This window comes from Salvelinus sp. IW2-2015, linkage group LG16, assembly GCF_002910315.2.
Source record: "Salvelinus sp. IW2-2015 linkage group LG16, ASM291031v2, whole genome shotgun sequence".
Classification (NCBI taxonomy): domain Eukaryota; kingdom Metazoa; phylum Chordata; class Actinopteri; order Salmoniformes; family Salmonidae; genus Salvelinus; species Salvelinus sp. IW2-2015.
In genome coordinates, this window is record NC_036856.1 from 31,280,109 (window position 1) to 31,421,424 (window position 141,316).

Below are 141,316 nucleotides of genomic sequence, written 5' to 3' on the forward strand. Positions count from 1 at the left end.
AAAATGGCTACCCAGACTATTTGCATTGCCCCCACGCTGCTGCTACTCTCTGTTATTATCTATGCATAGCCACTTTAATAACTCTACCTACATGTACATAATTACCTCAATTACCTCGACACCGGTGACCCCGCACATTGACACATTGACTCTGTACTGGTACCCCCTGTATATAGCCCTGCCAATTTTATTTACTGCTTCTCTTCAATTATTTGTTATTCTCTTACTTTTTGGGGGATATTTTCTTAAAACTGAATTGTTGGATAAGGGCGTGTAAGTAAGCATTTCACTGTAAGGTCTACACCTGTTGTATTCGGGCGCATGTGACAAATAAAATTTGATTTGATTTGTTATCTCACATCTGAAGGTTGGGTGGCATTTAGGACATACTGCGGATTGCGAGTTATCAATATGGCCCTATCACCTGGACATGTTGAAATACTCTATCTTCATGCCTAGAATAAAAACCTCCAGGCTTCCGTCATAACTGTTCATTTCTTTCTTTTTTACGTTAATTTTTTTTTGAAAGTTTGAAAAAAAGGTATCCCATCAGAATTACAGACTAATAGAGTAATAATTACATAACCAACATTCTCCAACATTCTTTAGTCTTTGGTTACGTGCATGCAATGGTCACGTGTATGCAATGCATACATGTGTCACATAAAGAGAGCAAGGGTTCTGGGAATAGGGAATGTTTTTCCTAAACAAATTAGGGATTTTGGTAACAGAACTTTTCAGTCAGAAAAATGGCTGTTATTATGTTTTAGCTTCAGAGCGATAAACACTGATGTTCTGTGGTGGTCGCTACAGCAGGGAGGAGAGAGAGACGACGGGTGCTAGTCACACAGTCACTTGCTGTATTATTATTTTTTTTAACAGCGCATCAAGTCTCAGCCCGGCCCTGCACAAACAATCAAATCAATTGCTGGTCYGACTCCCTCTAGTCATTTGTGTGTCTTAATTATTTAATCAAACAGTGTGATTAAAGCATCAGACAAGCTCAATGAATATAGTTGATTTGATTAAAACACATAAGATGTGTCAATATATGGTAAAATACACGTTTAAAAAATTCGGCCAGGATTCTCCTACCCAGTCTAACTGTGCCTAGGGGCCCCTGACAGCCTGCCTGCCTGAGTTGCCTCCTCTCACATCATCACCTAGCAGTGCACTCTAGACCTAAGCACCTTATGAAGTCACTGTGTGATTTACAGTAGACTATACAGTATACTACCTTGCCATGTTCGTTTACCTTACATTACATTACATTACCCAACTTTACCCAACCTTACCAGAATGTGTGACTTCAACAGGTAATCTTTTGTCAATAGGCTTACCACATGACAGTTTACATCGCATACAGTCTTTATCCAAAAGACATCCATCAAGATCCTTGATGGACTGGCATTACAGTATGTTAATGTTTCTTTTATGACATATCGTTTTCATGGTAGGCTACATTATGTGGAAATTTAGGCTGGATAAAATATTTTTTCATACAATACAACGAGATATGAGAGATAGCAAGAGAGGCAGAAAACATACAAATTCATCTGATATGGACAGTGCATCAAGAAATAGTAGCCTGGACAAAACAATAGCTTGGCATTAGAAGGTGAGTTATTTACATAGCCTTGTTCTGTTCAATGTTATCTACCTATATAACACTCTAAATGCCCCATGTCATGTTGTTAAGTTCAAAAGAATACAATATCAATATTGCGAAACACCATTCAAACCAATGAGGTATCGGCACTTTAAAACCAATTATCTGATAATCATATTTTTTTCAGATAGAACCTTATAGTCCCAAGCTCTTGAAAAGCAAAATAAATAAGCATTTCAGGTGTCTTATCTCACTCGCTCTCTCTCTCTCTCTTTCAATTCAATGTAAGGGCTATATTGGCATGGGAAACACATGTTAACAATGCCAAAGCAAGTGAAGTAGATAATAAACAAAAGTGAAATAAAAAATACAAATTAACAATAAACATTACACTCACAAAAGTTCCAAAAGAATAAAGACCATTATTTCACATACAGAGAGAGAGGAAGAGAGAGAGAGAGAGAGAGAGAGAGAGAGAGAGAGAAGAGAGAGAGAGAGAGGAGAGAGAGAGAGAGAGAGAGAGAGAGAGAGAGAGAGAGAGAGAGAGAGAGAGAGAGAGAGATCTTACCCCAGGTGAGGGTGTGGATATGGTGTCACCAGCCAACCAAAGAAGAGAGAGGAGGCACCGCCTCAATTTACAGTACATCAACAGTGCACTGAAAGAAGTCTCTCACCCACGTCCACTATTATAACGTCGAGGACTCGCTTGTGGATATAGCTCGGATTCTAGCTCAGGTGTTTGGATTTTGGGACATTCTTCCGGTCATGAATCGGGTTTCTTTGCCCGCCGCTGCTCTTTTGCTATTTACATTCACGGTGAGTTATCTTATTTGACGTTGCCGGCGTTGTTTTTGGATTATACATTTTTCTGTGTTGGTGAAGCTAAATTACTTGGAAAATATGGTTTACCCGCTACCAATTACGTCACAATGGAAGAAGTTTAAGCTAAACTAAAGCTACCCTTAAGAAAAATAGTCTAACGTTACTTTGAAAAAGTAGCCTAGTTCACGAGATTCACGATGTGAAAAATTATCATATCTAAATTTGAAATGTCATATAATACAAATTGCATGAACAGATCCCTATTTAGATGTTAACATAATCTGCAATTTATCATATTAAACACAAAAACGATGTTTCAAGTGAGAATTAGGCTACAGGCAGGTCTGATGGCGAAAAATAAATTCACCGATATGTTATTTTATTCTTTGCAAAACAAATAGTGTGTAACGTTAGTTAGTTTCAGTAGTTAGCTAAATTACACGGTACATGCCAAAAAGTAATTAACTAGACCTACTGAAAACACTACCAATATTTGAATTTAGTTAATCTAACACTAATACTGCAAAATGTAATTTAATTACTAGCCAACATTGTCAATTTTACACTTTTCTTGTTGGTATTCGTTTTTTGGTCGTTCAGATATGGGCGTTCTGACACTCAAAACTGTACGGAAATGTTTGACTGTAGTAGGCTACTGGTAGCCTAGCTAGTTGTTAAATACATTTATATTCCTTGCATTTTCAGTTTATAAGTCATAAAGTCTCATCTCGCTCCCAGAGTGGGCCGTTATTAAAAATACAAAAAGGAGTTGTGTAATAAACACTTTTATAAATTTTATAAAGGTGACTGCCTACTGGTCAAATATGCGCGAGACAAGTGCGCACAACTCATTGGCTATCAAAGGGATTATGACGGTCCACAAGCGCACCTATTCTTTCTGTAGGTCTATACAATTATTATTTTACTGAGGTTACAAAATAAATATGTGTCACTTTTCTAACGAATATTGACAGTAGGCTTATAATCTTTAGGCCACACATTTCAGGTGGTTAGGCATATAACCCAGTCAATCAAGAGCCCATAACCTCACGTAGGACTGACATGCTACTCAGTTATAACCCTCTGGTCGAGCCAGAACCACCATAAAAAGGAGAAAATGTCCGAAGTTTAGTGTTTTGTTATTTGCATATATACAGGTGTCATGGTAACATTGCTCTCACTCATGACAGTGAGAAAGAATCCCTTTCATTTTGAGAGCACTGCTTGAAAGAGGTTTTGAAATATGAATAAGGCCTCCTACAATACATTTTGAAAATGGCATCCACAGAACGGTTTCCACCAAAATTGGCTATGGGCCTATCATAAGAATAACTGAAAACAAATAAATGCTTTTTGGTCTGAATTTAAGGTTATGGTTTGGCATAAGGTTAGCAGTGTGGTTAAGGTTAGGGTTAAGGTTAGGTTTAAAATAAAATTTTAAGAAATAAATTGTAGAAATAAGTAGGGGTTTATGACTTTGTGGCTGTGGTAACTAGTTGCAACCTTGCAGAACCATTACTTAATATATATATATATATCATTCTCAAAAGATCCTCTCCACCCATGTTTCCATGCAAACCACATCCCCCAACCCAAGAACTTGTGACAGATCAAACGTCAATTAAACYTCTTTTCCACTATGGTTCAACGTAATTTCATTGAAATGACGTGGAAACGATGTTGATTCAACCAGTGTGTGCCCAGTGGGTCATGGCTGCGGATCACAGCTGAGAGATATAGCGGAACTAGCCTAACCTTGTAGATTAATAGAAAATAGTATTTCTACAGCATTCACTCAACTGTTCTTTAAAAGGCATGAATTTGACGTCATGTGGTTGTTACTAATTACCACAAGCACAAAGTCAAAATGTGCTAGGCCTGCCTATATTGTAAAAATTCATGAAAACAACCATTTATTCTGTGGTTAATATTAGGGTTATGGTTAAGTTTTAAATCAGATTTTAAGAAGATCAATTGTAGAAATACGCAGGGTTTAGCCATAATTATGACTTTATGGCTGTGGTAACTAGTGACAACAGTTTCATGTTGACGATGACCTGGCTGTCAAAGCTTGCTGGTCATTCCATCCACAGGGCTATTTGTCAAACATGTTTATGCATCCCAAATCGCACCCTATTCCCTATTTAGTGCACTACTTTTGGCCAGGACCTATAGAACTCACGTAGGGCTCTGGTCAAAAGTAGTGCACTATATAGGGAATAGGATGCCATTTGGCATGTGTTTTTTGCCAGTCCTGATTCATCTTTTGTTCTCACGTGCCCACCCACTATTACATACAGGTTCATACTCCTCCTTGCGAGCTATAATAACTATTCTTTACTTAGGAGTGGTTGTCTGGGTGGGTCTGCAGTAGGCTTGGCACGGTCTCACTGCTTTCACAGTTATGCCTCAGTACTTGTTGGTTTAGGATGTACACTGTATCATAACAGGTTTAAGTTCTGGTTTAGGTTCATTACAAGTCACAGTAAACTCATGGAACCTGAGTGTTTGAATGACAGATCAAAGAGTAACTCACTACAGGAGAGGGACATACAACAATGGCTCTTCCTATACCAGGACCCCAAACTAAAATGGGAGATAAAATTGTTGACTGCCAGGTAAAAAAAAATATGCCAGGCACCTGTCCCAGTCCATGGACTGGAAATTGAGATACACTGATCTAGAGAAACATAATACAAGTAAAACTCTCTCTCTTTATCTTTTTTTCTCTCTCTCCACCTCTGAAAAACATGGGGTGAGCACAATCACTCACCATAAAGTATAATTCTGCCAGGTCTTTACCATTTGGAAGACCTGACTGAATTATGAGAACTTGAGAAGGAGGAGCAATCAGTTAATATGTTCCGGACACATTGATAGTGGATGGGGTGGGTGAGATGATTGGGGTTTCTGCTAATGCTATGTCACTGTTATCCATGAAAGTAACCATTGATGTATTTTGTTTTGTGAAAGCAGGTTTTAGTGTCTGTGACTGTGGTGGAGACACGTCATTCCACTGGGCTAAGGAGACACAGGAGGGAATGGATCATCCCTCCCCAGAAACTAGATGAAAATGTAGACTACACCAAGAAAGAGTTTATTGCCAAGGTAATGCCACATGGCGGAGGTGCAATTGGTCGCTAGCAGAGCCATATATTTAGAGAGTTAAGCCAACTTTTAGAATTTAGAATATTGTTCTATTCAGTTACATAGCATTGTTTAGATTTTCCTGACGTAATGTTAATGGCGGGCTAACATGGTATAGTACCAGTCAAAAGTTTGAACACACCTAGCAGCATAGCACCCTGCATACCACTGCTGGCTTGCTCCTGAAGATAAGCATGGTTGGTCCTAGTCAGTCCCTAGATGGGAGACCAGATGCTACTGGAAGTGGTGTTGGAAAAAAAAATGTCCCAATTCCCAGGGCAGTGATTGGGGACATTGCCCTGTGTAGGGATGCTGTCTTGCGGATGGGACGTTAAACGGGTGTCCTGACCTTCTGTGGTCACTAAAGATCCCATGGCACTTATCATAAGAGTAGGTGTGTTAACCCTGGTGTCTTGGCTAAATTCCCATTCTGGCCCATAATACCATCATGGCCACCTAATCATCCCCAGCTTACAATTGGCTCATTCATCCCCTCTCTCCTGTAACTATTCCCCTGGTCATTGCTGTAAATGAGAATGTGTTCTCAGTCAACTTACCTGGTTAAATAAAAAAACGACTTATTCAAGGAATTTTCTACATTGTAGAATAATAGTGAAGACATCAACACTATGAAATAACACATATGGAATCATGTAGTAACCAAAAAAGTGTTAAACAAATCTAAATGTATTTAATATTATAGATTCTTCAAAGTAGCCACCCTTTGCCTTGATGACAGCTTTGCACACTCTTGGCATTCTCTCAACCAGCTTCATGAGGTAGTCACCTGGAATGCATTTCAATTAACAGGTGTGCCTTGTTAAAAGTTAATTTGTGGAATTTCTTTCCTTCTTAATCGGTTTGAGCCAATCAGTTGTGTTGTCACAAGGTAGGGGTGGTATACAGAAGATAGCCCAACTTGGTAAAAGACCAAGTCCATATTATGGCAAGAACAGCTCAAATAAGCAAAGAGAAACAACAGTCCATCATTACTTTATGACATGAAGGTCAGTCATTCTGGAAAATGTCAAGAACTTTGAAAGTTTCTTTAAGTGCAGTCGGAAAAACCATCAAGCACTATGATGAAACTGGCTCTCATGAGGATCGCCACAGGAAAGAAAGGCACAGAGTAACCTCTGGAGAGGATAAGTTCATTAGAGTAACCAGACTCAGAAATTGGAAATTGCAGCCCAAATAAATGCTTCAAAGTTCAAGTAACAGACATATCGCAACATCAACTGTTCAGAGGAGACTGCGTGAATCAGGCCTTCATGGTCGAATTGCTGCTAAGAAACAACTACAAAACGGCACCAATAAGAAGAGACTTGCTTGGGCCGAGAAACACGAGCAATGGACATTAGACCGGTGGAAATCTGTCCTTTGGTCTGATGAGTCCAAATTTTAGATTTTTGGTTCCTACCACCGTGTCTTTGTGAGACGCAGAGTAGATGAACGGATGATCTCCGCATGTGTGGTTCCCACCATGAAGCATGGAGGAGGAGGTGTGCTGGTCCTCTGCTGGACAATGACCCAACACACCTCCAGGCTGTGTAAGGGATATTTGACCAAGAAGAAGAGTGATGGAATGCTGCAACAGAGGACCTTGCCTCCACAATCACCGGACTTCTACCCAACTGAGATGGTTTGGTATGAGTTGGACCGCAAAGTGATGGAAAAGCAAGAAGTGCTCAGCATATGTGGGAACTCCTTCAAGACAGTTGGAAAAGCATTCCAGGTGAAGCTGGTTGAGAAAATGCCAAGATTGTGCAAAGCTGTCATCAAGGCAAAGGGTGGCTACTTATATAAAATTTATTTTGATTTGTTTAACACTTTTTTGGTTACTACATGATTCCATATGTTATTTCATAGTTTTGATGTCTTCACTATTATTCTACAATGTAGAAAATAGTAAAAATAAAGAAAAACCCTTGAATGAGTAGGTGTGTCCAAACGTTTGACTGGTACTGTAAATGCACTATAATGCAGAAACCACATTGGTCCAACTCTCTAAATACGTGTCTCTCGTCTCTAGCAATGTTAATATTGCTGTCATGTTTGTTGTATTTTGTGTTTGTGTCGACTCACTCTCTGTCTATCTGTGTGTCTGTGTTTCAGATCCGGTCAGATTCAGACGATGGGACTGGTAATGTGCAGTACTCTCTAACTGGGGTGGGAGCTAATGCATACCCCTTCAACCTGTTCATAGTGAACCCTGACACCGGCTTTGTACGCATCACTGGTATCCTGGACCGGGAGACTATCGCCATGTACAATGTGAGTATCCCACCTACAGCAGAGCCAAATGACTGAAGATATAGCACAGGTGTATTAGTACTGTCGCAATGTATGATGTCCTTTGGTTTATTTATAGATAGATAGATAGATAGATAGATGATGATGGTTTTTTCTCTTCAGTTGTCAGGTACCGCTAAGTTCACTGATGGCAGTCAAGCAGAAAAGAACATTGATTTGAGGATCCAAGTTGTGGATCAAAATGATAACCCTCCTATTTTCGGTGACATTAACCCAGGAGAGGTGTACGAGCTCAGCTCAAAAGGCAAGTGTTTGGCAATAAATCAAGAACTTCCCCTAGAAAAGTGGGTTGCTCTGTTTAAGAGTGTCTGCTAAATGATTCAAATGTAAAATGTAAAATGTTTACAACTTCCCCTAGAAAATGGGAATGTGCCAATGCAATCCCAATGTGTTTTCCAGCTAATGACAGCATAATCTCTCATGGACAGACAACGTAACTAATAATCGAGTAGCTGGTGCAAGATTTTCATTCTGGGTTGCCAAGTTAATGATAGCATGACAACATCCCATGAATGTTTTTTAAATGTCCTGGGGCAATGTTATTTGATGAACATTAATAGAGATATTAGTGTTGATGACAGTTTTTTTCTGTTTCTGTAGACACGTCCATCATGCAGTTGGTTGCGACAGACGCTGACGAACCAGGGAATGAGAACTCTAAGATTGCCTACACCATAATTAAACAGGAGCCTCCAGGAGAGAGCATGTTCTACATCACCAATGAAGGAGAACTGAGAGTAAAACAGTCCACACTGAACAGAGAGGTACATACAGCATAGTCACCCATCTTTATTTATTTTTTCTTTCTATTTATTTTGTCTTTATTTTTACCCCTTTTTCGGGATATCCAATTGGTAGTTACAGTCTTGTCCCTTCACTGCAACTCCCGTACGGACTAGGGAGAGGCGAAGGTCGAGAGCCGTGCGTCCTCCAAAACATAACCACGCCAAGCCGCACTGCTTCTTGACACACTGCTCGCTTAACCCGGAAGCCAGCCGCACTAATGTGTCAGAGGAAACACCGCACCCTTGGCGACCGTGTCAGCATACATGCGCCCGGCCTGCCGCAGGAGTCGCTAGAGCGCGATGGGACAAGAACTTCCCGGCCGCATGCACACTGTTTTTAGTAGACAGATTGTTATTAGACACTCAGTTTTTATATATATATTTTAATCTCTTTTGTTTTCTAGGTGCAGGACTGGTACATGCTGACAGTGAAAGGTACAGATCTGAACGGTAGACCAGAGGGCAACACCGGCACCGGAACCTTTAGAGTCAACATCAAGGATGTGAACGACAACCCTCCCACTCTGGAGAAAGATGAGGTAATTAGTACATTACTCCATCAGCCTGATCCCAGATCTGTATGTGCTTTAGGAAACACTCCCAACAGCATACTCCAGCCTGATCCTAGATCTGTATAATATAATTGTTTCATTGTCTCACGTCAGATGATGACTCCATATCCACTGTTCATGGCAATGCATTGCTTTGGAATGGCGCCATCTGTCGGAAGACAATGTTAACTAGTTATGCTAGTCAGAGGTGTTGACTAGCACATACACAGATCTGGGACCAGGTTAATATTACTCCCCCTCTGTATAGTATTAGGACACTAGAGGCTGATGTAGTGTCTGATACTCTTTGTGTGGTTCTGCAGTATGAGGGCAGTATTGAGGAGAACACAGAGAACGTGGAGGTGATGAGGTTCAAAGCGGAGGACATGGACATGGAGAACACTCCTAACTGGGTGTCTCAGTTTGAAATCGTCAAGGGCAACGAGGCTGGCTACTTCAGTATTGAGACAGACCCCAAGACCAACGAGGGAGTTCTGATGCTCAAGAAGGTACGGCGTGAGTATCACACTGCACAGTCATACCTTCACAGATATACTGTATACACACACACACACACACACACACACACATACACGCAGATGCATTCACACACTTACACACATTTTCTCCTTTCTTTTTCTGCTGAAATGATCCATTTGTTTACATGTGCCTTTTTGTTTCTTCCATCCATTAGTCTGTAGACTATGAAGACGTCAAACACCTTGAGCTGGGAATAGCCGTAGCTAACCAGGCTCCACCCTATAATGGTGAAGGAGGAGGAGGAGGAGGAGGAGGAGGAAGTGGGACAGGAAGTGGGGCAGGAGGAGGTGGTAGTGGAGGAGGTGGTAGTGGAGGAGGAGGTAGTGGAGGAAGTAGTGGAGGGGGAGGCAGTGGAGGAGGAGGCAGTGGAGGAGGAGGAGGAGGAGGTGGAGGCTCGTGGTTTGGTGGTGGAGGTTCTACAGGGAAACCTATGAAGACCTACCCAGTAAAGATCGCCGTGAAGAACCAGCCAGAGGGGCCACGGTTTGACCCCAAGGTCAAGGCTATCCCCATCTCAGAGGGAGGAGACTTCAAGATCAACAAGGTGATCGGCTCCTACCATGCCATCGACGGAGACACACTAATGCCTGCACAGAATGTCAGGTCTGTAGTGGCTCACACACACACACACACACACACACACACACACACACACACACACACACACCTGTCTCTTATACACATCTAGATGTGTATAAGAGACAGCACACACACACACACACACACACACACACACACACACACACACACACTTACACAGCACACATTTGGCAATACCTTGTCTGATCTGTTGAGCTCAAATACACAACACCCATCCGATATGCATAAGTTCATATACCAAAACATTTTCCACTATCCCTGTTTTTCCTTATGTAGGTATGCTAAGGGCTCTGACCCAGACAACTGGCTGACCATTGATGAGTTAACTGGGGATATTAAACTCAATAAGATGCCTGACAGAGAGTCCAAGTTCCTGGTCAACGGGACATACTACGCCAAAGTTCTCTGCATGACCCAAGGTAAGCTAGTTCAGCATCTTGGTAGTTAGCTTCTTAGCCTTGACACACAACACTCTACAGTATATTGAATGTCAATGTGCCAAGGGAAGGATCTGAACCTGGGTCTCCCATGGGAGAAACCAAAATCTTAACAGTTAGCGCAATATGAAATTCCATCTTTGCCTGAGGGTGACACTGTTTTTGAAGCTGCACAGAGGGCTACCGCATCACATCTGCTACCTTTGTATTGGACATATGTTACATAACATGAATAACTCAAGTTGAACTAGTTAGTCTATAGCCTTCTGTAGCATTTATGAATGAAATGACATGATCTCTTATTACAATCTATTCTACACAGCACAAGATTATATAACATCAGTCTATATAACCCCTGAGCCTGAATCCTAACTTGTAACACTATCCATGTTATGTGGCTCTGCTAAGCACTGAGAAGAGAGAAGAGTACACTCCTGTCTCCTTATAGCCTTGTATTCTGCTCATACTCCGTAATCCATACATCAAGGCTGACCGGATGTAGCCTGTTCCTAGATCTGTTTGTGCTCTTGTAAACTCCATTGCTGTCCTTGCTGTCCATCTTACACCTATAACATCTTCCCTTTAATAAAATAGGACAGGAGCTGTCAATTCACTAACAAAACAAACCTAGTAATAATTTCCAACATGAACAATTTAGTTTTTTTTCAGGTATCAACTTCACACATGTTGATAGTCTCTTCACTTTTCCCATTTTTTTTTATATCTCTGTCTGTCAACAATCCCTAATGGGAAACCTACAGATGAAGTATTTTTGGTGGCTGGGACAGACGCCCGCAGCGTAAAAAGAAAGGGGGCGTCTACGAGGACTGCGTGTTCCCGCACAGGCGTGTCACCTGACTGTCTAAGGGGAGTATTGATGGGCGAGGGAGCGGCCAACCTGTGATCCCTTAGCTCTTCGCCCAGTGCCTCAGGCCCCATGTGACTTGACCTGTGATCACCTGGCTCTTCGCCCAGTGCCTCAGGCCCCATGTGACTTGCTGGGGTTCTGTCCTTTGTCATGCGACCCCTATGACCATCGGGGTTCTGAGTAGGTGCTGGCTTAGCAATCCGAAGGTCAACCCTGTTACGATGGTACAGTGATCCATTCACTTTGACCAAGTAGGAGCATGGTGCAACTTTCTGTACACAGGATTCGAGTCTCCAGAGGCCCGTCTGGTCCCCTGGTAGTGGCTTCATCCACACTCTTTCACCCACCCTGAGCTTAGGTAAGTCTTTTGCTGATTTGTCGTAGATGAACTTGGAGACCGGTCTTCCGTGACGTAGCTTCAGTGGCACGTCTGTCACCACACAGAGCTCCAGGAGAGTGTTGGCTACTGGCAGAGTTGCTTTTAAGCGCCGTGCCATGAGGCGCTGGGCCGGGCTGCTATCCATGCCTTCTGTTGGGGTATTGCGCCACTACAGGATTGCTTTCCAGGCATCCTTGCCATCTCGCAGAGCTTTTTTGCAGAGGTTATTTGCGATTTTGACCGCCGACTCCGCCTTCCCATTAGGTTTTGGGTGTCGTGGCGATGACGTGATGTGCTTGAATTCCCATTCTGCAGCAAATTTTCGGGAACTTAAACTTTCGGACCCTTGAATATTACTCCGTTTTGAACACTGAGCTCCTCTTTGACTGGCCAATATTCTCTGACGGCTAAAGCAGTTTCTTCCTTGTGGTCGGGCCAGCCCATCAGAATCACAGACCTCAATGCCTGGAGCTGCTTGTCACTGTCTGTGTGCTGTCTGATTTGTATAAGGCGCTGGTCCGTAACATTGAGGTAGTCAGCCTGGTTGATGTGTTCAACATCCACTTGCACTGTTTGTAAGCTGAACACTGCGTGTTGTTCATGCATGGAGCGTGTGTGTGTGTGTGTGTGCCTGATGCAGTAGCCCTGCCGAGCGTGTCACTCACATACATCTCAGGCCCTGGCTTATACACCACCTTGAGGTTATAGTTTTGTAGGGCCAGTAGCATGCTCTGCAGTTGTTTTGGGGCATTCAGGAGAGGCTTGCTGAATATAGCAATAAGGGGCTTGTGATCTGTCTCTGCGTTAATGTTGTCGTGCCCGTACAAGTAGTGGTGGAAGCGTTGGCATGCAAACACAATGGTGAGGCACTCCTTCTCTATCTGGGCATAGTTCTGCTCTCTTGGAGTGAGTGACCTAGAGGCGAATGCCACAGGCTGGCCCTCCTGCATGAGGGCCTCCATCCATACTGTCTCGAGTCACTCTGAATTGTGACAGGTTTTGACACATCGTAGTATCGCAGTACAGGTGTCTGGGTGACCAGTTGTTTTATTTCCCTCYCCGCTGTGTCGTGTTTTGGGAGCCAATGCCAGATGGTGTCCTTGTCCATGAGCCTCGTAAGTGGCTCACACACCTCAGAGAGCCGCGTTAGGAACTTGGCCAGGTAGGTCACGAATCCGACGAAGCGCAGCACTGCCTTCACGTCAGATGGAGCATTTCCAAGACAGCCTTCACTTTCTCAGGATCCGCCTTCAATCCGGTGGAGGACAAGATGTGCCCATGAAAGCGGACCTCTGGCACTTTAAACTYAAGCTTTTTTATGCTTAGCCTTAGCTTGACCTGTCTGCATCTGWCCATCAGGGCCAGCAGCTTGGRGTCATGGTCACYTTCTGCCTCCTCATCACTGTCCCCACAGCCCACTACGAGGATGTCATCTGCTATGGGTTCCACGCCACRGAGTCCCATCAACAGCTCGTGCTGTTTCCGCTGATACACCTCTGSWGCCACGGAGACKCCAAAKGGYAGSTTCAACCACCWCTTCCTGCCCCAGGGTGTCCAAAAGGTGGTCATGTAGCTGCTGGGCTCGTCGAGCTTGCACTGCAGGAAGGCATCTCTGGCATCCACGAGCGTGAAGACTCTGGCCTGCGGTAGCTTGTAAAGAGCATCCTCCAACGTGGGCATAATGTAATGTGAACGTCGCAGAGCCCGGTTGAGGTGTTTAGGATCATTGCATATCCGTAGCTTGTCTGGTTTCTTGATGATAACCATATTACTTATCCAGTCTTTAGGCTCAGTGACAGATGTGATGTGGCCATCTGCTTCGTATTTGTCAAGCTGAGCATTCGTAGCTGCTTTCATGGACACTGGTACACTGCCGGGTGCACACTGGACAGGCTGGATTACTGCGTCCAACTCAAAGTGGACTTCACCGGGAACTGACTCAACCAGTGAGTTGAAGACATCATGGTATTTGCTTAGGAGTGTCTCCAGGCCCAGCCTGGACTTTGTCTATAATGTTAAGATCAGCTGGGATGGTGAAGTTAATAAGCCCAAGGCGCTCGCATGTGGACCCTGACAGTAATGGCTGTTGACTAGCCTCAACTATTTCAAACTCAAGGGTGTGTTTCTGGCCACGTAAAACACACTACGTCACAAACAGGCCTAAAGAGTTCATGAACTGGCCTGAATACAGTTTCAGCTTGGTACTACTCTGTGTGAGTTTGTCTCTGGGCGCGAGCCTCCTTTTGTCTTTAAGGCTCATAACTTAACATGTGGCTCCCAAATCTAGCTGGCATTGCTGTGGTTTATTATTAAGTAGTAGAGTGACAAACCAATTTTTTCCTTTTGCCCTCACTGCCCCTATGCACTCGCTAGCATATACATCCTCTGTGCTGTTGTTCCCTTCATCTGTGTTTGTTTCAATGGAGTTCACTTTACCCTCCTTTCTGTTGCTTTTCATGCAGACCCCCTTGTGAAGTAATTAGCTGTACCACAGGATTTGCATATTTTCCCATAGGCTGGGCAGTGTTCTTTACCCCGTCCATGAGAAATGCCACAATATCTGCACGTTTTGGGGTTGTCTACTGCAGAGTTGGTTGTAGTATTAGCATTAGCTGTGGCAAAGGGGAATTTCTTTACTAGCTGCCTGAATGTAGCATTGACATTGTCCATATGTTGCCTTTCTAGCTCCATGGACCTTATCCGTATATCAGTAAGCTCTGCTGCACGGCATGTCTCCACTGCCAAGACCAGCGTCAGGTCACGTTCTCTCAGCAAATGTCTGCGCGTGCCCTCATAAGCTATACCAAGCACGATCTGATCTCTGATCAGTTCATCTCTTAAAGCACCATATTCACATGTAGCTGCCTTTTCCCTTAGGCTGGTGACAAAGCTGTCAATGGACTCCCCGTCCCCCTCTTTGCAACAACCGAAAACATAACGCTCGTAGATAACGTTCTTTGCTGGCTATAGCTGTTGCGTTACCTTGCTGAGCTGCTGTTAGGTTCAGGTTGTGTTTGTATACGTGTCGGCATTCAGTTCCTATTATAGTCCTCAAAGTGGCAGCCACTACATCATCGTCCTTTTCCAGAAGTCACGTGGCTAGTGCATATGTAACAGTATAACTTTAGTACGTCCCCTCGCCCCGACCTCGGGCGCGAACCAGGGACCCTCTGCACACATCAACAACAGTCACCCACGAAGCGTCGTTACCCATCGCTCCACAAAAGCCGCGGCCCTTGCAGAGCAAGGGGAAACCCTACTTCAAGTCTCAGAGCAAGTGATGTANCTGACACCCACGAAGCGTCGTTACCCATCGCTCCACAAAAGCCGCGGCCCTTGCAGAGCAAGGGGAAACCCTACTTCAAGTCTCAGAGCAAGTGACGTAAACGATTGAAACGCTATTAGCGCATACCCGCTAACTAGCTAGCCATTTCACATCCGTTACACATAGTCCTCCCATTCACCTCTAAACGTATCCCAGTTCGTGCTCCAATCTCCGCTGAGCTTCACAACAGCGGGAGGGGGAATATTCACTGCCATGTCTAACCGGTGCTACACAACTCTTAAGCTAACTGCTAACTAGCAAACTCACTCTAGCTAAGGTTAATTCCGGCAACATTTTACTCAAGGAAGCATTTTTTTGTAAACCAGAACAGTTCACTCTAATTTGCGGAGATCATGGTGTTATCCGACTCTCTGACGCCATGTTTGGATGTTAAATGACGAGACAGAGGCATTGATGCGAGTAACCAGTCTTGTTCAGTAGACTGTTCAGTACATGGCAATACATCCGGGTATCTCAAGCACACCGGTAAAAACACTGAAGTTGCAGTAATTAATATTTACCAACAGATGCCATCTTACACCCATAACATTAAATAGCTAGCGCTATCTTGTCAATTTACAAAGAAGAACTTGGCTAACGTTAACGTCGTTAGCTATGTTGGCTATAATGTCGTTACGCGTTAGCTAGCTAACGGAGCTACCTAACTTAACGGTCGCGCAGTCTACCACCGTCTCTCCTATCAAGGGACAGCGTCACTGTCCCTTGACATACCCCCGACGGTGGCGACAGACTCGGCCATTCTCACCCATCCTCTCTTTTTGGTCTCTGTATTGACCACGCAGTTATCAAGTCTCCCCAACAGCAACCCTTTCCTGGCTGCTATTTCCTCCACCATCACGTCAAGCTAAGTTTTTATTGCTCTTTCCTTGGTTATCCATTTTGGTTTTGATATAGCTAGGCTGATGGCTATAATGACCAATGTTTGAAAAACAACAAAATAACCAAATCATATCATCCCTGTCACATAGGCTTATTTATTGGTTTCAAGCACGTCACTAATGTCAAGGCCACATAAGATGATATTTACGTTCTTAGAAATGTAAGTTCCTAGAAAAGATATTTACGAAGTTCCTAAGAAAACTATGAATTCCTAAGAACATTTTGAGGAATTGCATTTACGAACTATCTTATGCACTAGTTATTTTTGCCTTAAGAAACTTCTTACGTTTTTTCGTAAGTAATGTTTTGTGAATCCGGCTCCTGTAGTCAAGGATTTGATTAATACATCTATATAATAGGTTTATCTTGTGGTATGTTTCGCACCATTCATAATTGTGGTATGTCTGGGCTGTGGAACAAACGGGAGCAGTACTGCTTTACATACACCAGCAGAGGGAGCAGACCAGCCTCACAAGCAGATGAACTGTAATACTCTGTTTCCACRAACAGGAGGTAGCACCCATGATTTATATACATCATGGGGTAGCACCAAAGATTTGTATAACGAAACCAAGATAGACCCCAGCCTGTCATTTCAAATGGGAACAAATGAATCACAGTGGGCAGAACAAGGAAGAAGGTGGGCAGAGTCAAGCACAAGCTAGCGAGACCCTATTTGCACGTTCTAGCATGTATTTCCATTAGGGAACACCTACTCTGAGAAGTGGGCTACTACCATATTTGGTAGTGAGTGGTAACGCCAATCGGATTCTTCACTTTACATCTGGTGAAATATCTGTCTCATTGTTCTATCTGTGGTAGCACCCTACAAGCAGGGTTGTTGTAGTACTCTTTAACCCAGCAGAGTGGGATAAAGCACCGTCACTTAACAGTACCCAGCTTTCACTCATAACAAATAACAATGTTTATGACAACTGTCAAAATCAGAAATGGGTTGCCTCCCCTAACAATCTTCTTCCCTATTCCTTTGTGACAACTACAGATGGTAAAAAGGGCTTTCTAAATCCAAAAACACTCCTTACCCCAGGACACTTAAACAGGTGACTATCCAGGGAAATAAAGAAAAAGGAGCCGTATGTTTATGCATAGATCTGATAGATTTATTAACGGGACAAACAAACAAACAGGCTGACGTTTCAGCGTAGTTCACCTTCATCAGAGCCTTGAGTAGAAAAAGGTGGAAGGCACCTATTTAACCTCACAGGGGAGTGTCACACTTGCCATGTTTTTCAAACATGTCATTTAGAGCTGTCAATAATATCAACTAGACATGGGCTATTTAACCAAGTATAATAAGCCTTCTAGATTCCTTCCTACATATACAGTGCATTCCACTTGAATAATAACAAAGGAAAGAGAAATAAACAAAAACAAAACATATTTACGAAAGAAGATAAAGAGCTGACCCTTTCGCTCGACTGCGTCTAAGCAGTCTGTCCGAAATGCCTCTATCGGTAGCAATTTCCTCACGATATTGCCTCTGGTGGAGAGAGAAACTTTCTCAATTCCCCAGAATTTCAAAGTGGAGGCTGAGCCATGGTTAGCACTCGCTTAGTGCCTGCCACCTTTTCCTACTCAAGGCTCTGATGAAGGCGAACTACGCCGAAACGTCAGCCTGTTTGATTGTTTCGTTAATAAATCCATCAGATCTATGCAGAAACAGAGTGCTCCTTTTTCTGTATTATCCCTGATAGTCACCTGTTCAAGTGTCCTGGGGTAAGGAATGTTTTGGGATTTACAAGTCGAGCACATGATTCCGTTTGTTCAAGCTGGGCTGAAGTGCTTATGGGTACACTTCCTTTCTATGTCTTTATAAATACATTTGGTTGATTGATTAACTGACTGACTGATTGATTGATTGTTGCACTCTTTTCCTGTTCAGACATGCCCTCTAAGACAGCCACGGGTATGGTAGCCATCCAGGTGGAGGACATGAACGACCACTGCCCCACGCTTACTAGTAACGTTCAGACCATGTGTATGACAGCCGATGCTATTACCGTGACTGCAGTGGACAAAGATGCGTTCCCCAACGGAGCCCCCTTCACCTTCACCATCATCCCAGAGGGAACAGAGGGAGTGTGGGTGGTCGAGCACCTAAACGGTGAGAGGCCTGGAGAATGGAGTTCCTACTGAGGGAATAAGATGAGGATAGCACACAATAAAACCATTAGGGTTATTTAGTCTAGTAACAAAGAAGAGCTACACTGAGTGGTAGCATAGCCAAGCATATCACATCACATATACTGTATTCTATACTATTCTACTGTATCTTAGTGACTTAATAACGTTTACATATCTTGCATTACTCATCTCATATGTTTTTACTGTATTCTATACTATTCTACGGTATCTAAATGACTTAATGTTTACATATTTGGCATTACGCATCTCATGTATATAATGTTTTCTATACTATTCTACTGTATCTTAGTCTGTTCCGCTCTGACATCGCTCTTCCATATGTATATAGTCTTAATTCATTCCTACTTAGATTTGTGTGTATTGGGTATATGTTGTGTAATTTGTTAGATATTACTTGTTAGATATTATTGGACTGTCGGAGCTAGAAGCACAAGCATTTCGCTACACCCGCAATAACATCTGCTAATCACGTGTATGTGACCAATGCAATTTGATTTGATTTGGCAGACATGCCTATTTCCTTAGTCATAGAGATGAGGAAGGAAAGTGATACTGTCCATGTTGTGGTCCCAATCCCCAGACAGATGTAGTATATCTATCTGACAACCTGTCTCATGTCTGACTGTGTTTGTGTCTAACCTCTGACCCTACAGACACCTCGACCATCCTGAGGTCCCAAAAGGATTTGTGGCCGGGCTCCTACGCAGTTGCCATGGAGATCCGCGACCAGCAGGGGCACGCGTGTCCTGACCTGCAGAAGCTAAAGGTAGATGTCTGCACGTGTGCGGACAAAGGGAAGGCGTGCGCGACACGAGGAGCTAAGGGCTCAACCGGGGCAGTGCTAGGGCCTGCAGCAATTGGACTGCTCTTCCTGGGTCTGCTGACGCTACTGCGTGAGTATGATGTCATCATCTAGAAGGAAAAAAGGCAGAATGCATTCAGGGATTTGCAGTGAAACAAGGGAAATGTATTCCATATTTTCAGGACAAATCTTTTGACCAACTGGGTTCATCAATGTCTGCAATAGTGAGAAAATCAAAGTCATCATTGTGACATGGTTAGAGCTAGAGTTAGTCATCGAGGGGATGGGGATTGCCTGAGCAAGGCGCAGATTCACTGATCTTGATCATATAATGAGAAGATATTTCTGATGCAAGGGAATTTGTATTGTAGATCAGTAATTCTGCTTAGAGCCCTGCTCAGTCAGGCCGATCCTCTTAAATATTCTGGTACCATAGAGATAGATGACTCATCTTTATATCTGTGCCATTATGGCGTCTGTGACAGCATGGGCAGCGCCATTGAAGCTACAGCCCATAGGAATCCCCACCCAGTTGACTACTTTAAAATAGCATGGTGGAAGCCCTCAATTGCAATGTCCATGCTAAAATGGGTCAGATCCATGATGAATCCTCTATCCATCTCTATGGCTGGTACACTAAACTCTTCCCATAGTCCCTCCTCTCTCACACAGCTCTGAACTGATCTGTCTTTAAACAATCCCAGCTTTAGTTGAGGAGACAAGAGAGCCATATCACTAAGTCATCTATTGCGCCATTTAAGACTGAATTTCCTACAGAATGCCTAATCAAACATCATTGCCTGAACTTGATTGATATTTATGTCAGAGCAAGTCTGAGTCGACACCTGAAATATACTGATCAAAAATATAAACGCAACATGTAAAGTGTTGGTCCCATGTTTCATGAGCTGAAATACAAGATCCCAGAAATGTTCCACATGCACAAAAAAACTATTTATCTCAAATTTTGTGCACAAATTCGTTTTCATCCCTGTTTGTGAGCATTTTTCCTTTGCCAAGATAATCCATCCACCTGACAGATGTGGCATATCAAGAAGCTGATTAAACAGCATGATCATTACACCTTGTGCTGGGGAAAATAAAAGGCCACTTAAAATGTGCAGTTTTGTCACACAACACAATGCCACAGGGGGGTTGCTGAGGAGTATTTATGTCTTTAATAAAGCCCTTTTGTGAGGAAAAACTCATTCTGATTGGCTGGGCCCTGGCTCCCGAATGGGTGGGCCTGGCTCCCAAGTGGGTAGGTCTATGCCCTCCCTGGCCCACCCATGGCTGTGCCCCTTTAACTAAATCATACGGTATAAACAAAAAAGTAGTTGGTCTCCTGCTACACTTGTAAATACATCAGTCTTGTACTGTGAGTGGATTTACGTTTACTATATTACATCTAGTCTATGAGACCAGGCTGTGATTACGGCTCAACTTGAATGAATCATGAATAATTATGAGTTAGAAAGTTATAGACTCACAAATATCATACCCCAAAGACATGCTAACTTCGCACCATTACAATTACAGGGGAGGTTAGCATTTTTGGGGGGTATGATATTTATGCCGCTGTGGCTTTCTCACTCATCATTATTCACAATTAATTCAGGATTATCTGTAATCATGGTAGCTTCCACATTAATAGAGAAGTGTTTAGAAACATATTCTAGTTTAATTTACTCRAAAATGACACGATACATTATTTACCATTAATTTCTATTGGGCACAAAATAATCTGAAACGCAACCAAAACAAACAGAAAATGCATCCAACAAGTGTAGAGTCACAAGCTTGTTGTAGTCATTGCGTGCTATGAATATGGGTCCACCAAATACATAACTTTTTACTACTTTAATACACATAAGTCAATTTGTCCCAATACTTTTGGTCCCCTAAAACGGGTGGGCTATGGTCAAAAAGTGCTATAATTTCTAAACGGTTCACCCGTCAAATCCATAGTGCTGGAGTAKAGAGCCAAAACAACAAAAAATGTATCACTGTCCCAATACTTTTGGAGCTCACTGTATAGTCAGCATCAGCCCTACTCTTGCTTTCTTGCTTATGCCGTGTAATGGCAGGTCATAGCTCTTGGTTTTTAATTGAAGCTGCTACTCTTATGTATTGTCTAACCCCCCTCTCATGGTCCTGTCTCCACAGTAATCCCTCTCCTGCTGTTGTTCTGTACGTGTGGGGGTGCCGGAGGTCTTCCTGGGGGCTTCACTGAGATGCCCTTTGACGCCAAGGCACAACTAATTTCCTACCACACTGAGGGACAGGGGGAGAACACGGTAAGAAGGGGAAAGAAGGGTGTGTGTGCGTGCGGGGTCACAGATAATCTTTTGTGTGAATGATTCCACTATGGTAGTATGTTTCTCATTGGGGTTAATGGTCCAAGATGTCACAGCAATATTTATTTAACCCTCTGACCCCTGACCTCTTACAGGAAGTACCTCTGCTGAATGCACCAGTTCAGGTCGACACAGGAAGGGTCAAAATGATCAACGCGGGAACCATTGCAGCAACGACCGGAGGGGCGGGGCTAATGATAGGTGGTGATCAGTTCCAGAACTCCTCCTCCACGATGGGCGGTGGATTCTACCAATCAGACGGCCTTATGGATATTGGATATAAGAATGGAGGAGAGATAATCGGACATGGGAATGGAGGAGGCTTTTATTCTGAGTATGAGAGCAGAGAGGGAGGAGGAGCCTATGAAGGCATCGCCCTGCCTGATCACTACCTGGAGGAGTACTACTCTCAGGTAAGGAGGCAGAAAATAGATCTACCCTCTGACTGTCAGGTCAGTAGATTGTGCATCAACATGGAGTAGAGAACACAAATAGAAATACAGTGTCCATATATGAAAGGTTGTGTGTATATTTAACTGGTAGAATAGACAGGTTGGTTGTTTAGCAACAAAACCGACATATGCGGAATTATGGGGCAAAACAGACGGGGTTGGCTTAGATTGTTGACAATATGGGTCTATATTTAATCTCCAAATGTTTATTGAAAACATAAATACATTTGCACAATGAGCACTTGATGTCTGTCCAATACATCATTGCCATTGTTGGTTAGCTTGCTAGCATATTTTTTGCCATATTAGCATTGACATGAAATCAGTCAAAACACCTCAAAACAAGACATTGTATCAGAAACTAGCTGAAACTAGTCACTTACGATTCCCCTCATGGCAGTTTCTTGTCATCGTTGGTAGCTATATGGCCATCCAGAATCACAACAACTCATGGACTTGTGCCCCATTGAAGCGGGCACAAAATTTCTGTGACCTTGTCAGCTAACCCATCTATATACACTGAATGTATGGTATAATGAATGGTGGCAGGCGGTGAAGTTAATTGATGTGTCTGTATTGACCCTGTGTGGGTCTGTGTTGTATTTTCAGAAAGCTCATTGTGCAGCTGAAAACCACATCCAGAAGGACAGTCAGTTGGTGTATGACTACGAGGGCCAGGGCTCTCCTGTGGGCTCGGTGGGATGCTGCAGCCTCCTGGAATCTGACAACGACCTCCAGTTCCTCAATGACCTGGGGCCAAAGTTCAAGACCCTGGCCGAGGTGTGCCGCGGAGAGAGGATCCAAACTGAAGTCTCTGCCCCTCTGCCACCCAGACCCATCATCTCCATGCCAACAGCAGCCAGCAGTGTGACGACCAATGTGGCGTCCAGAGTGGTTTCCGCCGCCCCGGTCCCAGCCCCAGCACCGCCCCCTGCCCCGGCCCAGGTGACACACGTCGAGAGGGCTGTGGTGAGGGAGTCAGATCGTTCAGATCGTTTGTCTACTCTGAGGCAGGACATGGTGGGAGGAAGCCAGGGCCAGACCTTCCTACTGCAGCAACAGCCTATGTACTACACCACCATGCAGCCTATGATGCAGCCCGTGGTGCAGCAGATGCACTATGTAGTGGAGCAACAGGTCCCCAACACACAGAGCATGATAATGGTCAACGGGCCTCCGTCAGGCTCGGCCCAGGGCCTGGTGCTGCAGGGGCAACGGGTGGTGACCGGTACCCAGGCTCAGGGCACCCTTGGCAGGGGAGAGGGAGGCCTGATCCATATGGGGAACATGTCTGGTTCTCAGGGTATGATGGTTGTGGATGGGCCGGTGATGCAGGGGGGGCAGATGCTCCAAGGGGGGCAAATGCTGCAGGGGGGGCAAGTTTTTCAGGGGGGGCAAGTTCTTCAGGGGGGGCAAGTTCTTCAGGGGGGGCAGTTGGTACAAGGGGGTCAGGTCCTTCAGGGGGGTCAGGCCTGGCTGCAGCAGTGTAGCTCCCTGCAGCGAGGGGGCTTATCAGGGTCACAGAGCATGCTGGTGATGGAGGGACAGGGGGGTAGCAGCGGAGGTAGTGGGGTGCAGAAAGGCCAGGGAGGGGTGTTAGGGTTCTCCCAGGGGTCCATGCAGAGGAACGGCCTCTCTGGCTCACACAGAGTCCTCTACACCACAGAGCAGAGCTCAGCCGCAGAGTCCAGCGCAGGCTCACAGAGCGGCATTGTAGGATTGAACGGGTCCTCCAGCAAGGTCAGCATAGGCCCCGCCTCCACCTCCCGCAAGGCGGTGATAGAGAAGAGAGTTGTGACCAACCAGAGCACCAGTAAATAAGGTCTCGACCAATAATATAATACTATAAACACTAGACACATTAAATGCCACTGAAGCTATTTATTGATGGAAATGTCACCACCTTGGAAGTTTTGATTTAAATTCAGTGCTCAAGATGGGGGGTATTTTTTGTCCCTGAAAAGCATATCACTCTTAGATGTATAGTGGGGTTTAGAATGAGAAAGTGTTAGATTGTTGTTTAAAAAATGTGGCAGTGGGCAAGTGTAAGTGTGCAGGTTCAGAATATTTTACAGATTGTGACCTTGTGTCTGCTTGCACAGCGAATTCTATTAGCCAGGCCTATAAAGCATCCCAACTTAGTTCTACCAGACAGTGTGTACATGTGTGTTTTCACGTGAGTGCGATTCAGCTTCCATCTGAAATAATGAACTGTTTGATTCCCTCTTGTGTGTACAAACACAATATGGTACCTTTATTTGACTTTCTAAACTTCTGGGGGGACAATGGTAATTCTTCTTTTTAGCTGTTAAGTAAATTATGTGTATTTCTGTCCCCTACTAAAAACAATCTTGGTCGACCGAAAGTTGTCTGTTCTTTTGACCAATCGATTGGTTAAAACGTGTATTTTTTCATGTATAGACACAACCTATGTGTTTTAATCAAATCAACTATATATGCATTGAGCTTGTCTGATGATCAAGAGGGAACCAGGGATAAAGATAACCAGAATTTTTTTATTATTATTTTTTTACCTGTCCCGACCGTCCTCCCGCTCCTACTGGCCTTCGCAGATTCTGACGTTACTGTCCTGAACTTGCTAGGAATAGGCTACACGAGGAGTCAGCAAACTTTTTCATGTGGAATGCAAATTTATCTTACCATTTCTACCGATCTGTGTGCCAGTTATGATTTTCATATGCACATTTTTGTTTAGCAGTTTTCATTTATAATAACATCTTTGTATCTCAAAATCATTGTCATGTGGTTAGTCAAAATTATATCTAAATGAAAATGATACGAACCTAAAAAGTTACTTCTATTGCCATTGCCAACTATGTAAAAAGAGCCTATAAAGCCAACAAATAAAAACATTGCAGCCTGCAGGTAGGAAATATCCTGATAAAAATAAATATCCCATAAATCACATTGGCTACACATGCCCAAACTGCAACGAACTTGAAACATTGTATCAACTATTAACTTGGGTCTGGCCTGAAGAACCTTGCCACATTATATAAAATATTCTGGGCCCTCAAGAGTTTTGCGAGCCAATGAGACACACCTGTAGGCTATTTGTGCAAGGGATAAGAAGTAATCAGGTAGGCCTATTTTATGACTTTTCCACTTGATCAGAGCATGACATTTTTCCCTTTCACACTGAGTGTTTATCGAAAGGTAGAGAGCTGGAAAGATTTTTCAAATACATTGATGAACTATTGTCATTCTCAATGGATGTAAAAACAGACTTTGTTTGCTTGCTGTTTGAGGGGAAGAAAAAATTACTTTGAGATGCTCCACAGTGGTGATGCATTAGGCCGAACAGAAATGCTATCAGATCCCCAAATGGGCACATTTATATGCCTACATGTGCCTGCAGGCCAGGTAGCCTATAGGCCTACTTCTATGGGTAATCAGGTGCGCGTCCTTACTCAACATTGACAGGAGCACTCCAAACAAAAGACAATGGCGAAATTGACAACTCGTAAATGGAATGAAATAAACCAAAACTTGTTTCTCACAAGTGTAGCCTAGGTTGTGAGCTCTGCAAACAACGTGTCCACTCCTACAATGACAACGGTAAAATACTGGAATTATATTATACTGAATGCATTAACACACATTACCGTAACCAAAAAAACATTGTAGATTAGAAATGATAGGAATTAACTGAATGTACTACTGGTGATATATGTAATGGGGAATTGAATCAGATGCCAACAATTCACACTATGAAGTTATGAAACAATGAATGTGCACAAATTGGCGGGAGAGACCGTGTTCTGGAGAGGGAAGTACATCGTGAAGCCACATGCCCCTTCTTGGACTGTGCCATCCCCGCGACCTCTGCAATGGATTAGTTCACTGAGATGGCCGCGAATAAGACAGGCATGTCCTGTGCCATAAAAATATATATATATTTGCTACTGCTCAACTAAAAAAAATCTTGGTCGACCAACAGCCTATCTACCAAACATTCGACCAGTCAAATAATAGGGGTCAACCCTAATTTCTGTTGATTAGCATCAAGGATCAACCTGATTTTGATTAGGGGCACTGTATTGAGTATTGAGCACTTCATTACAGGCGAAACAAATCTAAAGCTTTTTTGTTTTTCTATTGGCTGTTAGTGTGAGTTTGTCATCCACAGACGTGTGATTGCTGTTATTCTATGTGAACGGCTCCACCCACAGACACCTCCTCTTCAGTCCGTGGGACTTGTCCATGCACACCAAGAGCATGTTAGACTGTACATTTCCATACCAACCCTGACATCTTGTCCAGTCAGTTTGAGATTCTGCACCTTGTTGGCAACTTATACCTGGAACCTGCTAGTCCGGCTGAGCAGGGCTCTGAGCAAGCCTCACATAGGACAGAAGTGGATGAGCTATAGCCAATAGGCAAAGAGATACAACAGAATTGGCTGAGCTATAACCTATATATTCTACACCCATCTCTGGCATACACATCCATGTTTGTTATTTCAGTGATTAGACAGGTTTGTTTAGATATTATTTTTTTGTCTCTGCTGGCCTTGTATTGTAACTATTTGATGGTTTTGTTTGATCTGATTTTAACGTATACGTCATTAATTGGACTTTCTAAAAGCAGCAAGCATGTTCTCAAAGCTTGAAGCATGAAGAATGTGCTTCCATTTTTCAGTCTTAAGTTCTTAACATGAAGTCGGAGTTTGTCAACGTAATAATACTGAGATTGTCACACAGTTTTTCTCACTCAACTGTTGGGTGCTCATTCTGAAACAAAGTATAATAGCTATGCCCCAAAGATTTTAATTAAATCCAGGTTTGATTGAATCTATACTTGTAGTTGCATCAGTTATAGTACTTGAGGATGGGTCTTAGTATTTTTATGTTGGTTGTGTTTTTGTGTACAAATATTCTCATATTTTTATGTAACTTTTTTTATACCTTGTTGTGTTTGTGTATGCACTCAGACTGTTACCTAAACATGGATTCGTCCAATCAGGGTTTATTTTGTTTTTAACAAGAATGGGAAGAGGGGGAAATTATTACCACTTGTCTAAGACTATCTAATAATTCTCAAAGTACCAGGGGAACATTGTATAGTTTATTTTATGTTACTCTTCTATTAAATGCACTGGTATGTATTTTGTCAAACGCTGGGTATATCTGAAAACAGTTTTTCTTAGTCGTGTTTGTTCCAGAGAATGTTTGGCAAAAAGGAGACGACTGAGATAAAGAACTATTGCTGTATTGCACAAGAAGACACAAACTACTGACCTCCTGCACAGTCACTGTCTTTGTGGTCTGTCTGATCTCAGATTTCATCAACCAAATGTCATCGAGCCAATGTTTCATCTCAACTGTATTTAGAGATCAAAGTCCTTTTGATTATTTAGACTGAAGTTAGGAGTGTCCGATACATTAATTATATACAACACTTTTGAAGCAAGTCTATTATATGAATAACAATTATAGTACGCTATCCCTTAAAGTTTTGACATGAGTCATAGTCCAATCAGGCTTTTATCTACTGAAACGTCTCTGGAACACTCGCCCTTAAGTTTTGTTTCTATTTTGGTTTGTAAAAGAGACATTATTTTAAATGTTACAGCTTCAATAAAGCTCCTCTTTTATTATTCCTGATGCCGTCGACTAGCCTTTTTAACCAAAGTGAACTATGAACTCTCTCGTGACCTTTTTATAATTGCCGTTTCAATTTAACACTCAAGGCTCACCTCTGAGGAATGAGGTCTATCAGGACAGGGCATGCTCAGGCAGTATACTGCCACAAACACAAACCAAGTGTGAGTCTCTCCAAGTCTGCAGTCTAGAGAAACAGGTTGGGTTTCTTTGATCTCTGTTTGTCCCCATTTTCTCTGTGACATTTCTGTAGAAGTTCAAGTTACATAATTAATATGCTGTGGGTAGCTTCGCATCTATCAACAGTTTTCTTTGCACTTGTTCAACAATTATGGGTTCCATGTAACTTTCTTCTCTTATGCACTTTTTAATCTCGTCTTTTAATTCTACAGAACCCTCAGGTTTCTTTGATCTCTGTTTATCCAATTTTCTCTGTGGCATTTCTAGTGAAGTTCAAGTCAGATCATTAACATATTGTACACAAAAAACAGCCCTCTTCCAGCTCAGAAATGACTCAGACCCTCTCTCTAACCTCACTGCTGAAATTCTGTTTACGCACACCACATGGCTTTGTTTTATCACACCTGGACTACTGCAACGCCATTCTATACGGACTCCCTGTCAAAACACTGGACAGTGCTGTACAAAACTCAGCTGCACGAGTCCTCACACACACACCAGACCTTGGGACCACATCACCCCCACCTCACCACATCTCTGACCTTATCCTCCTGGCACCTTTTTATACTATTAACCCCTTTTTGAAATCCAAAACGAACGTGAAGGCAGCTTACACAGGGGCCTTCTTTATAAACACACAGACAGAGAAACGCACGCAACGGAGACATTGGAAAGGCATTCAAAGAGACTCCAGAAAGCGGACTTTAATCTTAAAAAGGATACAAAGAGGGTGGTACAACGAGAGGGAGAAAGAGAGACAGAGAGAGCGGGAGGGTGAGAGAAGAAAGGAAGAGAGAGAGAGGGAGGGGGTGAGGCAGCCATGTATAAGAAATAGAGAGAATACAAAGGGGAGGTGGGACAGAGGATTGAGTGAAAAGAAGATAGGACTGAGAGGGTGTTCTCAGTTGGGTTTTTACCTCAGTCTGTACAGATTGTATGCTGCTGGGGAGCTGTACTGCATTGGCTTCATACCTACCTGTAGGCACTGCTGCAACATCTCTGCCTCTGAACCCTACTCATCCAGAGCAGACACTCTTAACTATCGAACCACCAATACAAATTCCACACAAGGATAGACAGACAGACACACAGTGGCTGGGCTGCAGCAGGAGCAGTAGCAGAGCAGTAGAACAGAACACAGCCGTTAGCCGTTTGCTAGGTTTACAACCACCTGTGTTATCCTGTCCTTCAGGCAGTTGTCTTCTCTACCTGCCAGGTGTACCAGCGGCGGCCAGTGAAGGTGTGGATCTGGCAAACCTAAGATGGCTCCCCTACCAGCTATCACTCTGTTACTGAGTTCACAGAGAGTTGTGTGTGTGTGTGTTGCTACTTTCTACCTAAGGCTGCATCTCTATTTGTTTACTGTCAAAATAAAAAATAAAGAGGGTGTAAGGTCCAGTGTGTGCGTAAACAGATTAACATTCTATCATTATTTCAGAGTATGTTATAGTCGTTGGACTCAAATGCAAGAACAGACAGAGAGGAGCGACAATGCTTTATTAAGATCAGGGTCCCTGAATAAGTCACTTAAATTGAGTACTGATAACTTGAGCCAGTGTTGAAGCCAGTGTCAACTCAAACCGTTTAATTTGATTTAGGACAGAACCCAATGTGCTGCTTGTAAATGTGATTGTGTGTCATGACTAAGGCCCATATTGAGTCCATTTTATTTGACCTAATATTGCTGAGTTAGTTATCATACAGGATTTAATTCTAACATTTTCAGAGCAAAGTTGTCACTTTTGTCATACTTCTGTATTTTTCAGATGTCCTGTTGATGGCTTATTGAACAGAACACAACCCTTTGTTGTTTGTGTGTGGCTTAAATCAGCCTTCAAGACTAGTGTCTTCCCACCGGGCACAGACATCAGTTCAACGTCTAGTTTTGATTTACATTTGGTTGAGTTGTCAACTAACGTGAATTCAATGTAAAATCAACAAAACATTTCACCATGTTATTGGATTTAGCTTAAAAGTTGCGTGGGAAAAAAGACAAAATGCTCTTATGTTGATGACTTTTTGCAAATCCATTTAGTTTTCCACGTTGATTTTTGGGGTTGAAACGACATGGAAACAACGTCGATTCAACCAGTCTTTGCCCAGTGGGAGGTTATTTTGGAGTTGCTAGCATGTATCTTACGGTCAGTGACAGGGAAGGGGACAACTGCAATTCAACTGTTTGTCAGTAGCAGAACAAATTCAAGTAAGTTAAAGACTAGCTTGTTTTGACAGTATAGCCTAGCTAACTAGCTGATTCCTCTAGCCTACATTAGCAATGAACAGATGATACAGCCCATCCCAATTCTAGCAAAGATACTTAACTCCCTTTCATATTTGGTTGTAGCTTGATTTAGTGTAGCCTAGCCTACAATGTGTGATGTGTTTTTGCAGAAAATGAAGGCCTTTGTTCAAACAAATCATGGAGAAATTGGCTACAGGAGCAGTTGAAAATGATAAATGGAATTTTCACTTTGAGCACGTGCCCCACCCAAGGGCTGTGCATGGCCCTGCATCCATGGCATCTGTGTCTAGATAAAAGTGGGTATATTCAGTGACTAGCACATTCCCTTACATTCAGAAGGATAAGATTAGTGGCAAAATAGATAGTGTAAAAAAAAGAAAGAAAAAAAAGACAAAGAAATAATAAAAATAATTAGACAAAGAAGACAAATTATTTTCTTTTAAATAACATTTGGTTCTCTGCCCCTTTTCAGCAATGTTGGGACTGGTTGGTACAGTAAAGTAGAATTTCACTTTAAGGATGAATGTCAACGCACTCCTCCTACTTGCTATGTCACCCATATGTAAGGCGCTATATTTCATATAGAACACCTGCAGAGAGTCTTGAATTATGGGATCTCTATGGTGTCACCACTGTTCCATGCCTTCCTGGAGAGTTGTGGAGACAGATACTGTGTACCTACTGAAAAGGTGTAATGAATACTCATGGAGAAAGTGTAGATTGACGCGCAGAGCGCTGCAGGTGTTTATTTCACCTTCACAGAAGGCAGGAATCGTGGTCACAGGCAGGCAATGGTCATACAAACAGGTAGGCAAACAGGCAGGTAAATCAAAACTAGGACTTTAGGCTATAACTGGTTCTCACAAACAAGCTAGGAAAATGTTTAGTAGAGTCAAAATGAACAATACCTCACAAAGGCACAAACAGAATGAACTGAACTAAATAAGGAGCTGATGAGACCAGGTGAGTAACTAACACAGATGAAATCAATGAACAAAAATGAAAGACAGGGCTATGTTCAAGAACACAACAGAACACAAGGTTGACTAAGAAAATAAATACAGAACCTTACAAAAGGCTGATGTTTCAACAGAGTGAGCTGCTGTTTCTTTGGCAACCTCCATCCAATTGTATATACATGAAAGATGCTGCTCACATCTTAATCCCTTATATATTTTAGTATTTGAAAATCCAAAATGTAATATAATCTGGACCTTTTCACACATAAATGAAAAAGCATACAAACACGTATCTCAAAAACATTTAACAGAAATGCTGAAATAAAGTCTGAGCTAGACAGACGCATGTTTACAGTGAACTTAGGGTGAATCGTTATGGCTGAGGGAGTCTGAAAATATTGATGTAAATTACAGTGCCTTCAGAAAGTATTCAACCCCCTGACCTTCCCCACATTTTGTGGTGTTACAAAGTGGGATAAAAAAAATGTTGTAGTCATTTTTTTTGTCAACTGTCTACACAATACTTTGACTTTTTCTTTCGCTTTGACATTACAAACAATTTATTTAAATGAACGAAAAATAAAACACTAATATATCTTGTTTAGAGAAGTATTCAACCCCCTGAGTCAATACATCTTTGGCAGCGATTACAGCTGTGAGTCTTTTTTAAGAGCTTTGCACACCTGGTTTGTACAATATTTGCCCATTATTCTTTTTAAAACTCTTCAAGCGCTGTCAAGTTGGTTGTTGATCATTGCTAGACAGCCATTTCCAAGACTTGCCATAGAATTTGTCAAAACTGTCACTAGGCCACTCAGGAACATTCAATGTTGTCATGGTGAGCAACTCCAGTGTAAATTTAGCCTTGTGTTTTAGGTTATTGTCCTGCTGAAATGTGAATTAATCTCCCAGTGTCTGGTGGAAACCAAACTGAACCAAATTGTTATTTTAGGATTTTGCCTGTGCTTAGCTCTCTTCCATTTCTTTTTATCCTGAAAACTCCCCAGTCCTTATCGATGACAAGCATACCTATAACATGATGCAGCCACTACCATGCTTGAAAATATGCGGTACTCAGTAATGTGTGTCGGATTTGCCCCAAACATAATACTTTTTATTCAGGACAAAAAGTTTGTTTCTTTCCCACATGTTTTGCATTATTACTTTAGTGACTTGGAATATTTTTATTCTGTACAGGCTTCCTTCTTTTCAATCTGTCATTTAGGTTAGTATTGTGGAGTAACTACAATGTTGTTGATTCATCCTCAGTTTTCTCCTATCACAGACTTTAAACTCTGTAACTGTTTTAAAATCAAAATCTGCCTCATGGTGATATCCCTGAGCGGTGTCCTTCCTTTCCAGCAACTGAGTTAGGAAGGACACCTGTATTTTTGTAGTGACTGGGTGTATTGATACACCATCCAAAGCCTAATTAATAACTTCACCATGCTTAAAGGGATATTTTACTTTTATCCATCTACAATAGGAGCCCTTCTTTGCGAGGCATTGGAAAACCTCCCAGGTCTTTGTGGTTGAGTCTGTGTTCAAAAATGCACTTCGACTGTGAGCCATATGTTATTGTTAAATCACTATTACTGATGTGATGTCCACGTAAACATTGTCTATTTTTCTTCTGTAAATGAAAGTTCAACTTTGTCATCCTCTAACAACAGCATTAATCACCATTGAGACACCTGACCAGACAGGAAACATTCAGAGAGGGAGAGAGAGAGAACTAGAGAGGAAGAGAGACAGAATGAGAGAGATGCAGCTTGAGCCCCACCCTCTTCAACATACAATAACAGTCAAAAGTTTGGACAGCTACTCATTCCAGGGTTTTTCTTCATTTTTACAATTTTCTATATTGTAGAATAATAGTAGAGACATCAAAACTATGAAATAACACATATGGAATCATGTCGTAACCAAAAAACCTGTTAAACAAATCAAAATATATTTAATCTTTGATATTCTTTATAGTAGCCACCCTTTGCCTTGGTGACAGTGTTGCACACTCTTGGCATTCTCTCAACCAGCTTCCTGGAATACATTTCAATTAAAAGGTGTGCCTTGTTAAAAGTTAATTTGTGGAGTTTGTTTCCTTCTTAATGCGTTTGAGCCAATCAGTTGTGTTGTAGGGGTGGTATACAGAAGATAGCCCTATTTGGTAAAAGACCAAGTCCATATTATGGCAAGAACAGCTCAAATAAGCAAAGAGAAATGACAGTCCATCATTACTTTAAGACATGAAGGTCAGTCAATCCGGAAAATGTCAAGAACTTTGAAAGTTTCTTCAAGTGCAGTCGGAAAAACCATCAAGTGCTATGATGAAACTGTCTCTCATGAGGACCGCCACAGGAAAGGAGAGTTACCTCTGCTGCAGAGGATAAGTTCCTTAGAGTTACCAGCCTCAGAAATTGCAGCCCAAATAAATGCTTCACAGAGTTCAAGTGAGAGACACATCTCAACATCAACTGTTCAGAGGAGACTGCGTGAATCAGGCATTCATGGTTGAATTTCTGCAAAGAAAGAGTGAGAGAACGAGAAAGAGAGATTACGAGAGAAAATGAGAGCGAGAGAGACAAATTTGACCCCAATAACTACAGTGGGATATGCGTCAACAGCAACCTTGGGAAAATCTAATGCATTATCATTAACAGCAGACTCGTACATTTCCTCAGTGAAAACAATGTACTGAGCAAATGTCAAATTGGCTTTTTACCAAATTACCATACGGCAGACCACATATTCACCCTGCATACCCTAATTGACAAACAAACAAACCAAAACAGAGGCAAAGTCTTCTCATGCTTTGTTGATTTCAAAAAAGCTTTTGACTCAGTTTGGCATGAGGGCTTGCTATACAAAAAAAGTGAAACATRGCCTTTGTTCATATTTCAATGAAAGCTGTACACCACCAGGGTACAAAGATTGTCTGATATGGAATTTTATTATCAATGTTCATAAATTTCAATTACTCTAATCGGTCTGCAAACCAGATTTTGTAAAGTTCTGGTTTAAATGAAACAGACAGAATTCCCAGCTCACAATAGTCAAATCAATGTTTATTCACGAGAGCTCTCCAGTTAATATACAAAGACAATCCTTTTATACCATTCTTCTCACTTACGCACACACATGCACGCTAACATTAGGAGAGCTATCTTCTTCTACAGAATTCTCACCACAGTTTATCACTACCCAGCCGACAGTTCCATTCCCCCCAGATTAGGGAAACCTGGAGGGGTACTCCTTGTCCTATCGTAATTTCTCAGTGTTCCAGCCGGGTCGGTTCAAACACAGTTTAATTGTCGTCTGTGTTTTCTTTAGGCACACACACACACACATTCCTCTCTCTCCCCAGTCCAACCTAGTTGGACTTACTCCCTTATACTCCCTTATAGTTAATTTTCCGGGTTGAATTATTTAATCATTATCTTTCACGTTATAATTCTTTTATCATTGTCTTAGGGTCATTTTTCATTTACACACCACAAAAGCCACAAAGACACACACACGAGAAATTGAGATTATGTGTGCTACTGATTGAACTCAGCCAGCAGCTCCTGAAGAGGAAGATGGTTGGCGCAGTTAGAAAGAACAAGCCTGAGCTCCCCCCTGCACTCCTCGCAACAAGGGGGAGAGAGGCCTTCTCATCAAAGTTTGCCTTTACCCCATCACCACTCTAGTTTCTTACCTCCCAAAGAGGAACAAGAATGTCCTCCTGAGCATACTGCACAAAACAGCTGAGATCAGTGATCGTGAGGACAGGAAGCCAGCCATTATCCTGGACTACAATCACAACAAAGGAGGTGTGGACAACCTGGACAAGGTGATTGGAACTTACAGCTGCAGGAGGATGACTGCCCGCTGGCCCCTGGTCATCTTCCATAACATCATTGATGTGTCCTCATACAATGCCTTTGTGATATGGAACAAGATCAACCCTACCTGGATGGCTGATAAGTGGAACAAGAGGAGGGTGTTCCTGGAGCAGCTGGGAAAGGCACTTGTAACCCCACACACTCAAAGAAGGGAGCACCTCCCCCACACAGCAGCCTCTGCAGCACTTGTGAAAGCTGTTCAGGGGGCTGAATCTTGTCCTGATCCATATGAGGCTGCAGCTGGGGCAGGCAAGAGGAGGAGATGCCAATTCTGCCCCCCAAAGGACTGCAAAACAAATAATATGTGCTACACATGTGAGAAATACATCTGCAAAGTCAATGCACACACACTTGCATACTGTCCTACATGTGCTAATTAGAGTTGAAGGATTTATGTTCTTCACATTTTTGTTTTGTATCCATCTTATTTTATTCTTATGTATTGTTGCTGTTTATATACCTTGTGAGTGGGGGCAATGTGTCACGCCCTGACCTTAGAGATCCCTATTATTCTCTATGTTTGGTTAGGTCAGGGTGTGACTCGGGTGGGAAAGTCTATGTTTTCTATTTCTTTGTTTTGGCCGAGTGTGGTTCCCAATCAGAGGCAGCTGTCTATCGTTGTCCCTGATTGGGGATCATATATAAGTTGTCATTTTCCGTTTGGGTTTTGTGGGATCTTGTTTTCTGTTTCGTGTCTGTACCTGACAGAACTGTGCGCTTTCGTTTTCACTTTGGTTATTTTGTTTGAGTGTTTTTTGAAAATAAAAATCATGAACACTTTCCACGCTGCGCTTTGGTCCACTCCTTTCGATGAGAGCCGTAACACAATGGTTAAAAAAATTGGAGAAGACTAGTATTTTGTAGTTGAAATCCTCATTGTACAGTATATAAGAATATAACACTATGTTGCCAAAAAAGTTCAACACTGTTATTGTTTCCCTTCAATAAAATGCATTCAAAACTACTTTCTGCACATTTCTGCTACTTTCTTAGGCTATACAAGTGCTACCTCTTGCTAAAAGCAATAATAATAATAATAATAAACCTCTACTTTAGTAAAGAAAACAATGATGACAGGTGTGTTGTAATAAAAACGAGTGGTGTCCACTGATCAGTCTTTCTGCAATGTGAAGAGGAAAAACACAGATATTCACAAAGTTTGTGATGAATGACAGGTTGTTTCTTCATGAAAAATAGATTTGGGTTAAACAAGGGTTAAACAAATGTGGTTTCTACTGACAATTGAGATGTACAAACTATGGCATAACGTAACGTTGAGTGGATAAGAGGCATTCCGACATTAATGAGCGAGCTACAGTAAGATGGACGTAGTCAATATAACTATGTGTTCAGCACTTTTGAAATGTACAATGTACAAGACAGAATGCAGACCATTACATTTACATTTAAGTCATTTAGCAGACGCTCTTATCCAGAGCGACTTACAAATTGGTGCATTCACCTTATGATATCCAGTGGAACAACCACTTTACAATAGTGCATCTAACTCTTTTAAGGGGGGGGGGGTTAGAAGGATTACTTTATCCTATCCTAGGTATTCCTTAAAGAGGTGGGGTTTCAGGTTGTCTCCGGAAGGTGGTGATTGACTCCGCTGACCTGGCGTCGTGAGGGAGTTTGTTCCACCATTGGTGGTGCCAGAGCAGCGAACAGTTTTGACTGGGCTGAGCGGGAACTGTACTTCCTCAGTGGTAGGAGGCGAGCAGGCCGAGGTGGATGAACGCAGTGCCTTGCTTTTGGGTGTAGGGCTGATCAGAGCCTGAAGGTACGGAGGTGCCGTTCCCCTCACAGCTCCGTAGGCAAGCACCATGGTCTTGTAGCGGATGCGAGCTTCAACTGGAAGCCAGTGGAGAGAGCGGAGGAGTGGGGTGACGTGAGAGAACTTGGAAGGTTGAAACACCGACGGCTGCGGCGTTCTGGATGAGTGGTAGGGGTTTAATGCACAGGCAGGGAGCCCAGCCAACAGCGAGTTGCAGTAATCCAGACGGGAGATGACAAGTGCTGGATTAGGACCTGCGCGCTTCCTGTGTGAGCAGGGTCGTACTCTGCGAATGTTGTAGAGCATGACCTACAGGAACGGGTCACCGCTTGATGTTAGTTGAGAACACAGGGTGTTGTCCAGGATCACGCCAAGGTTCTTAGCACTCTGGAGGAGGACACAATGGAGTTGTCAACCGTGATGGCGAGATCATGGAACGGGCAGTCCTTCCCGGGAGGAAGAGCAGTCCGTCTTGCCGAGGTTCAGCTTGAGGTGGTGATCCGTCATCCACACTGATATGTCTGCACGACATGCAGAGATGCGATTCGCCACCTGGTTATCAGAAGGGGGAAAGGAGAAGATTAATTGTGTGTCGTCTGCATAGCATGAAGGAAGGACCATGTGAGGATATGACAGAGCCAAGTGACTTGGTGTATAGCGAGAATAGGAGAGGCTAGAACAGAGCCCTGGGGACACCAGTGGTGAGAGCACGTGGTGTGGAGACAGATTCTCGCCACGCCACCTGGTAGGAGCGACCTGTCAGGTAGGACGCAATCCAAGCGTGGGCCGCGCCGGAGATGCCAACTCGGAGAGGGTGGAGAGGAGGATCTGATGGTTCACAGTATCAAAGGCAGCCGATAGGTCTAGAAGGATGAGAGCAGAGGAGAGAGAGTTAGCTTTAGCAGTGCGGAGCGCCTCCGTGACACAAGAGAACGCGCAGTCTCAGTTGAATGACTAGTCTTGAAACCTGACTGATTTGGATCAAGAAGGTCATTCTGAGAGAGGTAGCAGGAGAGCTGGCCAAGGACGGCACGTTCAAGAGTTTTGGAGAGAAAGAAAAGGGATACTGGTCTGTAGTTGTTGACATCGGAGGGTCTGAGTGTAGGTTTTTTCAGAAGGGGTGCAACTCTCGCTCTCTTGAAGACGGAAGGGACGTAGCCAGCGGTCAAGGATGAGTTGATGAGCGGTGAGGTAAGGGAGAAGGTCTCCGGAAATGGTTGGAGAAGAGAGAGAGGGGATAGGGTCAAGCGGGGCAGGTTGTTGGGCGGGCCGGCCGTCACAAGACGCAGATTTCATCTGGAGAGAGAGGGGAGAAAGAGGTCAAAGCACAGGGTAGGGCAGTGTGAGCAGAACCAGCGGTGTCGTTTGACTTAGCAACGAGGATCGGATGTCGTCGACCTTCTTTCAAAATGGTTGACGAAGTCATCCGCAGAGAGGGAGGAGGGGGGAGGGGAGGAGGATTCAGGAGGGAGGAGAAGGTGGCAAAGAGCTTCCTAGGGTTAGAGGCAGATGCTTGGAATTTAGAGTGGTAGAAAGTGGCTTTAGCAGCAGAGACAGAAGAGGAGAATGTAGAGAGGAGGGAGTGAAAGATGCAGGTCCGCAGGGAGGCGAGTTTTCCTCCATTTCTGCTCAGCTGCCCGGAGCCCTGTTCTGTGAGCTCGCAATGAGTCGTCGAGCCATGGAGGGGAGGCGAGCCGGCCTGGAGGATAGGGACATAGAGAGTCAAAGGATGCAGAAAGGGAGGAGAGGAGGGTTGAGGAGGCAGAAATCAGGAGATAGGTTGGAGAAGGTTTGAGCAGAGGAGATGATAGGATGGAAGAGAGAGAGTACGGGGAGAGAGGAGCGAAGGTTGGACGGCGCGATACCATCCGAGTAGGGGCAGTGTGGAAGTGTTGGATGAGAGCGAGAGGAAAAGGATACAAGGTAGTGGTCGGAGACTTGAGAGGAGTTGCAATGAGATTAGTGGAAGACAGCATCTAGTAAGAGAGTCAAGCGCAATTGCCTGCCTTGGTGAGTAGGGGGGGAAGGTGAGAGGGTGAGGTCAAAAGAGGAGAGGAGTGTAAAGAGAGGAGCAGAGAGGAATGAGTCAAAGATGACGTGGGGAGGTTAAAGTCACCCAGAACTGTGAGAGGTGAGCCATCCTCAGGAAAGGAAACTTATCAGGGCGTCAAGCTCATTGATGAACTCTCATCAGGAACTGGAGGGCGATAAATGATAAGGATGTTAAGCTTGAAAGGGCTGGTAATGTACACAGGAATTTAAAAGGAGGCGATAGACAGATGGGTCAGGGGAGAAAGAGAGAATGTCCACTTGGGAGAATGAGGATCCAGTGCCACCACCCGCGACCAGAAGCTTCGGGTGTGCGAGAACACGTGGGCAGACGAGGAGAGAGCAGTAGGAGTAGCAGTGTTATCTGTGGTAATCCATGTTTCCGTCCAGTGCCAAGAATCGAGGGACTGGAGGGAAGACATAGGCTGAGATGACCTCTGCCTTGTTGGCCGCAGATCGGCAGTTCCAGAGGCTGCCGGAGACCTGGAACTCCACGTGGTCGTGCCGCGCTGGACCACCAGGTTAGAGTGCAGCGGCCACGCGGTGTGAAGCGTTTGTATGGTCTGTGCAGAGAGAGAGAAGAGGATAGACAGACACATAGTTGACAGGCTAACAGGAGAGGCACCGCTAATGCAAAGGATAATTGGAATGACAAGTGGACTACAGTCTCGAGAATGTCAAAGTTAGCTTACGTTGCAAAAAATCTTAATTGACTAAAATATACAGTACTGCTGGGCTGGGAGTAGGCTAGCTAGCAGTGGCATGCGTGTGATCTTGTTTGTAAAGTGGAGCTGCTAGAACCCTCGACTAATACAATGGGCTGAATCTACAGTAGCTTACATGGTAAAACTAATAACAGTCAGTGCTCTGGTATCTACTGGCCAGGGCACGGCAGGCCATGCACGCACTTATGCTACCGCCCTGCACAACTCATATATCAGGCTCCGGCTCCGTTGAGGTAATCAGTTGCTACAGCTGTGCCTATTCGGCTAGAGACGTCTGCTACGCTGGCTTTAGACTGAGCAGTGTTGACCTAGTAGGAGACCGGCGGGCGCGCGACGAATAATGAGCTGGCTAGCACTGAACTCCCGATAAGTATAACTACTGAAAACCTAACCACATCTGAGTCTTAGATTACCGAAACAGGCAAGCCAAGACAACATGTAGGAGCCTAACTACGATACACTAATGCAAAGGTTAGTTCCTCTTTCTAATGTACGATAGTTTCTACAGTGCTGCTATTCGGTAGGAGTTGGCTAGCTAGCAGTGTTGACTACGTTAGAAGGACGAAAATAGCTGGCTAGCTAACCTCGATAATTACTCTAAACTACACAATTAACTTTGATACAAAGACGGCTATGTAGCTAGCTAAGAAGAAATTGCTAAGATCAAACAAATCAAACCGTTGTACTGTAATGAAATGAAATGAAATGTAATACTACCTGTGGAGCGAAGCGGAGCGAAGCGAAATGCGACTACTCGCTCCAACCAGGAAGACCATGGGCTGCTCTTACAGTATTTTCCATTGTACACCAAGTCAGAACCATAGGATAATTAAAGGGGGCATATAAGCAGACAATGAAACCTCTTACAATATTAGATGATGACTTTTCTCAAAAACAGGTTATAGGCTACATGTGCAGCACCACCGAGTCAGAACAGTAACATGACGTGAAATTAAGAGGTGAAAATAGACCAAATTATTAGGGTGAGGCACATGGGCAGCTTACTACACAACATACGAAGTGTATTACTTTCTTAGCTACAGTATACATATCTCCCTTGCATACTACATAATTTATGCAGCAGCATACAAGACATTTTTGGACTCACCTTGGCTTGTGATGTGCTCACTTAAACATGGTCCTTTGTGGGCACATTTTGTCATAACATTTTGTCATCAAAGTCTCGCATTCTCTGGATTTATGGGGGGAACTCGGAAAAGAAAAACACAGCCACATTAATCTCCTTTTATGCACTCTGGACATGCATTGGTAGTACCCAACTCGCTAATGACAATCAGGTCATAATGGCCTGGTACTCAGGGCTCTATTGTTCCTCTAACCACTGACATCAATGCAAATGCGATAGAAAATCACATCAAACACTAATCCTCTAAACAGTATCGTGCTTTTAAACTCACCTCACTGTGATGAAGAAAGAAGTTCAACAACCGGTTGAAACTGAGTGGAAAACATGGTCATTGTGGATGTTGTTTCAAAGCCTAACACAACGAAAATGGACAGCGATTTCTAAGGTGATGATTAATTCAAAACAATCATACACATATTAGAGCTTATGCATAGGCCCATATATGTGCCCAAACTCGAATAAAAAAAATAAAAAAAGACTATTAAAATAATGATTGTGCCGCTATACAATACATAGCCTACCTCATACAACTGATTTAAGATGTCTTTGGTACATATTGGTCTAGCCTATACTCCATAATTAAACAAATTCTAGAAATCGCCTCTGAGTGTGGACTATTATTATGCATACTGGTGGACTGGTTACCTAATGCTACACTCCAATTGTTCTATCCATGAGTCTGGGAGAGAATATATAGGCCTAGGCAATGCTGTTTGTCAATTGATTGGCTTACAAAGTTAACATACAATTATAGTGAATTTGTATTTGATTTTGAATAGCCTAGTAATAAGGCATTTACGTGAAGGAGCCAATGATAGACCAGGAAGTATTTACATTTGGCCTCATTTCTATAGACCAGCGTTTCCCAAACACGGTCCTAGGGACCCAAAGGGGTGCACATTTTGGTTTTGTGTCAACTCATCATCAGCTGTGTAGTGCTAGAGCAAAAAACAAAAATGTGCACCCCTTGGCGTCCCCAGGACCGAATTGGGAAACGTTGCTATAGACCAGTGTGCCTTCTGTCACTGCATGTCTATATTGTGCACCTAACCCCTAACCTTAACTCTTAACCCTTAAAAACAGAATATTTTTCTAATCTGTCTACAGAGACAGAGTTCTTACATTCTGACTGTCCAAGGATCTGATATGGATGGGGCACCTGAAGGCAACACAGGGACAGCCATAGTGCACATCAACATACTGGACATCAATGACAATATCCCCACATTGGAGAAGAATGAGGTGAAAACTGCAGCTGTAGTATTTTAACATATTATTCAAATGCAGTACCTACAGTGGGGAGAACAAGTATTTGATACACTGCCGATTTTGCAAGTTTTCCTACTTACAAAGCATGTAGAGGTCTGTAGTTTTTATCATAGGTACACTTCAACTGTGAGAGACGGAATCTAAAACAAAAATCCAGAAAATCACATTGTATAATTTTTAAGTAATTAATTTGCATTTTATTGCATGACATAAGTATTTGATCACTTACCAACAGTAAGAATTCCGGCTCTCAACGACCTGTTAGTTTTTCTTTAAGAAGCCCTCCTGTTCTCCACTCATTACCTTGTATTAACTGCACTGTTTGAATCGTTACCTGTATAAAAGACACCTGTCCACACACTCAATCAAACAGACGCCAACCTCTCCACAATGGCCAAGACCAGAGAAGCTGTGTAAGGACATCAGGGATAAAATTGTAGACCTGCACAAGGCTGGGATGGGCTACAGGACAATAGGCAAGCAGCTTGGTGAGAAGGCAACAACTGTTGGGCGCAATTATTAGAAAATGGAAGAAGTTCAAGCTGACGGTCAATCACCCTCGGTCTGGTGGCCATGCAAGATCTCACCTCGTGGGGCATCAATGATCATGAGGAAGGTGAGGGATCAGCCAGAACTACATTGGCAGGACCTGCTCAATGACCTGGAAGAGAGCTGGGACCACAGTCTCAAGAAAACCATTATAGTAACACACTACGCCGTCATGGATTAAAATCCTGCAGTGCACGCAAGGACCCCCTGCTCAAGCAGCGCATGTCAGGCCCGTCTGAAGTTTCCAATGACCATCTGGATGATCCAGGGAGGAATGGAGAAGGTCATGTGGCTGATGAGACAAAAATAGAGCTTTTGGTCTAAACTCACTCGCGTTTTTGGAGGAAAGAAGAGGATGAGTAAACCCAAGAAACACCATACCAACCGTGAAGCATGGAGGTGGAAACATCATTCTTGTGGGATGCTTTTCTGCAAAGGGAAGGACGACTGCACCGTATTGAGGGGAGGATGGAATGCGGGCCATGTAATCGCGAGATCTTGGCCAACTACCCTCCTTCCTCAGTAAGAACATTGAAGATGGGTCGTGGCTGGTCTTCCAGCATGAACAACAACGAAACACACAGCCAGGGCAACTAAGGAGTGGCTCCGTAAGAAACATCTCAAGGTCCTGGAGTGGCCTAGCCATCTCCAGACCTGAACCCAATAGAAAATCTTTGGAGGGAGCTGAAAGTCCGTATTGCCCAGCGCCAGCACCGAAAACCTGAAGGATCTGGAGAAGGTCTGTATGGAGGAGGGGGCCAAAATCCCTACTGCAGGATGTTGCAAACCTGGTCAAGAACTACAGGAAACGTTTGATCTGTGTATTTGCAAACAGAGGTTTCTGTACCAAATATTAAGATCTGCTTTTCTGATGTATCAAATACTTATGTCATGCAATAAAATGCAAATTAATTACTTAAAAATTATACAATGTGATTTTCTGGATTTTTGTTTTAGATTCCGTCTCTCACAGTTGAAGTGTACCTATGATAAAAATTACAGACCTCTACATGCGTTGTAAGTAGGAAAACCTGCAAAATCGGCAGTGTATCAAATACTTGTTCWCCCCACTGTATATGCCACACAAAACCAAACAGAGAGTACTTGCAAAAGTATGAGTGGACAGGTTGGTTTATCTGCAAAGATGTGCATCACATCTTTATAACCATTACTGAGATCATCACACATAAAATGTGTGAGATTATTCTGAGATTTATGAAAATTATATTAATACTGTCCATCTGTCCTGTATGTGTAGTACTCTATCAGTTTAGTGAACACAGCCAACGTGGAGGTGGTAAGGATCTAGGCGTTAGATCCAGAACTGGAGAAGACATAACTGTCTGGCTATGTTTGCGATCGTCAAGGGCAACGAGGATAGCGTCTTCACCATTGAGACAGACCCCAAGACCAACGAGAGATTTCTGATGCTCCTTAAGGTAGGAGATGATTCTGTCAGTATAGTGACACACAGGTTAATGAAAACAGTGTCAATTATGCTTTTCATTCATTAAGAAGTATCTCTCTTTAAGCTATTGTAGGATAGTAAATACTGCCACCTACTGGAGAAATGGTAATGTCACAATACAGTTCATGTTAAATAACGGAAGTGAAGATGTGTGTTGTTATGGTCAGACTGGCTAGCTGTTATGGTCCGACTGGATCATTTAGCTATTTGATTTAGAATTTTAGGACCCCTTTAGGTATCCCAAAAATACACTTTAAAAGTATTTGGTAAAATATTGAATTTGGCCTTTAATACTATAGCCCATATAAAAGCCTCTGAATAACTCATTCATAAATGGCAAAAGACCGTAAAAAAAGAAATGGTTTTGAAGTGTCTGTCCTATATCTAGGAGATATAAGAAAGCTCAGGAAATATATATTTTTACACATATTTAACCCCATATTTTTGACCATTCGGACGCTACAGACATCTTTGCGAGAAGAACGATTTTCGGGATGTTTCCTAGTCTGACAACACCACTGTATCTCAGCCACCTTCCACCGCAGATGCGAAAGGTCGACATAGGTGGATGTGGTGGATTGATAGGGATTTTTGTATGGTGTTACTTAAATTGATGCACGGATGAGTCAATAGACTCTTAASGATTAATGTACAATAATGTCAGGCTTGTCATAACTAACCAGTCATCCATCACTCTCTCTTGCAGCCTGTTGACTTTGAGGAGAATCCTGACATCAAGCTGCAACTGGTGGTGTATAACAAAGCACCTGTAGTCGTGAGAGAGGGGGAGGGAGATGGGGACGGGATGGAGGTGGAGCAGGTGGTGGAAGAGGTGGAGTAGGAGGTAGAGGTGGTGGTGGAGATGATGCTGATCTTGACCTTGATCCTGTGGCTTGGGTAGGACCAAAGGCTGGGGCTGGTCCAAAGTATAAACCAAAACGAAGGCCAAAAGGTGGTAAAATTTACCCATTGAAGATTGCTGTAAAGAATATGCCAGAAGGGCCTGTCTTTATGCCCAAGGTGAAGGGAATACCTGTGTCAGAGAGCCCAGAGGACAGAAGCCCCTTATCAGATGTCATCGCTACATATCCTGCCTTCGACGGAGACACTTCAGAGCCTGCAGAAAAAGTCAGGTGAGGAGTTTACTCTAGACATTCCTCCAAATCAATTAAAAAAATGAATATGATAACAGCTCATACCACAATTACACCTCCAACACCTCCGAAGCATCTCCTATGCGGATATCGGCCAATGCTAGTTTAAAAAAAAACTATAGGCGATGTCAGCGCACCGCATAATAAAATATCCCCATCAAAATATGTCTGTTTAAGCTAGAGATATCTTTTGCATGGGGGCCGTCTCAATACACCACATCCACCGATGTCGGCCTTCCGCATCTGCGGTGGAAGGTGGCAGAGCTACATCGCTGTTTGTCAGACTAGGAGACATCCCGAAAATGGTTTTGGCTTATTACTAATATGGAAAGATGAGACTTTCGCGAACATGATGGTGTTCTCCATTTTTCTCTACAACAAGTGTCACTGTGTCTGAAGGTAACCCGGTACCGGGCCGAAAAATTTATGGAAGCGAATGGGGCAAACGTATACGGATAATTCCACGGGAAAAATATAATCTCTCTCAAATATAGGAAAAAAATATTTTTTATATTTTTTATATATATACCTACAGGGGTTCTAAAATTCAAAATAAAAATGGTCCTTGGTATGACCATTTTAAAACAATTCCATATGTTAGCTTAGTATAAACCTAGCCCCGGGCCCTTAGATCAAATAAAATAACATTTATTTATATAGCCCTTCTTACATCAGCTGATATCTCAAAGTGCTGTACAGAAACCCAGCCTAAAACCCTTAACAGCAAGCAATGCAGGTGTAGAAACACCTTACTATTAATGCTGGTTAATGCTCAATCTGATTGAACTCTAACCTAACCCTAAATAAACTCTTAGCCCAGCCCTGATTATTACAGTACATTGGGCTGATTGTCTGTTCCCATCCTTAGACATTCCCTCTAGGACTGCTACAGGGACCATCGCCCTGCAGGTGGGAGATGCTAATGATAACTACCCTGAGCTGACGAGCACACTAGAGTACCTGTGTACCGACGCTGAGATGGTCAACATCATCGCAGAGGACACAGATGATGATCTTAACGCAGCTCCCTATGAGTTCATGCTGGTGGAAGAGGAGACGCAGAGAGAGTGGAAGGTCGAGCCCATCAGTGGTATGACTATGAAGGCTTCTCTCTTCAGGTTTAGAGTGTGGGGGCCTACACTTTACCTGGAACTTTAAAGATGTACCTGAGACACAGAGGCAACTTGACATGACAATATCTATACAGGAGAGATTATATACATTAAAGTGAAATATTGCCCTAGTCACTCATATTTGCAAAGACTAGTTTGTGTGGAAAACGTTTTCAAATGTAGAGGCATATGGCCATTCATTTTTGAGTATTTATTGTTAGGTTCTAATTTTTCAGAGTAAATAACTCACAGACACTAGAGAAGCTTAACCACGTTTAAATCTTCCCAAAGGGTCGACACAGCTGTGTTCAGACAAAGACATGTTCCCATCATCACAAGTATATATACTACACTTTAGACACCCCTCCTTCTCTCCAATCCTTACATCTTATGGTCTGACCTGACCTCCTGACCTCAACCCCTCCTTCGCCTAATCCACAGATGTCCTCTCGTATCACCTATCGCACTCCCGTGACTCCCTCCCATCCACCCAGCACATTCCACAGCCACTGTCTTATTACAGAGAAACATTTACTTCTCACTCCTTTATATACTATGCGTCTGATCTATCATGTCTTTAATATCTCAATGTTCAAAGTCTACCCCGAATCCAACATTATATATATTACGTATCCCTTTCTTGACCTCTGACCTTTCAGACACCAGCGCCTCCCTCAGGACTCTGATACCCCTGTGGCCTGGCACATATGATCTCAAGCTCCAGATCCAGGACCAGCAGGGATTGGCCTGTCCTGAGCCCCTGCGCCTACACATAGAGGTGTCCACCTGCTCTGAGGGAGCTGCCTGCGGGCCGAGGGACAGCAGACTCTCACGGGAACGTCGACCACGGTTGGAATGCCCAGAATAGGCATAATCATCCTGGGATTCCCGGTGCTGCCATGTAAGTCTGGGTTCACGAACTCCAGGTCCACGCAATTCTTGAGTTGGATTATGGTTTATGGATCAGACCACAGTTCAAATACTATTTGAAATCTTTCAAATACTTTAGACTTTTGCTTTAGCCTGGCTGGAGTGCCAGATGAGTGGGGTTTGCACTTAGGCCAACTATTTTATTGGTCCCATTGCGCCAGAAAAGATCAATCAAGCCATCTAAAGTATTTGAAAGTATTTCAAATAGTATTCAAACCCAGGTCTGCTATGAGTTATGGAATATATATTATGGAGGTGAGGTGATAGAGGTTAACTCCTGTGTTTGTGTTTCCAGTTGTGGCGCTCTTGCTAATTTTGTGCATCTGTGGAGGTGTAGGAGGAACCTTCACTGACCTGCCCTTCAATACAAAAGAACACCTGATCTCCGACCACACAGAGGGACGGGGGGAGGACAGGGTAAATCAAACACACACCAGAAATCACAGATCTGATAGGACTGGATATGGGAAACCAATATGTTGGAAGCTATGTGGAGCTATTGCCTACCCAATTGTCTCAGATCTATGAAGGGGAGTGAAATATGACATAAAGGGGGGAACATCTTCCTGGAATGAAATGTAGTAAGAGCCAAGCAGAGGAAGGTTCAGCTAGGGATCTGGAAATTAAACTGTAGAAAGAACAGTGTCTAATGGATCAATGGTATTACCATTGCCCTCTTCCATAACAATGTTGTGTTACAACCTTATTCTAAAATGTATTAAATAGTTTTTTCCCTCATCAATCTACACACAATACCCCATAATGACAGTTCAAAAACTGAAATATCACATTTACATAAGTATTCAGACCCTTTACTCAGTACTTTGTTGAAGCACCTTTGGCAATGATTACAGCCTTGAGTCTTCTTGGGTACGATGCTACAAGCTTGGCACACCTGTATTTGGGGAGTTTCTTCCAGTCTTCTCTGCAGKTCCTCTCAAGCTCTGTCAAGTTGGATTGGGAGCGTCGCTGCACAGCTGTTTTCAGGTCTCTCCAGAGACGTTAGATCGTGTTCAAGTCTGAGCTCTGCCTGGGCCACTCAAGGACATTCAGAGATTTGTCGCAAAGCCACTCTTGGGTTGTCTTGGCTGTGTGATTAGGGTCTTTGTCCTGTTGGAAGGTGAACCTTCGCCCCATGCTGAGGTGCTGAGCGCTCTGAAGCCGGTTTTCATCAAGGATCTCTCTGTACTTTCCTCTGTTCATCTTTCTCTCGATCCTGACTAGTCTATCAGCCCTTGCCACTGAAAAATATTCCCACAGCGTAATACTGCCACCACGCTTCACCTTAGAGATGGTGCCAGGTTTCATACAGACTTGACGCTTGGCATTCAGGCCAAAGAGTTAAATCTTGGTTTCATCAGACCAGAGAATCTTGTTTCTCAAGGTCTGAGAGTCCTTTAGGTGCCTTTTGGCAAACTCCAAGCGGGCTGTCATGTGCCTTTTACTAAGGAGAGGCTTCTGTCTGGCCACTCTACCATAAAGACCTGATCGGTGGAATGCTGCAGAGATGGTTGTCCTTCTGGAAGGTTCTCCCATCTCCACAGAGGAATTCTGGAGCTCTGTCAGAGTGACCACCAGGTTCTTGGTCACCTCCCTGACCAAGGCCCTTTTCCCTCGATTGCTCAGTTTGGCTGGGCGGCCAGCTCTAGGTTTAGTTTTGGTGGTTCCAATCTCCTTCCATTTAAGAATGACGGAGGCCACTCTGTTCTTGGGGACCCTCAATGATGCAGTCATTTTTTGGTACCCTTCCCCAGATCTGTGCCTCGACACAATCCTGTCTCGGCACTCTACAGACAATTCCGTCGACCCCGTGGCTTGGTTTTTGCTCTGACATGCACTGTCAACTGTGGAACATTATATAGACAGGTGTGTGCCTTTCCAAATCATGTCCAATCAATAGAATTTACAACAGGTGGACTCCAATCAAGTTGTAGAAACATCTCATGGATGATCAATGGAAACCTGAGCTCAATTTGAAGTCTCATAGCAACAGGTCTGAATACTTATGTAAATAAGGTATTTCAGTTTACATTTTTTGTATACATTTGCAAACATTTCTAAAAACCTGTTTTCACTTTGTCATTATGGGATATTGTGTGTAGATTGATGAGGATTTTTTTAAATTAAATACATGTTTGAATATGGCTCTAACGTAACAAAATGTGGAAAAAGTCAAGAGCTCTGAATGCTTTCCAAATGCACTTTATGTCACGTCTTCTGGCTCAGCAGATTACAGACAAGTCAAGAGATCTTTGGTTGTGAATCACATTTTTCAGTATTGTATTTGCCTTTAATTTCTTCCAGAAAGCTCACTATGCAGCTGAGAACCACATCCAGAAGGACAGTATGTTGGTGTATGACTACAAGGGTCAGGGCTCTCCTGTGGGCTCAGTGCTGCAGCCTCCTGGAATCTGACAATGACCTCCAGTTCCTCAATGACCTGGGGCCAACGTTCAAGACCCTGGCAGAGATCTCTTCTCCCAAGCCCAAAGTGGATCCCATCATCGAGTAACCAGCATCACCACCACGTCCTAACATCAACATCAAAAGAGAGATCCCTGTCACCACTCGCAATGTCAACCTCGCACAATCACCTGTCAGTAATGTCAACATCAACCAATCATCTTCCAGCTCTGTCAACATCACCCAATCCACACTAACCAGACCTGTCTCTAATGTCAATCATTCTCCCCCTAATCAGACCGTCCTACTGCGGCAGCACCCTATGTACTACAACACCATGCAGCCTATGATGCAGCAGATGCACTATGTAGTGGAGCAACAGGTTCCCAACATACAGGGCATGATAATGGTCAACGGGACCCCTCGTGGTGGCATGCTCACGGGACACTCAGAGCACAACACACATGGGGTAGGACTACACAATGGGTTACACAATGGCACATTCACCTTCCCTCACACAACCTTGGGAAGAGGGGAAAGGATGGTCCATGTAGAGGAGAACCACGGTGGGGGGCAGAGACTGGTGACCAGCAGAGGAGGAACATGGTCCTCATGGGGGGGGTGGAGGTGGGGAACTAAGCCAACGGGTGCTGGTAGGGGGTGGAGCTGGGCTGAACCATTTCCATGTTTCCATTGGGGGACACTCTAAGGGCATCAGAAAATCATGCTGTCAAGTGAACAGGTGAAATGTGGACATGTGGGGTGTGAACAGGTGATGTCACAGCAGGTGAGGTTAGGGATGATGTCAGAGCAGGTGAGATCTGGAGTACACAGAGGTCTCGTGGAGGGAGAGGTTTGCGGTGGCCTTTTTATGGTGGCAAATCCAACAACTAAGTCCCATCTCTCTAAGTAGTCCAGTTTCTTTGGGTGCAGTAAGTATTGGTCCAACTCCTGCACAGAGGGGTAGCAGTACATGTGCGTTGAGGGTCAAGCAAGAGAAGCAGGCTAGGAAGTGTGACACTGGTGGAGAGACAGCTGATCGGTGAACAGATTGTTACCCAGGGACACAACAGTGCTAAATCCTTTCACATTGTTCTGTCTCAGCAATTTAGGAGACATTTAGGTCTGCGTCCCAAAAGGCACCCCATTAGCTATATAGTGCACAACTTTTGACCAGGACCCATACGGCACAGACAATAATACAACAAAAATAAACAATAGATATGAGTTTCAGCATACAGTACCGGTCAAAAGGTTGGACACACGTACACATTCAAGGGTTCTTTACTTTTACTATTTTCTACATTGCAAAATAGTGAGGACATCAAAACTAGGAAATAACATATGGAATCATGTAGTAACCAAAAAAATATATATATATTTGAGATTATTCAAAGCAGCCACCCTTTGCCTTGATGACGGCTTTACACACTCTTGGCATTCTCTCACCCAGCTTCGTAAGGTAGTTACCTGGAATGCATTTCAATTAACAGGTGTGCCTTGTTAAATTAATTTTTGGAATTTCTTTCCTTCTTAATCTATTTGAGCCAATCAGTTGTGTTATGACAAGGTAGGGGTGGTAAACAGAAGATAGCCCGACTTGGTAAAATACCAAGTCCATATTATTCAAGTGCAGTCGCAAAAACCATCAACCGCCCAGAGTTACCTCTGCTGCAGAGGATAGGTTCAGTAGAGTTACCAGCCTCAGGAATTGCAGCACAAATAAATGCTTCAAAGTTCAAGTAACAGACACATCTCAACATCAACTGTTCAGAAGATACTGCGTGAATTAGGCCTTCATGGTCGAGTTGCTACAAAGAAACCACTACAAAAGGACACCAATAAGAAGAATACACTTGCTTGGGCCAAGAAATACAAGCAATGGACATTAGACTGGTGGAAATCTGTCCTTTGGTCTGATGAGTCCAGATTTTAGGTTCCAACCGCAGTGTCTTTGTGACGCAAAGTAGGTGAACGGATGATCTCCGCATGTGTGGTTCCCACCGTGGAGGAGGTATGATGGTGCTTTGCTGGTGACACTGATTTATTTAGAATTCAAGGCACACTTAACCAGCATGGCTACCACTGCATTCTGCAGAGATACACCATCAAATCTGGTTTGCACTTAGTGGGACTATCATTTMTTTTTCAACAGGACAATGACCCAACACACCTCCAGGCTGTGCAAGGGCTATTTGACCAAGAAGAAGAGTGATGAAGTGCTGCATCAGATGACCTGACCTTCACAATCACCCGACCTCAACCCAATTGAGATGGTTTGGGATGAGTTGGACCACAGAGTAAAGGAAAAGCAGCCAACAAGTGCTCAGCATATTTGAGAACTCCTTTAATACTGTTGGAAAAGCATTTGTTGTAACGATGTGCGCTGAGAGTTGGGAAGCAAGTTCAGGGAGGGAGTTTTAATAAATAAACCCGACATAAAACAAAAATAACGAACAATGCACAGAGATGAAAATGAAACTATAACGCCTGGGGAAGGAACCAAAGGGAGTGACATGTATAGGGAAGGTAATCAGGGAAGTGATGGAGTCCAGGTGAGTCTGATGATGCGCAGGTGCACGTAACGATGGTGACAGGTGTGCGCCATAATGAGCAGCCTGGTGACCTAGAGGCCGGAGAGGGAGCACACGTGACAGTACCCCCTGCCCAACGAGCAAGCTCCAGGACACCGACCAAAATGACGATCCCAGGGATCAGGAGTAGACACCTCTGCAGAGGCGCGGGAAACCTGTCAATCCAGCTGAGACGCAGGAGCATGGCGACCTAGAGCGTCGGAGAGAGAGCATACTGTTGGGGGTTACTCTGGGGGTCAGGTGTGGGGCTACCCCATTGCCATGATTACTAATATATATATATATATATATGATAACCTTTGTATGCTTGCAACGCACGATGGAAAAGTACTGGGTAAATGGATATACTGCTTCAGTTCTCAGGCTGAGAATTGTCTGCACATGCTGATAGTCACACAGGCTCATGGCCGAGATAGTAAAGTGAGAAACCACAGTCTAGACATGTTTCTCATTTTAGATACTTTGTATCTAATCCAATGCAACAATGTTAAGGTATGATTGACGGTAGGTTGTCCACACCCACTAGTATAAGGAGCTTTGTCTCCTGTTTCACCCCACAGATCTTTACTATAGACTACTGAGTTATTCTGTATGTGAATCTCTGTCTGCAATTACATTTTATTACTAAACAGTTTTATACCAATGTTCCTGTGTCATCTATCTGGAAGACTGATGGTTAAAGGAAACTTACATCACCCAATGCAAAGGACCACCCAACAATACCTGACGGTACCCCCTCCCCGGCGTGGCCGGCTGGGACACGGGAACCTGACAGACCGGCTGAGGCAGGTGAGCCTGGCGATCCGGCTGAGTCACGAAAGCCTGACGAGCTGGTGGCCGCAGGGGAGCCTGGTGATCCGATGAAGGCATGAAAGCCTGACGAGCTGGCTGAAGCAGGGGAGCTGGCTGAGGCAGGGGAGCCTGGCGATCCGGCTGAGGCACGAAAGTCTGACGAGCCGGTGGACGCAGGAGAGCCTGGTGATCCGATGAAGGCATGAAAGCCTGACGAGCTGGCTGAAGCAGGGGAGCTGGCTGAGGCAGGGGAGCCTGGCAATCCGGCTGAGGCATGAGAGCCTGACAAGCCGGCGGAGGCAGGGGAGCCTGGCGATCTGGCTGAGGCATGAAAGCCTGTAGCTGCTCCCGGGCCCGACGTCATTCCAGCTGTGAAAAAAATTAAAACACTCCCTGATGCTTCCCTTAGATGAGGTGTTATTCTGTAACGATGTCCGCTGAGAAGCAAGTTTTAATAAATAAACCCAACACAAGAAATACGAACAACGCAGACAAGAAACAGAAACAATAACACCTGGGGAAGGAACCAAAGGGAGTGACATATATAGGGAAGATAATCAGGGAGGTGATGGAGTCCAGGTGAACCATTTCCATTCCGTGTCTGATGACACACAGGTGCGCGTAACGATGGTGACAGGTGTGCGCCATAATGAGCAGCCTGGTGACCTAGAGGCCAGAGAGGGAGCACACGTGACATTCGTCATGAAGCTGGTTGAGAGAATGCCAGTGTGCAAAGCTGTCATCAAGGCAAAGGGTGACTACTTTGAAGAATCTAAAATCAAAAATATATTTTGATTTGTTTAACACTTTTTCGGTTACTACATGATTCCATGTGTTATTTCATAGTTTTGATGTCTTCACTATTATTCTACAATGTAGAAAATAGTAAAAATAAAGAAAAACTCTTGAATGAGTAGGTGTCCAAACTTTTGACTGGTACTGTATTTTGCAGAAATGTGATTACACTATGTTTTCAGAATATTGATTTATTTTTATTTTTATCTATCTTAAGGGGCTTAGCTAACAGCCACTGATGGAGTTGACAGATACTCAAAACAGACATATTTTTGCCTCTAAAAATAAAAGTTAAATACAAACATTTGTAAAATATGGAAAATCATTCACTTGAACATCCCCAGTAAAAACATAACCATTCTATCAGATCTTCTAACACTCTGACGGAGTTGTCGTTAGACAAAAATATATAGGAGATTGTTTTACGAGTTGACAAAAAAATCATTTTTCTTTTTCATTTAAGTTGTATACACAGTAGCAATTTAGTTTTTCCTCAGTTGCTTTATGACTCTAAAAAACATATTTGAACCAAAATGAATACTCTATTTTAATCTATCAGGCAGATGGAGTTGACAGTTTATGGTTGTGACCACGGTGATTCCAATATTGTTTGTTTAAATCTATCAAAAGTAGAAAACATTCCAGACCATGAGTGGTCTTGTTGCACTACATGTAATGAGGACATGAATAATAGTCCTTATGGTATAGCTGACCCTGCTTATTCCTCATTCATTTAGCATTTTAGACACATTTCCAGACACATCTTTTAGGAATCAAGGTTTTGTGAAAAATATTATTTAAAGTCACAGAGTGCTATTGCAAGAAACTACATACGATACTTAATGGATAAACGCCGACGTTCTGCACGTTACCTTGGAAATAATGGATGACTCAGTGGGATGAGGCGAACCCAAGTCCCTTCGCGGAGTTCATTTATCCAAGGTAATGTACATTACTAAAGCACATCTACAGTATACCGGTAAAAATGACATGTTTTCAATAAATATGTTCAGTGAATTCATACTTTCTCATCTTTCCACTTTGTTCTATAGCCAGGGACGCGACCCAGTTGTTAATTATTTTTGTTCTTTATCTATAGACGTGACCCAGTCATTCGTTCTTTATGTTCCGTTGCCAGCATTATCCCTTGCTTGCTAGATAGCCAACCTCTGCAGCCTGAATAACAGCAAATTAGCTGCATTTTTGCGTTTGTTTAAGCATTTTTTTCTCACCGATGTACGCACAATACCACATAATCACAAAGTGAAAACCTATTGAAAATGAAATACAAAAATATCTAATTTACATAAGTATTCACACCCCTGAGTCAATACATGTTATAATTAACTTTGGCAGCGATTACATTTGTGAATCTTTCTGGGTAAGTCTCTAAGAGCTTTGCATACCTGGATTGTACAATATTTACACTTGAAAAAATTCTTCAAGCTCTATCAAGTTTGTTGTTGATTATTGTGAGACAGCCATTTTCAAGTCTTGCAATAGATTTGAAAGCCAATATAAGTTAAAACTGTAACTAGGCCACCCAGGAACATTCAATGTGGTCTTGGTAAGTCTGTTTTAGTTAATTGTCCTGCTGAAAGGTGAATTTGTCTCCCAGTGTCTGTTGGAAAGCAGACTTTTCTTTTCAGGTTTTGCTTGTGCTTAGCTCTATTCTGTTTATTTTTATTCCSCTAAATAAACTCCCTAGTCCTTGCCGATGACAAGCATATCCATAACATGATGCAGCCACCACCATGCTTGAAAATATGAAGAGTGGTACTCAGGGATGTGTTGTGTTGGATTTTCCCCAAACATAACCCTTTGTATTCAAGACATAAAGTTAATTTTTTTGCAACAATTTTTGCTGTTTTACTTTAGTGCCTTATTGCAAACAGGATGCATGTTTTGGAATATTTTAATTCCGTACAGGCTTCCATCTTTTCACTATGTCATTTAGGTTAGTATTGTGGAGTAACTCCAATGTTGTTGCTCCATCCTCAGTTTTCTCCTATCACAGCCATTAAACTCTGTAACTGTTTTAAAGTCACCATTGGCCTCATGGTGAAATCACTGAGCGGTTTCCTTCCTCTCCGGCAACTGAGTTAGGGAAGGACACCTGTGACTTTGTAGTGACTGGGTGTATTGATGATACACCATCCAAAGTGTAATTAATAACTTCACCATGCTCAAAGGGATATTCAATGTCTGTTTTTTATATATTTACCCATCTACTAATAGGTGCCCATCTTTGTGAGGTATTTGGAATCATCCCTGGTCTTTCTGGTTGAATCTTTGTTTGAAATGCACTGTTCAACTGCGGGACCTTACATATAAATGTATGTGTGAGGTACAGGGATGAGGTAGTCTTAAAAAAATTTATGTTGAACACACAGAGTGAGTCCATGCAACTTATTATGTGACTTGTTAAACAAAATAAAAACATTTCACAGGTATGGTCATTGTATTTCTACACCCATTTCAAAATATTTACCCCCAAAATAACTTTCCCTCTTAACATTATAAGCAGTCATACGTGCTTAGCAACCATACTTCCCCCAGTAATCAACTTTTTTTTCATATGGTACTAGGGTTTGAATAATTCCACACATGCTGCAAATAACGCTCTACTAATTCTCACTGGTTTTTACACAACAACCCCATCAGACTCAAGACAGGTATGTGTCCTAAATGGCAAACTATTCCCTATATAGTGTACTACTTTTTACCAGGGTCCATCAAAAGTAGAGCACTTTATAGGGAATAGGGTGCAATTTGGGACTGAGCCAAGCTGTAATTCAGAGCTGGCTTATCAGACAAGCTGACGTTGATGACTCTGTTTTCCTTTGTTGATGTTTTATCAACTGAGAGTGAGTCTGTGTCACAAAGTGCACCTTTCTTCCTATGTAGTGCACTACTTATGACCAGGGTCCATACGGCTCAGATCAAAAGTAATGCACTATATAGGGAATAAGGTGCCATTTGGGTCACAACCTAAGACAGGCAGAGCCAGTTTAACAATGTTACTGCGACTGCCCTGGCTGGAAGGTACTATAAAGTATACCAGCCTGCCAGCTCCCTGTGTCAGCACCACACAGGAACACACCTTTCAAAAATATTCACCCAGAGGAAGAGAGGGGGAGAAGGGGTAAGGGGAGTCAGCTTATAGAGAGAGGGAGGGAGAATGGAAGAGAGAAAAAAAAGAGTGTGAGGGGGAATATGGGAGGGTGTAGCAGAGAGGGGTGTGGTCGGGATGGGGGGAGGTGTGGTGGGGGGGTAATGGTTGTTGACATAGGACATGCTGTAGGTGTCCAGTGTCCCTGAGGAGAAAGTACGTAAGACACCTCCCTCCCCTCATATTTAACACCCCCCTCATGAATTCTCAAGCCTAAATTCTACATTCTGAGGGAGAGAGTAAGACTAAAGAGAGAGGGGGACTGTACTGTACATTAACTGTCTGTATGGTGCAGACTCTATAACACTGTCATGGCTAGGGCTAGGGTCAGGCATGCAGCAGTCTGCCTGCTGCTTCTGCTGATCGTGGCACTGGTGAGTACCCTTGGCGCTTTATTGAAATATTATCATTTATATTGAAATGTCAATATAAAATGTTGAAGGAGAGCCTGTTGTTGCAAGTAGATATTTTATGCTTCAGGTTAGGTCATTTGATTGCAATCTGCTATCTTGTATTAGTCTTAATTAGGCGTGTGCCTTATTAAATGTGCTTTATAAAAACACCTATTTGCTCTTGTGCCGCAAAGCTGGAAGCACATCTTTAAACACTGTTGATGCCTCTTTAGCAGGGTTCCCCAACCTGCGGCCCGTGGGTGGTTTTATTTGGCCCCCCCAATCTTAAAAAAAAATACAAAAATACTAAAGGAAACAATTTTTTTGTGACACAAAAGACTGAAAATATCACGGAAATCAGCTCCAAGTGATTTTAATTTAAGAAATCTGTTCCCAAGTATTCTCACACATAATAGAGAGACACGTGATTGTAAACAAATGTAAGCAAGGTTTGAAGTGATTATGTTTTAGTCAAACATTATATCTGTTTGGGCTTCTTGCGGTCAATTTGCAGTTTAGAAATAATGTATAATTATGTTCCGGCCCTCCCGACCATCCGCTCAGGAAGAAATTGTCCCGCGGCTGAATGTAGTTGATGATCCCTGCTCTATAGCTGTAAGAAATTAGTGTCAGAGAACATTCTCTTTTTCTAATTCCAAAGTTGCTTGTGCAATTATGTTGACAAACAAGTTATTGCAGAAGCCCATTCATTCCATGCAGACAAGCACAATGACCATCATTATGAGTGATTTATGCAGTGAAACAATATACTATGCATGATTCTTCAGTGTGGTTTCATTCTTCTAGTCAGTGCTGTGTGTTGTGAGTCATAAAGAGGCTAAGTGGTATTTTACTTTGGTCTTTGTTGCATCTTGGTCTTTATTATTGCCTTAACCCATTAACCATTGTAATCTTATAAGTGCTGTTTACACTGAGTGTACAAAACATTAGGAACACCTTCCTAATATTGAGCTTTGCCCTCAGAACAGCCTCAATTCGTCTGGGCATGGACTCTACAATGTTTCGAAAGCGTTCCACAGGGATGCTGGCCCATGTTGACTCCAATGCTTCCCACAATTGTGTGAAGTTGGCTGTATGTCCTTTGGGTGGTGGACCATTCTTGATACACACAGGAAACTGTTGAGGGATAAAAACCCAGAAGCGTTGCAGTTCTTGACACACTCAAGCCCTTCCATATCTCAATTGTCTCTAGGCTTAAACATCCTTCCTAAATTTGTCTCCTCCCCTTCATCTACACTGATTGAAGTGGATTTAACAGGTGACCTTGTCAGATAACCTGTTGTATAACAACATGGCCTGAGGGGTTCAGTGTATAGTCTGAGTACATAAAGTACAAGTAAGTGGATGGTAGTTGCAAAGAAACAGCAGCTCACTCTGTTGAAATATCAGCCTTTGCAGTAGGTACACAGTGTCTGTCTCCATAACACCCCGGGATGGTATGGAACCCATAACCCAGATCCCATAATTCAGGACTCTCTGCAGGTGTTCTATATGAAATATAGTGCATTTACATATGGCTGACATAGCCAGTGGGACATCAGTAAGGGATCATAGCTCTCATCTGGATTCACCTGGCCAGTCTATGCCATGGAAAGAGCAGGTGTTCCTAATGTTTTGTACACTCATTGTATACAGGTAAACGTGAAAAAAAAGCAAGAAAAGCCCCATGGGCACAATTAAAATCATAACTTGTTCCAGGTGCCTCTCAACCGACCTTAACCCATTCCAGGAACAGCACAATCCAAAACAGAGAGAGAGGGAGAAGCTGAAAAATGCAACCGCTCATTCACATACCTGTAAAGTACTTCCAACAGAGATACTTTTGTTTGACATGCAATGCAAATAATATAGGTCACTAAAAATCAACAGAACATACACTCACTTGTTGGGAAAGGGGATACCTAGTCAGTCGCACAACTGAATGCTTTCAAACAAAATGCGTCTTCCACATTTAACCCAACCCCTCTGAATCAGAGAGGTGCGGGGGGCCACCTTAATCAACACCATTGGCTCCTGGGGAGCAGTTGTTGAAGGTTAAATGCCTTGCTCAAGGGCAGAACTTTAGATTTTTCCAATTTACTGGGTCAGGGATTCAAACTAGCGTCCTTCAAGTTACTGGCCCAATACCGCCTCATTGCAATACCATGTACTGTTCATGTAGTCTCATGTGCCTCAGGTTGAAAACATACAGTATGATTGTCATTTGCTTTGTACAAAATAAAAATGTAAAGGCAGGAAAAGACAGATCTATTTCCCTCAAGCAATAAACCCCTGTGATCGACGCTCTAACTTTCTCCCCAGCTAACAGAGAGGTGTGGACGCTATAGGGGACAAAATGTTCCTCTCTAGAAAGGGAGACAGGCCACAATCCAGGACATGCATTATGTACATGTTCAAACACAGCATATAGGCTATAGAATACATACCATACACCAGGAATCATCAACTAGATTCAGCCGCTGGCAGATTTTTTTATTGAGCGGAAGGTCTGCAAATTGACTTAATTTCAAACCTTGCTTACATTTGTATACGATAACATATATCTCTCTATTATGCGTGGGAATACTTTGATACAGATTTCCAAAATACATTTWAAAAAATCTGGTGTTTTTACAGTCCAACATTAAAAATATTAAAACAATTTTCTAAGAAAACTTGGGGGGGTAAATAAAATCACCCAAGGGGCAATTTCAGCCCGCTTGCCGCCAGTTGAGGAACCCTGCCATACAATCAAAAGGGGACCTTTGCGCTCTCCCAGAAGCTTGGCTGGTGCGTAAAACTCACAAATTTAGACAAACAAAATGTCTAATCGGTCCACACTCAAAAAGATGTAACATAAAGCTTACTTAATATTTTTTTCACTACATCAGGGATAGCATACACAGATGTTTAGGCATTGCAGACTTTTCAGCGTGCAGGTACAAATCTTTTTAATTCAAAGCAGCATTTGTAGGGAACACAGGTCATCAACCGATGAGCAGCAGGTGCTTCTAATTGGGGTTGCCACTCATCTGACAATCAGGGATGTGGCTTCTCTGGTCTATCTATATACAAGGTTTTGTACCTACACACTGAAGAAGGCTGCAAAACTGAAATGTCGGTGTAAGTTACACTATCCCTGATGCAGTGAAAACTACATTTTAAAAGAAAGTAAGCTTTATGCAATATATGTTTGAGTGCAGACCTATCACATCTTTTGTATATGGTGTGATGGATGAGAGTATATCTTTATCTGATCAGACAGAAAACAGACGCAACCCGTCTGTAGCCATAGTCCGCCTTATTTCTGTGCCAACAGTCTCTCTCTCTCTCTCTCAATTTCCGTCTCGCTGTCTCTTTCTCGTGTTATCTTTCTCTCTCCCTCTCTCTCTCTCTCTCTCTCAAACCTCTCCCAGCTAGCAATGAGGAATTTGCTCAGAAGCAGCTCTCTTCCGGGGGGCCGGAACTGATTGAATTGGCCCGGAATCGGGTTTCGGACTAGGCACGAAATCAAAATGAATGACTGCCCAGAATCGGCCCAAGTACATCGGTCCGTTTCTGTCTACCGGAACTCAACCGACTTTGCCGGCATCTTACCAGAATCCCCCAGAAGGGCCCCGATGCAAATTTAAATTAATGATTACAAAATTACCCGATTTAGTCATTTTAAATATTACTATTATACATTTTATACATACAAATTATATCCATCCACAAAAAACATGGGACAAGGACATTCCGGCCGGCCAAACCCTCCCCTAAATCGGGCGACGCTGGGCCAATTGTGCGTTGCCTCATGGGTCTCCRGGTCACAGCCAGCACAGGTCTCGAACTAGCATCTGTAGTAGCGCAGTTTGCACTGCGATGCAGTGTCTTAGACCGCTGCGCCACTTGGGAGGCTCCAGCCACAAAGTTTTTAATGTCTATCAGTTGCCTTGCACAAAGTATCGAAATAATAAAATACTACTTAAAACAGGACTCTTAAAGAATTTAATTTAAATGTTAATTGTATTTTTTGATCACAGAAACAATGAGAAAATATGGAAAAATAAATAATGAAATGTTAATTATATAAAGCAGCGCAATTGCAATCTGTGCAATCATCTGCCAGAGAGTAGCCCCAATCGGCCCGAGCGACAAGTAATACATTTGGGCCAGATAACTCACACCGGAATCGGCCCGAGCTCAATCCCCAAATCCAAGCCATAAGTAATACTGCCGAAGACGGCCTAGACTCGGGCCACATGACAGCGGCCTAGACTGGGGCCACATGACGTTGGCAGAGTCTGACTCTCAGCTGAGTGCCCCAACTCTCAGCCGGAATTGGCCCAGATCCACTTTGCTAGCTGGGCTCTCTCTCTCACGTTCTCTTCGTCTTTTTCTCTCCCTCTCTCTCTCTATTTCCCCCCTCTCTTGTTCTCTCCCTCCCTCTTTATTACCATCTCTTTCTTGTTCTCTCTCTCTCCCCCTCTCTCTCTCGTTCTCACTCTCTCTCCATCTCTCTCTTTTGTTCTCTCTCCATCTCTCTTTTGTTCTCTCTCCCTCCCTCCCTCTCTCCCTACATATTTCCCTCTCTGTCGCCCTCTCGTTCTCCCTCCCTCCCTCCATATTTCCCTCTCTCTCTCTTTCTCTTTTTCTCTCCCTGGCTCTTGCTCTCTCTCTAAATGTTTCTTGTCTGGTTAGGCATCTCAATGATGATTGTCATTGTTAGAGGATGACAAAGTTGCACTTTCATTTTCAGAACAAAACATTCCAGATGTTTACGTGGACATCACATCAGTACTAATCATACAACAATAACATATGGCTCACTTGTTCGATTCTTTGGGATTCATAAAAAATCCTCACTATGCAGTGTTTGGTATTAAAGTGTAGGTGATAACCAATTGAGTTGAATGATTGTATGTTTAAGGAAGTACTTATTGACACCACACACTTTCCTGCGACTTAAATATCAGTGGAAACAGTACCGTAAAATAAAGTGTTATCAAAGGCTTAGTAAAACTGCCTGAGGAAGCCCTATAATCAAATGAAATCGACAAAGACAACAATGGACGAACATTTTCCTTGAAGAATGTTGTCGTCAAGATCATTCCTATGTTGCAGAGAAGTATGTTATGGTGCTCTATTTTCTATTCCTTGTGGGAAACTAGTCAGATAACCTGTTGTATAACAACATGGCCTGAGGGGTTCAGTGTATAGTCTGAGTACATAATGTACAAGTAAGTGGATGGTAGTTGCAAAGAAACAGCAGCTCACTCTGTTGAACAATTGGCCTTTGCAGTAGGTTTTTTATTTAATTTAACCTTTTTATTTTATTTAACCAGTGTCTGTCTCCATAACTCTCCAGTGGTGACACCATAGATATCCCATAATTCAGGACTCTCTGCAGGTGTTCTACAGTATATGAAATATAGCGCATTACATATGGGTGACATAGCCAGTAGGACATCAATAAGGGATCCTAGCTTTCTCCTGGTCAGTCTATATCAAAGAAAGAGCAGGTGTTCCTAATGTTTTGTACACTCAGTGTGGCATGATATTATGCACTATTCAGGGCAGGATGCCTTCATTGGAGTTCTTCTGCACTAAATTGTATAGGGTGTATGGTTGAAGTTCTAGTTTATAAGAAAACATAATTGCATAACAATTTGAAATTAGATGCTCTTTTGCACGTTGAGGACCACTGAAGTAAACACATAAAATTACATAATGTGAGGCTACACTATAAAAAAGCCTACTTAACCAATTTCTTAAATCAGCGAGTTGGGTGGACTTCGGAAGTACAAGAAATGTAGCTTTTTTGATCAAGCTTGTTGAGTAAACTTACAAATGTATGTTCTTCTGCTTTAGTTCCTGCACCTCCTATTCATGGGTGTAATAAATGATATTTTTGATTTATAACAATACACAGTTAAAACTTGTTATAACTACTTCTTTTATAAGCATGGTCTGTTGTTCAACACACCCCATTTCTAAAGCACAAAATTGCTGAGGCACGAACAGGATACCCAGTGTTATAAAAGAGCAATAAAACTAAACTGCCAGAATAGGGTAATTGCTCAACATTCCTCCAGGCAGGGAACCCCTGGCCCTAAGACAACAACTGCTGGTTACTGTCTCCTCTTATCTCATGACTGCAGAAACACACAAGAATGCCACTGCACGAACGCACACACATACACACGAACGCACACACATACACACTCACACCCCTCTGTCGGGGCTGGGTTCCAAGGACAAAGAACACTACTAAGAACCAATGGAACATTGATATCAGCCTGAAGGGGATCGCCCTCCACTCACAGCGACCAGTCAGGAGTACGAACTGCCAGAATCTACCTACGTCATTTAATGTATAAAATGTAAATGCACTCCATGTCTCGGGACTCCTGTCGGCTAGTTCCTTCTGAGCTAAATGAATGAGTCCGTGCACGCTTTGCTCAGATATCTTTACATTGAATAAACTGTCTTACTAAATAGCGATCCACCCTGTCCAGCGTCTTGACTTGGTCTCATTTCTCTAGTAACGAATCATCAACATGGGTTGCATGTTTAGTCACAATATTGTTTTGAACGTGCGTTTTGGACTGATGGCCGACTGAGCATTCTACTCAATGCATCGTCAATGAGCGCTGATAAAGATTTAATCAAAACTGCATTACTGTGGCTTGGAAATACAATGAGGCAACAAAAAAAAGGAGGCAAAAAATGTTGTTGTCACCTGAATGACTTTAGATGCAGTATAACGTTAGCTATCTAGCTAAAATTGAGGGGAGGCCACCAGATGTTTAGCTAGCTAGCATTAGCATTGCTAGCTATTTCTGACGAACTTTTCTGGCTAATAACATTGCCATCTGTCTAAAGTACATTTGACGACATGATAATGCTGGCAAAGTTGTTTCCTACTAAATATTTGACTACTTTAGCAACGTCAACGTATTTCCAGGCACTATAGTTTAATTTAGACTAAACAGTAGTTAGCCTCTGTCCAGAATGACTGGGTTTATCACCACTTTAGGGCACCACTATGGTGCCGCCGATAGAGAGCTTGAGAACGTTCATAACAATGGCATGATGTGACGGAGGTGCAACCTATGAATAGAGTATTAGCTCAAAATAACAGAGTTCCTGCACCTAAATATGCTACCCAAAATGAGTATCGGCACCTACTGTATTTCAGTCCAAGCCTAAACATGCATACACCATCATATGGAATTCATAGCAAGCAGTAGGGAGGGGGTGGGAAACGAAAGGGATATATACAGTATTGACCATTATAATAATACATTTTATTTGGCAGATGCCTTTCAGGACACTCAAGGACATCTTACATATAGTTTATGTACAGCACTAGATTTTATTTAATGTAAGCCTATGTAATGAATTTGAATTATGCTTGATTATTTACCGGGGGGGACTATAAAAAGAATATGTAAAAATAAAAAATAAAAATACAAGGAGATTATCACTTTCAAAATAATGGGCGCGTTCTGGCATGTGTCACTTCGCACTGATACCATGTGCAGTAAACAGTAGCTATCGCTGTGTAGACTAGGCTACACTGTGTAGGCTTCTCACCGTTAGCAAGCGAACTAAGACTCACTAGCCAACTTGGTTAGCAAAAAAACAAGTAAAATGGCCGAACAAAGCTCACTGTTCAATTTTTTCAAGAGATCGAGTATATAAGAGGGTGTTGGAGCATTTGCCAAGTTATTTGACATCAGTGATTTTGCCATGAAGGGCCTTCAGTCCCCCTTTATAGTGTAACGACCCTGGGTTTATAAGCGCGGAAATAGACTCTGCCGCACGAGCATGCTTTTGCGGCACAGTCGATAGCGCGCCGGACCTCGGGCTAGAAGGTCGAGTGTTCGAGACCTGCTCCCTGCTGTTTCATTACAATATCAATCACTGATTGCATTGATCTAATTGAGGGCCTTAAAGACAATGATCAGCACTACAATGGCGTTTTTATTCAACACTTTTAGAAATCATGAAACACGCTTCTCAACTTCTACTCGCACGATCTCCATCATTCAGCTGAGACATGACCATCAGTCCAGTGAAACAAAAAAACTAGTTATATTATTATGATTTATGCTCTGATGTGTCTCGCAATTAATAGGCTACAACAACCGACCTATTACCAGTGTTATCATATAGCCTAGCTTGAGACCTTTTGAAATATAAGGGACTCTACGTTATTTATAATAAGGGGGAGGCCTATATGGAGAATATCAGAACTCTTATTATATATGAAAATAGGCAAATGCATGAAACAATATTTATTTCCAGTCTATAATAGCCTATCATTTTGGGGAATTTAATTTAATTGGTTAATAGAACTTTGCCCTATGCTTCTCCGCCCATTCACTACAGTTCATTATTTGAACAACATAAAAAATGTTCTAAATATTGTAACTTTAACAGGATTCAAACCTCATACCCTGAATGTTCCATAGTTCCATACTTTACCTGCTAAGCTATCAGTCAGGTGAAACTACATCCTAGTCCTAACTACACAACCAAAAATATGTGAACACCTGCTGGTCGAACATCTCATTCCAAAATCATGGTCATTAACATGGAGTTGGTCCCCCCTTTGCTGCTATAACAGCCTCCAGTCTTCTGGGAAGGCTTTCCACTAGATGTTGGAACTTGCTTTCATTTAGCAACAAAAGCATTAGTTAGCTCGGGCACTGATGTTAGACGATTAGGCCTGGCTCATAGTCAGTGTTCCAATTAATCCTGAAGGTGTTTGAAGGGGTTGATGTCAGGGCTCTTTTCAGGCCAGTCAAGTTCTTCCATAGCGATGTCGACAAACCATTTCTGTATGGATCTCGCTTTCTGAATGGGGTCATTGTCATGCTGAAACAAACAGAAAAGGGCCTTCCCAAACATTTTACCACAAAGTTGGCAGCACGAATCATCTAGAATGTCATTGTATGCTGTAGCGTTAAGATTTCCCTTCACTGGAACTAAAGGGCCTAGTCCAAACCATGAAATACAGCCCAGACCATTATTCCTCCTCCACCAAGCTTTACTGTTGGCATTATGCATTGGGGCAGGTAGTGTTCTCCAGGCATCCGCAAAATCCAGATTTGTCCGCCGGACTGCCAGATGGTGAAGAGTGATTCATCACTCTAGAGAACATGTTTCCACTGCTCCAGAGACCAATGGCAGCAAACTTTACACCACTCCAGCCGATGCTTGGAATTGCACATGGTGATCTTAGGCTTGTGTGCAGCTGATTGGCCATGGAAACCAATTTCATGAAGCTCCTGACGAACAGTTATTGTGCTAACGTTGCATCCAGAGGTAGTTTGGAACTTGATAGTGAGTGTTGCAACCGAGAACAAAAAAAATGTTTTGCTCCTACACGTTTCTACTTCACAATAACAGCACTTACAGTTGACCGGGGCAGCTCTAGCAGGGCAGACATTTGACAAACTGACTTGTTGGAAAGGTAGCATCCTATGACGGTGCTACATTAAAAGTCACTGAGATATTTAGTAAGGCCATTCTACTGCCAATGTTTGTCTATGAAGATTGGATGGCAGTGTGCTCTATTTTATACACTTGTCAGCAACGAGTGTGGCTGAATAACCTTATCCACTAATTTGAAGGGGTGTCCACATAATTATGTATATAGTGTATTTGTAAGTACTGTGTCCAGTAGAGGTCGGTGTTTGAAAGCAGTTTGGAATTGATGAAAGCACCGGAACCACTGCGAAATCAGTGAGATCTCACATTTTGCAACACATGCCTCAGAACTCCGGTATCAAACATAACATCACTACCTGCAGGCTTAATGCAGCCTGTAAACAGACCACTGCGCAGGGTGTAAAACTAGGCCCTCAAAGAAAGGTCACATGATATATGTAATGTATTGTCATATAGAGTTTGATATTACACTGTGAAATACGCAAATAAGGTAGAATAAATTGTAAAGTTGACTTGTATGTTCACTCTATCTAAAATTCAAAAGTTGAGTGAACATACAATTAAACTTGAGAATATATGTTGGTTCAGCTATATAGTCCAAAATGTTCAGCAAACTCACAATTCTATTGCAGCTGGTTGCCTTACAATTGTATGTTGAATCAACTCTTCTTCTTTTTTATAGTGTACACAGACGTTAACTGGATAAGGTTACCTGTAACTCTGAATGTGCTCTTTTGATATTCCAGGTTATCAGTGCTGACGCAGAAGCAGAGATGCGAAGAAAGAATCTCAGGAGACAGAAGAGAGAATGGATCCTGCCTCCTGCCAAAATCTACGAGAATACCGACTACACACAAAGAGAGTACATTGCCAAGGTCTGCTAAACTAAGACACCAAGCAAAACCTGACTAATCATAATGACTACTGAAATAAGCTGAAATCCGCATAAAGTGAAACTGCGCCACTGTTCGCCCCAGCACATTTTTTTTTTTTTTAGCTGTACTTGATTGAGCTTGCCTGGCTGGCACAATGGAATCAATTTAATAGTCCCAAAAGTGCAAACTAACCCCACCCGTCTGGCACCCCAGGCAGGCTCATCATCACTATTTAAAACTCAGGTCTGTTCTGTGGATGGCATGAGAAACTAAACGCTTGGAGGAATGAAACCAGGATCAGGTTTCTAACACATGGTTGCCAGAATGGCATTGGTAGGCAAGGCTGATGAGCATAAGTCTTGGCATTGTGTTCACTTGGTTCATGTGAGAAAAGGAGGCAGAGATTCAGGTTACCAGCCTGTTTCATCTAGAGAGACATAGAAGTTGATTGTTGTGATGCTTATTTGGATGCAAATAAGCAGTTGGGCATAATCCTTAAATCGTGAGTCACTCCATCCTGGCAGAAGTGGTTTGAGTCCTATGTAATTTTAACCCATGATAAACAACTATACTGACAACATAGATACATATAATTTGATGAAATACATGTCATTAGAAATAATTAATTTAGGCATGTAACAAACATGTTTTTAAGACGTCAGGCCATAATAGAAACAGAACATCATTAATGTACATTTTTAAATGTATGGATCATTGAGGAACTCCACAAGTTATATTTAGGTATGATTATCCCTTTGTCTCTGTTTCCCTATGTTTGAATGTAATTTGTTTGTTCAGATCCGCTCTGATAAGGACAAAGAGGCGAAGGTGGAGTATTACCTGGCAGGGAAGGGGGCTGACAAACCCCCCTTTAACCTCTTTATTGTCAACCCCGAGAATGGCTTTGTACGCATCACTGGCATCCTGGACCGGGAGAAATGCCCCATGTACAACGTGAGTCTCCTTGACGTTATGAAGTTGTCATCTATAAGAATTAGATGACAGTTATGACTGCAGCTTATAAGGTGTTTGTTAATATGTAACTGAAACAATATAACCCATATATATATTTTGTATTTTTTTTTTCCCCTGTCCCAGTTGACTGGAGTGGCCAGGTACAGAAACGGGACCTTGGCGGAAGCAAATATTCCTCTGCAGATTCATGTCGTTGATCTGAACGATAACTCACCTTACTTTGAGCTGCACTCTGGGTCCATCGCAGAGTCCAGCAAAGCAGGTACATGACATTTTTTTAATTGTCACATACACCTGATAAGTGCAGTGAAATGTGTTGTTTTACAGGGTCAGCCATAGTAGTACAGGACCCCTGGAGAAGATTAGAGTTAAGTGCCTTGCTCAAGAGCACATTGACATTTTACACCTTGTCGGCTCGGGTATTTTAACCAGCAACCTTTCAGTTACTAGCCCAACACTCAAACTGCTAGACTACGTGCCGCCAAATGCCCTCATAAGACAGATACCCTCTTCTCATTGGTGCTGCACAATCAGATTGGACATCATCCGATGTACCACACACTGTTTAACAAATCCAGAAACACATAGAGGCTGCCTCTTGCCTTTGGAATAACATGTCTCACAATGTCCTCTCCCATTGCCCCCTGCCCTGTGAAACATCAGGCACAGAAATCATGCAGATCATTGGGAAAGATGACGATCAGGAGGGGAGCATCAACTCTAAGATCCATTACAAGATCCTCAGCCAGAAACCAGCAGGGTCCGGAGCCATGTTCACCATCGATGAGAATACAGGGAAACTCTTCGTCAAGGATGCCACACTGGACAGAGAGGTACACTTGATGAGGCCTTGACAGCCCTACAAACTGTCTGTATCAGTGGAGGCTGCTGAGGGGAGAACGGCTCATAATAATGGCCGGAACGGAGCAAATGGAATGGCATCTGGAAACCATGTGTTTGATGTATTTGATACCATTCCACTGATGACACTCCAGTCATTACCACGAGCTCGTTCTCCCTAATTAAGGTGCCATAAACCTCCTGTGGTCTGTATGGTATTTTCAGACTATTTGGTAGCCAGAAGAGTCAAGTGTATACCAGGCAAGCTCAATCAAAAGCAGCTAAAATACGAAGTGAACCAAGGTCTGATGTGAAATACCAGTATATAAAAGTCTCTTTGCTCTATCTTTTCTAGACTCACGATTCGTACACTATAATCGTCCAAGGGGCAGATATGGGCGGGGCAGCTGGAGGCAACACGGGAACAGGAACTGTGGAAATAAAGGTCCTGGACATCAATGACAACATCCCCACACTGGAGAAGGGGCAGGTAAAAGATACAGCCTAGGTTTCAACCTTTCCTGAGATTTTTTTACACGCTGTGTTTTCCATGCCAGTGGGTCACAATCTGGGAATGATATTAATGATGAATAATACATGTTTATAATACATTTTCTAATTTTACTGAGGTTATCCTTCAAATACATACAGTGCCTATAGAAAGTCGACACCCCCTTGAACTTCTAAAAATATTTTGTTGCGTTACAAAGTGGGATTCAAATTGATTTATTTGTATTTTTTTGTCAACAATCTACACAAAATACATGTCAATAGTGGAAGAAAATTAATGGAAAATAAAACTAATATATTTTGATTACCTAAGTATTCACCACAATGAGTCAATACATGATAGAAACACCATTGGCAGCGATTACAGCTTTGAGTGTTCTTGGGTAAGTCTTATAAGAGTGTTGCAACCTGTATTGTGCAATATGGTACATTTTCATGTCTTGCCATAGATTTTCAAGCAGATAAGTCAAAAATGTAACTTGGCCACTAAGGAACTTTCTGTCTTCTTGGTAAGCAATTCCCGTGTAGATTTGGCTAGGTTATTGTTCTGCTGAAAGGTGAATTCCTCTCCCAGTGTCTGGTGTAAAGCAGACTAAAGTAGGCTTTCCTCTAGGATTTTACCTGTGCTTAGCTCCATTCCATTTCATCCTGAAAAACTCTCCAGATGTCAAGCATACCCATACCATGATGCAGCCACCACCATGCTTGAAAATAAGGAGGCAGTTACTCAGTGATGTGTTGTGTTGGATTTGCATCAAACATAAGGCTTTGCATTTTTTTTTTTGTTGGTATTATTACTTTAGTGCCTTGTTGCACACAGATGCATGTTTTGGAATATTTGTATTTTGTATTCTTCTTTTCACTCTGTCATTTAGGTCATTATTGTGGTCACTACAATGTTGTTGATCCATCCATCAGTTTTCTCCCATCTCAGCCATTGAACTCTGTAGCTGTTTTAAAATCACCAATGGCCTGACATCCCTAAGCAGTTTCCTTCCTGTCTTGCAGCTCAGTTTAGAGGGATGACAGCATCTTTGATGTGTCTGGGTGGTTTAATAGATTATACACAGTATCATTATTAACTTGACCATGCTTAAACATATATTCAATGTCTGATTTGTTATTGTTACCCATCTATCAATCACTGCCCTTCTTTATGAGGCTTTCGGAAATCTCCCTGGTCTTCGTAGTTGAATCTGTGCTTGAAATTCAATACTTGACTGAGGGACCTTACAGATGTTGTATGTATGGGGGACAGAGGAAGGGGTAGTCATTCAAATATCATGTCAACTCCTATTATTTCACACAGAGTGAGTCCATGTAAGTTATGTGATTTGTTAAGCCAAATTTTTCAGTGGTGGAAAAAGTACCCAAATATCATACTTGAGTAAAAGTATAGATGCGTTACTAGAAAGTTACTCAAGTAAAAGTGAAAGTCAGCCAATAAAATACTACTTGAGTAAAAGTCTAAAAGTATTTGGTTTTAAATATACTTAAGTATCAAAAGTAAATGGAATTGCTAAAATGTACTTAAGGATCAAAAGTAAAAGTATAAATAATTTAAAATTCCTTATATTAACCAAAGCAGATGGCACCATTTTCTTGTTTTAAAAATTGACGGACAGCCAGGGGCACACTACAACACTCTGATATTATTTACAGACAGCCAGGGGCACACTCCAACACTCTGATATTATTTACAAAAGATGCATTTGTGTTTAGTGAGTCCACCTGCCCAGAGGCAGTAGGGATGACTAAGTGTTCTCTTGATAAGTGTGTGAATTTGACAATTTTCCTGTCCTGGTAAGCATTCAAAATGTAACGAGTACTCTGGGTTGTCAGGGAAAATGTATAAAGTACAATATTTTGTAAGTAAAAGTTGTAAAAAATATAAATAGTAAAGTAAAGTACAGATACCCCCAAAAAACGACTTAAGTAGTACTTTCAAGAATTTTTACTTAAGTACTTTACACCACTGCAAATTTTACTTCTGAACTAATTTAGGCTTGCCTAAACAAAGGGGGTGAATACTTATGCACAGACTATATTTTAGTTATTACATTTGTAAACATTTGTAGAATTTTATTTTCAGTTTGACATGAGTATTTTGTTTAGATCAATGACAAAAAATTACAATTAAATATATTTCAATCCCACTTTGTAACGCAACAAAATGTGAAAAAAGTTCAACGGGGTCTAGACTTTCTATAGAACTGTATCTGGCCGCCATTCAGCTAGCACAATCAGATGTCAAACTATAGCTTGTCATTTATATTTGTACTGTACCATTGTAACGTGGGGGATTAAACAATAAAGGGACCTCAGCCTGTTACCTATGGCAGAAACATACTGTATATTTGTTGAGACTGATCCCTGCCATTGTTCTGTCAGTATGCAGGGAAAGTTGACGAGAACATTGCTGATGTCATTGTGATGAGGATCAAAGCAGTGGACAGAGATCTAGAACACACAGATAACTGGCGGGCCGTCTTTCACATCGCCCAAGGCAACGAGGACGGACTCTTCTCCATCGAGACGGACCAAGACACCAACGAAGGCATTCTGAAGCTGATCAAGGTATGACTGGACTCTGAGACCTCACTCAATGTTGTTTGGACATTTTGAGCTTATGTTATCTGACTGTATTTTCACATATGGTTTGAGTTGTCAAACTCAGTTCTGTAGATGCCTATTGATGCAGTATGTCTAAGAGTTTACTCTATTTTTTCCTCATCTCAAACCCACAGGCAGTAGATTTCGAGGAAGTCCAGAAATTTGAACTTGGAATAGTCATTGAGAACGTAGCTCCTTTTGTTGTAGGGAATGCTGTAGCGATGGATGTGGATGTTTATGCTGGGGAGGGGGGAGGGCCGGGAGCTGGAACTGGAGCTGGAGCTGGGGCAGGGGCAGGGGCTGGAGTTGGTGTTAATGTAGGAGTGGATGTTGGGGGAGATGTGGGGGTGAATGCAGGGGTGGATGTGAATGTAGATGCTGGAGCTGGAGCTGGGCCCGGGGTAGGTATTGGGGCTGGGGTTAAACCAGGAGGAGTTGGGCCTGGGGTTAAGCCTGATCCCAATGGGAAGCCGAAACCAAAGCCAAAGCCTAAAGGGGGGAAGAACTACCCGATTTCGATTGCAGTTAACAACATGCCGGAAGGTCCAGCATTTAAGCCCAGCACCAAGCCTGTGACTGTCTCTGAGGATCCCAACAAAATGCCGAAGGATGGAGTGATCGCCTCGTACCCTGCTGTGGACGGAGATACAGGGGAGCCTGCTGAGGACGTCAGGTTAGTGGGCTGACCAAGGAAACGACCATAAACGGGTCAAATTATCATTCTGGTGATCAACAGTAATATAATAGCTAAGATGCCAAAAACATAAGAGGGTGAATCCTCACAAAAGTAAAACAAAAAAAGACCATGTTTTTGAGGATTTTCACTAAATGTAATCCATAGACGGGTCCTTTGTAGGAAAGATTGTTGACATATATTTGACATTTGCATCTTAAAGCATAACTGAGAAATAATTAATTTAAATATGACATTTCGGCCTTACCCAGGCCTCTTTGAGACTCCATGTTGTAGGTGTTACAAAGCTAAAGTTGGTGTAGTATTTTGATTTCAATTACATATTTCTTACATACATTTAAGAATATTGAAAATATAACATTTTGATTTGGCAAATGTTTCTATACATTGTTTAACATAATACTCTATGGCCATATCAAAGTTCCAGAGTGGGATCACTGTTAGTTTTAACGTTATGGCCCATTTTATACAGAGATATTGGAAAAGTAGGCATAGTTGGCAGTGTACCCAATCACATCCCCCCTTTTACTTGTATCATTGCATATCCTGCAAATAACTAGCAAAGGGCGACCATTTGTAACCCTTTTCACGTTCACTCTGTTAGAAATGCTTACAAATTGGGTCATAACACTAAAAATAGCAGAGATCCCACTTTGATATGCCTGTAGATTATATTATGTTCAACAATATATTGACACATTTGCAAAATCAATTTTTATATTTTCAATATTCATGTTAATATTTGTCAATATTCATAAATGTGTGTAGGAATTGTTTTTAAATGTGTATCTTTTTTAATTGAACCTTTATTTAACTAGGCAAGTCAGTTAAGAACAAATTCTTATTTACAATGACGGCCTACCAGGGAATAGTGGGTTAACTGCCTTGTTCAGGGGCACAACGACAGATTTTTACCTTGTCAGCTCGAGGATTTGATCCAGCAACCTTCCGGTTCGCTCTAACCACTAGGCTACCTGCCCAGCGGCCTTCGATCCAGCAACCTTCCGGTTCGCTCTAACCACTAGGCTACCTGCCCAGCGGCCTTCGATCCAGCAACCTTCCGGTTCGCTCTAACCACTAGGCTACCTGCCCAGCGGCCTTCGATCCAGCAACCTTCCGGTTCGCTCTAACCACTAGGCTACCTGCCCAGCGGCCTTCGATCCAGCAACCTTCCGGTTCTGCTAACACTAGGCTACGCTGCCAGCGGCCTTCGATCCAGCAACCTTCCGGTTCGCTCTAACCACTAGGCTACCTGCCCAGCGGCCTTCGATCCAGCAACCTTCCGGTTACTGGCCCAACGTTCTAAGCACTACAGGCTACCTGTAGTAGTAATTTGGAAATCAAATTACTACTACACAATTACAGAGCAAGCAGTAAAGTTTCATATGACACCAACTTTTGCTTTGTACAGTAACATGTACAGATTAAACATTAGTGTCTTTTTACAAATATTCCAACTTCAATTAATTATTTACACTTTAAGATACAAATGTCAAATATCTGTCTACAATCCTTTCTCCAAAGGACCGTTAGCCTACAATAATTTAGTGGTGAAAAGCCAAGATAATGGTATTTTCTGTTCTTGTTTCATGAGGAATCGAGTTATTGACATATTCAGACTCTTAATGCATCTGTAAGTTGTCTTCTTAAAATTAATCCATATTCCTTACTGCATTTTCCAGGTATGCCAAAGCCTATGACCCAGACAACTGGGTGACCATCGATGACAAGACAGCTGAGATAAGACTTATCAAGACGCCAGATCGAGAGTCTAAGTTCTTGGTGAATGGGACATACTTTGCCAAGATACTCGTCATTACCCAAGGTACTGTAAGATACTTTAGCGTCTAGCTAGGGCTTAATACAGAAATTGACTAAAATACTGACTATCATCTTCATTCTTCTTCATTAATATGAAAGTTAGCCTGTTAGAAATTAGCCTCAACAGTAACTGTCATAAATACTTCTCATAATTCAAAATTACCTTCTTGTGCMGTTGGCCCCGGGCCTTGCCACTGAGTTTCTAATCTAATACAGCTGGGTGTGTTGCTCAACTCTCATCTTCGCTTAACAAGTTCAATGTTTATGAGAGCGGGTGGAAATATTTGCCGGAGATAATTAATCTTGGAAAAAGCACAGCAGAGACAGGTCCTTTTAAACAGCTTAACTATTCAGGGTGTAGGCTCATTGCTCAACTAAGGGAATCAAATGTGATGACGATGGAGAGATGCCTGTCAAAAACAACAGCATGAAGCAACACGTCTATCCATCAGAACTGAAAACTAATCAGAGTTTATCCAGAAAATAAAAATGGATAGATACAATGCCTTCATAAAGTAGTCAGACCCCTTGACTTTTTCCACATTTTGTTACGTTTCAGCCTTATTCTAAAATGGATTCGATAAAATTTAAAAAAATCCTCAGCAATCTACTCACAATACCCGATAATGACAAAGCAAACAGGTTTAGATTTGTTTTCAAATTTATAAAAATAAACAGAAATACCCTATTTACATAAGTAAATAGACCATTTTCTATGAGACTCGAAATTGAGCTCAGGTGCATCTTGTTGCCATTGATCATCCTTGAGATGTTTCTACAACTTAATTGGAGTCCATTTCTGCATGTATTGGCTCAGGGGGTTCAATATTTATCTAATCAAGATACAGTATAGTGTTTTATTTTTCATTTATCTTTTACAAATGTTAGAATTTTTCTTCTACTGGCATTACAGAGTATTTTATGTAGATTGTCGACAAAACATGACAATTAAATCCATTTTAATCCCACTTTGTAACACAAAATGTGGAAAAAGTAAAGGGATGTGAATACTTTCTGAAGGCACTGTAAACTAAAATGAAGGTCCCAGAGCTACACAAAAGGTGATATCTAGAACCGTGCAGAATCCTTTCCACAGAGGGTTTAACATGGAACCCAAAAGCATTGTTCTTGGAACCAAAAAGGGCTCTCCTATAGGGACAGCCAAAGAACCCTTTTGGAACCATTATTTTTAAGAGTGTATCAAGCCAAAGTACTCTCCCTGCGGTAACACTTCACTCAATGCTGAAAGGTACAGTATAATGCAATATGATCCAGTTACAATGCATTATAAGACTTGTCATTAGTATGCCTGAAACTGTGGTCTATATGAGTTTGACTATGAAAACATCTATTGTTTACAGATATGCCCTCTAAGACAGCCACGGGCACCATAGCTATCCAGGTCCAAGACTCCAACGACCACTGCCCCATGCTTACTACTACCTATGAGAGCGTGTGCTCGGGCAAACATACGGTCAACGCCACCGCGTTCGACGAGGATGTCTCGCCCAATGGAGCTCCGTTCACCTTCACCGTGGTGGCTGAGGGGACACGTGGCAAATGGGAAATAGAACACATCAATGGTAAGAACAGTACAGGAACATTTACAGTGCTTTCAGAACGTATTCACACCCATGGACTTTTCCAAATTTTTTGGTGTTACAGCCTAAATTTAAAATGGATTAAATTGCCATTTTTTTGTCACTGGCCTGCACACAATACAGTATCCCATAATGTCAAAGTGGAATTATGTTTTTCTAAATTTGTACAAATTAATTAAACATTTAAAGCTGAAATGTATTGAGTCAATAAATACTCAACCAATTTGTTATGGCAAGCCTAAATAAATTCAGGGGTAAAAATGTGTTTAATAAGTGACATAATAAATTGCATGGACTCAAAAAAACTGAGGATGGATCAACAACATTATAGTTGCTCCACAATACTAACCTAATTTTCAGAGTGAAAATAATAAAAATACAGAATACAGGCAAATATTCAAAAACATGCATCCGGTTTGCAATAAGGCAATAAAGTAATACTGCAAAAAATGTGGTAAAGCAATTCAATCTTTGTCCTGCAAACAAAGTTGTTTGGCACGTCCAATACAACATATTACTGAGTACCACTCTCCATATTTTCAAGCATAGTGTTGGCTGCATCATGTTATGGGTATTCTTGTAATCGTTTGGGACTTGTGAGTTTTTCAGGATAAAAAATAAACAGAATAGAGCTAAGCACAGGCAAAATACTAGAGGAAAATCGGGTTCAGTCGGCTTTTCACTTTCCATACACTGGGAGATGAACTCACCTTTCAGCAGGACAATAACCTAAAACACAAGGCCAAATCTACATTGAAGTTGCATACCAAGAAGACAGTGAATGTTCCTGAGTGGCCGAGTTACAGTTTTGACTTCAATCTGCTTGAAAATCTATGGCTATTTATAAATAAATAAATAAAATTGTGCCATCTGGTTGGCTTAAAATAAGGAATAAGTATATTTTAGCAATTACATTTACTTTTGATACTTAAGTATATTTTAAACCAAATACTTTTAGACTTTTACTCAAGTAGTATTTTACTAGGTGACTTTCACTATTACTTGAGTCATTTTCAATTAAGGTATCTTTACTTTTACTCAAGTATGACAATAGAGTACTTTTTCCACCACTATCAACAACCAATTTGACAGAGCTTGAAGAACTTTGAAAATAACAAATGGGCAAATATTGTGCAATCCAGGTGTACAAAGCTCTAAGAGACTTACCCAGAAAGCCTCAGTGGTAATCGCTGCCAAAGTTGATTCTAACATGTATTGACTCAGGGGTGTGAATACTTATGTAAATGAGATCTGTATTTCATTTAAATCCATTTTAAAAACATGTTTTCACTATGTCGATGTAGGGTATTGTGTGTAGATTGGTGGAAAAAAATTATTTAATCCATTTTGAATTCAGGCTGTAACAACAAAATGTGGAATAAGTCAAGGGTATGAATACTTTCTGAAGGCACTGTATACACTGTCCATTGTCTAACTGTTTCTCACTAGGAAGAGGAACTAGACAATGATGTTTCTGCCCCCTTAACTGCTTGCACTAGCACTCAAACCCCTCAACCCAAAAATTATATTAAAACAAATTACATAAAAGTAAGAGCTTACCAACATAAATGAAGTTAATATGCACTGTAATGATGCAGTCAAACATTTCATCCATATTCATGGAGATTCATAGTATCCCTCTCTGTTTCTCTCCCTCTCCCTACATATCCTAGGCACGACGGCTGTCCTGCGATCTACTGAGGCGTTGTGGCCGGGTGAGTATGAGGTGAGGGTGGCGGTGGCAGACGAGCAGGGCCTGTCCTGCCCAGCACCACAGGTGTTCAAGGTGGAGGTATGTACCTGTTTGGAGGGGGAAGACTGTGACTCCAGAACTATCAGTTTACGCCAAAAGACCACCGACGCCAAAATTGGTACCCCTGCCATCGGACTGCTCATCTTAGCCAGCTGTGTTCTGCTACGTGAGTTGGGCTATGCAAAAGACACTCATATTTCACACACACACACAGTCATGCCTCACAAGTTTATTAGGAATACACGTCAGTTCACAGACACAACACGTGCGCACACACACATTCATACTCACAATGAAGTGTGTCTCCTTGTCTCTGTGTTTGCAGTGGTACCTCTGCTGCTGCTGTTCTGTCAGTGTAGAGGAGCCTTCGCTGACCAGTTCACTGACCTGCCGTTCGATGCCAAGGAATACCTCATATCCTACCACACTGAGGGAAAGGGAGAGGATAAGGTGATGCCTTCAAGTTCCCATATTGACATTGTAACTATTTTGTCAGTTTATATGTCAGTTATGAGATGTATAGCTATTATATGTAAAATATTCACAATTACAAACATCAACATACTGTATGTGACATACATATTCAATGCTTTTACGTTAATACACTATATGGCCACTATATACACTGCTCATCGAACATCTCATTCCAAAATCATGTGCATTAATATGGAGTTGGTCCCCCCTTTGCTGCTATAACAGCCTCCACTCTTCTGGGAAGGCTTTCCACTAGATGTTGGAACATTGCTGAGGGGACTTGCTCCCATTCAGCCACAAGAGCATTAGTGAGGTCGGGCACTGATGTTGGGTGATTAGACCTGGCTTGCAGTCAGCGTTCTAATTCATCCCAAAGGTGTTCGATGGAGTTTAGGTCCAGGCAAGTCAAGTTCTTCCACACCGATCTTGACAAACCATTTCTGTATGGACCTCGTTTTGTGCACAGGGGCATTGTCATGCTGAACAGGAAAGGGCCTTCCCCAAACTGTTGCCACAAAGTTGGAAGAAAGGAATTGTCTAGAATGTACAGTAATTGTATGCTGTAGCGCTAAGATTTCCCTTCACTGGAACTAAGGGGCCTAGCCCGAACCATGAAAACAGCCCCAAATTATAGCCCTCCTCCACCAAACTTTACAGTTGGCACGTTCTCCTGACATCCACCAAACCCAGATTCATCCGTCGGTCTGCCAGATGGTGAAGTGTGATTCATCACTCCAGAGAACACGTTTCCACTGCTCCAGAGTCCAATGGCGGCAAACTTTACACCACTCCAGCCGACACTTGGCATTGCGCATGGTGATTTTAAGCTCCCAACAAACAGTTCTTGTGCTGACGTTGCTTCCAGAGGCAGTTTGGAACTCGTTAATGAGTGTCAAAAATGTTTTTACACGCTATGCACTTCAACACTCAGCGGTCCTGTTCTGTGAGCTTGTGTGGTCTACCACTTCGCGGTTGAGCCACTGTTGTTCCTAGACGTTTCCACTTCACAATAACATCCTTTACAACTCTAGCAGGGCAGAAATATGATGAACTGAGGTGGCATCCTATGCTGAGCTCTTCAGTACAGGCTTTTCTACTGCCAATTCTTGTCTATGGAGATTGCATGGCTGTGTGCTTGATTTTATACACCTGTCAGCAACGGGTGTGGCTGAAATAGCCAAATCCAGTAATTTGAAGGAATGTCCACAAACTTTTATTGTACGTAAAATAGGTTATTTTAAGATTGTGTTACATTCCTATGGTTATTTGAGATGTATTAACATGTCGGTTTGATTGTCTATTTGTTTTGTTGTGTAGGAGGTGCCCCTACTCAGTATTCCTACAACTGTAACTGATGGAAGGGCTGCACTAGGAACAGGATCAATTCAGCCAGCAAACATTGCCACAAAATCCTCACGTGATACTACAAATAATATACGTCAGAGCAGTGGGGTCTCCAGTGAGGACATGCATACACTGCGTCGGGAGCAGAGCCACAGGCCCATGGGTATGGAGATAGACTACAGCTATGGACTCCAGAATGGTGGAGGCTTTGAGGCTAGTATGGGGCTGGGAAGCAGCACCATGCATTCCAGATACACCACACACACCTCACATGTCAAACAAGACATCTATGAGGACATGGCACTCCCATGTACTTTCCTGGATAGCTACTACTCACAGGTAAATGGTTGAACATCTTTGTTATGAGGGAAAATACTGTATTTCAATAATGCAGAAACTGTTGAAAATGTCTTATGTCCACATTTGATTTAGGTCCCCAACATATACAACATGTATATGTTGGGGACCACATATACGCACTAATATACAACAATTAGGTCTCAAGCATGTACAATCTAAGTTCTGATCACAAAAAAAGACACACGGTATGTCAAATGAGTCTATCTTATCCCCTCATTCAGAAAGTGGCATGTGCATCTCAGAACCCTCCACAGAAGGACAGTATGTTGGTGTATGACTACGAGGGCCAGGGCTCTCCTGTGGGCTCAGTGGGATGCTGCAGCCTCCTGGAATCTGACAACAACCTCCAGTTCCTCAATGACATGGGGCCAAAGTTCAAGACCCTGGCTGACATCTGCTCTCCTCCAAAACCTCAACCCAAACCCAGAATGGTGGAGCGCATCGTCGAGCCAAAACACCCTGAAATCAAAAGAGAGAGCATCGTCACCGCCAGCAATGTCAACATCACCAAATCTTCCATTAGAAATGTCAATATCAACCCATCGTCCACCAGCACCAGCAGAGTCAATATCTCCCAAACACCTCCCACCAGTCCCCCTGCCACTGGAGTTAGTAACTTCTCTAACAGTCAGTCCGCCACTTTCCCACCGCCCCCTACCCAGACGATTCTGCTGCAGCAACAGCCTATGTACTACACCACCATGCAGCCCGTTGTGCAGCCCCTGATGCAACCCATACAGTATGTACTGGCTGATGGCGGCTCTACTACCAACCTAAAGCGTATGGTAGTGCTCAACGGGCCCCCTGTGTCTGGAAGCATGGGAAGTCTGGGAGGCCTTGTCATCCAAGGCAACAGGGTCATATCAGAGACCTCCACAAGCCCCATCAGTCCCAGTAGCCCAGGAAGCCCCACCATGCTGGGGCTGGGTAGTCCCAGTAGCCCAGGAAGCCCCACCATGCTGGGGCTGGGTAGTCCCAGAAGCCCTGGCTGGATCCAAGGCTCCCTACCCAGAGGTGGCCTGGGTGGTCTGTCTGTAGTGGGGCACAGCCCTGATGGTAACTATGTTTACATGGAAAGGCAGGTTAATGTAAGTGGAGAGCCACAGGTGGGGTCTGGGGTCCCAGGTGTACCTTCTCAGGGCAGTTTGCCCAGGGGTGCATTCCTGGTGAAGGAGGCTGCTCCCCCTCAGGGGGTTTTAGGCCTGGCAGCCCAGGGTGTGGGTGGGGGTGGTGGAGGTGTGTATGGCGTTATGCCAGGACACAACTTTACAAGGGTGAGGCAGGTTGGGGGTGGGCCTATTGGGGTTGGGCCAGCTGGAATGGGGCCAGGGAGGGTAGGGCAGATAGTTATAGGATCGCAGGGACTCCCAATGTGGGTGCCACAGAGCCCCCCAGGGGGTCGCCGTGGCCAGATGGAGGGGGCAGCGCCAACAGGTGAATCTCAACCAACTCCGGTTACTGTTGAAATTCCAGAGTCATTTGAGTCAGTGGCAGAACCAGGTGAACCAGGTGAGCAAATAGAGGAGGAGGAAGAGGAGGAAGAGGAAGGAGAGGAGGAGGAAGAAGAGGAACAGCAGGAGGAAGAGAATGAGGAGGAGGAAAAGGAGCCTTTAGAACAGACAAAAGAAACAGCTGTGACTGAGGAAGAACCCGTAACTTTAGCTTTGGCCTCAGAGCCATCAACAGAACAGGTTGAGCCATCTGAGTCACTGGAACACAAACTAACATACCAATCCATTGAGTCAAGCCATCCAACAGAGGAAGATGCATCAACTCAATTAAATGAAGTCTCTGGAGCTCTCGATGAAGAAGGCCTAGTTGACTCTGAGGACCAGCTGTCCGATGAGGATGTGTCCATGGTAGTCGAGGCCTCCTCAGAAGAAGCATCCATGTCCGAATCAGACATTATAGATTTAGTTGGTACAGATCAGCCAACCGAGGATGAAGACTTTATAGATCTAGTTGGTACAGATCAGTCAGCCGAGGAAGAAGACATTATAGATCTAGTTGGTACAGATCAGCCAGCAGAGGAAGAAGACATTATAGATCTAGTTGGTACAGATCAGGGAACCGAGGAAGAATCAGCAGAACTGACTCTGGAGGAAGAAGTGGTTTCAGAATCGCAGGAAGTTGAGCTAACGGTGGATCCAGTCACTAACGGTCAACTAGAGAAGGGTATTACTGAGACAGAAGAGATAATGATATCAGAAGCACAGCAAGATCAGGTCACAGTTGATGACATCACTGATAGCCAAGAGGAGGGTACAGCTGAGGAGGAAATTATGTCACAGCTTCAGTTAGATGAGCTCACAGTAGATAGCCTAACAGATAACCAGGATGAGGAGGGGAAGGCACCTGAAGAAGTTTTCTTAAAATCAGAATTGCCCATAGCAGCTTACAGTGCACTTGATGGCCAAAAAGAAGAGGGTAGTCCTGAGGAGGAATTGGTGTCAGAGTTGCGGCAGAATCAGCCAATATCACATAGCGACACTGATGTCCAGGAGGAGGGAAGTCAGGGAGATGAGGCAGCGCTGAGTGCTCAGATAGGAGAGGTGAAGGGAAAGATGGAGGAAAAGGTGGAGATTGAGGGAGAGGTGGAGTCTTCCCAGGCGACAGAGGAGGATGTGGAGGGAGATGTGGAGTCTTCCCAGGCGACAGAGGAGGATGTGGAGGGAGAGGTGGAGTCTTCCCAGGCGACAGAAGGAGGAGGTGAGGCATTAATTATCGTGAAAACAGAGGTGGAGTCTTCCCAGCGACAGAGGAGGAGGTGGAGGGAGAGGTGGAGTCTTCCCAGTGACAGAGGAGGAGCTGGAGGAGAGGTGGAGTCTTCCCAGGCGACAGAGGAGGTGTGGAGGGAGAGGTGGAGTCTTCCCAGGCGACAGAGGAGGAGGTGGAGGGAGAGGTGGAGTCTCCAGGCGATAGAGGAGGTGGGGAGAGGTGGATGTCTTCCAGCGACAGAGGAGGAGTGGAGGGAGAGGTGGAGTCTCCCAGGCGACAGAGGAGGAGTGGAGGGAGAGGTGGAGTCTTCCCAGCGACAGAGGAGGAGGTGGAGGGAGAGGTGGAGGAAGAGATGGAGGGAGAGGCGGGAGAGCTGGCGGGAGAGGTGGAGGAGAGGTGGAGGGAGAGGTGGAGGGAGAGGTGGAGGAGGTGGAGGGGAGGTGGAGGGAGAGGTGGAGTCTTCCCAGGTGACAGAGGAGGAGGTGGAGGGAGAGGTGGGAGAGGTGGTGGGAGAGGTGGAGTCTTCCCAGGCGACAGAGGATACCTCTGTGGTACAGAGTGAAGCATTTGATGAGTCAGCACCAGAACAGGAGTACACAGAGGTAGATCAGGACATAGAGACATCAGAAGAGACTGGAACACTAGACTCAGAGAACATAGAGGACATACCAAGCCAGTTTACTACAGGCCTGATGCCAACATCAGGTGATGGAATGATAGAAGAGGGCACTGTTGTTAGGGAGAGCCAAGTTTCTGTTGATCAAGATTTATCTGGAGGCGCAGACTTAGTGACTGTGGAGGGTGAGGTGGAGTCTGTTGAACTAGTGGCAGAAGAAGCAGTTTGTTCAGCCCTAAAGGCTACAGGTGATTTAGAGGAATCTGAAGAAGAGGATGACGAGGTGGGAGAGAGTCTGGTCACCTCTCGCCAAATCGCTGAAGTCAAAACACTAAGAGTAGAAGTAGACGATAGTGAGAATGTAGTAGGAGAGGAGATGGAGTCTGCTGTTGAGACAGTTGAAGAAGTAGAGGTGACCTCCTCAACACCAGAGGCTACAGGTGAGGTTGCTGTTGAGGCAGGTGAGGCTATAAATGCAGTGGCAGGTGCAGCAGTGGATGATACAGTAGTGGAGGCTGCGGGTGAGACATCAGATGAGGCCGCAGGGGCGGCTGGTGGGTCAGAACAGGCCCCAAAGCCATTGGCTTCATCTTTCCGTAACAAATTCAGGATGGGCTCCAAGAAAGAATCTACTCCCAAGAGTCCAAAGAGTCCCACAGCAAAGTGCAAACAACAGTGAGAGCTCTTTGCACTCACAGCCATAATGTGGAGGACATTTTTGTATATATCTGACTTTGTTTATAGGTTTTTGTTCATTGGTTTTGCTTCACAGGTTTATGTTTGTCAGTAATTGGTTTATCAATCATAGATCTTTTATGTAAAGCAGTATGTTGGGTCTTTCAGCTTTTGTGGTTCTGGTCAAAAGTAGTGCACTGTGGCACAGTGGTCTAAGGCACTGCATCTCAGTGCAAGAGGCTTCACTACAGTCCCTGGTTCGAATCCAGGCTTTATCACATCCGGCTGTGATTGGGAGTCCCATAGGGAAATGCAGTATGTTTGGTCTTTCGTTTTTTGTGGTATGTGGTTTTATTTCAGCCTTTACTACAAAGTCAATGGGTGTCAGCTTTTTTCAAACAGAAACTACTTAAACATTGTTATTGTAAATCACAAGACAGAGTGGGGTATGTTTAGATACAAGACTGCGCTTGTATGGGGGAAAATAAATGTGAAAAATAATACTTGTAATGTACAATTTATCCTGCATTATCATATACTATAGCACTGGGAATCACTACACAGACACCAACACCATTGTTTTTGTTAACAATGATGGAATGCCAACGATGGTTTAATGTTTGAAACTTCTGACGTTCAATGTTTTGTTTCCTTTTTTTAACAAATATAATAAATGAAATAAATTGTCTGAACATGCTTATTAAATAAATGTTTTGGTGGGGAAAAAAATAATTATTAGTGCGTATTAATCTCTTTACAGCCAGTGGTTTCTCTCGGTTGTCAGTTCTAGCTCAATAAACTGCTSAGWGAATATGTCCCAAATGGCACCCTATTCCATTTGTAGTGCACTACTTTTGAAAAGTAGTTCACTATATAGGGTGCCGTTTGAGACAAACTACCTGTGGTCTGTGGTTCTCATAGGTGTCATAATAGATCATTAATATTTTGATTCCCCTCAGGGCAGTGAGAAGAGAAGCAGTAAAACAAACATGAAGAGGCCTGCAGGGCGTCTTCACACACCACAAAACTCTCCAACCACGGGGGCCAACAGATACACTTCTCAACAGCACACGCACCTGTTACCACAGACTGTCCTGTTTTATATGGGAATACTCTGATAAAAAGGTCAAAAGTATACAGAAGAGTTTAAAACCTATATAACTAAACTTTTTTAAATCTGTGTGTCGGCCTCTGAACATTGCAACCTACTGAATATAGGCCTCCACCGGTGGTTTATCACTAACCAACATGAGCTATAAATGCCTTGGCTCCATCTGCAGGCAAAATGTAAGAATATACTGTACCGTATGACAGTTTGACACATTGCACTAAGCCTCTATCAATAGCCAAGAGAGGAGAGGAAGTATTGGAACAGGAACATGTTATAAAATAACTTTGAAAAGTCAGGATTTATCTAGGGCCTTGTTTTCTTATTCATTCTTGAGGAGTCAATCTGTTGTCTTCAGGAAAGCATTTTTTACTTCAAGAGCTGAACTTGTACTTCTACTGTGTATGCTAGAGTATCCTCCAGAACCAGGATGTAGGTTTGTGTCGTATTTGAGATTGGTATGAAGTACTATGAATCTCTGTTTGGCAGCGATGTGTTTAGTGATAAACAGCAGATACTTTTGATAACATTCTGCAATGTAATGTAATTTCACCTAATGACAGGTAAATCTGGGTCTGGGCATTGAGAGAACGTGGTTTGTAATTCTTTCTCCAGGTTAATTAAGGTGACATTTATATCCGCTGCTGGATTGGACCCATCCATTGTTGTTCCAGGTTAGACTAATCTGTAATCTCAGAAGACTGGCACCTACATTATCCTCTTACCAATCACATGTTTATAAGATGGCCACAAAGCATGATTTGTGTGTGAGAGTTACTGATTCCCTCATTATTGACTTAGTCAATAGATGCAGGCACCGGCCTCTCGTCAGGCACCGGGCGGGGGGGAGGGGGGTTCAGTGTATAAAGGTACCAGATAGGGGTGTGTTGCCCAATTCTATGCCAGTCAGTCAGTCAGTCAGTCAGTCTAAGTCTATAGGTTTGCCTGTGTTAGAGCCACCAACCAGTTTTCGCTCCAAATGGACAGTTCACTGCTCTGTGTGCTGCTAGCCACTGCTGTCCTACTCTGTAGCGCCGCCCCAGTGGTGAGTATGTTTGGGCATCTGTCGGTCTTTGTCAGGGGTCACTGCACCATTCAGTGTGGGCTTGTCAGGGCATGTTGTCAGAATGTTGTCAGGGCATATAACTGATAAACAATAACTGATAAGGTTTGTTAGCTGTGTAAACGTACAATATTAGATCATAAAAAGTCATACCTAGAATATGAAACATTTGCGCAGTTGTTCGTGTTTGAAGTTGAGATATTAGATGCCAGTGTTGGGGAATACTGAACTACATATAGTTAAATTACTAGTTTAACTACATTTTGCAGTAGCAAAAAAAAACATTTTACTTTCTTGCCATGTAGAGGTGTAGCCAACTACTGGAACTACACACTACTTTTTTGGGCAAAAATAAAATAAAAGGTGAAGTAGACAATTTCTCTATTTTTCGCCATCAGACCTGCATAACTGTCACTTAAAACACAGTTTGTGTTTTAAATCAGCCAAATTACACGTTCTGTTAACATCTGAGTCCAGAGTGATCTGTTCTTGCAATTTGTAGTGTATGATATTTCAAATTTAGATATAATTTACCACAAAATAGTTTAGATGATGTGAACTACTTTTTCACAGTAACTTTAGTTAAGTATATTTTTCTTAAGGGTAGCTTAACTTCCTTCAGTGTGAAGTAATTGGTAGCTTGGTAAACTATATTTTCAGAGTAGCTTCCAACACTGTCAGATGCTATCAGCATCTTGGAGTGTGTGTGCGTGCGTGCATTACAGGCAGTAGTGTTTACCATCAGTGTGGGATGGAATGCAACGCGGTCAATGACCTCACATCACCACTTGTTCTCTCTGGTCCACATCCGCACTTTGACCTTCTTGTCCTCCAACTACACTGGAAATGACTAAAATTAGCTGGAAAAAGAAGTCCTCATTCTTTCCTCCCCCATTTTACATGGGAGCACTGGACAACGTTTCTAGGCGTAACCTACCATTTTCTATCCTCAAAATCCAAAGCTCAGACATTACAAAATGGCAGTTTTGTAATGTCTAACTTCGTCAGATACTTTCATAATTAGAAAGTCAAGCCCATATTCCAAGCCTTCTGTTTCATGACTGGTTTTATCTCGTGATAGAACCAAATAAACAATATTAAGGCCGAGTGTCATGATTACAACTGGTTAAATGTTTCTAACCATTTCTATAGCTATTATTTGAACTCTACCAGCCTTGTCTGACCAATAGTGATGACAGAATGCATTACTGTAGGTTACCGTCTGTCTACTATGTATTTCTGACCCTGTTGGCAGAGTTGTCCCTTATTTCGTAAGATTGCAGTATAAATGCAGTATGCTGCAAATACAATATTACTGCAGTAATTTTGCAGTGCGACTGCAGTTTTTATTTTATTTATTTAACGAGGCAAGTCAGTTAAGAACAAATTCTTATTTACAATGACGGCCTAGCAACAGTGGGTTAACTGCCTTGTTCAGGGACAGAATTACAATTTTTTACCTTGTCAGCTCAGGAATTCGATCTAGCAACCTTTTGGTTACTGACCCAACGCTCTAACCACTAGGCTACCTGCTGCCCAGTAAACTGAAGTTATTCTGCAATTATTGCATCCAAAATACCACAGTCAACTGCAGTTAGTGCACTTTCAAAACAGCATTTCTTTTTTGTAAGGGGTGTTGTGTCTGGCTGGCGTAGGCACATGGGTATGCTAATGCTGGGCACCAACTGATAGCCAAAAAGTAACACTGAACTTTTAACTGTGTCTGGCCAGCCATGGGTGTTTATATTTGTGTGGTCAGTCTTCCCAATGCCCAGGATGTTGTTTATAGTGTTTGTCTTTGTAAACTAGGTCCTGTGTTATGTGTATTGTTAGTTATGATTGTGTTGTGGTAAGTCTTGAATGACTGTGATACTGTGTGCAGTGTGTGACGGTTGGTTTGTGGTTCAGCCAGTTCATGGATTGTATTAGTTATAACCATGGTTGTGGTTTGTGGTCCAGGACAGGCACGGTGAGTCAGACACTCACTGCCCGTTAATGGTTAAGATTTTGGATGCGGTGAAGGGTGTACCAGCGGGCGCCGTGGCACTGAGTGTCTCCCGACGAGTCAATGGAGTGACCTGGGCACAGGTTGCTAGTGGGTACGTATGAGGATGCACCACTGTTTGGGCAATGTTGTTAACTGACTTATTTCAACTAATATAATATGCATTCAGAAAGATTTGTTAACCAATTTCATAATGAAATGTTATGCTTCTAAGCTATAAAAAAGTTTAACCTGTGACACCCTCTCTCTCTTAGAGTGACAGACTTGACAGGGGAGGTCCATAATCTGATCTCAGATCAGGACTTCCAGTCGGGGGTGTACCGAGTTGAGTTTGACACTAAGGCCTACTGGAAGTCTCAGGGAACCACGCCTTTCCACGAGACTGCTGAAGTGAGTACAATCACCAACCTTTAACCCTCTCACTGCTCTCAGAGACCTAGTACAAACTAAGGTTGTGTAGCATGATGTACTACAGTACACTCTTAGAAAAAATGGTTCCAAAAAGGTTCCACGGCTGTCTCCAAAGGAAAACGCTTTTTGGTTCCATGTAGAATCTTGTGTACAACCTGAGTGTGTAGTAGGCCAGACAGTGGACATTTGTAACTCAGTAATGTGCCTAAAGACTAGATTACATCTAGAACTACACCAGTTTTACCCCATAGATAAAATATTACTCACCATGGAAAGTAGACAAACCATAAACATTTGGACCTAAAAATCGGAGACAGAATAATTAAATGGTTAAAGGGAAAAGAAAATAACAGAATGTGACAATATCCCCCCTTCCATTATGAATTATATGAAACGCCATGATGTGATTAAATTGCTTGCGACAGCACACTGGCTTTGACCTGTATCAATAGCTTTTTGTTTGCTACTCTACAATGTTTGTCCTCAATGGAAAGAATTTGTCCTAAGTGGAAAGAGTTCATAGACCTAGTTGGACAAAAGTAAATCGGTCTTCCTGGATGTCAGTCTGTGAGAGAGAATTCATAGAAGTAAAACAGCAGTACAAACTGATGTGCCGTGTGTACAGGTGGTGTTCGAGGCCCACGCGGAGGGACATCGTCACTACACTCTGGCCCTGTTGCTGAGTCCCTTCTCCTACACTACCACGGCTGTCGTGATGAAAGCACACGAGTGACAAACACACAACACAAAATACACACCTGACCAAGCTTAACAAATAAAGTGCAGGTAAACGACTGACTGAGCCTTCCTTTGTTTAACATACAATGCCACACACATTCACCAACATACTCATATTCCAGACATTCATCGTTGTCTAACTACACATAGCGTGACAACTGTCTGCACTGATATGCTGAAGGACGAGGGTCTCGTATGAGTACCAGCCGCTACTGTGTAAGTAAACTAAGGTAATGAATAGTGGTGAAGGTTAATCAATGGGTAGCGCATACCTAAAGGCTACAGCTACTGTATAATGCAACTTGTTTTAGGCTGGGTTTCTGTACAGCACTTCGAGATATTAGCTGATGTACAAAGGGCTATATAAAAAAAAAAGATWAAAAAAAACTTGTTAAGTACAGTTGAAGTTGGAAGTTTACATACACTTTGGTTGGAGTCATTAAAACTAATTTTTCAACGACTCCACAAATTTCTTGTTAAACAAACTATAGTTTTGGCAAGTCGGTTGGGACATGTACTTAATACATGACACAAGTCATTTTTCCAACAATTGCTTACGGACAGATTATTTCACTGTATCACAATTCCAGTGGGTCAGAAGTTTACATACACTAAGTTGAATGTGCCTTTAAACGGCTTGGAAAATTCCAGAAAATTATGTCATGGCTTTAGAAGCTTCTGATAGGCTAATTGACATAATTTGAGTCAATTGGAGGTGTACTTGTGGATGTGTTTCAATGCCTACCTTCAAACTCAGTGCCTCTTTGCTTGACATCATGGGAAAATCAAAAGAAATCAGCCAAGACCTGAGGGAAAAAAATTGTAGACCTCCACAAGTCTGGTTCATCCTTGGGAGCAGTTTCCAAACGCCTGAAGGTACCACGTTCATCTGTACAAACAATAGTACGCAAGTATAAACACCATGGGACCACGCAGCCGTCATACCACTCAGGAAGGAGACGCGTTCTGTCTCCTAGAGATGAACATACTTTGGTTTCGAAAAGTTCAAATCAATCCCAGAACAACAGCAAAGGACCTTGTGAAGATGCTGGAGGAAACAGATACAAAAAGTATTTATATCCACAGTAAAACAAGTCCTATATCGATATAACCTGAAAGGCCGCTCAGCAAGGAAGAAGCCACTGCTCCAAAACCGCCATAAAATGCCAGACTACGGTTTGCAACTGCACATGAGGACAAAGATTGTACTTTTTGGAGAAATGTCCTCTGGTCTGATGACACAAAAATAGAACTGTTTGGCCATAATGACCATTGCTATGTTTGGAGGAAAAAGGGGGAGCCTTGCAAGCTGAAGAACACCATCCCAAACGTGAAGCACAGGGGTGGCAGCATCATGTTGTGGGGGTGCTTTGCTGCAGGAGGGACTGGTGTACTTCACAAAATAGATTGCATCATGAGGGAGGAAAATTATATGGATATATTGAAGCAACATCTCAAGACATCAGTCAGGAAGTTAAAGCTTGGTTGCAAATGGGTATTGCAAATGGACAATGACCCCAAGCATACTTACAAAGTTGTGGCAAAATGGCTTAAGGACAACAAAGTCAAGGTATTGGAGTGGCCATCACAAAGCCCTGACCTCAATCCCATAGAACTTTTGTGGGCAGAACTGAAAAAGCGTGTGCAAATAAGGAGGCCTACAAACCTGACTCAGTTACACCAGCTCTGTCAGGAGGAATGGGCAAAYAATTCACCCAACTTATTGTGGGAAGCTTGTGGAAGGCTAACCGAAACATTTGACCCAAGTTAAACAATTTAAAGGCAATGCTACCAAATACTAATTGAGTGTATGTAAACTTCTGACCCACTGGGAATGTGATGAAAGAAATAAAACCTGAAATAAATAATTCTCTACTATTATTCTGACATTTCACACTCTTAAAATAAAGTGGTGATCCTAACTGACCTAAAACAGGGATTTTTTTACTAGGATTAAATGTCAGGAATTGTGAAAAACTGAGTTTAAATGTATTTGGCTAAACTTCTGTCTTCAACTGTATGTATTGTCTTACACACAGTTATTTCTTTATGTATGACATCTCTTTCTGTTTTGGCCTTTTGACAACCTAATGATAATGCTGAGTTCATAACCAAGTGAGAAGGTGGTATTTACTACATACAAACGGGATAAAAATATAAAATAAAGGATTTTATCACCCCTCCAACTGGTAATTACTACTGGGAAACTCGTCTATCATCTGAGCTCCGACTTCTCCCACATGCTGACCTCTGACATCACCTACTAAGGAAGTGCAGTTAAACGCAACAAAACATTTATAGAAAGCTTTCTATTAACATGGCTTTTTAAACACTAATTTGTTTAAAGTATGATCGTCATACTTTTAGTTAATGGATTACGCAGCTTGTTGGCCATTAGCCATTCGGCGTTTCTCAACGAGTTCAAAACACACGAATGCATCCAACTGGTAATTCCCACATTCCCACTTGGTTTTAAACACAGCATAAGAACCAGAGGTCGAAGATGCAGAAAAAGAACACATTCCAAAAAATCTGTAAGACTTCAGAGGTGTTTCCCAGAACCTGTCAATTAAGTTGTTTATTCATCTTTTGTTGACAAAAAGAAAAACAACTTTACAAAGTCTAACAGTTCAACTCTAGTACTCTTTTACTGGCTGTTATACCAAAGATTGTGGAAGATTGACAAGATGGCTAACCGGTCGGCTTCACCATGTAAAAAGTTGTCTGACGTCTGGGGGGAATTATAGCACATGACTAGAGGCAAAGAAATTGCAGAACAAGACAGAACTGCGAGAAGGTGTGTGGCGCATGAGTAGGCGCTACAACGAATTAAGGTCTTTATTTATATTTTCACAAATGTATCCTCCGAACAATCTAAAAATTACAAACCCACAAAGTCGAAATGAATATGCCTGACCTCAAATGAGAATTTATGATTTGTAGACCAGATGACACTAATCCGACAGACTGCAATTTTAAAAAGTCACTACTTCCTCTGCGTCATCCTGCACTTCCTGGCGGACGGTAGTAACGCGAGAGTCTGCCCTCTGGCTCCAGTTATGACTCTTTGTTCAAACAGAACAGAGCATATTGAGGAGACTGGAGAGCTGAGGATTGTACATGGTCTAAGCAGCCAGACCTCTGAACAGCAGAAAAATTGATTACAGACAATCATTGATACACACCTACTCAGCCCATTGTCATGGAAGCGTATTGTGCGTCTTAATCAGAGCTCCAGACTGAATAGAAAATAAAAAAGTGCACTCTAACTTCAGTTCAAAAACAATCCAAACTTTTACTGTATATTTCAAGCAAGAATGCAAAGTGAAAACTGAGAAAAAAAAGAAAAGGCACAAATATGAATACTGCAAAAATGTAATTGTCCACATTACTAATTGTGTAGTGGTGAATATAGTCATTTGAAAAAAACAAAAAACAATATAGAGGAAGTAGGAAGGGTGAGGGGGGGGTCCTTGCCCTCCTCACAGGTAGGCTGGGGGTGTAAACCAAACCACTTGTGACCGGGTGTAGCCAGCACACTGCCCGGCAGCTCCTTAACCTACCCTTCCCTCCCCCCATTCTCCTCAGAGGCAATAACAATAAATATGTACAACAGAGGGTGTGGCCATTTGGGACACAGCCAGAATACTGATCCTAGACCAGCTCCAGTGATGGATGCTTTCCATAATTAATCTCTTCAAACTGTTCCCTGAACAGAGTGAGAGACACAATATAACAGGATTAGATAAAAAGAAGCGGATCCTTTGTAGCAAGTAAGATGACGGGATCCAGAGAAAGAAGCAACTGACTCAGTGTCTCTGCTACAGTAACTCATAATGCCCTCAAGAGGGACGACAGCTAGGCTGCTCACATCTTCTGCAACGTATAAAAACAACGAGAGCATTTATCCACCTATGCAAAAATCTGTTACGGAGCATAAGGCATAGCACAAGAGAAGCCCCCAACACTGACCTATACCCCGAATACCCAGAGCCATATACAGAGATATACGTTGTATACAGTATTTCCTAGATATATGGCTCTTAATACCTCAACCCTGATCCCTATGATCAACACTAGTCTGTCAGGTTTCTCTCAACACTGACGAGTTACTGAGACACCATAGAGGATCTCATGGGAGTAGAATGAAAAGGAAGGAAAGACGAGTAGAGATAAGTGCAGAAGAGAGGTAGGTAGAATGATGACGATGGGTATCAGAAGTGGAACTTTGGCACAGTTGACCACCTCCAAAAGAATGTCATTACTACCATGTCTTTTTATATTCTGTCTCGCCTCATCTGATTGATCAGAAATACACCATTGAGGTCTTATGTGACCGTTGTAGCCACGTCGGAGCCAAACCAAACACAGACTTTAGCCTGGTGCTTTGTTAACCACTTTAGCTTATGAGCAAAAATGACTGTTCCTCCCCAGCACTACAAGAGTGACAGGACAGAGTCCCAAATGACACCCTACTCCCTTTATAGTTTACTTCTTTTTACCAGGACGCATAGGAGTCCAGTCAAAAGTAGTGCACTATAGGACACAGGGTGCCATTTACAACAAACCCCATGTTTGGAGCAGGACAGGAGTATCCCAGTTTGATTCACACTCTCGTTCTCCTGCATTCTTGCAGTACTGTAATGGAGAAAACCAGGGTTGTTTGGATAGACCAGTTCTACTTGAGAAGTACATTTGACAAATGAACAAATCACTAGAAAAACACAGCTAAAAGTAAATCTATGCATAAATATGAAGTGTATGAGAAACAACTATGTACAAGAAAAAAACGCTAACAGGTAAAAAATAAAATACCTCCTACATTTTTCCTTGCTAATCTTAGTAGTGCTAAAAATGTAAGGGTTTCAAGTCTTTATGGCCCAAGTTGCAGTCTGTGCCATTCAAGAACAGGGCTAGCTGTTAGCATTAGCTGCTGTTCTCTCATTCTGGCCCCTCTCAATGCCTTGCAAGCTTATTAGGAACACATCACAGTTCAGACCAATAATGTATACAAACCTTGGATTGCTAATGCTATTGGCCAGTAAGAGGCTTTGAAGCCACCGGTCAGCAATATTGGCACTCCACAGAAGAAGCAGTCCTCCATAGGAATGAATGAAATTCTACAATATTTCAATTAAATGGTTCAAGGACAAAATTACAAGTATGTTTTGTTGTAATGGAGACAGTAGCATTAGAACTTTCAATAAAGTATACTTTAAGGAAAACAAATTATTTGTATGTTTACTCTATTACACACTTAATGCATACTTTTAAATTGTGAGCTAAACATAAATGCCTTTCTACAGCTTAAAAAAAAAAGTTTTGCAATGTAGGGGAAGTGCCAAGATGGAGGGGTGGTGGCTTCAAAACAGCGCCTGTCGTCAGTCATCTAGTGTATATATAAATAATTGGTTCAGACACACACACACACTGCCCAATCTGCAAGCTCACATTCATTAAAAGACACCTAACATATGCTCAAACACATGGTCCAGTTACCTAATACATGAGCCACACACACACGCACACACACACACACACGCACGCACACACACACGCACGTTTGAAACATAATCCTGTACCAAACACACTGTCCGCACTGTATAAACTCCTCCATAATAACAGACTACAAATACCAGAGGAAAAATGACATCCAGCTTTAGAATCTTAAGTCTTACGCTCTGCTCCAGGTTGTTGCGGGTAGCTTGCTGTTGAAGGCTCAGCAAGCCTGACATAACACCTTGGACCAGAGCTACTATAGTCCTCTGACCCGTCTTTCTGTACAGGAGCACACTCCATAATGTCAGTTAGTCTTTTCACGCAGTGCACCGAGGGAATAAAAAGACACAAAAGGCTAAACTGGAACAAAATATAAACATCTCAAAATGATATAAATTACGATTAAAGGAAAAAAACATCTGGTAATAAAATAAATTAAGGCATGCAAAAGAATGTCAGCCTAAGAGATTGATATATTTTTTCTTTTTTAAGCCATCTATTGTTAGAACATCTTCCCATTTAAATGGAAGAACCAGGTAAGTCCTCAGGAAGGTAGCTGCCAAAACAAAATTCAAATCCACTGGAATAATAACTAACAGGCTCTGAGCGTTTAAAAGGCTGAATATTTACATACGTGTTCTATGCTCGAGCTTTAAGAGTCAAGTATTTACATACGTGCTCTGTGCATCATGCGTGTCAGCAGTGCAGCAAAGGAACAGCAAAACACTCATGTGACAGAGAAACAGGATAGTGCTTTAAAACGTCCGTTAAAAAAAAGGAAAAAATGAAGGAAAAAAACATTTGACCATATTAGAAAATGTACATCACAAAAAAGTCACCTTCACTTAGCGCCTGTCCTCTTTATGGAATWTWTTTTTTTTTAAACGAACGGTGTAAAAATTATATAAAGTGAAGACACAAAATGTCTGTTGGCTTGTAAGGTGATGGTACTGAGACGTTAAAAGTGAAAACTGTGCTGAGCTGTGAGATAAAGGCAAAGTCCCAAATGGCACCTTTTTCCCTATATAGTGCACTACTTTTGACCAGAGCACTAAGGACCCTGGACAATATATAGGGAATCGGGTGTGGTTTGGGGGGCAACCAGAGAGCCATGGTTCTGAGGCTGAGCCTGACACTTTAAGGCTTTGCAGTAAACATCTGATGTGAAAACAACACTGCCTCTCCCTCCTCATACTGAATCATAACATGTTGATGTTAAGTAGCTTAATAGCTAAAGCCAGCATGGACACATTGACATGCAGAGACACACACACACACACACACACACCCCATCTCAACATCCACAATCCTCACAGAACACACACACAATTGTTCGATTAAACAGACCCTATGTCCCTTCCGGACATTTTCTTCAGAGTAAGGTTTCTTGGCAGCGTTACACGGTGTGCCTCCCACCACACCCCCAGCCCCCCTCTGCCCTGCTTTGGGGTCCCAGTTGGAGTGTGAGGGGGTGTGACGAGGTCAGGGACAGTGGGGGTCAGAGTTCAGTAGTCTGTAATGGGGGCCAGGTCAGGGTGGAGGTCCACGGTGATGTTCTTGTACAGGGAGCTCAGGGAGATCTCAGGGGTGTAGTTGAGGTTGTTCAGTCCATCCAGGTGCTGCCTCTCTTTGGAATACCTCAGTAACTTGTACCTGGAGAGAGAGGACCGGGAGGGGGAGGATTAGCTAGCAGTTAACATCCATACTGACAGTCACAAAATGGCACCCTATTCCCTAGATATAAATACATATTCCCTAGATATAAATACATATTCCCTAGATATAAATACATATTCCCTAGATATAAATACATATTCCCTAGATATAAATACACATTCCCTAGATATAAATACATATTCCCTAGATATAAATACACATTCCCTAGATATAAATACACATTCCCTAGGGGCCCTGAACAAAAGTAGTTCACTACGTCAGGAATAGGGATCCATTTCAGGTGCAGACACAGGGAAAGAGAGGAGAGGAGAGGWGGTGAAGCTAGCCGTTACAGTATGATTTATACCTGGAGTCAAAGTGAAAGGAGAGGATTGGCCTAGTTCGTGTAGTGGAAAAATGAGAGAAGGTAATATACTTGTGACTGGTGATTTGCAGGCCCTGAGGTCCAGCGTGATGACTCCATCACGATTTATGACATTGTGTTTGGATGGCTGACCATTTCTGGGCTGTTATCTGTGGTATTCATGGAGAAGAGATGTTCTCATAGATCCCTGGGAGCACGGACACATTGGTGTGAAGACTGATGAAAACTTGAGGAAATTAATGTTAGTGTGAATTAAATTGTAAATGTTTGGACTGTTTAAAGAGCTACGAACTTTGATACGTTTTATTGTACTGTAAGTGGTATAGTTTTTTTTTCTTCGGACAGCGTACAGTTCAAAGAGGGAGCAACACAGGGGTGCGCTCCTATCATTTCAATTGAGTTGATTAGAATCTGGGTGTGTTTTCCTGTCTTTTGTTTAAAAAAATGTTAATTCAAGTTTCTGCTTGAATTTGGTTTAAAAGGACAGTACATTTTTCATACTTTGAGAAGTTGCTAGCAAGCTCCTGTGTGTATTACACACAGTTTACTCTTAGAGATTATTCTGAAAACATGGGTAACCACGTTACAGTGCCTTCAGAAAGTATTCATAACCCGACATATTCCACATTGTGTTACAGCCTGAATTCAAAATGCATTAAATATATGTTTCATCCTCACCCATCACCCCATAATGACAAAGTGAAAACCTGTTTTCAGACATATTTGCAAATTGATTGAAAATGAAACACAAATCTAAATCACATAAGTATTCATACCCAAGTCAATACTTAGAAGCACCTTTGGCAGCGATTACAGCTGTGAGTTTCTGGGTAAGTCTCTAAGAGCTTTCCACACCTGTATTGTACAACATCTGCCCATTATTATTTTCAAAATTCTTCAAGGTCAGCCAAATTGGTTGTTAATAATTGCTAGACAGGTCTTGCCATAGATTTTCAAGCAGTTTTAAGTCAAAATTGTAACTTGGCCACTCAGGAACATTCACTGTCTTCTTGGTAAGCAATTCCAGTGTAGATTTGGCCTTGTTTTTAGGTTATTATCCTGCTGAAATGTGAAGTCATCTTCCAGTGTCTGTTGGAAAGCAGACGGAACCAGGTTTTCCTCTAGGATTTTGCCTGTGCTTAGCTACATTCCGTTTCTTTTTTATACTGAAAAAACAGGCATACACATAACATGATGCAGCGACCGCTAGGTTTGAAAATAATGGTGAGTGATACTCAGTAATATGTTATATTGGATTTGCCCCAAACATACAACTTTGTATTCCGGACAAAAAGGGAATTGCTTTGCTACATTTTTTGCAGTATTACTTTTTATTTAATTAGGCAAGTCAGTTAAGAACAAATTCTTATTTACAATGACAGCCTACCAAAAGGTCTCCTGCGGGGTTGGGAGCTGGGATAAAAAAAATATATAGGACAAGACACATCACGACAAGAGACAACACTACATAAAGAGAGACCTAAGACAACAACATAGCACAGCAGCAACACAGCATGGTAGCAATACAACATGTTAGCAGCACAAAACAGGGTACAAACACAAAGGCCAAGAAGGTTGAGACAATACATCACTTTAGAGCKTTGTTGAAAACAGGATGCATGCTTGGAATATTTTTGTTCTGTACAAGTTTCTTTCTTTACACTCTGTCAAATCAGGTTAGTATTGTGGAGTAACTACAATGTTGTTGATCCATCCTCAGTTCTCCCATCACAGCCATTCAATTCTCTGTTTTAAAGTCACCACTGGCCTCATGGTGAAATCCCTTAGCGGTTTCCTTCCTCTCTGGCAACAGAGTTAGGAAGGACGCCTGTAGCTTTGTAGTGGCTGAGTGTATTGATACACRATCCAGTGTAATTAAGAACTTCACCATGCTCAAAGGGATATTCAATGTCTGCTTTTTCATTTTTAACCATCTACCAAAAGGAGCCCTTTGGAAAAACTCTGGTCTCTGTGTTTGAAATTCACTGCTAGACTGAGGGACCTTACATATAATTGTATGTGTGGGGTACAGAGATAAGATGGTCATTCAAAATTCATCTTAAACATTATTATTGCACACAGAGTCCATGCAACTTGACAAGCACATTTTTACTCCTGAAGTTATTTCAGCTTGCCATAACAAAACATTTCAGATTTTAATTTGTGTGTAAAAATATCTAAAAACATAATTCCACTTTGACATAGGGGAATTGTGTGTAGGCCAGTGAGAAAAAAAATCTCAATTTAATCAATTTTAAATTCAGGCTGTAACAAAATGCGTAAAAAGTCAAGGGGTTTGAATACTTTGAGGGCACTAAGTCTTAGCCTATTGGTGATGGTAATTTACTCTGAGTAGTCTAATGTATCATGTATTTCATGTACACTAATTGTTTGAGTGTTAATTATGACTAATACATTCTATTAGTTGAATTGAGTAAATGCATTCCTTGTTTATGGAGTAATTATTTGATTGACTATACGCTTATAAATGTAGTAGGTCTATTGYTAGTTATCTACACCAGTGGTTCCCAACCTTTTTCATTTACTGTACCACCAACTGAATTTTGCTCTGCCCGGAGTATCCCTGAAGTACCCCCTCATGTGCATTTTACCAGTAGGCCTATGGTCTCATGAGTCTTCTCAAGTACCCCGCATGAATAGGACAAGTACCCCCAGGAGTCCTAGTACCCCTGGTTGGGAACCACTGATTTACACTATACATGCTTGGATACCACCTTGACGTCTCTGATCTGCTTGCCTCAAATTAATGCTAGAACATTGGTCGCCAGGATTASCTATTTGTATCTAGTCTCGTAATAATTGTATAACGGGCAAGTTAAACATGTTCATTATAGTTATACTGAGAGGTGATGTAAGGCTCGCTACCTTGACTAGATTCCTTCAGAGACACACAGCCAGTTKKATWTWWTSWSAWWAWATMMGAGTCAGATTGATGAATGTAGTATATTATTATATTCAAAATTGTTGAATAATTTCCACAAAACTACATTAGCACTTAGTATTGACACCAAATCAATTACACACCACAGGGATCCTTAGCTAGCATAATGACACCAGGGGGATCCTTAGCTAGCATAACGACACCAGGTGGATCCTTAGCTAGCATTAGCATAATGACACCAGGGGAATCCTTAGTTATCATTAATGCTAATGAAATTAGGCGGAACCTTAGTTATCTTAACATTTGATTTGACTTATTAGGATCCCCTGGATCCCCTGCCAATGGCGACAGCTAATCTTAGTGTGGTACGACAAGTAACAAAAAAAGACATTAGACAAAATACTTTATATACATTTAAAAACATTAACATGTAGTGTGTGCGCATCTATCAGTTACACATACAGTGCATTCGGAAAGTATTCAGACCCCTTGACTTTTTCCACATTGTAACACAAGACTTATTTTTAAATGGATTAAAAACATCTCTCTCATCAATCTACACACAATACCCGATAATGACAAAGCGAAAACAGGTTTTTAGAAATGTATTAAAGATAAAAACAGAAATACCTTATTTAAGAAAGGCATTGGTGTTTATGGTTAGGTACAGCCGTGCAACGATTGTTTTTTTCGCAAATGCGCTTCTGTTAAATCATCCCCCTGCGTTGCATCGATTATATGCAACGCAGGACACGCTAGATAAACTAGTAATATCATCAACCATGTGTAGTTAACTAGTGATTATGATTGTTTTTTATAAGATAAGTTTAATGCTAGCTAGCAACTTACCTTGGCTTCTTACTGCATTTGCGTAACAGGCAGACTCCTCGTGAAGTGCAATAAGAGGCAGGTGGTTAGAGCGTTGGACTAGTTAACTGTAAGGTTGCAAGATTGAATCCCGGAGCTGACAAGGTAAAAATCTGTCGTTCTGCCCCTGAACAAGGCAGTTAACCCACCGTTCCTAGGCCGTCATTGAAAATAAGAARYRYTTCTTAACTGACTTGCCTAGTTAAATAAAGGTGTCTAAAAATACCGATTTCCGATTGTTATGAAAACTTGAAATCGGCCCTAATTAATAGGCCATTCCGATTAATCGGTCGACCTCTAGTCTGAATACTTATTTAAAATCAATACACAGAAGTATATATTTTTAAACCTGCATATTTAGCTAAAAGAAATCCAGGTTAGCAGGCAATATTAACCAGATGAAATTGTGTCACTTCTCTTGAATTCATTGCACGCAGAGTCAGGGTATATGCAACAGTTTGGGCAGCCTGGCTCGTTGCGAACTAACTTGCAAGAATTTTACGTAATTATGACATAACATTGAAGGTTGTACAATGTAACAGGAATATTTAGACTTAGGGATGCCACCCGTTAGATAAAATACTGAACGGTTCRGTATTTCACTGAAATAATAAACGTTTTGTTTTCGAAATGATAGTTTCCGGATTCAACCATATTAATGACAAAAGGCTCGTATTTCTGTGTGTTATTATGTTATAATTAAGTCTATGATTTGATAGAGTAGTCTGACTGAGTGATGGTAGCCAGCAGCAGGCCCGTAAGCATTCATTCAAACAGCACTTTCGTGRGTTTTGCCAGCAGCTCTTCCCTGTGCTTCAAGCATTGCGCTGTTTATGACTTCAAGCCTATCAACTCCTGAGATTAGGCTGGCGTAACCGATGTGAAATGGCTAGCTAGTTAGCGGGGTGCGCGCTAATAGCGTTTCAAACGTCACTCGCTCTGAGACTTGGAGTAGTTGTTCCCTTTGCTCTGCAAGGGCCGTGGCTTTTGTGGAGCGATGGGTAACGACGCTTCGAGGGTGGCTGTTGTCGATGTGTTCCTGGTGGTTCGAGCCCAGYTAGGGGCGAGGAGAGGGACGGAAGCTATACTGTTACACTGGCAATACTAAAGTGCCTATAAGAACATCCAATAGTCAAAGGTATATGAAATACAAAATGGTARAGAGAGAAATAGTCCTATAAATACTACAGTGGGGCAAAAAGGTATTTAGTCAGCCACCAATTGTGCAAGTTCTCCCACTTAAAAAGATGAGGCCTGTAATTTTCATCATAGGTACACTTCAACTATGACAGACAAAATGAGAAAAAAAATCCAGAAAAATCACATTGTAGGATTTTTAATGAATTTATTTGCAAATTATGGTGGAAAATAAGTATTTGGTCACCTACAAACAAGCAAGATTTCTGGCTGTCACAGACCTGGAACTTCTTCTTTAAGAGGCTCCTCTGTCCTCCACTCGTTACATGTATTAATGGCACATATTGCACTTTTACTTTCTTCTCCAACACRTTGTTTTTGCATTATTTAAACCAAATTGAACATGTTTCATTATTTATTTGAGGCTAAATGTATTTTATTGATGTATTATTATTATATTAAGTTAAAATAAGTGTTCATTCAGTATTGTTGTAATTGTCATTATTACAAATAAATACAACATTTTAAAAAGCGTCCGATTAATCGGTWTCGGCTTTTTTTGGTACTCCAATAAATCGGCATCGGCGTTGAAAAATCATAATCGGTCGACCTCTAATTCAGACCCTTTGCTTTGAGACTCGAAATTTAGCTCACGTGCATCTGGTTTCCATTGATCATCCTTGAGATATTTCTACAACTTGATTGGAATCCACCTGTGGTAAATTCAATTGATTGGACATGATTTGGAAACTGAGCAACCCTCTTGGTCAGGGAGGTGATCAAGAACCCAATAGTCACTGACAGAGCTCCTCTGTAGAGATGGGATAACCTTCCAAAAGAACAACCATCTACGTAGCACTCCACCAATCAGGCCTTTACGGTAGAGCGACCAGACGGAAGCCAGTCCTCAGTAAAAGGCACATGACAGCCCGCTTGGKGTTTGCCAAAAAGGCACCTAAAGGACACTCAAACCATGAGAAACGAGATTCTCTGGTCTGATGAAACCAAGATTGAACTCTTTGGCCTGAATGCTAAGTGTAACATCTTGAAAAAAAKCTGCCACCATCCCTACGGTGAAACATGGTAGTGGAGACTAGTCAGGATCGAGGGAAAGATGAACGGAGCAAAGTACAGAGATCCTTGATGAAAACCTGCTCCAGAGCGCTCAGGACCTCAGACTGGTGCGAAGGTTCACCTTCAACAGGACAATGACCCTAAGCACACAGCCAAGACAACGCAGGAGTGGCTTCGGGACAAGTCTCTGAATGTTCTTGAGTTACCCAGCCAGAGTTCAGACTTGATCCCAATCAAACATCTCTGGAGAGACCTAAAAATAGCTGTACAGTGACACTCCCCATCTAACCTGACAGTGAATGAGAGGAACTTCAGAGAACAAAATGGTAGAAACTCCCCAAATACAGGTGTGCCAAGCTTTAAGCGTCATAACCAAGAAGACTTGAGGTTGTGATCGCTGCCAAAGGTGCTTTAACAAAGTACTGAGTAAAAGGTCTGAATACTTATATAAATGTGATACATTTAATCAATTTTAGAATAAGGCTGAAACATAACAAAATATGGAAAAAGTCAAGGGGTCTGAATAATTTGAATGCACTGTACACACAAGCATAACGACACAGGGAGGATTCTTAGTGTAAGCTGATTCATTAGCATTAAAGCTATCTGGAGCAGCTTGTGCTCTAGTTGCTGGAGGAAAACACTAACCCCAAAAGAGAAACTCCCCCCCCCTCCTCTGAACCCCAGGAACAGGGAGTATCTTCTGTATGTGKAACAGCTAATGGGGATCCAAATAAACTAAAAACGCTGTACCTCCCTCCATCCCTCTCTGTATTTGAACCCTCTACATGCTAAGGGGTTTCCTTCATAACCCTCAGTCCTCTAGGACAGAGTTACTCTGGGGGCTGTATGAGGATCAGTCCTCTAGGACAGAGTTACTCTGGGGGCTGTATGAGGATCAGTCCTCTAGGACAGAGTTACTCTGGGGGCTGCTATGAGGATCAGTCCTCTAGGACAGAGTTACTCTGGGGGCTGTATGAGGATCAGTCCTCTAGGACAGAGTTACTCTGGGGGCTGTATGAGGATGAGAACTGGTTTACTTGAGTAAAGAGACATGACTCAACAGGGCAAAAGGGACTAGGCCAATGAACGGGAGGTTAAATAACTCAAAGCTGGCAGAGCAAACACCTACACAAACCCTGGAAGGAAAGCAACCCCTATTCTATTGATCATATCTCTCTGTGTACACCAAGGCTTGCAGGACTACAGAATTGTGATAGTCAGAACGTCTGAAATATGTTGCACAGTTGAATGTTCCATGAGTACAATAACATTAKAGTTATTGTTAAGATGAATAGAAGCAATTTAAAAAGGGAACACCAATCAAATTAGATTTAAATGCAGCGACATCCCTGCCTGCAGAGGGCGCTGGACAACCTGCTCAATGGGGAGTAATAGATGAGGAAACAGCTGCAMTCAAGTAGCGAGTAACAATGAACCCAATAAGGAGACAGGTAACCTTTACCAGAGCAAAGGTGTATTGAAAGAGCAAAGCTAATTTGACGTTTAAGGTAATGTTAGGTAAACATTCTTTGACATGGTGACGCCACCGGCGATGCACTGCTAATGCGTGTGTGTGCGCGCGTTACTGACCTGCCGAGGAACTGCACTTCTCCTCGGTGGTGGTGTGGGATGGACTTGTATTTACCCATCTCTCCCTCCGGCCTCGTGACGTTCAGACCAGCATAGTGCACTCTGGGGGAGAGAGGGGGACAGATAAAGTCTTTCACTAAGTTACCCAATTAGATTATACATGTCTGTCTCTCTCAAACACACAGCCAACTGACAAACTCACTGACCTGTTCCAAAGGTCATCGTCCTCTCCTCCCCAGCCCCAGAATGCATTGGGAAAGCCGTTGATCTTGCGGAACTGCTCCACTGTAAGTCCACTCACTCCCCCGAAGAACTCACTGTAGGGTAGTCTGTGCAAAACACACACAGACACTGTTACACATCTGTAACACATCAACACGGACGGGGGACAGACACAGCTACATAGCCAAGCTCTGCCTGGGGAGAGAGTGAATGGTAAACAAAACAACAAAGGAAAAGGTGAGAAACCTTACCAAGCAACAAAGAACAAGTCTGGCTGTGTTACAACACACAATTATGTTTTCAGACTACGTACAATACAGCCATCAAATTTAGAAGAGACGCACACATAACCAGAGTGGAAAATCTGTTCATAAATGAAGCCTTACTTCAGGACCTTGTAAGAGCCAATGACAACATGATTTAGCCTTCAAGCCTGTGTTTTACAGTCTGTTTAAATGAAGCGGTTTATTCCCAAACTATTCTCACATTGAACTCAAAACTCAGAGAAAATCATGATAACATTAATTAATTCCTTTTGTTGTAGAAATAAAAGTCTGTAAAGAAAGAAAAGGTACATGTAAAATATTGAACAATAATGACCATAAATAATCAACATAAAGAGACTCTTCAGTACATGTCTCCCATACCATGCAGGAAGTGAAACTATAGTCTGGTTATGGGAGAGCGTCAACTCTCCAGGTCTCATCTTCAGTCACTAAACAAGATCAGAGGTCCTATTTTCCCCTTGAGTGAGGAGGCGGTCTAATTAAGTGCTTTTCTAAGTGTTTCTTGGAAGATGTGACTGGGGCATTGACTTGTTGACACGCCAAGTTCATAACTAGTCAGGTCATGACAAGGTGACTTGTGACTTGCTGTGTGCCCTGGGCGTGTTCAGTGACTTACAGGTACATGTACTTGTCCAGTTTGGCTGCGAAGTGGCGAGGCATCTGACCACAGCCGTAGTAGTTACGGTCGTTCTCTGGGATGTGGTCAACATCGTGGAACACCAGACAGTCCCAGTCCAGATCCTTCATGGCCTCCAGGAAACCCACATTAAACAACATGGCTCTGTTGAAGGGCTGCGTCCCAGACTGTAGGAGAGAGAGGGAAAGATGGAGGAGAGGGGGAGAGAAAGACACATTAAATAACATGGCTCTGTCTACATCATAGATTCTATATTTCTCACCAGTGGGTGGCAGAGTTGACAAAACAAAGAGACCAAATAGGATGACAGAATAAATGTGGGCAGTAACAACAGATCTTGTTTACAGACAAACAGAATACGGTGTTACCTGCTCGATGACGTAGTATGCAAACTGCAGTCTCTGTCTCTGCAGTATGGGGGTGAGGTGTTGGAAAAGGATGGGAAGGTGCTCGTGGCGGTTACGGAACGGGATCAAGATGGCTACCTACACAAGGAGCGGGGACAGTCAGACATACCCACAGCATGTATAAGCTCATGTGTTTTGAATTCATAGGAAGCATAAGATACGCTTCTAATAGAATAAAATAAAGACAGGTGTATAGAAATATGACTACAGTTCAATTTCTTTATCGATAACAGAGATAAGAAAAGTAGTAAAATAACTGGCATGTCCACAGTCCTACATGTCCACAGTCCTACATGTCCACAGTCCTACATGTCCACAGTCCTACATGTCCACAGTCCTACCTTCCAGCGTGGTTTGCAGTCCTTGGGTTTCCAGTGGCCACCAAACTGAACATCCAGATACTTAGAGAACTTCAGATCTATCTCCTCCATAGGAATCTCAGTCATATTCACATCTATAGGACCCTCTGAGAATACACAACACAGACCTGTTTAACAAACATAAACATGACTACTATACACAGCTATGGGGAAGGACACCCTACAAAGGCACAACACTTAACACAGCTTTGTAAACAGTGTGGGTAGAAGACACACACATCACGCATTGACATGAACACAGTGGTAGGACTAAAGCTGGAATAGACCCAGCCCTGTCACCGCAAACCAAATGTGATTAAAGTCAAATTGAACTAAAAAAAGATTTGAGGCCAAAAAGCTAGACTGACAGAGGGGAGTGTGTGGGTGTTTGTACAAAACATTACGATATTGAGTTGCACCCCTTTTTGCCCTCAGAACCGCCTCGATTCATCGGGGCATGGACTCTACAAGGTGTCAAAAGCATTTCACAGGGATGCTGGCCCAAGTTGACTCCAATGCTTCCCACAGTTGTGTCAATTTGTCTGGATGTCCTTTGGGTGGTGGACCATTCTTGATTTTTWATTTAACTAGGCAAGTCAGTTAAGAAAAAATGTATTTAAATTATTTACCAAAAGGCCTCATGCAGGGACAGGGGCTTGGGATTAAAAAAACAATATAAATATAGGACAAAACACACAGCAAAACAAGAGAGACATCACTACATAAAGAGGGACCTAACACAACATATCAAGGCAGCAACACATGACAAAACAGCATGGTAACAACAACATGGTAGCAGCATAAAACATGGCAAACATTATTGAGCACAGACAACAGCACAAAGAGTAAGAAGGTAGAGACAACACATCAGGCAAAGCAGCCACAATCGATACACACAGGAAACTGTTAAGTGTGAAAAACACAGCAGTGTTGCAGTTCTTGACACAAACCGGTGCACCTGGCACCTACTACTATACCCCTGGCACCTACTACTATACCCCGTTCAAAGGCACTTAAAATATTTTTATTTTTTTATCAGTGTGACAAAGATGAGAGAGGCGGCACAAAGATACACCAAAGAGTAGCTTATCTCATGAGAGTTGTTACATAATATCATCACCTGATCTCAGTAAGATTCTCTTAGTTGGCAAATTGATGTTTGAAGGTTAGTGTTCTGGTTACTTACTCATAGAAGGTAAGCGTTCTGGGCAGGGGAGGTTCTGGGCATATGTGAAGTTCTCAGGAAGGTATGTGGTTGGTTGAACCATATATTCACTGGAGTTACTGCCATCTGGGTAATCTACAGAAACAAAACAATGACATGTAAATAAATGTTTTTCTTTGGACTTTTCCCATCTTCCCCCTTTTTGGTAGCTAAGAGAGGGATCATGCTGATTAATAGGTAGTGTGGGGGGGAGGGGGGGGTTAGACAGCGGTTCAACCAACATGAGACAAAGTGCAGGCAAAAATCACAAGAACAGAAGGAAAATAGCAATTCTCACTCCCTTTAGATTGTGAGCGAGGGCCATTCTTGGGATTTCTGGCTGCCCACCGTCCCATGTTGGTTAAAGCACTGTCAAGCCTACTACCCTCCTAATACAGGAGGTTGGCCAGACGGGTCGGTGGGACGGGGGTCTCCAATCGAACTCACCTGTGCCGTTGAGGGTACTGTTCTTATTGGTGTAGAGTCTGATCATCTGGCCAATGGTCCTCACGTTATCCCTCAACATGATACCCTGGGCCTGCACCATGAAGAAGTAGGTGTTGGCTGAGAGAGGGGGATGGAGAGAGGGGGAGATGGTGGAGAGAGAGATGGAGGTAGGAGGTAAGAAGCCGGAGCGGGGCAGAGAGGTAACAAGAGGGAGACAGGGAGAGAAGGGGAATACAGGTGCAGGGACAGAGCGAGAGATAGGATGGAGGATGACGAGGTGGAATATAGATGCAGGAAGGACGAGAGAGATAGGATGCAAGAGAGATGAGGACGACAAGGTGCAGGTGGAATACAGGTGCAGGGACAGAGCGAGAGAGAGATGAGGACGACGAGGTGAAATACAGGTGCAGGGAGGAAGAGAGAGAGAGGATGGAAGAGAGATGGAGGACAGCGAGGTGGAATACAGGTACAGGGAGGAATAGAGAGAGGGACAGAAAGAGGAAGAGTGAAATCAGAAGTGTTTTGAGTGGTTCAATTACACCCCCCTCACGTACCAGTCTAGTGACTCCTAAGTGCAGTGACAGTAAATTAGCGGACTCACGTCATCAGGGTTAAAGCTTTCTCTCCCTCAGCCTCTTGGCCATAAAGGAACAACCTTCGCTGTCACCGGCACAATGCCATGGTTTAATTCCCAGCAGCAGCTAGCGATGAGACGCACTGGACCGACGGGCAAGATAAGAGSCACGATAAGAGGAAATTCCCCGTCTCAGGTTGCGTCCTAAATAGCACCATATAGTGTGCACTACACACTATGGTCCCCAGTCAAAAGTAGTGTGATATATAGAGAATTGMGTGCCATTTGGGACTCAGTCTCACGGTCGACTACAGACAGACAGCAGGGCCCTGAATCATTTACCACTATTCACTACTGCAGCAAAACAGCCAGGGTGCACAGACCCACCTCATCAGCTAAGGTTAAAGACACACGACWTGTCAGTTTACACACTCAAGCATTTCATCAATTACAAACACGGTCACATCATTAATTACACACACAAATTGCATCGACACAAACTCACACCACACTCTCCCAGCCCTGCATTTAAGCACACCTTCTGCATGCCTTGCTTTATCACCCATTACAGAGGACCTTAAGTTGATCCTGTGTGGCAGTTCAGTTCATTCATCTTTATAAGGATGCAAGCCTGCCACGGCAAACAATGACAGTGTTGTTGATGGATTCCAGAAGTATGACTCCCTCTCGGTCTGCAGAGTGTGTGCGTGAGCGTGCGTACCCTGTGTATGCGTACAGTGTGCAAGCATTAATGTGTGTATACGCGAGTGTATCCACTTCGGTAAAAAGGAGAATTATCACCTCTGAGCAGAGTCTTATCAGAAGCAGCCAGACTTTCTTCGACCAGAGGGGGGGCGAGAGGACAGGTCAAACACTACGAGCCCATTACAATGAAACGCCAACTAATACATTCACAGATGCCTTTTCAGGCTAAGTAACAAGGCTTCAACCAGGACTGCAGCTCTGACTAGCCTATAGTATAGCCCAACAGCATAAAGCAAATCAACCTTGTTACTGTTATTAGAGACGGTCTAAGACTGACTCAGGTTTAACAAGTGTATTAAAACATCAATCATTCCATCATTAGATTAGACACCATCAACCCATTTCATGGTGCAGGTTGGCCCATAGATATAGAACACTACATTGACCTACCCATAGAGATATGCCTATCTCAGAGTCTGAACCACAAACATTTGCATATCAGGGTCAGTGATGTGCCATCACAACTAGGGCATTATCACACTTTTTAAGCAATGTAAAAGCACAGATGAGGGTGTGTGTGTGTAACATGCTCTTTGTGCTGCTGACCGTAGCTAACTGTGGAATACGAACTATGACCAATTGACTATATAATCCAGACCCGTTACATAATCAAAAACTGTCCCAATCATTGGAGACACACGGCAGAAAAACAAACGGAAACATCCAATATTAAAGAACGGAGGCCAACATCCTGGGGTCGCCTCCTCACTATTGACGTTGAGACTGGTGTTTTGCAGGTACTATTAAATTAAGCTGCCAGTTGAGAACTTGTGAGGCATCTAGTTTGAGAAACAATGTACTTGTCCTCTTGCTCAGTTGTGCACCAGGTCCTCCCACTATCTATTCTGGTTAGGGCCAGTTTGCACTGTTCTGTGAAGGAAGTAGTACACAGCGTTGTACGAGATCTTCAGTTTCTTGGCAAAATCTCTTCAAAAAGCCTTCCTTTCTCATAACAAGAATAGACTGACGAGTTTCAGAAGAAAGTGATTTGTTTCTGGCAATTTTGAGCCTGTAATCAAACCCACAAAAGCTGATACTCAACTAGTCTAAAGGCCAGATTTATTGATTCTTTAATCAGAACAACAGTTTTCAGCTGTGCTAACATAATTGCAAAAGMGTTTTCTAATGATCAATTAGCCTTTCAAAATGATAAACTTGGATTAGCTAACACAAKGTGCCATTGGAACACAGGAGTGATGGTTGCTGATAATGGGCCTCTGTACGCCTATGTAGATATTCCATTAAAAATCAGCCGTTTCCAGCTACAATAGTCATTTACAACGTTAACAACATCTACACTGTATTTCTGATCAATTTGCTGTTATTAAAAAAATTGACAATTGCTTTTCTTTGAAAAACCAAGACATTTATATGTGACCCCAAACTTTTGAATGGTATTGTACGTTTSAAATTAGGTTTTGTCCCCATCCAGACAGTTGTGTTGCTGTGCTCATCTGGGAGAGCTAACAACTTTGGTGACAAGTACCACATCAGCCAGTCACTCCAGGACTTTTTGTTATATTTGCAAGGGGGAAATAGCTGATTTTGCTGCAGCAATTCTGACATTTTGCATGGCAAGATGTGATGTATTTTTTGCAAAAATGCACTGACGAGGCAAGAAGTTTGTTGACATGGCTTGATTTAGCCATGTTATGCAGTGATTGGTTGACATTCCGAGCCCCCTTTTTGTACTGCGGTGATGGGTCCATTTTATGTGATAATATTGCAATGATTTGCCTCTTCTATGCAGAAATAGTGCAGTGATTGGTCCAACTTGCAAGCCCTCATAATATGCAGGGAATTGTTCATTTTGCTAAACACTTTGCGATCACATAATCCTGCAGGGACTGAACAGCACACCACAACACCACCAATGCCTAGACAGGTCACACCAGCCCAGCCACACAGAACTAGTCAGTCAGTGGACCACACCCATGACATTTAGGCCTAAAAACAATGTTCCCTCTCTATTTCTGTGCAGTTTCAAAATCAAACATTTTAACCAGAAGGCCCCTAACATATGGTATACAAAGTCAAATTAATCTCTTTTTTTGCCATCCAAACTAAACACATTGATCCATTTATTATTTTTTTTTATTTTTTTAGTGCTGACTTTACCAGCTCCTCAGTAGAAACCATCCATGCATGGCCAGGCCTTAAAACMGCTTTGTCTGAGAGAGTCTTTGAAGAGAAAAAGGGTTAGGTTTCAGCTAATGTGACAAACGCTATAGTAGCCAGTTGCCCAAATGGCAAATGTAGGCGGGACAGAGTCAGTGGGAAGTTCCTGAGATATCAAACAGAGCATTACTCTGTGCAGTCTTGCCAACTCCTATGGTCATTGTCATTGCTAAACATTTATGTAGTGTTTCCAGATTTCTATGAAATATGACCTATTTGACTTACAATATGAGGGAAATAATTACCTTTTTTTGGTAGGAAAACTAAGTATGTTAAAAAGCACATGTTCTGTGTTGGACTGGTGTGGGTGTACCCCAACAACAGAATGATGTGGACATATACCAGTCATTAAAAATAGTAATGCAACTAGACCGCTGAATGGCCAGATCATCTTCCTCAGGATCATGACTTTCTCTGAGGAAATAGCAAGCTTGAGGTGGGGTACAAGTTTCTCTGAGGTACAAGTTTGAGGTGGGGTTTTTAAGTGTTTTTTTCTCCCTCCAACATATGCTTTGGCCACAAATATGAATATAGTATGAGTGAACAACATTATTTGGGTATGAGTTAACAGGATATTAACTTAAGTGAGATTTTAACTGAACAGTTACTTTAACAGCATGYACAAGTCTGGGACCAGGTTAGTGTCTCCTGGTTGTCTGTTGTCCTTGTCAAAACAGTGCTGCAGAACAGTAGTTATAATATCAGCACTTTGTCCATAATGTCATCCTTATGGCTTAGCAGTAGCCATAACACTGTACCATTCCTAGTTACAGTGTGTGACTATGGACATCAAAGAAACAAACGGCTCCAAAATAACTTTCAAGACAAGTGTTAGCCTACTTGGAAACAGCTGGTCTATTGCCATCTTAGTAAGCATTGGCTGACTGATGGTATAGACATGGGTCCTATTCTAGGTTACCTTGCTCACTCTCTGTTTATGTGAAATAAATATAGACCTATCATTTTAGATGTACCCTAGCTACTAAACCAGCTAGCTAGCAGGATTGGTCATGTGGACCTACTTGCAGGCTCTGTCAATGATTTGTAAATGTGGACAACCCCATATTCCCACCAGGGCATGGCCCAACAGCATGACAGATGTTGATAAGAGCTTGTTGCCAATGGGTAGCTAACAGACCCAGTCAATCATCAGTTAAATGTTCCTTTATGAAATCCCTGAAATAAAATGAATTAGTTAGGATAACTAGCTAGCTTATTACATTGTTAGACGGCTTGTTGCAGAGCAAGCAGACAAGTTGCAAAARCGGGAGCGCATGATAGCTCTCAGTCAATGTTGCTACAGTAACCAGTTAGCTACATTGTGCTGCTAGCTAACTAACGGTAGTTGGCTAACTAGCTAGCAGCAACATAGRTCTCAAAAACCCTACTCCGTATGTAGCTAGGGTTTTCAACAGTTACATTCGCCCATTTTTGGTTCCATGTCAAAATCCCGACGCTGTTTGACATTTAGAAAAGTGAATAATCTTCGCTTTCAAACCGATTTTAGAAACATACGTTGATATGCCCCTTATGTTTCACATCAGCAAGAAATACATTTTTTTATAAAAAAAAATATACAATTAGCTAGGTACTGTAGCAGTTTTGCACAGATCCGTGGTAGTATTGTAGCAACATATAACGCAATCATCCACATGACTAGCTAGTTAACTTAGATCGACATGGTACCGGTTCACTAACTAATTTGTAAACTGATCGCTAGCTTGTCCGATTGGCCACACAGTCACGATGAATTAACTCCGATTTGAGTAACGTTAGCTAYCTAGCAACAAGCTAATTAGTAACGTTAGCCAGCTAGTTGTCAGGAAAGCATCCCTGGTGATGCCAAGGTTGGGTAGTTAGCGATAAGATAACATTAGTTGGTCGTGTTTAGCTAGCTAATGAACTCACCTATTCCAGGAGCAACATATATGAAGTAGAGACACGTCGTAGACATGGAGAAGAAAAAAATTAAGGCCAAAAAGGAGCGGTTCGATACCCGCAGCAGCCGCCTCCAATTCACCATATTTGTTTCTGATTTACCGCTAATCCCATAAAATATACTGTTTGAATAAAAAAATACTTAAATTGACATGCTAAAAGTAGATCATATAGTCATGCAAAATCAATGCAACGACATAACCCGCATAATTTGAGTCGGGGATGCAGCGAAAAGGGTAATACTGGGATAGCTAGCCAAGCTGCCCAATCTTGGTTTCCCGTCAAGAAATTTCCAGATCGAAAAAAATAAGCCTGCATCAGGAACTGCCAAGCTTCAAAGAACACTGTCAATCGGGCATAGTGAAACCGTTAGCTACTGATATGGGTAGACAAATAACTAATACTGGCACATTTCTTAGGAATACTCGTTATACTGGTCCATGTTTAGATATGTATTTCTCGCCCGGCGTTGAAGGTTTAAAAAAAGACCATCGGGTGGAAGCTGGTCTGCACCGCTGCCTCCTCCCACCACACACAAGTAAGTCTCAACTATGTTTACAAAACACTCACACTTGGCAAACTACTTCACCAAATCAGCAGGGATATCTGACGATTCTGATTGCATGGAAGCCCATTCCCGCCACGATTTAGGTAAACGTAGATAGTATGTCGACATACTATCTAAACATTTCGAGATAGTAAATCGACAATTTTAGATAGTAGAGCATACTTAAAGGATATTTTTCTTAATTTTTAAGATTGTGTGATTTCAGAGGTGGCACAACAGGTCCAAGATGTGGGGTGTTCACAATTGGCTGACGACACCACCATTTATTTGAAAGATCATAATGAAGTCAGAAAAGCTATTGAGTGTATTAATGTCTTCTCACATGTATCAGGTTTATCTCTGAATATTAGGACATGTGAATTATTTGCGTTGAAAAGATGTGACTTAAACTCAGTATGTAATATCCCTGTAAAAGATGTGAACACATATCTTGGTATTAAAGTTAGCAAAGATCAGAAAGAAAGGGCCAACTTAAGTCTCTCATATTGTAGAGAAAATTGGAAAGAGATTTAACTCCTGGTTATTAAGAGATCTTTCTTTATCTGGACGTGTACTTTTATCAAAATCTGAAGGTCTGTCCAGATTAGTTTATACCTCCTTTGCCTTGGATGTTCCTCTGTCAGTAACTAAAATGGTTGATACTYAATTATTTAACTTCATATGGAGGAATAAACGTTTTATTTATTTTTAAGCGGTAATATGTAGTACCCAAAGTGAGGGAGGGTTGAATGCTCTGGATTTTAAAACCTCTAATATAATATTAAGGATTAAATGGATACAAAACTATTTAAGAAATAAGATTACATTTGGAATATCATCCCTAATTTAATATTCCAACAGATTGGGGTCTAGAATTCTTACTAAAAATGCAACTTTGATATGGGTAAATGTCACATTCTGACCTTAGTTCCTTTGTTATTCTTTATTTTAGTTTGGTCAGGGCGTGAGTTGGGGTGGGCATTCTATGTTGTTTTGTTCTGTAGGTAATTTCTATTGGTTTGGCCTAATATGGTTCTCAATCAGAGGCAGGTGTCAGTCGTTGTCTCTGATTGGGAGCCATATTTAGGTAGCCTGTTTTTCATTGCGTTTTGTGGGTGATTATTTTCTGTTCTGTGTTTTTGTTTCACCGTACAGGAGTGTTCGTTTGTCGTTTTCTTGTTTTGTTCAGTGTTCATTATTTTCGTATTAAAACAATATGGACACTTACCACGCTGCACATTTGGTCCTCCTATCATTCCAACGACGAGCGTTACAGTAAAATCCCCCATTAAGCTTGCAAACTTTCATAAACAAGTACTTCTAACTTGGAACCTCATGTACAAACACAATTTTTCCCCACATAGGTATACAATCTGGAATAATAAAGACATAAAATACAAAAACAAGTCTTTATTTTTCCAGAACTGGTTTGGCAACAACATTATTTGGGTTAAACAATTATTGAATAATGATGGACAACTATATGATTATCCAGAATTTATTAGAACACACAATGTTARATTCACTCCTGAGGAGTATCAAATTGTTGTTAGAGCTATCCCTAAAGGTGCTATTCTTCTTTTAGGAGAATATAACAATACTCCAAGTGCAACTATTGAGGATTTTGTAGCCTCAATACAATTAGAAGGAATTTACATTTTAAACTATAAATGTAATAACATGTATATAAGGAAACTATGTCAATATGTTACTATTCCCTCTTCTAAAATGTACTGGAATGCAGCCCTAGGACAAGTGAACTGGAACAAAGTTTCGTTGTTGTCTGGTAAATATTGTATATCTAATAAGATGAAAGAAGTATAATACAAACTCATTCATAGAATCTACCCTGTAAAGACCTTTATTAAACACAAATTTAAAACAGCTGTTGATAACAAATGTGTATTTTGTGGTTGTGACCCAGATTTTGGAGTGAGTTAGAAGATTTTATTTTAAAAGAAACGACTATTAATGTTAATTTGAGAGACTCTGATGTTATGTTTTATTTTGATCCAAATMATATGGACCCTGATTTAACTTTCATTGTTAATTTGTTTATCTTTCATCGAAGATTCTTTACCCATAAAATGAAGTGGGCAGAGAACAAACCCCTCTTCACATTATTTAAGATAGAATTTAAATATTATTTTGAAATGATCAGTAAATGTAAAAACAAAAAAGCAATACGCACCATAAAAGTATTTAACATATTGAAAATGAATCTTGATATGTAATACTGTCTGTTAGGTTTATGTACTCTTGTTTGTATATTTCAGTTTTTTTGTATTTGTTGTGTTCATAATAAAACTAATTTTATTTAAACGTTAATGAAAAAAATGTGGGGTGTGGATTTCAATAAACAGTCATGGATATATCATCTTACATTTCATAGTTCCTTCCAATATGTGGGGTTCCTGGGACCCAGAGTTTTTCCTGATCTGGTAGGCTAAGCACAGGTTGGTGGCACTTTAATTGGAGAGAACAGGCTTGTGGTAATGACTGGACTGGAATCAGTGGAATGCTATCAAACACATGGTTTCCAAGTGTTTGATGCCATTCCATTTGCACCGTTCTGGCCATTATTGTTAGCCTTTCTCCCCTCAGCAGCCTCCACTGCCGGGCTAACCCAGTGGTTCTTAAACCTCTCTTCGGGGACATGTATTTGATCTATTCCAGAACTAGCACACCGGATTCAACTTGTCAACTAACCATTGATTAGTTAAGGTGTCCCTGAGGAGAGGTTTGAGAACCACTGGGCTAACCTAACCAGGTAAAACTCTGGACCCTAGTTGGAGGGTATGACAAACTCAGCAAAAAAAAGAAACGGCCCTTTTTCAGGACCCTGTCTTTCAAAGATAATTTGTAAAAATCCAAATAACTTTAACACTGTTTCCCATGCTTGTTCAATGAACCATAAACAATTAATGAACATGCACCTGTGGAACGGTCGTTAAGACACTAACAGCTTACAGATGGTAGGCAATTAAGGTCACAGTTATGAAAGTTAGGACACCACAGAGGCCTTTCTACTGACTCTGGAAAAACACCAAAAAGAAAGATACCCAGGGTCCCTGCTCATCTGCGTGAATGTACCTTAGGCATGCTGCAAGGAGGCATGAGGACTGCAGATGTGGCCAGGGCAATAAATTGCAATGTCCGTACTGTGAGTCACCAAAGACAGCGCTACAGGGAGACAGGACGGACAGCTGTACGTCCTCGCAGTGGCAGACCACGTGTAATAACACTTGCACAGGATCGGTACATCCGAACATCACACCTGCGGGACAGGTACAGGATGGCAACAACAACTGCCCGAGTTACACCAGGAACGCACAATCCCTCCAACAGTGCTCAGACTGTCCGTAATAGGCTGAGAGAGGCTGGACTGAGGGCTTGTAGGCCTGTTGTAAGGCAGGTCCTCACCAGACATTACCGGCAACAACGTCGCCTATGGGCACAAACCCACCYTCGCTGGACCAGACAAGACTGGCAAAAAGTGCTCTTTGCTGACGAGTCGCAGTTTTGTATCACCAGGGGTWATGATCTGATTCGCGTTTATCGTCAAAAGAAATTAGCGTTACACCGAGGCCTGTACTCTGGAGCGGGATCGATTTGGAGGTGGAGGGTCCGTCATGGTCTGGGGCGGTGTGTCACAGCATCATCGGACTGAGATTGCCTGCAATGACAACAATCTCAACGCTGTGCATTACAGGGAAGACATCCTCCTCCCTCATGTGGTACCCTTCCTGCAGGCTCATCCTGACATGACCCTCCAGCATGACCCTCCACCCTCAATCCCATTGAGCACGTCTGGGACCTGTTGGATCGGAGGGTAAGGGCTAGGGCCATTCCTCTCAGAAATGTCCAGGAACTTGCAGGTGATTTGGTGGAAAAGTGGGGTAACATCTCACAGCAAGAACTGGAAAAGCTTGTGCAGTCCATGAGGAGGAGATGCACTGCAGTATGTAATGCAGCTGGTGGCCACAACAGATACTGACTGTTACTTTTGATTTTGACCCCCCCTCCCCTTTGTTCAGGGACACATTATTCAATTTCTGTCACATGTCTGTGGAACTTGTTCAGTTTGTGTCTCAGTTGTTGAATCTTGTTATGTTGATACAAATATTTCCACATGTTAAGTTTGCTGAAAATAAACACAGTTGACAGTGATAGGACGTTTCTTTTTTTGCTGAGTTTAGTAATAAATCAGCTGTATAACGATTTTATATGGGCTATGACGGAACCAGATTTTTAAAAATCTCAAACCAGCCTGGCAAGAGTGGCCAAAAGGGTTTTTAGCATCCCCAGTTGCTCTGCAAGTGTGGAGACGATATTATCTGCTGCTGGCTGCTCTCCAGTCACGCTCGCATGAGCCTGAAGCAACAGACTGGCCAAACTCATGTTTCTAAAAATGAATTCTAAAAATAAATTCATGCCTACAGATAATTTGTTCGTTCGATATGGTAGGATCGTTTTTGTGTTGATAATATTAATTATGCGGAAGATGGCGGAGGAAACGCCTTAATGTGCAAATATTGATATAACCATCATACCGTAAACACAGGCACCCTCATAGTTATCATCCTAACCAACCTGCCCTCCAAATACACCTCTGCTGTCTTCAACCAGGATCTCAGCGATCACTGCCTCATTGCTTGCATCCGTAATGGGTCTGCGGTCAAACGCTTCCTAAAACACTTCAGCGAGCAGGCCTTTCTAACCGACCTGGCCCGGGTATCCTGGAAGGATATTGACCTCATTCTGTTAGTAGAAGATGCCTGGTTATTCTTTAAAAGTGCTTTCCTCACAATCTTAAATAAGCATGCCCCATTCAAAAAATGTAGAACCAGGAACAGATATAGCCCGTGATTCACTCCAGACCTGACTGCCCTTGACCAGCACAAAAACATCCTGTGGCGTACTGCATTAGCATCGAATAGCCCCCGCGATATGCAACTTTTCAGGGAAGTTAGGAACAAATATACACAGGCAGTCAGGAAGGCAAAGGCGAGCTTTATCAAACAGAAATTTGCATCCTGCAGAYCAAACTCCAAAAAGTTCTGGGACACTGTAAAGTCCATGGAGAATAAGAGCACCTCCTCCCAGCTGCCCAATGCACTGAGGCTAGGAAACACTGTCACCACCAATAAATCCACGATAATTGAGAATTTCAATAAACATTTTTCTACGGCCGGCCATGCTTTCCACCTGGCCACCCCTACCCTGGTCCCTACCCTGGTCAACTGCGACTGCGACCTGTATGCTCTCGTTGGTTGGCCCTCGCTTCATATTCGTCGCCAAACCCACTGGCACCAGGTCATCTATAAGTCTTTGCTAGGTAAAGCCCCGCCTTATCTCAGCTGACTGGTCACCATAGCAGCACCCAACCATAGCACGCGCTCCACCCGATATATTTCACTGGTCACCCCAAAGCCAATTCCTCCTTTGGCCACCTTTCCATCCAGTTCTCTGCTGCCAATGACTGGAACGAACTGCAAAAATCACTGAAGCTGGAGACTCATATCTTCCACACTAACTTTAAGCACCAGCTGTCAGAGCAGCTCACAGATCACTGCACCTGTACATAGCCCATCTGTAAATAGCACATCCAGCTACCTCAACCCCATACTGTCATTTTTTTTCTCCTTTGCACCCCAGTATCTCTACTTACACATTCATCTTCTGCACTTGTATCACTCCAGTGTTTAATTGCTAAATTGTAATTATTTCGCCACTATGGCCTATTTATTGCCTTACCTCCCTTATCTTTCCTCATTTGCACACACTGTATATAGACTTTTTTTCTATTGTGTTATTGACTGTATGTTTTGTTTATTCCATGTGTAACTCTGTGTTGTTGTTTGTGTTGTACTGCTTTGCTTTATCTTGGCCAGGTCGCAGTTGTAAATGAGAACTTGTTCTCAACTAGCCTACCTGGTTAAATAAAGGTTAAATAAAAAAAAATACATATCGTAGTACATGTGTGTGGTCCTCCCACTTCGAATTGGGAAAGCATGCAGTTTATTAGACTACAGATGAAAAAAAATWATGAACTTCACACGGTGGTGAAAGTGTACACTGATGATCTTGATGCTGCTTTGAAATAAGTACAGAGGGTCTTATTCTGGTGACATGATGATCGATGCTTGACTGCCATTTGACAAATAAAAATATTCTCGCTCTTATCCATAATAATCTCATCAAATACACTAGGCAACCCACACAGCCTACTAGCACTGTATCTGCTGGCTAGAGTGCTGGTGCCAAAACCAGAGTAGGCACATTTGTTATTTAACGCAACAGTTTTTGTGACAAAACTATCGGTAGAGTTGAAAATGCGATGGAAACACATTAAACTTTAGATTTTTATTCAGTACATGAAATCTTCAGCGAAAAAGTACATTTTGTGTGCATTACGTCATCCGCAAGGAGTCTATATGGAGGAAACATACACTACATGGCTAAATGTATGTGGACACCCCTTCAAATTAGTGGATTCAGCTATTTCAGCCACATCTGTTGCTGACAGGTGTATAAAATTGAGCACAGCCATGAAATCTCCATGGACAAACATTGGCAGTAGAATGGCCCATACTGAAGAGCTCAGTGACTTTCAACATCCTATGACGATGCCACCTTTCCAACAAGTCAGTTTGTCAAATGTCTGCCGTGCTAGAGCTGCCCCCGTCAACTGTTAGTGCTGTTATTGTGAAGTGTTAACATCTAGGAGCAACAATGGCTCTGCAAGTAGTAGGCCACACAAGCTCACAGAATGAGACCGCCGAGTGCTGAAGCCCGTAACACGTCAAAATCGTCTGTCCTCGGTTGCAACACTCATTACTGAGTTTCAAACTGCCTCTGGAAACATTTTCAGCACAAGAACTGTTCCTCGGGAGCTTCATGAAATGGGTTTCCATGGTCGAGCAGCCACACACAATCCTAAAATCACCATTCGCAWTGCCATGCGTCGGCTGTAGTGGTGTAAAGTTCGCTGCCATTGGACTCTGGAGCAGTGGAAACACATTCTCTGGAGTGATGAATCACGCTTCCCCATCTGGCAGTCCAACGACGAATCTGGGTTTGACAGATGCCAGGAGAACGCTACCTGCACCAATGCATAGTGTCAACTGTAATGTTTGGTGGAGGAGGAATAATGGTCTGGGGCTGTTTTTCATGGTTCGGGCTAGGCCCCTTAGTTCCAGTGAAGGGAAATCTTAACGCTACAGCATACAGTGACATTCTAGATMATTCTGTGCTTCCAACTTTGTGGCAACAGTTTGAGAAAGGCCCATTCCTGTTTCAGCATGACAATACCCCCATGCACAAAGCGAGGTCCATACAGAAATGGTTTGTCGAGATCGTTGTGGAAGAACTTGACTGGCCTGCACAGAGCCCTGACCTCAACCACATCGAACACCTTTGGGAATAATTTGAACACCGACTGCGAGCCAGGCCTAATCGCCCAACATCAGTGCCCGACCTCACTAATGCTCTTGTGGCTGAATGGAAGCAAGTCCCCACAGCAATGTTCCAACATCTAGTGGAAAGCCTTCGCAGAAGAGTGGAGGCTGTTATAGCAGCAAATGGGGGACCAACTCCATATTAATGCCCATGATTTTGTAATCACATGTATGACATGTCAACATACTTTGGCCATATAGTGTACCACTGGTAGGAACGTGTATTTTTTCTTTATGTAGATTCTAGAATTTTCGCATGAAAATCTGTCGCATTTGGATAAAAACCTAGGTATAGACAAAAAAAAATTGCACGAAAAGCGCAAACATGGCAACACCACATGCAATTTTTGCCAGAGCTGGAAAACTGGTCTGGGTTTCCCAAAAGCATCATAGCACTAAGATTATTTTAATTCCTAAGATGCTTTTGGGAAACCCAGCCCTGTGTTCTTAAAGCCATGGCGACCGCGCAACAGGTTATTACCAAAGATTATTTAGAACAGGGGTGTCAAACATACAGGGGTGTTCAATCCGGCCCATGGGTGGTTTGAGTATTTTTCAAAGTCAGTCATTTTACTTCTACTTCAGTAAAAATGTATGAAAGTAACAGTAGCCTATTTCTACTTGAGTAGGATATTTCAGTAGGCTACTCTTTCCACTCCTGGTGAATGAGTGAAAGAGGGAGTTTATGAGTGAACTTAGTTCCTACTGTGTACATTCATTTCCTCTCTTCGTTTTTCTATTTAATGCATGGAGAGGATCATGTCTAACAAAGTTCAGGTAACCGTTGTGAAATTTGCTAATTATCAAGGTCAATGGTTTTATTTTAAAAGTAACTAAATTAATTTGACTGTGAGTACTTTTTAAATGAGCTACTTTCTACTTTTACTTGAATAGTTGTTTTTACACCAGTAGTTTTAAGGGCCCAATTCAATTAGATCACTTTTAGCTGACATCTGCATAGCGGTTGTTTTGGCGATGTTGGAGGTGGAACTGCATTCATTTAGAGCTGTCAAATCCACYACGGTCGTTAAGACACTAACAGCTTACAGACGGTAGGCAATTAAGGTCACAGTTATGAAAACTTAGGACACTGAAGAGGCTTTTCTACTGACTCTGGAAAACACCAAAAGAAAGATGCCCAGGGTCCCTGCTCATCTGCGTGAACGTGCCTTAGGCATGCTGCAAGGAGGCATGAGGACTGCAGATGTGGCCAGGGCAATAAATTGCAATGTCCGTACTGTGAGATGCCTAAGACAGCGCTATAGGGAGACAGGACGGACAGCTGATCTTCCTCGGGGTGGCAGACCATGTGTAACAACACCTGCACAGGATCGGTACATCCGAACATCACACCTGCGGGACAGGTACAGGATGGCAACAACAACTGCCCGAGTTACACCAGGAACGCACAATCCCTCCATCAGTGCTCAGACTGTCCGCAACAGGCTAAGAGAGGCTGGACTGAGGGCTTGTAGGCCTGTTGTAAGGTAGGTCCTCACCAGACATCACCGGCAACAACGRCGCCTATGGGCACAAACCCACCGTCGCTGGACCAGAGAGTACTGGCAAAAAGTGCTCTTTACTGACGAGTCACGGTTTTGTCTCACCAGGGGTGATTGTCGGATTTGCATTTATCGTCGAAAGAATGAGTGTTACACCGAGGCCTGTACTCTGGAGCGGGATCGATTTGGAGGTGGAGGGTCCGTCATGGTCTGGGTCAGTGTGTCACATCATCAGACTGAGCTTGTTGTCATTGCAGGCAATCTCAACGCTGTGCGRTACAGGAAAGACATCCTCCTCCCTCATGTGGTACCCTTCCTGCAGGCTCCTCCTGACATGACCCTCCAGCATGACAATGCCACCAGCTATACTGCTCGTTCTGTTCGTGATTTCCTGCAAGACAGGAATGTCAGTGTTCTGCCATGGCCAGCGAAGAGCCCGGATCTCAATCCCATTGAGCACGTCTGGGACCTGTTGGATCGGAGGGTGAGGGCTAGGGCCATTCCCCCCAGAAATGCCCGGGAACTTGCAGGTGCCTTGGTGGAAAAGTGGGGTAACATCTTACAGCAAGAACTGGACAATCTGGTGCAGTCCTTGAGGAGGAGATGCACTGCAGTACTTAATGCAGCTGGTGGCCACACCAGATACTGACTGTTACTTTTGATTTTGACCCCTCCCCTTTTTTGTTCAGGGACACATTATTCAATTTATGTTAGTCACATGTCTGTGGAACTTGTTCAGTTTATATCTCAGTTGTTGAATCTTGTTATGTTCATACAAATATTTACACATATTAAGTTTGCTGAAAATAAATGCAGTTGACAGTGAGAGGACGTTTCTTTTCTTGCTGAGTTTATATGTCGCAAGTAAACGCCCTGGGTGACGAGCTGATACAATTCCAAGTCTGGAATGTTAAATCCAGGAATTACTGAATTGAGTGACATATGTGTTGTCATTTGATATTTATCTTAAATTTTAACTGGTTTGGCGTGTATTTGTTTTGTCAGTGCTGTGAGATATTTAGCAGGTTATTTGCCATTGAATAGTATGCTTTATTTGAGTTTAACCTGTAGTTGTTGGCTCTCTTCAAAAGTAAATTCATATTTACCTTTTTATGGGCTTTTACTAAAATAGTGATTTATTTGTCTTTAATTTACAATTCTACTCAGATTACATTTTTCAGAGTATGAGATTATCTTTATCCTAATGTATGCCTTAAAAGCATCCCAAATTATATCGGGGGATGACTTTTCTCAGTCCTTTTTGTCTACATTTGAAATGGTTTTGTCAATTCTTGAATGCTTTTCTTACTTTGAAAAAAAAGGAGTAGTCTTTTCTATTTGGGAATAGAAGTAGTGTCCTGTAATTATTTGTAGAGATGTAATTTTTCAGCCACTTTGGAGGTTCCTTGAATTTGCCTTTTTTTTTTGCTGTGTCTGTCAATCTTATCAATATTATATATCAGGATGCCTAACCTCTGCTGTTACTACAGTAGGTGGCAGCATATGCCTCTCCAACCCAGCTCCTCTTTAAATATTCAATTTCTCCTTTTTTGAAATTTAACTCTTGCAGGAAAACCACATCTGCTGACAATCTCTTTAAGTGTTCAAGATCATATGCTATTTTTTCATCATGAAGCCTGTGCACATTCCATGTAATTAGTTGGATTTTGTTGGTCTTACTTGTATACAATCAAAGTTAACCTTGTCTGTTCTGTCTATCATTGATGAACCTGATAAAACATTTTAGCTGACATGAGGGCAGTGGGCATTCCATGAAATGGGAGAGTCATAGTACGAATACATAGTTTTGTGTAGATTACAGTGACATAAGAGGAGCCACGGAAGCGGAATTAACTATGGTGGGGTGGGGCCACGTCCAGCGCCAGAGCCGCCACCGTGGACAGATGCCCACCCAGACCCTCCCTATAGGTTCAGGTTTTGCGTCCGGAGTCCGCACCTTTGGGGGGGGGGGGGTACTGTCACGCCCTGGCCTTAGTTATCTTTGTTCTCTTAATTATTTTGGTTAGGTCAGGGTGTGACGAGGGTGGTTTGTGTGTTTTTGTCTCGTCTAGGGTGTTTGTACTGTCTAGGTTGTTTTTGTAGAGTTATGGGGTTGTGTTCATTATAGGTGTTTATGTAAGTCTATGGTTGCCTAGATTGGTTCTCAATTAGAGGCAGGTGTTTATCGTTGTCTCTGATTGGGAACCATATTTAGGCAGCCATGTTCTTTGGGTATTTTGTGGGTGATTGTTTCCTGTGTCAGTGTTTGTGCCACACGGGACTGTTACGGTTTGTTATTATTGTTTTGTATTGGTGTTCATAGTTCAGTTTTCTATATTAAAACATGGARACCTACCACGCTGCGTATTGGTCCGATCCTTGTTACACCTCTTCAGAGGAAGAAGAGGACATCAGCCGTGACATGTGCCTGCTTTGCATGTTATTTTGGCATTAATATGTGTCACATATCAGATTGCAAACAATGTAAAAAAAACTAAACAAATTCAGTTAATAAAGCCGTGTATAAACATGATATCTATTTTGCTTTCTTGAGTATGGCAGCTCCAAAATCCAGGTGTTTCAGCATAGATCAGTGCTTTCTGTGGTGGTGGGGCAGCCAGCAGATATACAGAGCGTGATTGGCTCAGTGTTCTGTCACTCATGGGGACACTACGTTGAAAATTCAAGCCCCTTGGGTGCTGCCATAAAGTTACATTAGAAGTGCCCATCCAAGAAGCCTCAAGGTCATTGGCCAGAGATAAAATGACGTCAAATGACGTTATATCTACAGTAGTTTTGATTGGACTGATCAACATCATACTTTCCTAATCTTAGCTAGCAAGCTATCAATCATCCTCATGAAGTCAACAAACTACTAGCAAATCCTTTTCCATCCTTGTCATATGAAGAAAAATTATAGATGGAATGTTTTGGTGCTCATTGGCCATTGGACATAAACATTACACAACAAGTCGGAAATTGCAAATTCAACAGAGTGGTTGCCTGCCTGCTATTCAGTGGAGAGGGTGTGTGGTCGAAGTCTGGGTTTAAGGATTTAAACTGTGTCTGAAATTGTCTCAAAAATTGATAATTGTGCATCACATGTAGACAACGCCGTTAAACTGGGATTACTGGTGAAATCAAACGTTGTGGATCAGCTAGATGTATATACTAGTCATCCACCTTCACAGGTGTGTCTGTATATTGTCTATAAAAGTGGATCCTCGTGAGTGGCACAGCGGTCTAAGGCACTGCATCTCAGTGCTAGAGACGTCACTACAGACCCTGGTTCGATTCCAGGCTGTATCACAACCGGCTGTGATTGGGAGTCCCATAGGGCGGCGCACAATTGGCCCAGCGTCATTAGGGTTTGGCCGGGATAGGCCGTCATTCTAAATAAGAATTTCTTCTTAACTGACTTGCCTGGTTAAATAAAGGTTAAATAAATTATATTGTCTTTCCTCTTTAGACCACATAGGCTAACCGCTGAGTCTGGGTTTCACTCTCTCTCTTTCTCTCTCTGTGGTGACTTCTTAGGGTTGGGCCCCTTTTTTCTCAATTTCCGCCTGACTCACATGCCCAAAGTATTTGTGGCCTGCTGGAGGTCATTTTGCAGGGCTCTGGCAGTGCCCCTCCTTGCACAAAGGCGGAGGTAGCGGTCCTGCTGCTGGGTTGTTGCCCTCCTACGGCCGCCTCCACGTCTCCTGATGTACTGACCTGTCTCCTGGTAGCGCCTCCATGCTCTGGACACTACGCTGACAGACACAGCAAACCTTCTTGCCACAGCCATTGATGTGCCATCCTGGATGAGCTGCACTACCTGAGCCACTTGTGTGGGTTGTAGACTCCGTCTCATGCTACCACTAGAGTGAAAGCACCGCCAGCATTCAAAAGTGACCAAAACATCAGCCAGGAAGCATAGGAACTGAGAAGTGGTCTGTGGTCACCACCTGCAGAACCAGTCCTTTATTGGGGGGTCTTGCTAATTGCCTAATTTCCACCTTTTGTCTATTCCATTTGCACAACAGCATGTGAAATTTATTGTCAATCAGTGTTGCTTCCTAAGTGGACAGTTTGATTTCACAGAAGTGTGATTGACTTGGAGTTACATTGTGTTGTTTAAGTGTTCCCTTTATTTTTTTGAGCAGTGTAGAAACGTATTTTGACTTGTTGAAACAAAGTTTAGCGGTAGATTTTCGGATTCCTTTCTCTGCATGTTGAACGAGTGGATTACTCAAATCGATGGCGCCAACTAAACAGACTTTTGGGGATATAAAGAATGACTTTATCTAACAAAACGACACTACATGTTAAAGCTGGGACCCTTTGGATGACAAATCAGAGGAAGATTTTCAAAAAGTAAGTGAATATTTAATCGCTATTTGTGAATTTATGAAACCTGTGCCAGTGGAAAAATATTTTGATGTGGGGTGCCCTCCTCAAAAAATTGCATGGCATGCTTTCGCTGCAATGGATACTGTAAATCGGACAGTGCAGTTAGACTAACAAGAATTTAAGCTTTCAACCGATATAAGACACTTGTATGTACCTAAATGTTTAATATCCATAATTTTTATGATTATGTATTTGAATTGCGCGCCCACCAGTTTCACCGGAAGTTGTTCCGCTAGCGCAGTCCTTCTCAAATAGTGGGGCGCGCCGGGCTCGGAGCGATGCGTGTGACCCCGGGGGACATGCATTTTTTTGCCGCAGGGAGTAGGGTTTTTTTGCACCGAACAAGAGCACACAGCACAGAGCAGGAGATATGAAGTGCAGATAACAAACCCTTAAGAGACACCATGGAAAAATATTTAACAGGGATGAAAAGAAAGGCGGAGAGAGACGGAGATAATGAGACAAATGTAAGTCTCCCGAAAGCTAAGACGAGGAAATATGACGATATGACAAGCGCTTATGTAGCGCTTGGCTTCACTGTGACTACGGTGGGAGACGAGGAAAGACCGGTATGTTTACTGTGTCTAAAAATGTTGGCAGCGGACAGCATGAAGCCAAATAAATTAAGGCGTCACTTAAAGACATTACACCCCAATCARGCTGATAAGCCGCTTMAYTTTTTTCAGCGAAAACGTGRCGAATATTMCRAACAATCGTCCCGCTTTGTGAATGCTACTTCAGTAAACCAGRGAGCACTGTTAGCATCATATAAGGTGGCGTACCAAATTGCTCAGTGCAAAAAAKCCCACTCCATAGCAGAGGAGCTGATACTGCCTGCAGCATTAGACATGGTCTCTGTCATGCTGGATGACGCAAGTGCTGCAAAAATAAAAACTATCCCTCTGTCCAATGACACTGTCGCCAGACGTATAAATGACATTGCTAACTATCTTAAAGAACAGCTGGTAGATAAACTCAAAGACAAACGTTTTGCCTTACAGTTCGATGAAGCAACTGACAGCAACAAAGACTGTTTGTTTATCGCTTACGTACGTTTTGACATGACAAACTCCCTGTGTGAGGATCTACTTTTTTGTAAATATGTCAGAGACAGAGCCACAGCTGAAGAGCTATTCAAAATGCTGGACTGCTTCCTGACTGAGAATGGGCTAAAGTGGGAGAACTGCATTGGTGTTTGCAGTGATGGTGCACAGACCATGGCAGGGATGAGAAAAGGACTTCGGGCACTCATCAAGAAGGCCTCACCTAATGCTGAGTGGACACACTGTGTTATACACAGAGAAGCACTGGCATCAAGGCACRGTTCCTCTGAATTAAGTGAGGTTATGACTGACATTGTAGGTGTAGTCAATTTTATAAAGACCAGACCACTAAAAACAAGAGTCTTCTCTGCTATCTGTGAGGAGATGGGAGCTGAACATCAAGCTGTGCTGTTTCACAGTGAAGCAAGGTGGCTGTCACGAGGAAAAGTCTTGTCCCGAGTTTTTGAGCTCAGAGAGCAGATAAGAATGTTTTCGGAGCAGGAGCACAAGTATGACCTTGCAGAACAATTTTGTGATGAGAACTTCCTGGCAAAACTGGCCTACCTGAGTGACATATTTGGAAAGTTAAATGAACTAAATCTACAGCTTCAAGGGAAAGATAAACACCTCCCTCAGGTCACAGACAAGATCAGCTCTTTCACTCGAAAGCTTGCAATGTGGGGCAGGCGACTTGATGAAGGAAATACTGATTCATTCGAGAACCTGCATGAATTTGTTGACACTACTGACTATGATGCCACCTCAGTGATTCCATATATTAAGGAGCATATTTCATCACTTATGGGATTCTTTAAAAAGTACTTCCCTGAAAACAGTTGCCAATATGACTGGGTGAGAGATCCTTTCAATGCACCAGCTCCAACTGGTTTCAGCTCTGCAGAGGAGGACCAGTTCATTGATATGATGTCTGACTCCACATTGAGACTGAGGTTCACATCACAGACACTGAGTGAATTCTGGCTGAGTGTAGAGAGGCAGTATCCACTCTTAGGGCAGAGGGCCATGGGCATTCTTCTTCCTTTTGCAACATCTTATCTTTGTGAGACTGGCTTCTCTGCTGTTGCTGCACTGAAGACCAAGTACAGGTCCCAGCTAAACATTGAGCAGGAGCTGATAGTCGCAGTATCATGCTTCAAACCCCGCTTTGAAAAGCTGTGCTCTGCAAAATGTGCTCATTGTAGCCATTAATCCTGACTTCCTCATTTTGATCAAAATAAATCAGCACATTGTTTTATTCATTTTTGTTTTATAGGTCAAAGTGTTTCATATATTGTGCTCCTGAGTTAATGTTGCTGATCAATTTGAATTTATTATTATTTATTGATTATATTTTATTTTATTTTTCAGTATCAAATGGTCAAAAAATGTTTACAGTTTAAATAAGGCTTGATTTTTTTTTAAATTTCAGGCAAATTGATGCACTTTAAGTATTTTCTGTTACAGACTAAAAAACAATGTTAATAAAGTTATTCTTTGTTGTAAGTTGATCTATATTTCTTTCTTTTTTCTTTTTTTSTTTTCTTTAATGTTAATAAGGATACAATGTTATGCAGAGGTGTACTTATAACAATTTTATAGACAAATGATACTATTTACAGTCGCGGCGGAGAGTTGGGGGGCGCGAAATGTTTACTTCTTCCTAGGGGGGGCGTAACAGAAAATAATTGAGAAGCACTGTGCTAGCGGGACGCCTAGCCCAAACAGGTTTTTAAAGAAGAGTAAAGTTAAGGCTTTTAGGGCTAGGCATCTTGCTGCATTTTTCTGAACTAATATCTATCTGAATTTCTGGCGCTGTCCATTTGCGAAATTGCTGAACAAATAGGCCTACCTCATCGGAGCTCGTTTGCTTGCACTTGCTTATACTTAAGAGCTAAGTGTCAATTATATTAGAACAAACATTTGTGAATTTACTGAACATAAATGTAATAATGTTTGTGTATGGTTCAAAAGTCAAAACTTATGTTGACATTCATTATTATTGAAGGAGAATGTGGTTATTATCCAGTTACACAAATCCACAAGGAGTCAGTAGAAACCATATTTATTTAAGCTAGTCAGTCATTTATTTAAGCTAGTCAAGCTCCACTCTCGGGACAGCTTTATGTAGACCCTAAAAGTTTGTGGGCATTGTTTGTCACCGGTATAGTGCATTTAATTTATTGTTTAGAGTTGTGTAGTGGCTTTGCTGGCATGCATCTAAAAATAATTGTTGTTTGCCCCACCAAGATTGACATGCTAAAATCCCCACTGTTGCATTGTAGTATAGTTAAATCCTTCCTTCTCTCTCTCTCTCCCAAGCCAAACCCATCCCTRTCCACCTCCCCCCTATTTTTTATCAACCCAAGCCAAGCTTGTAAGGACCTCCCGTCCTTACCCACCCTTGCCCACACAAGCTAAGCTTATCCCTACCTCCCATCCATGCCCAGCGTTACCCACCCAAGCCCAATTTGTCCCAACCTCCCATCTTTTCCCATCCTCCCTACCTCTGACACACTTAAACCCATCCCTCCATCAACTTACTCATCCATTCTCACTCATTCCTGCCTAAAACATATAACCTATGCATCCACACAATCATTCTCTCCCACCCTCCTACACATATTCATATTCACCATCCCTCACCCTCCCATTTATACACAAACACATACACACCTACACTCCCACACACACGCACATCCCTAGAACAGTTATTGACATACATGCTATATTTCCCACTTTCAATTGTCTTTTCAYTGTCCATGTAGTCCATTGGCATCGGCTACTTCTATCATTACGTCATAGAGGGGAACAGTTATTTGGGGAAAGTAAAGTATAGATTTTATTGGGGGGAGGGGGAAAGGATATAGTCTCAATTTATGATAAGCTGTGGTCCCAGGCGTCACTGTTTGTAGCCTAGTACGCTCATTGTTATTTCCTACTTCATCCTCTTCCCAGAGCAGGGGGCTCTCCTCCTTCAACTAGGAAGGTGTCTTGTACCTTGATTAGGTCTTCATCGGTGCTTGAGAATTCCATCCTTTGTGTTCCCTTCCATACCCACAGTACTGCCGGGAAGTGGAGTTTACATTTAATTTGTTTTTCCTCCAGTGACTGTCTGAACGGAATGTATTGCTTGCGTTTTTTTCTCAGCCTAACAGACAGGTCCTGGACGAATAGAGTGTGGCTGTGGATTTTGATCTKCTTTACCCCGGTGCCTTCAGAATGTTTATTGATATATCGATTTTAGGTGGTTCATTTGAACTTTATTGTCTGGCTTATAACCACATTTTTGTCAGTAAAAAACAGAGGTTGACACATGCATGTGCCACTGTTCCAATGAGGTTGAAATACTATCAGCTTTTATGATGCTGATAAAGATAGGACCTCTACAGACAGTATCTCACTGCGCATTCAAATTCTCTGAAGACGCTAAAATAAATAACAAATATTTCTCCACKAAATTTTGCCTCCATTTGGTGTATAGTTTTAATACTAGAAATGCTGCCAGAGTTAATATTAAGGCTATTTGAGGTTATAGACCTACAGTCTGTGTCCATATTTTAATTTCTCTATAACCCATCTGAACAGTAGGCTATAGTTCCCTTAACATGCCACAAACCTATTTGAAGTACCCATCACCTCACAATCATCATACACAACATAGCTATCTGCCATCATCCTCTTTTATTACTTCACCAATTCTTTCCCACACATTACTTTTCTGGCCCTCCCGTGTCTTTATTTTCAACTCTCCATTAAGCAGCTTTTCTCTTCTTGAATTAAACTCTGACATTGTCCTCTTTGCCTCTGTGGCTCGACGTTTGCTTTTTCTGCCCGTTCCCAAAAGCATTTGGCGATTGGCGTGTTGACTATTTGGCACTCGTACAGTAAAGTTAAGCTTATGCACTAATGTCAGATAGCCTAAAATAATGAAAGAAAAACTTCAGTATAAATATAAATTGCACATGAATGATTTAAGCCGCCGGCCGGTGCACTTCATCCACACACTACTTAATGATCCTAAACCCACCTGCCCCGTGGATATAACCGTGGGGACTGCAGGTTATGAGTCAACCCGTGTATCACTAGCGGACACTGCCATTGGATGCACATCATGCACCTAGTCTTATTAGTAATAATCCATGGAGCCTCTACACCTCGATTAGGATTATATACTATAAATCCTTATTATTTCATTGAATGATTTTCAATTTGTGACAACCACACAACCAGCCACTCACCGATCTAACCGCTCTAATGCAGTTACACTTCTGACGCCTACATACAGAATTTTTTGGGGGGGAATATACAGTATTTCCATAAAATACATATTAAAATATATTGGGAAAATGTTTTTATCAAATAACTAAATAAAATATATGTAAATATATTTGTAAAATATGTGTAAAATACACACACTCACACCTCACAACCTTCTCTACCCGATGGTAATGTGGAGTCTCTATTGACTTCTGGTACCTTAGCCATTGCAATTTTTCATTTCCTTCAGAAGAGCAGCTGTCACTGCCAAAAAGCTTTCTCGTGGATAATGGCATTTTATTTGATAAAAGATTCACATTGCATTAAAATATGTTTTTAACCTTGTAGGTGACAGAGGAAGAACATAATTTCTTCAACTGCAAGCAAGAGTTTATCTAGCTTGCTAGCTAGCTGTGTTAGCAAGCCAGATAAACTCTCCTTTAGCTTGCCACCAATGTGCAGTGTGACTGACCAAGGTAAGAATTGTTTTGTAAATTGTTGAGCAGAGTTAAGTAGAATTCATATTATGTATGTATTAGATCAAATGTAATTTCCATATCTATTGTTAAATGTTATTGGCTAGCCAAGCAATATACTGCTTGCTAGCTAGGTAACTTAGCCAGCTTTAGTGAAGGTTGGGTGTCTCTGATAGAACTGGCTAGCTAGATTATTTGTAACAACAACAAAAAAATCTGATTTTGCACTCCTGCAGTTGATCCTTCTGGTCTGAAAAGCTCAGCTGCCTATGGAAAGACCCCAGCCAATGTAAGTCGTCTTTTCTGTCATTTAGCTAGCAAGTTCCCAATGAAATGAACCCCTTATTTATTCTTCATCTTGTGTGGAATTGTTTTACTGACTTTAAGTCACTGCATTATCTACAGGGTAACTGTCAATGTTAGTCTGCAATAGACACTGGAACTGAAGGAATCTGCATTGTAAGTGTCAATTTGATTTTCAAAGGCAATTTTCAAATARAGATGTTAAGTGCACAGATGTCATTTGTACAGTCGTGGCCAAAAGTTTTGAGAATGACAAATATTAATTTTCACAAAGTTTGCTGCTTCAGTATCTTTAGATATTTTTGTAGTATAAGTATAATTATAAGTATAATTACAAGCATTTCATAAGTGTCAAAGGCTTTTATGGACAATTACAGGGAAGTTGATGCAAAGAGTCAATATTTGCAGTGTTAGACCTGTTTTTTCAATGACTCTGCAATCCGCCTCTGGCATGCTGTCAATTAACTTTGCGGCCACATCCTGACTGATTGAGCCCATTGCTTGCATCAATCCATGCTTGGAGTTTTTCAGAATTTGGGTTTGTTTTTGTTGTCACACCGCCTCTTGAGGATTTGACACAAGTTCTCATGGGTTTAAGGTCTGGGTAGTTTTCCTGGGCCATGGACCCAAAATCATTTGATGTTTTGTTTCCTTGGCCTCTATAGTTATCACTTTTCCCTTATGCAAGGTGCTCACTCCATGCTGGAAAAGGCATTGTTCGTTCACGCAAACTGTTCCTGATGCGTTTGGGAGAAGTTGCTCTCGGAGGATGTGTTGGTACCATTCTGTCATTCCTGAGCAAGCTCTGTACTGGTGGTGCCCGACCTGCAGCTTAATCAATTTAGGAGACGTTCTGGTGCTTGCTGGGACTTTCTTGGGTGGCCTGAAGCCTTCTCACACAATTGGAACCGGCTCTCCTTTGAAGTTCTTGATGACGGAAGTAATGTGTTTGGCTTAGGTGGGCAATCTTACTGGCAAGGCAATATCCTTGCCTGGTGAGCCCTTTTTTGTGCAAAGAAAAACAATGATGCGGCAATTGTTTCCTTGCAGGTAACACGGTTGATAGAGGAAGAATAATGATTCAAGCACGGCGATCCTTCTTTTGAAGCTTCCGTCTGTTATTCAACCGACTCAACACGCATGACAAAGTGTCTCCAGCCTTGTCCTCATCACATCACACTGTGTTAACAGGAGATATCCTGACATTATGTCAGTGATCCTTTGGTGGCAGGGGCTGTAAATGCGTGGAAATGTTTTTGGTGGATTTCAGTTCATTTGCACTGGCAAAGAGGGACTTTGCAATTAATTGCATTCATCTGATCACTCTTCATAACATTCTGGAGTATATGCAAATTGCATCATACAAACTGAGGCAGCAGACTTTGCGAAATGTATTTTGTGTCATTCTCAAACTTTTGGCCAAGACATGTACATTATATTTTGTGTTTTCAGATGTGACTTTCCAGTGACCATGCCATAATTCAACAATGACATGTTATTTGGCAAAACATTAAGGACTATTGAAAGCACTCCTTTAGTTGTCAGTCATGAGTCATTCATTCAATCTTTTAAAAGTGTACCACGCATTACACAATTAGAGGAAAATATTAGAATTGGCTGCCGTTTTTTTTCACTGTCTTTTGACCAATGACATCAGATTTTTCACTATCTGATATTTTTCAGGGCTGATGCTGATTGGTCAAAAAATACCAAAATAGGTGGGAAAAATATCAGAATTGGGCTGCCCAGTTTTTTTTCACGGCGTGTTTTGACCAATGACATCAGATCTTTTCACATCTGATATTTTTCAGGGCTGATCTGATTGGTCAAAATACCAAATAGTGGGAAAAATATCAGAGTTGAGCTGCCTGTCTAAACGCAGCCTATGTAGGGTATAAGCGTGCCATGTAAGAGGTAAACAGAAGACTGCTTTTCATCTGAGGTACTACCATAGCTTTAAAATTCAGGAAGAGTCGAAAGTAAGGTTGAGCCAGTCGGGTTGCATTTTGCACCATTGATTTGTGGAATCATGCATTTATTTAGGCTCTTTGCACACAATGTTTTCCCAATCAGTTGATGCTCATCCCAGAGTCGTACTCCTATATTCTGTAGCCAAAACACAGAGTACAAGGAGTGGAATGTTAGCTAAACAGACTGGTACCCAGACCAGGCTATGTATTCTGGCCAAAGGAGGCTGATGAGGGGAGGACGGCTCATAATAATGACTAGAATTAAGTGAATGGAATGGTATCGAATACAAGGAAACCATGTGTTTGATTTGGCGATACCATTCCATTCCCCGGTGTTCCCTCRCTCCTGTCCTGTGATTCACCCCTGATATCTTGGCACAGCCTGGTGTTTCACACAGCAGCTGTCACCCCCAATGAATATTTTAATTCAGTTTACCACACTATCCCTCACTCGCTGCTAAATGCGCCAGATAGACTTCACAAATTATTCATGCATTCATTTATTGTACATTGTAATGTCATTTATTTTACTTCAATGACAGATTTAGCATTTGAACGAGGGCCTCAAACTCAAGTCCCAGGTGCCACATCATGAAATGGCACCCATGAGAAACTTGGCCCCCAGGTATTTTAAGATTGAGGCCCCTAGCTGCCCTTGAAGTACCCTTGCATACCAAAGTACCCTTGCATCCTGGTCTTATAATAGCTCACATTGTTTTTCAAGTGAAATGAAACATGAGCGCAGCAGCGATCAGTCTGCTTGACCAGGCTACCCTTCAAGCTGTGTTGTTCAGAAATCCTTCAGTACATGTCAGGAGATGCCCATGGCCACTAGATGGTGACACCACACAGGTTAATGCAGTCTATGCCACCTGAAAATCATGAACATGTGTGTCCCTTTGGCACGTATGATCATTGCACTGGCATAGCCAGAACGGGTCATATTTTGCCTCCAACATTTATCCACACTCTCTGATCTGACTCACAAGCTCTTCCTTTCCAATGAAATAATGAATAAATAACAATGCGTATCAAAATGATCAGAAGCACAGCCGAACACTGCTAGATTGCATTCCTCTCAATAAGTTAATAGGAGACACGACTCGTATTATTGTGCGCTCAACAGACACGATCAATGTCAACCATGGGACCCGAGGGGAACAAATTACAAATAATCAGACGGGTAATGAAACTAGAAGTGGCCTGGTACACACTTTGATCTTGTCCATTAGCTAATTTAGATCATCCTCTGGACTGCCTCATAAGTGCATCTGGAGACTTTGTCTGTCCCAAATGGCACCCTATTCCCTATATAGTGCACTACATTTGACAWGGACTCATAGGGCTCTGGTCAAAAGTAGTGCACTATAAAGGGATAGAATAGGGTGCCATTTGGGATGCAAACTTGGTTTGTAGTTGTAAACACAGTCACAAATGCTACCCAATGCTAAACAGAACAAGTAGTAGTAAAACAAAGGTGCCTGTGTGAAATTGATTAAATCAGAAGACACAGCAACATCAGTTGTCTGATGTTTTCTGAACATTCCCCAGACTGTCTGTAATTCTCTATGCAGGGACAGCTTGGCCAAATACCAGATGAGGTTGTCCATCTTTAGCCTGTCTAAATTGTTCGTTTTGGCAAAAAAAAAAAAAAAGATTATTTGGCTAGTAATGGGGACCTCACAGGGGGAAAAAATGGGCCTTTAGTGGCCCAAAACATTGTCTGGCGTGTTGAAATGTGGGAGACTATTTCTGGTCTCAGTCCGTCCCTTCACAAGAAGTAAGAGCAAGCGCGTGTGTACAGTACATGTGTGCAGCGGCGCAACTTTCACTGGGGACGGGGGGGGAATGTTCCCCCACCTTCAGAGGAGAGTGGCAACACAGTTACGGATCTCACGTTGGAGACGCCAACCACAGGCAGCGAGTTCTGAGACGGCCAACGGCAGCGAGTTCTGAGACGCCAACGCGGCAGCGAGTTCTGAGACGCCAACTGAGTTTGAGAGTCCAACACGGCAGCGAGTTCTGAGACGCACACGTGGACGCGAGTTCTGAGAGCCAACAGGGCGAGTTCTGAGAGCAGGCAGGAGTCTAGACGTCCAACACGGCAGCGAGTTCTGGAGACGCCAAGGTTCTGAGACGTCAACGGAGCCGCAGAGTTCTGAGACGCAACAGGAGAGCGAGTTCTGAGACGCCACAACGGGGAGCGAGTTCTGAGACGCCAACACGGCAGCGAGTTTGAGACGCCGACAGCAGGAGTTCTGGAGAGCAATAGCGGAGCACGACGGCACTGAGTTCTGAGACCATCACGTGGATGGAGTTCTGAGACGCACACGGGAGCGTTCGAGGGCAAGGCAGGTTCTGAGACTGCAACACGGGGGCAGACGACGTGGATTCTGGAGACGCAACGAACGCACTTTGACGCCCCGAGCGTTTCATTTGAGACTGCAACGAGGACGGTTCTGAGACGCATATACGGGAGTCAAGTTCGAGACCACGGCGGACGTACTACAGCTACGTTGCTGTATAAGGAGAAGGAGACAGCGAGTGTTTGAGACGCCGGAACACGGGTAGCGAGTTTGAGCACGCCCGGAGACCACAGGCAGGAAGAGTTCGAGAGCCGCAGCACGGCAACGGTTTTGGGTCACGATGGTCGCTACCGTACGGTTCGTTATACTGGTTTTTAAGTTGAGCAACTAAGGCTAAATTCCGGGCGCCTTCAAAGTGAAAGAGATGCTACCTTCCTAGGCACATAGCCCGATCAGTGCGTAAGGTGGGTGCCGTCTGCGTTAAGCGTCCGAAGGACGAGCAGTATGTCCCGTATGTGCACATTGCACTGAGTGCATAACACCTGGCACGTAATTAACGGAGATCCCTGGTCTAAGTTTCTATTGTGTAACAGTGCTATCTTGTGCACTACCGTTAGACTCTCTGCGGGTCACCTAGGGTATGAGGCTCTGTGTGGGTTTTGGGTAGGAGCATGTAGCGTTATAGGGTTGTTACAGTTGCAGTGTGTAGGGGTTCGGTTCGAGAATACGAGCCGCCAATCATCTGGTGAAATATAAGATGATTATGATGTGATCACGTGAATTGTGTGTCACTAACTGATGTTTGGGTTCCATGGACTGGGTTACATCGTGTGTTCTGTCCTCATATGCTTTTCGTGTTTTGGAGACATGAGCGTTCTTAGGTCGATGTAGATCTTTGGGCGTTTGGGCTTTGGGTTTGGTCTGCGTCACGGCACGGTCCATCCTGAATAGAGAAGAAGTGGAAATGTCATCTAATCTAGATGCCTTGGGTTCCATGAAGATATGGGTATATAGCCGGTTGTCTTTTCAATTGCTATTGGTCATAGAGCATCTGAGCATGCCTAGTGAATGGGGAAATAATAGATAGTTTAGATAAAAGTATGATTGTTTAACTCTAATAAAGCTATACAATTTTGTAATATTACCTCGCGTGGAATATTACGATACGATATTAATACGTAAATTATATGGAATAAATGTACATGTTAGATACACTTAATACAGAGTTGCTATAAAGTACACTCTGATCAGATCTGGTAAAGCATTATACTTACTGTATGCTGTTACAGAGATAAGTATATTCAGATTGCATATAGATACCGTATATCTTTAGCAGTACGATAAAAGTTGATTGTTTTTAACTGAGTATATGTGATCATTTTTATGCTCTATTAAGAGCACAAATGATATGGTTTCAAGTATGTAATTTTAGTGATTAGAGATACTAGGTAAATGATTGTTTACGAAAAATGATTTTTAAGCTCACACAATATATTACTTCGTTTTGTGCAAAACCAATGTATAGTTTCGTTGTTGTCGAAAAGATAAGTTGTTGAGCTAAGATAGTGTAGGTTACAGATAAAGTAGTATGCTAAGTGGTCTAAGAAAACAAGATTATATGAAATGTTGAAATGTAGCACTTATCCTTAAGATTTAGACCAATGTCTACTGCAAACTGTTAGTCTAATTACTATATGGAAATGCAAATGGTTAGTTCCTTTTCCCGAAATTGGACATGTGTACATGTGATACTACATTAGCATATGTTCAGTGTTAGAACTTTACGCCAAATACTGCAGCACCGGCCTCTCTCCAGAGGCTACGTCAGACAACATAGTATCAAAGACATCTCGCGATGCAAGTGACACCACTCTACAGGGGGAGTACACATATAAGTCCATAGTCTACAACGCAAACACCTCGCACAGGTATGCGTGCAATGATGCTCGAGCACCAGACACTTGCAACAGGAGGCGATACTATCATATTCCCGGGAGACTACATAATCGTTGTACATCAGCGCAGAGGACAGAGGCAAATGACTGTCACGGGAGATACTTGGTACAGCATTCGTGTTCCTGGAGAAAAGAGTGTACGCGCACGCACACCATCGCAGTCGCAGTTTATGTAGTGAGTGGTTTCTATAGGCAGTATGTGTGACTAGCTTCTCTTATAAAGTACGTGGGGATTCTGATCTCTCACAGTCTTATAGGTAGTAAGTGAGTGTTTTCTATGACAAGTTAAGTGTTTTAGTAGATTAGCGTTTAATTGCTTATCAAGTCTTGTATGTGATCGAGAGGAACCAATTGATTCAGCACAGCTTGAATATAAGGTATAGTCGTGTAGGTGGACTAGAGCGCCACAAGCTGTACACCCTCTGATCTCACGTGCTCCTCCCTTGGCCACGGTTGATAGGTTATGAACTGCTCGCTTATGGTGTGGTAGTGCAACGTATTGGGGTGTATTTAAGGTGTCTGTTCATGTGGTGTTTGAGTGTTTACGTCCCATTGGGGCCGTGGGGAGATTACCCAACAAAGGGCCTGACCCAGACACTTTTCTTTACATGAAATATAACACTACTTATTTAATTGATGAAAGATTCTACTGTTAAAGGAAAGAATATTTAAGAAAAAAACAAGTCCATTAAGAATAGTTCATTAGAATTGAAGATTCCTCCAATATTTATGATTTTTTTACTCTTACAAATCTGTTCTTGAGTGTTTTGTTGCTAGGCAACGTTTTGGTAGCCAAGATTTGTTAGCAAATGGCAATCATGTTAGCATTTTGCATTCAGAGATATTGTACTGTGTCTAAAACATGTTGTTTGGTTTTTAAGAAGATAAGCAATTACTGAACGTTTCAGATGAAGTTTGAGTGACAATTATTAACAGGTAATGGTATTCATGAGCTTTTTTTCGTCTCACTGCTCTGATTTAAGACAACGGTGCTATTGAATTAAGAAACATTTACAATAATTTTATTTTTCAGAATCTAATTTCTTACTCTTAAATAAAACAG

The 141,316-nt window shown here is 42.4% G+C and overlaps 6 protein-coding genes across 9 annotated transcripts; 4 read left to right on the forward strand and 2 right to left on the reverse strand.

Annotated features, from left to right (window-relative positions):
* The first annotated feature begins 2,274 nt into the window (after positions 1 to 2,274).
* LOC111975461 (desmoglein-2.1) lies at positions 2,275 to 23,874 on the forward strand. The gene is made up of 14 exons (XM_024003773.2): positions 2,275 to 2,425; positions 5,408 to 5,539; positions 7,694 to 7,852; positions 7,994 to 8,135; positions 8,492 to 8,655; positions 9,081 to 9,215; positions 9,551 to 9,736; positions 9,922 to 10,370; positions 10,644 to 10,786; positions 18,180 to 18,401; positions 19,096 to 19,335; positions 21,411 to 21,541; positions 21,697 to 22,014; positions 22,663 to 23,874. Exons 1-14 carry the CDS (start codon positions 2,375 to 2,377, stop codon positions 23,872 to 23,874), a joined length of 3,684 nt encoding a protein of 1,227 aa, XP_023859541.1. The 5' UTR covers positions 2,275 to 2,374.
* Positions 23,875 to 39,037: 15,163 nt separating this feature from the next.
* Positions 39,038 to 44,767, forward strand: LOC139028913 (desmoglein-2-like protein). The gene is given in 6 exon segments (XM_070447421.1): positions 39,038 to 39,113; positions 41,432 to 41,466; positions 41,748 to 41,882; positions 43,717 to 43,793; positions 43,795 to 43,897; positions 44,633 to 44,767. Coding segments are annotated over 6 exon segments (561 nt in total).
* Positions 44,768 to 51,851: 7,084 nt separating this feature from the next.
* Positions 51,852 to 53,573, reverse strand: LOC139028994 (collagen alpha-1(I) chain-like). Its single transcript, XM_070447723.1, has 2 exons — positions 52,843 to 53,573; positions 51,852 to 52,309 (listed from the first exon to the last, which is right to left on the reverse strand). Exons 1-2 carry the CDS (start codon positions 53,273 to 53,275, stop codon positions 52,278 to 52,280), a joined length of 465 nt encoding a protein of 154 aa, XP_070303824.1. The 5' UTR covers positions 53,276 to 53,573; the 3' UTR covers positions 51,852 to 52,277.
* Positions 53,574 to 57,085: 3,512 nt separating this feature from the next.
* On the forward strand, positions 57,086 to 85,315 carry si:ch73-74h11.1 (desmoglein-2.1). 4 transcript variants are annotated; one of them, XM_070447654.1, is made up of 17 exons: positions 57,086 to 57,252; positions 67,461 to 67,589; positions 68,388 to 68,543; positions 68,688 to 68,826; positions 69,228 to 69,397; positions 69,760 to 69,894; positions 72,306 to 72,491; positions 72,662 to 73,200; positions 74,904 to 75,046; positions 76,404 to 76,625; positions 78,317 to 78,562; positions 78,722 to 78,846; positions 80,188 to 80,553; positions 80,796 to 83,283; positions 83,383 to 83,501; positions 83,575 to 83,620; positions 83,733 to 85,315. In XM_070447654.1, exons 1-17 carry the CDS (start codon positions 57,190 to 57,192, stop codon positions 83,852 to 83,854), a joined length of 5,394 nt encoding a protein of 1,797 aa, XP_070303755.1. In that variant the 5' UTR covers positions 57,086 to 57,189; the 3' UTR covers positions 83,855 to 85,315. The 4 variants fall into 4 exon arrangements, with proteins under 4 accessions (XP_070303755.1, XP_070303756.1, XP_070303757.1 ...); XM_070447655.1 differs by lacking the exon at positions 83,575 to 83,620 and having other exon boundaries at positions 83,383 to 83,476; positions 83,808 to 85,315; XM_070447656.1 differs by lacking the exon at positions 83,575 to 83,620 and having other exon boundaries at positions 83,728 to 83,850.
* A 1,235-nt stretch (positions 85,316 to 86,550) lies between these two features.
* Positions 86,551 to 89,965, forward strand: ttr (transthyretin (prealbumin, amyloidosis type I)). The gene is made up of 4 exons (XM_024003983.2): positions 86,551 to 86,736; positions 88,714 to 88,853; positions 89,014 to 89,149; positions 89,796 to 89,965. Exons 1-4 carry the CDS (start codon positions 86,671 to 86,673, stop codon positions 89,901 to 89,903), a joined length of 450 nt encoding a protein of 149 aa, XP_023859751.1. The 5' UTR covers positions 86,551 to 86,670; the 3' UTR covers positions 89,904 to 89,965.
* Positions 89,966 to 92,457: 2,492 nt separating this feature from the next.
* Positions 92,458 to 114,584, reverse strand: b4galt6 (UDP-Gal:betaGlcNAc beta 1,4- galactosyltransferase, polypeptide 6). The gene is made up of 9 exons (XM_024003707.2): positions 114,010 to 114,584; positions 108,585 to 108,701; positions 108,120 to 108,233; positions 106,916 to 107,040; positions 106,536 to 106,652; positions 106,147 to 106,334; positions 105,228 to 105,350; positions 105,022 to 105,123; positions 92,458 to 97,060 (listed from the first exon to the last, which is right to left on the reverse strand). The coding sequence occupies exons 1-9, from the start codon at positions 114,122 to 114,124 to the stop codon at positions 96,913 to 96,915; spliced, it is 1,149 nt and encodes a 382-aa protein (XP_023859475.1). The 5' UTR covers positions 114,125 to 114,584; the 3' UTR covers positions 92,458 to 96,912.
* Between the last annotated feature and the right edge of the window lie 26,732 nt (positions 114,585 to 141,316).

Bases quoted from the DNA above. Each gene is read 5' to 3' on its own strand.
- LOC139028994 (XM_070447723.1), bottom strand. From the start codon at position 53,275: ATGACGTCGGGCCCGGGAGCAGCTACAGGCTTTCATGCCTCAGCCAGA. The intron at 52,310-52,842 runs GTATTGTTGGGT...CCGACGCTCTAG, and splicing joins CGGGGAGGGGGTACCGTCAG to GTCGCCATGCTCCTGCGTCT.
- ttr (XM_024003983.2), top strand. From the start codon at position 86,671: ATGGACAGTTCACTGCTCTGTGTGCTGCTAGCCACTGCTGTCCTACTC. The intron at 86,737-88,713 runs GTGAGTATGTTT...TTTGTGGTCCAG, and splicing joins TCTGTAGCGCCGCCCCAGTG to GACAGGCACGGTGAGTCAGA. The intron at 88,854-89,013 runs GTACGTATGAGG...TCTCTCTCTTAG, and splicing joins TGGGCACAGGTTGCTAGTGG to AGTGACAGACTTGACAGGGG.
- LOC111975461 (XM_024003773.2), top strand. From the start codon at position 2,375: ATGAATCGGGTTTCTTTGCCCGCCGCTGCTCTTTTGCTATTTACATTC. The intron at 10,787-18,179 runs GTAAGCTAGTTC...TTTCCTGTTCAG, and splicing joins AGTTCTCTGCATGACCCAAG to ACATGCCCTCTAAGACAGCC. The intron at 19,336-21,410 runs GTGAGTATGATG...CTGTCTCCACAG, and splicing joins GGGTCTGCTGACGCTACTGC to TAATCCCTCTCCTGCTGTTG.
- si:ch73-74h11.1 (XM_070447654.1), top strand. From the start codon at position 57,190: ATGGCTAGGGCTAGGGTCAGGCATGCAGCAGTCTGCCTGCTGCTTCTG. The intron at 75,047-76,403 runs GTACTGTAAGAT...TATTGTTTACAG, and splicing joins GATACTCGTCATTACCCAAG to ATATGCCCTCTAAGACAGCC. The intron at 80,554-80,795 runs GTAAATGGTTGA...CCCCTCATTCAG, and splicing joins TGGATAGCTACTACTCACAG to AAAGTGGCATGTGCATCTCA.
- b4galt6 (XM_024003707.2), bottom strand. From the start codon at position 114,124: ATGGTGAATTGGAGGCGGCTGCTGCGGGTATCGAACCGCTCCTTTTTG. The intron at 108,702-114,009 runs GTGAGTTCATTA...CCCCTCTCTCAG, and splicing joins ATATGTTGCTCCTGGAATAG to CCAACACCTACTTCTTCATG. The intron at 106,335-106,535 runs GTAACACCGTAT...TCTCTCCTACAG, and splicing joins CATACTACGTCATCGAGCAG to TCTGGGACGCAGCCCTTCAA.